The sequence below is a fragment of the Marmota marmota genome, unplaced genomic scaffold, assembly GCF_001458135.2.
Source record: "Marmota marmota marmota unplaced genomic scaffold, marMar, whole genome shotgun sequence".
In the NCBI taxonomy this organism is placed as follows: Eukaryota; Metazoa; Chordata; class Mammalia; order Rodentia; family Sciuridae; genus Marmota; species Marmota marmota.
The window spans coordinates 1,205,389-1,314,346 of record NW_026000048.1 but is presented as its reverse complement, the minus strand read 5'-3'; the positions used below and the strand labels follow the sequence as shown (position 1 = coordinate 1,314,346).

Below are 108,958 nucleotides of genomic sequence, written 5' to 3'. Positions count from 1 at the left end.
TTTTTTTTTTTTTTTTTTTTTTTTTTTTTTTTTTTTTTTTTTTGGTACCTGGGATCGAACCCAGGCATGCTTAACCACTGACCCACATCCCCAGTCCTTTCTTATATATTTTATTTAGAGAGAGGTTCTCACTGAGTTGCTTAGGCCTCATTAAGTTGCTTTGAACTCTCAAGCTGCTGGGATTACAGGCATGTGCCACTGCACCTGGCAGTTATTTCTCTTTACAATCTAAAGATCTGCTTTTTGATCATGGGGTAGGGGACAATATAGTTTAAGTGTCAAAACAGTGCTGGTCTCCTAAACCAGTGGTAGAATGTGACTTTGTTCTTTATTTAGACTATTATCAATACTTGCATCATCATACTCAAGTTTTGTTTCATTCTAGATTTAGACTTTAATAATAAAGTCTTAGAATGTTTTGCAATTTTTAGTGTTTACATCAGGTAACTATCAGTAATTATTCTGTTAAACTTCACAGTTATAGAACTTTTTTGAAAAATTATATCAAGTCAGTAATTAAGAGATATTTGTGTAATAATTACTTTCTTATGAACAGTTGCAGAGTAGTCAAATCAGAGTCACTGTTTCATTGTAAAATTATGCCAATATTACTTTTTAAAACGTCTTATAGAATATTTCAAATGTGCAGAAGCCTAGATAGAATAATGTAATGAATGAACCTCTGTACTCCTTTTTAAGATAAACAATTATGGACTTTTTTTGGTCTCTGTTGCACATATTTTTGAGTAACATTGCATACATCACGTTATTTCCCTCTGTGAGTATTTCAGTATACATCTTTATTTTTTTAAAATTATTTTTTAGTTGTAGTTGGACACAGTATCTTTATTTTATTCATTTATTTTTATGTGGTGCTGAAGATTGAACCCAGGGTCTTGCACGTGCGAGGTGAGCATTCTACCACTGAGCCCCAGCCCCAGCCCTCAGTATACATCTTTAAAGAGAGATCTCTCTCCTTATGCATATATTAAACATAACCACATCATTATCACATTTAAGAAAATAGTCATTCTTTAGTATCATCAAATATTCTGTAAAATTTTTATCTTTTAAAAAAATGGTTTCATCCACTTATCTAAATAAAGCCATTGTGTTGCTGGCTCATTGTGTGTCTTCAGCCTCCATGTTCCTCTGTCCCCTCATGTGCTGTAAATATGTAATGATGATATTTGTAATTCAGTCTAGGGAATTAGAATGCTTGTGTAGCATGCCCAAGGCCCTGTGTGTGATCCCTAGCACCACAAAAGGAGAGGGGAGGAAAAAAACAGATTTAAGGAGCATGATATGGTGGTGGTGGTATTCCTATCAAGAAGTGCATAGTTTCCAGTTGTCTGCAAAACGTAGGTAGCACGTAAAGGATTCTTCTAGTCAAATTTTCCTTTTGGATGCCATATCTTATTTTCAAGCAAAGGTGCATCCTTAAGAACAAACATCATTTCTTTGAGAATCTTAAAAATCTCGGAGTTAATATTGGTAGAAGCATTTATACCATCTAGGATTTCTCTAGTTATTAATCTGCATCTTTATTTTCTGGATTTGATGCTTCTGTGATAATTGGTGTTTTGTGATAGGTAGGTTTTTTACAAAACTAGATCCATCTGTTTGGAAGCAATATCACGAAGTCACCTTCCCTGCGTGCTACTTCCATTTCTTGGAAGTAGTTCTTTGTTCAGGTGTTTCAGAATCATCTGCATAATTTTAAAAAAACACTCATATTGGAGCTACAAAAGTACAAAATCACAGTTTCCTTGTGTTATTCTTCAGTGTATCTAAGGACAGAACAGTGACCTGGAATGTGTCAGAACCAGATGTTCCTAAATCTGTTTTCTGAAGTTCAGTCACATATTCTACTTTGAAGATTTTTTGCTGTATTCCAGCAGTGTTCATAGTGGTACTTCAAATGGACTCACTTTTTTGCTTAATTTAACAAGAGGTTAATAGTGCCACAGACACAAAAGAAAAAGATGCACATTAAAATGAAATGCGTAACTGTTGAAATTTAACTTGTCATTCATTCCACATTTTGGAAAACAGTGATCTCCATGAAACAATTTATTTTAAGCATTTCTTCTCGGCTAGTTTATGTTTTCAGATCTGTTTTACAGCATTTAAATGTTTTGTGGTTTTTGTGATTTCTGATACCATTTTGACAATTGGATGAGATTGGCTTTGATCAGATGTGTTTAAATTAACAAGGGTTTTGAGAATTTATCTCATGTAGGCTATTGAGAATAGGAGGCAGCATTAAAGAAATGAAAAAACCTGTATGAGTATGTAGTAAGAAATAGTTATGATTTAAAGTTTATTTTTCTGGCCTTCTGATGACTCTGTTTTCAAAAGTGCCTGAAAAATATACCTGGGTTAAATCAGATTCTTTGTTTGTGAATCAGTGTAGCTTACAGTGAAAAGAAGAAATGCTTTAACAGAAGTCTTGGATTCCTAGGAGTCCTTATTATGTAAATTTATGAAAGTTACTTCCTTTTAAGTCATTTCTAAGTTAATTGAGGTATTATACATGAAGTTCAATGTCCAGCCATTGAGTTACGCAAATGCTTCCCCAAAACTGTAATATTTATTCCATTGCATTCAAATTGTTTTTAGTTTCTTATGATTGAGGATTGTATTTTGGTTCCTTTTGAATTATTGTTTATCCTGACAACAGTTATTCTTGAATAAAATAAAATTAATGGGACCAGTTAAAAACAACATGTATAAGTTAGGGATTCATCAAAAACTATATGTTTTTATTCTGGACTTTATTGATTATGTAATTTTTGGAGGGTTTTTTAAAAACATGTTTAAGGTATACAGCACATTTTGATAAACATAGTGAAATGGTTACTATAGTCAACCAATTAAAATCACATTTTTACCTGTTTATGTATGGGTACTTAGAGCACCTGAAATCTTTCTTAGCAAGTTTCTAGTATATAGTATAATTCAATATTGTAACTATAGTCCTTGCAGGTATTAGATCATAAGCTTTTTCATCCTACATGTATCTGTAGATTTATACCCTTTAACCTATTCTATGCCTCATTCCCTGCTAACAACCATTTTATTTTCTATTTCTGGGTAAATTAGTTTGCACATAAAAGTAAGATTGTACAATATTTGTCTTTCTGTGACTGTCATGTTTCACTTAGCATACTCTCTTATAGGTTCATCTATGTTGTAGCATATGACAAGGTTTTTCCCTTTTTTAAAGACTGAATAACATTCCTGTGTGTGTACACACTGCAGTTTCTTTATCCATTCATCCATTGATAGATACAAGTTGTTGCCAAGTCATAACTATTGTGAATAATGCTTCAGTGGATGTGGGAATGCATATCTTCATGAGGTGGTGGTTTCATTTATTTCAGATATAGACCAAGGAATGGAATTGCTAGATTATGTATTATGTTTTTTGTTTTTTTTTTTGAGGAATCGCCATATTTCTTTTCAATAGTGACTAAACCAACTTAAATTCTTGTCAACAGTGTAGTGTGCTAAGATGCCCTTTTCTCCATGCCCTGAATAGCCTTTCTATTTCTTGTCATTTGGGCAGTCACCATTCTAACAGGTGTGAGTGACGTCTTGTGGTATTGATTTGCTTTTCCTTGTTGATTAGTCATGTTGAGTACTTTTTATTTATTGGTCGTTATTATGTCTTTTGGAAAATGTCTGTTTGGGCTCTTTGGCCATTTTCAAATTAGATTATTGCTTTTTACAATTGAGTTTGCAAATTTCTCATATATTTTTGAATATTAAATTCCTTAATTTTCTGTTTTTTAAAAATCATGAATTTCTGGGCATAAGGGGATTTTTCTGTGTTATCATTATCACCAAATTGGTATGAAGAAGAATCTTACTTAAAATAAGTATTATTACTTCTTGGTGAGTAAGGTGTTAATTATGGTCAGTTTTCTTTAAACTACTTACTGTTCAGAGGGATAAACATGTCCTGGATTTAACTTTTTAGTAATGTCATTTAAGAATCAATCATACTGTGCCCCTCAAATGAACTGTTCACTTTCTTTGTCATTTTGCAGCATCCTGAGGTTGGCATTAAATTTATCCCAGTGGAGCCCATGACTTCTGATCAGGACACTAAAGTTGTGGCTGAACCGCAGGCGCAGCGAGTCCAGGAGGGCAAGGACAGCTCTCATCTGGTGGGTGTTGTGGGCCAGGAGGGCCAGGAGGGCCAGGAGGGCCAGGGGCAACCATTTCTCTTTCTTTACCTTAAACTTTAGAAGCAAATCAAAACAACAGCACTAGAGTACCTTAGGGTCTACGTATAGGTGGTATAGTCTTACAGAGGGGAAAGGACTTCTTACCCATCTGAGGTTGAGATAAACAAGAGAAAAACATATATTTATTTAGTAATAAGTTTTATGTGACACATAGCCTTCAGAAATAAAGACAGGGAAAGCTATGTATTTTTCACAAGTCTAATACAGAAGTAGAGAGTTATGTAAAAGCATAGACAAAAGTAGTTATGATCTAATAGTAATAAACTAGGGAGAACTTAACAAGGGCACTTTGTTCCCATTTTTCTTGGCTTCCTTATGTGGCATTCCTGTCCTCTGAGTGTAGAGCAGGACCCCCTCTGAAATGAGGGTCTTAATATTTATTTTCAGGAGAAGGTTATCAGGTTTTATGACTCATTTAAGGAGAAGAAGAATGAGGTGAGTATTCTATATTTAGTTGTAGATGAACATGATAAGTTTATTTTTTTTTTGTAGTACTGGGGATCGAACCCAGTGCCTCACATGTGCTAGGCAAGCACTCTACCACTGAGTCACAACCCCAGAATGAATATTCTAGTTTTTATGGCCTGAATCTGCTGTTTTCTTCACATGCCAAGATGCAATGATTGGGGTGTTGTATCCAGAACCTCATCAGTCTTAAAAAATGTCTGGGTAGCTTAGTAGGGAAAACTGTAAGAACCAGGTGATAGAACAAAAGGTTAGTTGTAACTATAAATACTTGAAGCTTTGTTATTTATTTATTTAGTTAGTACATTCTGTGGCTTGAACCTAAGGGAGCTTTACCACTGAGCTACATCCCCATCTCTTTTTATTTTTTATTTTGAGACAGGGTGTAAGTTTCATAGGGCCTTGAACTTCTTGGGATCCTCCTGTTTTATCCTTGATTACAAACATGTGCCACACACATTTAAAATTTTCATATTTCAAAACAAGAAAATGCAGTTGTAAATCCTGAACTAACATCATAGCCACTGTAATAAAGTAAAGCCATTATAGCCATTGCAGTAAAGAGTTATTTAGGATTATAAATTTGAATACTTTCTCTTTTGGGGGGATACCAGGGATTGAATCTTGGGACGTTTACCCACTGAGGCACATTTCTAGTCCTTTTAGAGACAGGATCTTGCTGAGGTGTCTAGGGCCTTGCTAAGTTGCTGAGGCTGACTTTGAACTTGGCTATTCTCCTGCCTCAGCGTTCCAGGCCTCTGAGATTACAGGCATGCACCACTGTGCCCAGCTTGAGTACCTTCATTTTATCGTGTTAGGAAATAATATTTCATGTTTCTGAATTGATTTTAGGAAAAGTAACTTAATTTTTCCCTTTTGAAACTTAGAAGGAATTTTACTTATAATGTGCTGTGAGAATTTTAAAAAGCAATTTTAAGACTCCTATAATCTGAATCTTATAATTTATGATTTTTAAAATATATATATTTTTAGTTGTAGTTGGACACAATATCTTTATTTACTTTTATGTGGTGCTGAGGATGGAACCCAGTGCCTCACATATGCTAGGTGAGTGCTCTACTGCTGAGCCACAACCCCAGTCCATAAATTTATGATTTTATCATATGAAAATATATTTCCCAGTAGCTTTGGTTTTGCTTAATTACCGTAGTTTGAAATGGTTGTCTTTATATTACAGTGATGGTATCTTTGTTTTCAATTTTACAGATGAATGGTCCTATATCTCAAAGCACTTCTCAAACAAGTTCCATCCCAGCTTTGAGTCAGGTAATTAATTTCCAAGATTATCACAGATTGTTTAATCACAGTGGAGGCTCACAGATAGCTCCTCACAACAAAAGTTTATTGTTTAAAAAGATATATGTATGTAAACACACGTGCATGCATATGTGTGTGTGTGTACACACACACACATAAGTTAAATGTTAAATGTTTCTCAAAAAGACAATGGGGACCCGGTTCATCACTATATTCCCCCCACAGTAAACGTCAATATTGTGTGTCCTTTTCTGTTCTCTGTGTAATGTACAGTTAACAGACAAGCAGTGTTCCATATTTATTCTTCTCAGACATTCATCATGTTTTTAATGGTTCACTGTTAGTATATGATTAGCCTTACATTTTGATAATCTCTTTGGAGCACACAAGTTAAATAGTAAATAATAAAAGAATAAGGAAATGGAATCCCATTGTTTTTAAATCCTGATTTTCACCATTTGCATATGCATATGTGAAGTGTATTTATAGTATTCCAAATTCAATTCTTAAAATATTTATAGTAATCCTCATCTGTTTGCTCAAATAAGCAGTTTACATAGAAATTAAAGGAGAGGTTGGGTTGGTAATCTCGTGTGTGTGTGTGTGTGTGTGTGTGTGTGTGTGTGTGTAGAGCTAGGGATCAAAACTAGGGCCTTATGCATGTCAAGCAAGTGCTCTACCACTGAGTCACATCTTCAGTCCTTGATCTAATTTGAATCAGGTAGAATTTCTAAAAACATTTTAAAAACACTACCCTAAACTCGTATATTTCATCATTTTATTATTCCTGTTGGATTGGAAGTATGCAGTTTGATTTTTAGATTTACCGAGTTGTGCAACCATGGCTGGCTGTAATGTAGTTTTCGAATATTTTCATTACCCCCCACCATGCCCATTTACAGTTAATCCCCATTCCTCCCTTATTCCTGGTCAATCGCAAGTGTGCTTTCTGTCTTTACCTTTTCTGTATCCTGTTGGCTTCCATAGTGGCTTGGTGTGCTGTTTCTAGTACGCAGATAGGCAGTACTTTGAGTGAAATTTGAGTATTAATTTATTCAACAACACTTGAATGCAATTGATAAAGATGGTTAAGACAGTTCTATGGGGACATTGTTTGCAGATTATCATGAGATACACATATATCTATTGTAGCTCTATTACACTAGGAAAGTTTATTACCAATTTTTGTGTGAACTTTAGATACAGAATGAGTATAGCCATGGAGATAGGAGGCATTGAGGTGTAGTTGTGTCTACAGAAGAAATGTTTTTCTGTTTTGTCCCTAGTTAAATAAAGGAGGGTCATTTTGAATGTTCTGACTTTGATGTAATAAAAGGCTACTGTCCTTGAAGCATATTGTACTAATAGAGTTAAAGTACTAAATTTGAATTGAATTTTCCTGCATTTACAGAATGGGAAAATGATAAAAACTCTGGAACTCTTGAGTATTTCAGAAATTGGAAGGAGACTAGGAAGGGAGTGGTCAGAGAGATGTAAAGAAAAAAAGACAGCAATGTTTGGTTGAAATGGAATGAGATAGTGGCCAAATGAAGTGACATGAAATAAAGATCTATTGATTAGACAGATTGGAACAAAGTGGGTCTTCAGTTGTAACCTTAGCAAGAGCAGTTCCAAAGGGCAGTATAGGCAAAACAGATTCAGGACGTGGTGATGTAATGTACACAAGAATGTTCTACATACGATATTTGCTTCGGTGGTGAGAGGATGGATAGGGAGAGCAGGAGATGGATCAAAAGGGCTTTGAGGCTGTTTGAGATGAGGAGGCAGCCAATCTGGCAGCGGGTCTCCATGAAGGATCTCCTTCATGAGGAAGAAACAGTATCTGACAGTGGGCATTTGGCAACAAAGTCATTTGGTTAAATGCCTTTAATCTTACCTGTTAAGGCTACAGACACCATCTGTAGCAAAGACCATTATCAAAGGTTTTGTGCTGCTGCTGAAGTCTGTTCAAGGATTCCAGATTCGAAACGCTGCTGCTCAAACAACACAGTTTGCAGCCAGGTTGCCTGATTTTCCTTGGAGTAACTACTTTGGCCTTGGAGTCATTTTCCATTTTGATGATCCTTTTGCATTTTACCATAAATGAATGGCAAGTTTGAGAGAAGAATGCAAGTGTGTGATGTGTTTAAAGTACAAGTAATATGAGGTAGAAGTGTTAAATTATGTGCTGGGAAGAAAAACACGTAAGTCATTCTACATCTTTTCTAATCATAATGTGAAACTTAAAAGCTTAAATCAGAAATCAAACTCTTCTGCATACAAAACTTATGTTCTGTAAAATGTGATCTGTACCAGAATAATCTTTTAAAACTCTTTTAAAGGTAATAAGATCAGAAAACTTGAGTCTTTCCATTTATTCATTAAATTAAATTAAAAACCATTTCACTTCTTTTCTTTTCTCTGTGGTAGTGCTAGGGGTTGAATTCAGGACTTCACATGTGCTAGGCAAGTGCCTTACAAATGATCTCTAGTCTCAACCCAAAACCTCACTGTTGATCATATAGTTTCTGAATGAATATTTATAAACTAGTAATTCAGATTAATTAGTACAGCCTGTATCTTGAATGAGAGTAGGCTAGCTATCAGAAAGCTCGAATTTCCATGAAAGTATCCAGTGCCTATTTCTTTTTTTTTTTTTAAGAGAGAATTTTTTTTTATAATATTTATTTTTTAGTTTTTGGCAGACACAACATCTTTATTTTTATGTGGTGCTTAGGATTGAACCCAGCGAGGGGCGCGTGCCAGGCTAGCATGCTACCGCTTGAGCCACATCCACAGCCCCCCAGTGCCTATTTCTTATATATGGACAATAACTACCTCTTTTTAGCACATTATTTATCTTTCAGGTTAAACTTGTCAGTAGTGCAGAGTGCTTTTGAGATACTTCCTGCTATGGGTACTAGATTAATTTCTTCTTTTTTCTCTTGCTTTTTTTTTTTTTTTTCTTAGTTATAATTTTCAGGCATCTACAGAATGGAGTGAATAATATAGTGAACCCTAATGTTCCCTTCATGAAAAAGCATGACTCCTTCTGCTGAGCTGCTCTTGTTTGTTTTTTCCTCTGCCTTATACACATAATCATTTAGAATTTTATGTTTCTGGTTACTGGAGCTTGTGATGCTCCTGCCTCAGCCTATCATATAGCTGGGATTACAGGTGTGTACCAACCACACCCAGCTTTTCTGGGGTATTCTTAAGCAGATCCTAGGTAATTTGTCATTTTGCCATAGTAGTTCCTTATTATCTCTCTTATGTTTATTCCCATATCTGATAGAATTAGTTGTAATTTCTTTATACCCACAAACATTATTTCTTGAAGCTGGAAAATTAGATACAACTGTAAATAGCTATGAATTCAGAGAAACAAAGTTCTAGAAATTGTTTTCTTTTTGGGAATTTACAGACTAACTTCTTTGGTTGACAATTATTCCATGAAAAGTTATTCAGAAAATATTAAAACACTCTAGAAAAACCAGAAGTCTGAACAATTCTTCCTTTGGCTGAGATAACAATTTTAATTGTTTCATAATTTAGTTCATGAAAATAAGAAAAACTAATGTAGCTCTGTGTGTGTGTGTGTGTGTGTGTGTGTGTTTTCTCTCTGATGTTCTGAACCTTTGGCTTCCGTGGACTATTTGTGTTTCAGCACATGGAGTATGATAGTTGTCAGGCAGGGTTCTCTTGTCATTAGGATTTGGATTTGAGTGGCAGGAACATGTGACTGCTGTGCAAGGAGTTATTTTTGGTGTGTGGGTGTTGGCTTCTCAGAAACCAAGTTTGTGTGAGATGCATTTGTAGAGGCTCAGAAAAGGACAGGCGTTGTAATGTGAGTTTTTGAACTTTTGAACATGGGTTGTTGCTTCAGCAAAGAATTAAGTAGTGACAATGACAATGAGAAAATTGGCCTGCTACAGAAATCTGTGGTGGAGAAGGAACCGGAGAACAAGATAAGTAAAACTTTATCTTCGTTATTTGATACCCTTGAGGGTGAGGAGCTTCACAATGTTGAAAATGGAGCCAGCAGAGCAGCTGCCGGCATTAACGTGTGGACTAGAACTTTTACAAGATCTGGGTACAAAGGAAATCAGAGACCAAATCAGTCACTGAATTCTATTTCGTCTTCCATATATAAGTTTTTAACTAGATATGAAAATTTAGATGAGAGAGATAAGAATTCAGATATTGTTGTTACTGAGCAGAATTCTGAGAGTGTCCCTGACCTGCTGTGCATGGGTACTGACAGACAGGGCTGTTCTGAAGATGGCCAGCCTGTCTTATGTGTGCCAGTATGTTCTGACCAAGGTCTCCAGGAGGAAATTTCTCCAAGTGACCATCTGTGCTATTACATAGGCACTTGTGAAAACTTGTTTATAGAGAAAGAAAGATTGTTAAATGTTCAAATCAGTGGTTTTAAAGAGAATAATAACTCTTTCAATGTGTCCAGTAGGGTGAGGCAAGGTGAAAACCCTATTTGTGTTGATGACAAACAGTGTGAGAATTCAGGAAAGGAGTTTTATAGCATTTGTGTTATAGACCCTGACTGCCTGCACATGGAAAAGGAACTGTGCACTCCCATGTATGGAGCAGCTGCAGGAGAAGAATGTCATTCAGCTGTTACTTCTGAGGGGATTCATAGAGTGGATTGGCCTCTAGATAACAGGAAGGAATGTTCAGTCTCTCATGCCATACAAGGGGCAGGAAAGTTACAGCTGCAGCAGCAAGAATTGTCACCACAGGATATGCTGGGTCTAAATGAAGTGAAGGAAATATTTAGTAAAGTAACTAAACCTAGTGTGGAACTTTTAGTCGACAGTGATCCACCTTGTGAAGCAAACGTTGATAGCCTTCAGGCTGAGTCTTTAAGGGCAAAATCTTACACCCAGCCTCCTAAAGATTATACAGAAAGTAGTACCTTACATAATATTGGCCAACTCCATGAATTAAATATTAACATAGACAGTGACTCACTAAAATGTATGTGTGCCATCCCTGAAGAAAGAAAGAGCCATTCTTCAGGAATAGGAAGTCAGATACATGATGCATCTATTAATTTACTTAATGACACTTCGTATGTTGAAGAGAATGATGAATCTAAAGCTGTCACAGTTATTGTTGATCAGAGTTTAAACTTTAAAAATGAAGGAGAAAATCAGTCCACAGAACCACTAAAAGACAATGATTATTTCCACTCCAATGCCAGCAGACCAGATAGCTTTCTTTCTTTTGATCTAGATGGAATTAATTTAAGTCCCAAAAGGTTTATCACCTTGGAGGGCTTTGGAAATAAATGTCTCCTAGTTCATGCTAATTTTGGAGAAGTGGCTCTGAGTAGACTTGATGACAGGCTGGATCCTGTACCTCTTCCTGGGCCATTGTTGATGAAGGAGAAACACCCAGGGGAGAGCATCTTAGGAAATGGAAGTCCCCGACTGGTAAACAGAGGAGCACTGTCATTGCAATCAGAAAATAGTTCCTCTTATCAAGATGAGAATAGAATTCATATTTTGGAGACTGAAAGTCATGGCAAGGAAAGCGTCTTTGCATTGAAATCTTGGTGTCAGGCAGATCTGTGTGCAAATAGCAAGGCAGATAAAGCTCGGACACAAACATGTGACTTAACTGACATAGGGTGTGAATCAGACGTAGAGGGGACAATCCAGATGATAGACAACTTCAAAGTTAGAATTTCACAAGGAGTTCCTCCAAACAGTGAGTCTCATGATAACTCTAGATCTCTTCAGGGTATCTTTATGTCCTCTGCATCTGTTTTCACCTGCATTGGTAAAGAAGAAAGGGAAAGAGGCCTGCATCATAAAACAGAAGATAAAGTATGTGTGAAGAATTTGGTCAGTATGTTAAATGACCAACTACGTGATCCTCACAGTTTAGAAAATGCCAAAAAAGAGTCACAAGAAAATATTTGTAGAGAAACAAGTGAAGAGGACATAGAAAATGTCAAGTCAGATTCTAAAACAACCCTTGACTGGGAAATAGGGGTACTAAAGTACAAGGCAATAGTCACTGAGGATGCACTAGCTTGTGTGTGTTCTAGTATAACCGAAAATTCTGACCTAGAAATTAGTCAAGTAGAAAAAATTAATGAAACCTATAGAGTGAATGAATACAAAGATAAAGTTCTTAATGTTATATCAACTTTAAGCCAAAGTTCAAATTCAGTCACACAGAAGACAAATGTAGTAGAGAAGAACTCTATTATAAATAGTGGTGAAAGCCCAAAACAGAAGCAGATTTATTCTGAACCAACTGAAGAAGTTTCTGATTCTTTTGGAAATAATTCATCTAAGTTGAGTAAGCCAAAACTAACATGTGAAAAAAAGAGCGAAAGACTTTGTTTGCAGAAAACCAGTATTGACCCTAACATTGTTGACTGCTTAGGTCCATGTGGGACAATTGGATATGCAAATGATTTCAAACAAAGAAATGCCAGGTCCATGCTTAAAGAATCTCCTTTAAATGGTGAGATGCATTTTATGGGAAATTCCAAGGTAACTTTAAAAAATATGGAATTAAGCAACACTTCTGATGGACGTTCCTGTTCGGTTAATGCAGATCCCACCCAAGTAGACAGATACACAGCTATTCCTTTTGATGTACCCCAAGTAATACATGCTGTCCCCGTTGGCAGCAAAGAAATAGTAGTACCAAGTAGTGATAATGTTTTATCACTCACAGAAGATACCTTAAATATATCTGAAAATCCCCCAAAAGTGAATTGGCAGAGTTTTCCAGAAGACTTATACTCCCATTATTTAAATGAATTTTCCTATTACCCAGTGGGAGGGCTAGCAGGTCAGATATTTTCTGAAAGACTGGCAAATGGATATGGTGGATATCAAGTGGGCTATCTCTTGACTAATACAATTGCAAAAGATGCATCAGAAGACGAACAGGTATTTAGTGAGGATCTACACAGTAAGCCACAGGACTTAGAAGATGCTTCATTTTCATTGGAACAGACCCCTTATCAACTACCAGTGTCAATGGACAGTGTTGTTTGGGGATGGCCAAATAGAGGTGGACAGTTAGTAAGTATATTTTATCAGTGTTATTTTGCTGTGATATGATAGTCTTTTTAATGGCTTTTAGCTTAAAATTAATGAAGCTTTATTCTAAACAGTGAGTGGTTGTTTGAATTCTTATACAATGCTGTGAATAACAGTAGCATCAATTTAACCATGTCCAAATAGAAGAATATGAAGTCTCTATTGCTGTATTTAAGCCACAGTTTGTGTGTGAACTAATTTGCATTAAAGCATGTTCCATTATTTACCCCACATCAGCTTTGTGTACACTCTTCTCTGTGGATGTTGCTGCTGCTCTTTCTTCCTTGCCTCAGTGCAATAAGGCCCCTTATGAGAGTATATGTTCACATTGGTGTGTTTTAACCCCTGACAATGCTAGTCACACTTGCAGAATATAAACTTATTTAAAAATAATGTGCTTTCTGCTACTTTTGTGTGGGAAGTATATATCTAAAGCAGGTAAATTTTGCTACTTTTAACTGGCTTTAAAATCTTGACTGTTTTCCTTCAGTCAGAGTCACTGTATGTAGCTCTTTCTCAGGTTCCTGAGAAGGGGCTGATCCCTTTGGTTTGGAAGTAGCTTTGCAAATGATTCTGTGGGCAGCTAATTTGAGTATCTTTCTAGAAATTCTGTAATAAATGCAAACATTATTCAATAATAGAAAAATAGTCTTGTACATAAAACGGACATATCAAAATGTTGCAATTGAAAGGACATATACTTGTTCCTCAGTATCCACGGGGGATTAGTTCCATAAGCCTGGCAATACCAAAGTCCATGGATGATCAATCTCTTATGTAAAATGGTATAGTATTTGCATATAATCTACACATATCCTCCCACATACTTGAAGTTGTCTCCGGATTACTTAACAATTCCTAATACAAAGTGAATGCTATGGAAATATTTGTGCTGTATTGTATACAAAAGTGATGACAAAAACTTGTACATGTTATTACGACGCTGATGTTTTCTCAAATATTTTTTTTTAATATTTATTTATTTATTTATTTATCGGTGGACACAACATCTTTGTTTGTATGTGGTGCTGAGGATCGAACCCGGGCCGCACGCATGCCAGGCGAGCGCGCTACCACTTGAGCCACATCCCCAGCCCCTTCCCAAATATTTTTGATCCACATGTATCCATAGACACAAAGGACTGACCACTTGGAATACAAAATCTCATTTATTCAAACAGTAGTTTGTTATTTTAGTGGCATTAGGCAAGAAAACCCATTGATAATATTAAGGCAGTAGGTACAATTCAAATACTAATATCTGTAGTATGGAAATAAACAAGTAGAAATCCCATCATATAATTTTAAGGAATTGCTCATTAACCCTTTTTTTATCCTTCTATAGCCATATTTAGAAGTGTTACCAGAGTCCCAGTTTTCTCCTTAAATAGTTGTAGAGGAAAAAAGTGAAAAATTAAGCCTTTAAAATAATATACATGACTTGGTGTGGTGGTACATGCCTATAATCTCAGTGGCTCTCAAGGCTAAGAGGATCACAAGTTCAAAGTCAACCTCAGCAACTTACCAGAGCTCTAAGTAACTTAATGAGACCCTGTCTCAAAATAAAAAATAAAAAGGGCTGAGGATGGGCTAAGTGCTTAAACACCCCTGGTTTGAATCCCTGGTACAAAATAATAATAATAAATAAAAAACATAGACGCTTTCATGTAAGTACATACAATTAGCAGTTGACTACTAATTGCTCAGTGTTTAGTAGTTGCATGCAGTGTGCAAAGGATTCCTGTTGCTGTCTGTATTTGCATGACTTTAACAGGTACATGCTTTCTATTTTAAATTAACTTTATTTAAATCATGAGATATGCCCAGTTTTCTAAGTTGAGGCATTACCACATTTAATGGTGTTGTCTTACTTTTTCAGGTTATTTCCAAAGTGCTGTTACAGATATCTTTTTAATACTAAATCTTAACATAGCAGCTGTTTCTCCATTTTACAAATAAACAACCAAAGGTGGACACTTCAGTGACTTTGAAGTCAGTGAATTGTTCTGAATTACTAAACTTCATTTAGTGCAACTTCCAAGAACAGTACAGACTTGGGGTTTTATTTCCCCTGTTATCTCACCTATTTTATGTTTACCATCTAAATGACACCTCTGGTATTAGTCACTCTAGTTCCTACTCAGTAACTCCTCAGATGGACCATTCTGTTCCTTTCCATAAAATACAAACTTATGAATTTCTGCTACTTTTGTGTTGTATGTATCTAAAGCAGGTAAATTTTGCTACTTTTAATTGGCTTTAAAATCTTGATTGTTTTCTTTTAGTCAGAATGACTGTGTAGCTCTTTCTCAGGTCTCTGAGATGGGACTGATCCCACTGGTTTGGAAGAATCTTTGCAAATGATTCTGTGGGCAGCTAATGTCTTTAGTGTCTTTCTAGACTTCTGGGAGACCAAGTGTGCTGTAATAGCTCTTTGTTTTGTTTTTAATTATTTCTCTATTCTATTATAAATTATGAATTAATAATATTTTTAAAAATGGATATTTCATTTTGAGGGGCAGAGGAGTTTTTGTTTGTTTAGAGTATCAGAAATTGGTGATACCCTTCTCTTCAGAGAAGTAGCATTAGCTGTTGATGTAAAATCACTTCAGAGAGTGGCTGTTAAGGTCAGCCTGCTTCTGATTCTAATAACCATTGCTTGCTCGTAAATTTTCAGTGTAAAAATAAGACTTGTATAGCCAAGCAGATGAAACTAGAGTTCTTGATAATTATTTAGAATTATATATGACTACAAAGCAAATAATCATATTTTAAAGAAATGTATCTTTGGGTTTTAAAAAAAAATATCATTAATAAAAAAAATTCCGTATGTGCATTTTTAGGAGTTAATGAATTCTTGACTAATGTTTTGTTTTTGCTGATATTGGAACACAATGTTTAAAGAAAAAAGTTAGCTCATTAATTGTACACATTAATGGGTTACACTAGAACTCAACTTTCTAATTGCCATTATTTTTGTCGGCAAGTTACTTAATCTTGCTCTGCCTTGGTTTTCTAATCACAGTATTTATTGAATACTGGTTAACTGCCTAAAATTGTGCTAAGCTTCTGATTTTTTAAAAATATCTTTATTTTATTTATTTATTTATTTATTTTTTTTTTTTAAATTTTTTATTGTTGGCTGTTCAAAACATTACATAATTCTTGATATATCATATTTCACACTTTGATTCAAGTGGGTTATGAGCTCCCATTTTTACCCCATATACAGATTGCAGAATCACATCAGTTACACATCCATTGATTTACATATTGCCATACTAGTGTCTGTTGTGTTCTGCTGCCTTTCCTATCCTCTACTATCCCCCCTCCCCTTCCCTCCCCTCGCCTCTTCTCTCTCTGCCCCNAATCCCAGCCCCTCTGATTCTTGATTTAGGCTAATTTACCACTTAAGAGGTAATAACTTCTTAAGGGTAGGGTCCTGTTCATTTGAAGCATAAAACTTTGTACATGTTGTCAAATAGTGGAAATTATCATTTTCTGTGTTGTCACTTTGTTAGGTATTGATTCATTCAGCATATTTCTCAAGCACCTCCCTGCTAAGTTCTGGACTCTACTGGGTATTAATGATACAAGGTGAGCAAACCATGGTGGCTGCCACCAAGAGTGTGTAGACAGTACACTCCAAGCCTAGACACCAGGGAGACCGTGTGTGCTGTAATAGCTCTAAGTGCTGCTCATGGCCACTTCACAGCCACCACAATGAATCATCTGCAATAATGAACTACAAAACATTGGTTACATAGGACCTTTGTTTGCAAAGGTGCTGAAACTGGAAAAGGTTAATGTCATTTGGTGTTAAGAATGCGTAATATGTACACGAGATAAAAGGAGTCTTAAGTGGGAGGAATGAAACTGAGGTAGTGTCTAATTGGGTGTTGGAAAGAACACTGGGCCTAATTAGAAGAGGCCATTTACACAAGTACTAAAGTAGAAAATAGAATAGAGAAATAATTTAAAAACAAAACAGGTCAAGAAGATGCAAATACTTGTGAAAGCTTGGGTGTGGTGAAGTAGGGAGTGTCTTCTGTACCCCTCTCTTAACTCTGGGAGGCAGGAGGCAGGTCGTGTGTTCTTTGTTGGAGCCCCATGTCTTAGCACTGTGCTTGTCATGGGCAAACTAGTGAGCATTTACTTGTTTGATGGGTGAGAGGATGAGAGAGAGAGAGAGAGACTAATCCTAGGCAGAAGTAGAAGCCAAAGATGAACTGGAAGGTTAGAGGTAAAAAGGGAAATTGTAGAATCAGTGTTTCTTGATTATAATATTCTTGAAGGAGAAGGAGAGCCCTATCCTTTTCCTACTTAAAAAAGTAAAAGAATTCTAGATAGGTACTCATTTAAGCCTCTGGTTTTGTGGGCATGATGTTTTAATTATTACCCAGTGCTCAGAAAAGCAGTCAATAAGTTGCTTCCATAGCGTGAATATCTGGCATTTTATCCATAAGCCTGGTACTCTCAGTTTCAGAAAATGTTGTATGGTTTTCACTGCCAGCCTCAACACCTGAGCCAATGTGAATTTATTATGTCTTTAAATTTTCTAATCTGTGTGTCTCCTTGATAGCTTAATATAGTGCTTTCCTACCTTTTTGCATGCCGTGGAGCACAGAAACTAGTACCTTCAGCACTGCACCCTGGCATAGCACAGCAAGGCTGCTCTCAGCTGGAGTATTAGCCTGAAGAACACATGAGACCAGGACCCCATCCCTTCTTAGGTAGCTCTACCTCCCTGCACCATGGTGTGAAGGCTGGTGGTGTGTTTGAAAAGGCAGACAATTTATCTAGGTTTGTCAAGTTAAAATTTGGGGAGCAAGTGCCTCTGGGATGTTTGGTTTTTCTTTAGACCTTGGAGAGTCATTCAAAGGGTGTATCTGCGAATGGTATTCTAGACAGACAGGACAGTAGGAGACAAAGTGCCAGTGTATTTAGAAAAAGCAAGGAGGTCTATGTGATGAAAAATTAGCTCAAGGGAGTTGGGCGAACATCCTTTATTGTAATAATTGCTAGTGAGTGTGCCTGGTGTGTGCCAGGCACCATGCTGGGTTCTTTAAATGCCCTGATTCAGTAATCCTAGAAGACGGGAACTGCAAAGCTCATTTCTCAGGTGAAGTTAAGTTAGAGGGTAAATAACTAGCCCCACGTTGCACACCTGTTTGTGGAGAGTTGTAAGCCCCAGTGGAGTGAGGGCTCATGTAAGAACTTTGGGCAAGCAGCATGGGGATCACCTGGAGTTCCCACTGCAATAGGATTGGGAAACTGTGTTCTGAGAAAGCTCTGAAGGTGAGATGGAAGTGCTTTTAGGAGTGGAAATAGTATTGTAGCTCTGCTGAAAATGTGAGAGATTTTGTTGTCCTGCTCAGTGGATATTTTAGCTTTCTCTCGTCCTCCAGTAGCTGACAGTCCTGTTCTTAGGAGGAACTTCCGTTTTGTACATCTTTGGCTTATGTGAGTGTTTGAAGCTTTATAATTAAAATTTTACCCCATTTAATACATTTACATTGTATTCAAATTTGTAAATTGTGATTTGTGTTAGATATTATAGGAAATCACCAGTTATTTATAATTACACTATTTGTGAGACACTGAACTCTTCATGAAGGCAGGGACTGTACCTGTCATTTGCAGCATCTAGAAGCCTGTGCCTAGGAGGAACTTAAGAACCTGGGGGCTAATTAAATGTTCTGAGCACTTCTACTTTGTGACTTTTGGAATCTGATTTTATCCCTGAGGTCTGCTCAGCCTTTTAACCCTAAATTCTCTTAATGTAGATGTAGTTTTAACCCTTCAGTAGCACTTAGTTGAAATTTGGATACAAATGTATATATAAATTTTTTTTTTCTAGGTACCAACAACTAAGGTTTCAGAGCTAAACCCGAATGCGAAAGTATGGGGGACTCATATGTTACATTTGGAGGCAAGTAGTGCTGCTGTTGGTGTGAGCGCTGCGTGGGAGGAGGTGCCCAGCCATCGAGACTGTGGCCAGCAGGGTGAGTTGCCAGCAGGGTGAGTTGTGAGCATGGCCTTGACCAGGAACACCCCTGTTGTCAAATCTTTGCCTCTGTTACTATTTAATCTCTTTGAGAAGCTGTTGATTTTTTCCCCTTTGTTTCCTGGTTTGTAATAGTACTTGGAGTCTGGAGATCTTTTATAATCCAATTAAAGATTTTGAATATCTGCAAGTATAAGTTTTTTTTTAAAAGGAACATTATTCTTCTAACACTGCCTTTTGGGATAAAATTGCAATTATAGGATTGGATGCCAGTGGTGATGGTGACAAAAGTCAAGAGAATGCAGCATTACCGGACTTACAGGAGTCAGACCAGACAGACATGAACACTTTGGCTCTGGATCACTCAGAATATGAATCTCTGCCTGAAAATAGCGAAACAGGTGAAACTATTTTATGAATTTGTTTTCATATAGAGTGTGGGCTTTTTAATTATTTATCACTTAGCTTATTAAATATTTCCCTAAAAATGTATCTTTTGTTGCCTCCTTTTAATTCTCCTTTCAATTCAGTCTCAACATGGATGCAGAGATGAAAGACCCTGTGGGGGAAGCATCATGGAGCATGTAAGACCCGAGTAGCATCTGAGGCGAGTGGCATTTATTTAGAAATAGAAGATTGTTCATAGGTGAAGCATCAGTAAAGTGTAGAGATGAACCTTTAATGCTAGAATTGAGAGTGAAACAAGTTGGATAGAGAGAAGGGCATAAAGAGGGAATATAGTGGTAGATGAGGACAGTTGAAGTCTCATTCAAGAGTCTTAGAAACCAGGAGGATTTGAATTTTATCCCCATTATTGATGAATGAGTGACATAAAGAAAGCAAGATATTTGGGAAATATAAATTTTACAGGAATATGAAACAGTGGCTTTGAGGAAAGAAAACCTAAGAATCAATGAAATAGGAAGTTGTGTTTTTCCTGTTTAGGGTTATGAGGACATCAGCATTAGATTAATGGCCATAAAAATGGAAAGAAGAGAGTAAGTAGGGAATGGAGATTTCTGGACTTAGATACACAGTCTGCCAAATGACACTAGAAATGTCATTTTAAGATGCCCACTTGCTGTGGGCATTTGAAAATGTGAGGAAGCATTTGGTCATCACAGTGACCAGGGAATACAGACAGGGCCAAAGATGTCAGACCTCCATGGTATGAGACATAGTCATGCACAATGACTTAAGACTCAAAATATGGCAAAATCAGCAGTGTCTCTTAAGCAGGAAAATACTGTTCTATAACACTGTTCTCTCTTTTTTATAAACTTCAGTTTAGCTTGCTGCATTAAATAATCAGATCACATGAATCAAGTATTTATAAAGGAAAACAAAAATAAAACTATGTTGTTTTCCTTTAAATATAATTGGGATAAAATTGCAATTATAGGATTGGATGCGTGAATTTAACGTGAATTACCCCTTTTTGTTCGGTTTGGTACCAGGGATTGAACCCAGGGGCACTTAACCACTGAGCTATACCCCAGCCCTTTTTTATTTAGGGTCTTGCTTAAGGACTCACTAAGTTGCTGAGGCTGCCCTCAAACTTATAGTCCTCCTGCCTCAGCTTCTCAGGCCACTGGGATTACAGGTGTGCACTACCACACCAAGCATATAGTTTTCTAAATCTGATTGGGGTAGTACCAGTGTGTAACAAATTTAATTTGATTAGTTCCTCTTTGTTAACCCAATACTAACTGTTCAATGATCTGGAAATAGCAAAACACTGGGATAAATTGGAGTTACTTTGAGGTTGAGTGAACTTTTTAATGGCAAAAGGAGGGAATGCTAGTCATTTAAAACAGATTTCAAAAGAAGATAAAAATGTATAATAATCAAAGGGAAAGGAATCCTGATGGTAGAAAATTAAAAGGATTAAAAGTAATTTAAACATGAGGTTTATATCGAAATGATCCAAACCTTGGACTGGATCAAATTATACAAGATGAAAGATAGATAACATTACCACAAATGAAATGATAAATGTTAAAAATATTCATGTAAAATTTAATTTCAAAAGAAGTTGGTTCTTTGCAAAAGGTATTTAAAGCTGTTTTCAAAAGAAGAACCAAGGAGAGGGTATTAGTTTTCTTCTGGGGTCTGGGTTGGGTCAACATAGAAATAGTTTGAGGTGATGGGAAGCTGTTTACCTCCAAATTTATTTCTGGCTTAATCTAGAAATCAATCATTAAAAGACAAAACAAAACCCACAGACCTACAGTTAAGTTACACTCTCGTTATTATCATTATTTGAGAATATTTTTTTCGTTGTAGATGGATACAATACCTTTATTTTATCTTTACATTTTGCTGAGGATTAAACCCTGTACCTCACACATGCTAGGCGAGTGCTCTACCACTGAGCCACAGCCCAGCTCCAACACTATCACTATTAACATTTGGAAACGGCAAATGAAGTGGGAGAAATGATTCCTGTAGATTGACTAGTAGGAATAGCACAGAGAATGCTTACTGAATGTTGTTTTTAAGTCATTCTGGTTATTTTACCAAAGACTCACTCAGAAAACAGACCTCCCTTTCTATTCTTGTTGCACTCTTTTCCACTGAGTCTGTGTTGTATATGAAGGATACTTAATAAACACCCGTGTGTTTGCTATAAAGTATTTGCCTGTCTTCACTGTAGTATCACCAGTCCCTGTAGTGCCTTTGTTGAATGACTCCGTTGACCTATGTAATTGTCCATGACTTCCTCCTGCATCCTCATGTCCCTCGTCATTCTGTTTGTTACCAAAACCATCTTTCAATTACTTCCTTCTGTATAACTTGAACTCCCTTCATAATTGCTTAAAAAATGCCTTGAATTCATTTACCTTTAATTCTGTACCCACTGTGTGTCTATACATGAGCAGATAGATAAATGTGGCTGAAAAAAATATGCAGCAGTGTAGAATGGTCTCGTTTTTAAGTTTATGGTCACATATTTCCAGTGAGCCTCAACATTGCTCCACAGTGCTGTTATGTCATCTAGTAAAACCCTGTTGCTAGGCAGTGGTTTCACACTAACTCCTCTTCATCCCTCCTCCTCTTCCTTTTTTTTCTTTTCATTTTTTTAATGTACAGCATAACATATAATCAGGTACAATAAACACCATATAATTTAGGTATCCCTCAGCTTTTCTATAAGTTTTATGTTCCTTAGATTAAGGTGAGTTAAGGAAATATTCAGTATAGTATAGAATTGATTTGATGACTCTTTCCTCATTATTTTCTCTATCTGGTTTGGAAAGTTATAAAACTATCACTGCAGTGTAGATCATGAACATATCCATCACCAGGAAAACCTTCCTGTGCCCTTTCCTTTTCTCATGCAACCACTGATCTGCTTTCTGCCACTATAGGTTAATTTGTATTTTCTAGAATTTTATATAAATGGAATTTAACAGTATGCTTTTTTTGGTCTGACATACTTAGCTTATTAGTTTTGAGATCCGTACATATTGCAACATACACGAATAGGTTGTTCCTTTTATTGCCAAGTAGTATTCCAAAATATGGATGTACCTCAGTTCTTCTACCTACCTCTTGACAAATATTTGGCTTGTTTCCAATTTATGCCTTTACAAATAAAGCTACTTTAAAATTTATAAGCAAGACTTGGTAGGGACATATATTTTCCTTGGTAAATATTTTGGAATGGAATGGAATGGATGGACCTCTGGGATCAAGTTTATCTTTTTAAGAAATGGTGAAGCTGTTTTCCATAGTAGCGATACCATTTTATATTCCCCTCCATCCCCGTTCCACTCCCAGGAGTGAATCAGATCTCCAGTTAGTCCACAACTTCACCAGTACTTGTTAGGTTTTGATTTTAGCCAATTTGAAAAGTAACATGATAGGTCTTATTGTGGTTTTAATTCATATTTCCCTAATGACTGATTGATATCATCAGTCATTGATATCAAGCATTTTTTTTTAACAGACCTTTTTGAAAAAGTTTAATTTTAGGTTCACAGCAAAATTGAACAGAAGGTACAGAGAATTCGCATACACCTTTGCCCCTGTACTTTCATAGCCTTCCCCATTATCAACATTGCTCACCAAAGTGGCACATTTGTTATAAATGAGGGACCTGTATCAGCACATCATTATCATCCAAAGTCTGTAGTTTAAAGTAGCTCTTGGTGTTATACATTCTAATAAATTCATGATTTATATCCACATTTGGTAGCATGCAGACTAGTTTCAATGCCCCCAAATTTAAAAAATCCCTCCTTCTCCCTAACCCATGGCAACCACTGATTTTCTTTACTGTTTTCATAATTTTTCCTTTTCCATAATGTCATAGAGTTGGAATCATACCATTTTGTAATCTTTTCAAATTATCTTTCATGTAATATTATACATTTTAGGTTCCTCCATGTCTTTATATGGCTCATTTCTATTTAGTGCTTAATCATTCCATTGTCTGGCAAATGAGTTTATCCATTCACCTGCTGAAGGACATCTTGATTGCTTCCATGTTTTGGCACTTAAAAATAATGCTGCTGTAACAGTGTGCAGGTTTTTGTATATATGGTAAGAATTCAGCTTTTTTTTTTTGGTAAATAACCAAGGAATGTGATTGCTGTATTGTCTGGTTTGTTTTGTAGGAAACCATCAAACTATCTTCCAAGGTGTCTGTACCAGTTTAATTTTTTTTGGGGGGGGGGGGGAACCAGTGGTGCTTAACTCTTAAGTCACATCTCTGGCCCTTTTTATTTTTATTTTGAGATAGGGTCTTGCTGAGTTGCTGAGGCTGGCCTCAAACTTGTAATCCTCCTGTATCCACCTCCTGAGTCAATGAAATTACAGACATGTGCCACTGCACCTGGCTCTATGTTAGCTTTTGCCTCATGTATTTTGAGGCTCTGTTGGGCACATACATGTTAAGCATTGTTATGACTCTTGGAGAATTGACCCCTTTATCTTTATACATTATAAAGAAGCTTTCCTGACTTTGAAGTCTGTTTCTAAATTTAGTTACTGCTGCTTGTCTTTGATTAGTTTTAGCATAGTGTTTCACTCTCCATTAGATTTTATTCCCTTAATTAAAAAAAAATATTGTTTTAGTTGTAGATGGACACACTATCTTTTTGTTTTTATGTGGTGCTGAGGCTTGAACTCAGTGCCTCACACATGCGAGGCAGGCACTCTACCGCTGAGCCACAACCCCAGCCCTTCCATAATTTTTTATAGTGATAAAATAAATATATACTACATGAAATTCACCATCTTAAGACTTTTGGTTTTGTAATGCTAACTATCTAATCCAGCATGTGCTCTACCACTGAGCTTCTCTCAGCCTCTTAACCAGTTTTAAGTTTCCCATTAAGTAATATTAAATACATGAATTCCATTTTGCAGCCATTACCAGCATTCAACTCTAACTCTTTTTATCATAGAAAACTGAAATTCTCTGCCCGTTAAACTCTTTAGCCCAACCAGCAGTCATCATTCCACTTGCTATCTAATCGAGGGCCCTCCATATAAGTGGATTCATATAGCACTTATCTTTTCGTGACTGGAATGTTTCATTGTTAGCATAATGTCCTTGGAGGGTCATCCATATTATAGCATGGGTTAGAATTCTTTTCCTTATTCAATAATTGCAATTGTATGTATATACCACATTTGCTTATCTGTTTTTCCACCTGGAGTTGCTTCCATCTTTTAGCTGTTGTGAAAAATGCTGCTACATTTATAGGTGTATAAATACCTCTTGGAGATCCTGGTTTCAATTATTGTTTTGTTTTGTTTTTTTATAAAGCAGGGTTTACTTAGAAAGAGGTAACATAGACTTCTTCTGGGAGGGAGAAGGGGGCCATAGCCGATATCCTCGTATCCTCAATTATTGTTGATAACCAGAAGTGGAATTTGTTGATCATATCATAATTCTATGTTTAATATTTTGAAGAACCACCATATTCTTTTCCCATAGAAGCTGCATTATTTTAAATTCCTACCAATGGTGTATGAGGTTTCCATTTTCATAAATCCTTGCCTGTTGCTTTTTTGTTGTTGTAGAATTTTAGGAGGTCTCAATATATGCTAGACATTAATCCCTTATCAGATAAATAATTTGCAAATATTTTTTTTTCCATTCTGTGGGTTGCCTCTATTCTGTTGATAGTATCTTTCATTACATAAAAACTTACATTACACAAAAAATTACGTTATGTTAGAGTTCCTCCTTACTTTTTTGCATGTGGATACCTATTTTTCCTGGCACCATTTATTGAAAAAATTGTCCTTTCCTCTTTGAATGGTCTTGACATCCTTAAAAATCATTTGGGTTCTTTGTTCTGTTCCGTCTGTATATCTTGTTTTTATGCCGTTAGTTCCTCAACAGAGGTGCAGACACAGTGGAAAAAGTGTAATCTTTTCAACAAATGGTGCTAGAATAATTTGTGTATCCATATGCAAAAATAAAGATAATTTTCAATCATATCTCACATTGTATACAAAAATTAACATGAAATGGATCACAGACCTAACAAACATAAAACCTAAAAAATAAAGGAAAACCTTTGTGACTGTGGGTTAAGCAAAGGTTTCTTAGGTACAACACTAAAAGAAAGACCCATGAAGGAAAAAAATGATTACGTTTCTGCTTTTCAGAAGACACTATCAGAGAAAAATGAGCATGGTGACTCACATATATATAATTATAGATTAGGAGACTCTATTTGTAAATCACAGATCTGATAAGGGTTTTTATCCAAAACGTAAACTGATAAAATTCAGGAAAATAACCCAATAATAAAATGAACAAATAGACAGCACCAAAAACACAGGCATATGCAAGCATGTTTGAACTTTGTGTTCTATAGGAGGAGCTTGAAAGTCACTGTTCTGTCCTAACAAGTGAAGAAGCTAAGGGAAAAAAAACACAGCTCTTATTAGAAGAAATGTGTGCTCACAGGGTAAACCAACTGCCTACAAAGTTGAAAAAGACAGAGAGGTGAATAGAATCAACAACTTACTGAGCAGAAACCTCTGCAGGAACTTGAGCCAAAGTAGGAAAACATGAATTATAACCGATGAGTTGCTAGAGCCACAGGGTGGACAAGACTGAATTGAAGACCACTTAGGGGCTCGGTCAGAATGAGTTCCCATAATTTTTATGAATTTTTACTTCCTGAAGTCATCCAGATCATTAGTGAGTATGAGGGAGGGGATCTTGTGTTTTTGGCAGGAGAAAGGGGGAAAGGCACCATTTTAAATTAAGACATTAAGCATTCTGTTCATCTTAATTAGTGTGTGCCCCCCAGGACAGACTACCTCAAATCTAGTTTTTCCCATCAACATTTTACATTAATATGATATATTTGTCACCAATACTAAACCAGGAGCGATACCTGTTACCCTGATATCTTTTTTCTGTATCAGAATCCTATCTAGGATACCATTTATATTTAGTTAGAACACTTCCTTAGGCTTCTCTTGGCCTTAACAGTTCTCAAACTTTCCCATGTTTTTGGCAGTCTTGAAGGGTTTGAGTACTGTCAAGTGTCTTGTAGAATACTCTTCTGTTGGAATTTTTCTAATGCTTTTCTCATCATAATGTTTGTATTTGGACTAGGGAGGAGGACCACAGAGGTAAAGCACCATTTTCATTATATCAAGGGTACACACTATCAAAGGGACTCATGTCTGTTCAGACCTTGATCACCTGACTGAAGTAGCATTTGTCAGATTTCTGAACTGTAAAGCTACCCTTTGGTTTCTCTTTGTTTCTATATTCTATTGTTAGGGTGGAAGTTTCTCTGCATAGAGAAAACTTAAGGAATTTATGGTCTTCTATAAAAGCAGAGTCTAATTAAATTGTTTGAAATTCTTGTACATGAGTGATTTGTCTCTTCTTTATTAACTTATACATCTATTTACTTGTATCAGTATGGGCTCAGGAATGCTTACTCTGTACTTGGGTAATTATCCAGTAGTATTTTATTGCTCAAGTTGTTCTGGCTTTGGCCTTTGGGAAACTCTTAGTTGGTTCCATATGACCTATTCCTGTCAGTGTAGGACTTTTTGTTTTGCCTTTTTTTTTTTTTTTTTTCCTACAATCAGCAATTTCTCCAAGGATCCCTAGTTCCTTGTATTGGAGAATGACATTAGAACCCATACCCTCCTGGGCTCCAGGCACGTTCTCTTTTTGTCTCATTTATTCTTTTTTCTTCATTTCCCCTTTCCATTAGATAGGCTGCTGCTTTTGTTGTTGTTTGAACCAGGAATTGAATTCTGAGGTACTTAACCATTGAGCCACATCCCCAGCCCCTTTTTAATTTTGGGGTCTTGCTAAGTTGCTGAGGCTGGATTTGAGTTTGAAATCCTCCTGCCTCAGCCTCCTAAATCCATGGGATTGCAGTGGAGGAATTATCTCGCCTGGCTGGATTAGGCTTCTTTTACTTCAGTTTGTTGTTTGAGTGGTTTCTTTGGTTGGTGTTTATACTCTGTCAGTTAACAGAGTCTACCTTCAGGCCAGTGTGTACCACTTTACATGAAACACAGGAACCACCTTGCCTTGGTGCTTATTTCACTGTTCCATCTTACAATACTAAGATAAAAAGCTTACATGTCTACGTGTGTAGTTACCATTTCTCTTTATCAGTGGCTTTGAGCATTTTGTAACATTGTCTCTTGTTAAATTAAGCTACTTTAAATTATCCCACAATTTCTTTCTTATATTGCCCCCTCTGTCCATTATAAAAATTGTCATTTATTTTGAGAAGTTCCTATTGCTGAGTCTTCAAGTTTACTAGTCTTCTACAATGTCTGATCTCTTAATTTCAAGTATTTCTAATATCAGATATTATAGTTCTCATCTGTTGATGTTCTGTTTGGTCTAGTTCTTCCCTCAAGGTAGCGGGTTAAGGTCACCAGAAGGTTAATGCACGTATTCATGGTGCTCAGGGTTTCATGTCCTTTGTTGCCTGATGTCCCCTGTCTAGAAAATTTTATTTGTTTTGTTGTTATCATTGTTGTTTTTAAAAGGAAAATAAATCCAGTCTCTGGAAGCAGATGACCTGGTGTCTACTGACACCACCCAACCTAGCAATCTCTCAAGTGAGCCCTCCTTTTCTACATTATCACAAACCGCTTTGTTTTGTCTACAGAGTCATGGATTTCTTTATTGCTGGATCATTTCCTATCATTGTAATGCAATTTCATCACTTAAATCTTAAGTGAAACCACCCTGACAGCCCATCTTCCCCCAGCAGGATGCTTCAAAACAGTTTTCTCTGCTGGCTGCCCCCACATCTTTGTCTCCTAGGCAGTTCCTTCAGGCAGACAGTTGTCTTTTCAGCCCCCAAATTGCATTTGTCAGGCTCTTTTAATGACCCTGGAATGGTCAGTTCCAGTAGTTAATTCTCACTATATACTTACCTGACATTACTGTGTCCTTTTTATAGCTGCAGATCCTTCATGTGAAACGATTTTTTTCTCTCCTCTCAGCTCTCAACTTGCTGTTCTGCTGATACTATTCTTGACTTTCGGGTTGCTTCTCTGTGTCTGTTGGCCTTCCTCTTCTTACTTCCCACTGGATGTTGGAGTGCCCTGGGTCTAGAGGCTGGTACTCTTCTCTGTTCCACTCTTGGCTTCAGTATTATCTGTATTTTGAATCCTAAATGGTGTTGTCTCCTTGATTATTGTGTTAGCCTCCCAACTGGTCCCCCTTTTTCCCCTTGTACCTTTCACAGTCAATATGTGCCATCAAACCAGAGAAGTCTTTCCAAAATGTCAGTTCTGACCACCATTTGACCCAGCTATCCCACTCCTCAGTCTATACCCAAAGGACTTAAAAACAACAAATAGTAATAGTTATGCAGCCACATCAATGTTTATATCAGTTCAATTCATAATAACTATAGAAGCAACCTAGATGCCCTTCAATAGATGAATGAATAAGAAACTGTGGTACATATACACAATGGAGTATTTATCAGCATTAAAAGAGAATAAAATCATAGCATTTGCAGGTAAATGAATGGAATTGGAAAATATTATGCTGAGTGAAGTAAGCCAATCCCCAAAAACCAAAGGCCAAATGTTCTTTCTGATAAATGGATGCTGATCCTCAATGGGAGGGGGGGCATGGGAAAAATAGAGGATTTGTGATTGGGCAAAGGGCATGCAGGGTTAGGAGGGAGCATGGGGGCAGGAAGATGGTAAATAATTAATTAAAAAATGTCAGCTCTGAATTGGTGTCTTATTAAATTCTGACATCCTTCTTGATCTGATTCATAGGTGCTCAACTTTGTGACCTCACTTACCAGGTTCTCTCACTCTGCTTCTCAGTTACCCCTGCCTCCTTACTATCTGTTGACTCTATCCCTCTAAGGTCCCTGTACCTGCCCAGTTTAGAACTCACTTTCCACTGCCTGGCATACTCCACATCCTTCCCATCAGATCAGATGTCACTTCCCATCTAGAACAGCATCATGCAGCTCTGGCCTCTTATCCTGGTTTGTTTTCCTCTCTGTGGGTTTCTATCTCACATTATGTTGGGTAGTTATTTATTTAACTACCTATTGTCTGTCTCTCCCTCTGGAATGTTGGCCTTACACAAGCAGAGGCCTTGCCTAATTTGGACTGAATTCACAGTTCCTGCAACAGATCCCAGTATGCAGGAGATACTTAGTATCTCTTAAATATGGAGGATGGGATGTGAATTTAAATGGAATGACCAGGAGAAGCCTCTGAATGAGGGAATGATAGGTTATTTTTAGTTTTCATTTTCATGTCTTGTGGTTTCCTTTATTTTGCTTTTGGTTGTTTTAGCAGTTTTGTTTTCTTTTTGCTAGTGAGAGTGGATTTTGTTAAACCTCATTATATAATAGTGACCTGAACTTTCTGTCCCTGTTTGTTCTAAATGCCCCCACTTTATTTTTTCTTTTTCATGATCTTTAATTTTGACTTTCAAATTACCAATGTCTCTTATGTTATTCTTGCACATATATGGTTGGAACATAATCACATATGTGATTGACACATAAATTAACCAGGCTGATTTATATGGCAGCACATGAAAAATCTTAGTGTTTTAGCACTCCAGTTCTTTTCATCTCAACATTATTGAAACAACCTGTGTCCAGAGTGTTGCAGGTGGTGGTGGAGTGTCTTGGCTTAAATCTGGGTTCACTTTGGTAGAATGCCTGGTGTTGTCTACGACCATACACACATAAGTCACCTGTCATACTGGCTGACACCTTCTCATAAGCAACTTGTTCTGGGATTTAGAATGAACTTTTATGTCCTTTGAGTGTCTGATTTGTTTAGTATCATCTGACAAGAACATGACAGTTTCTCACTTATTGCTTTGACTATCTGGAAATTTAAAGGCAAATTTAATGCTCTAGTGTAGAAGCTATTTAATCCTTAAACTGTGATGTTTTTGATTTAGAGGGAAGAGAGGGAGACTGTTTTGTTTACACGATTTACCCTTTTCTAATAGGTAAAATAATAGAAGTGTTCTTTACTTCATGCATGGGTACAAGTGTGTAAATATGTATATTGAAAGTACTAGAACTGCCATACTGAATTATCTGCTTGGAAAATTTTAAGCTATTTTTCCTGAGTTGATCATTGCTTTTATATAGGAGGAAATGAGTCTCAACCAGAAAGCCAGGAAGACCCCCGGGAAGTACTTAAAAAAACATTGGAATTCTGCTTATCTAGGTAAGACTGGTTTTTCTAGTACTGAATATCCCTGTTGGTATGTATTATTTATTATCTATAAATGTGATTTTACATAGAAGACTATGTATATACTAAAAGGTGTGTGTGAATACTCTGTGTGAATTAGATATCTAGAATAATGAGTAAATAGGCTTTTGGCATGTTAGGTAATTGATCATAATCTTCAGGTCAGTGGTCCCCATAGTTGGAGCCTCAAATTCATCTTGACAGCTATTTGAAATAAAGATTCCTTGACTCCCTACCTGCTCCTCCCTTGCCCCCATGCCACTGCATCAAAGTCTCAGGTAGTCTTAGAATCTTGAGCCTCAGTGAAGTTTGGGCAAATTTCCTATGTTGTCACTTAGACTGTGCCAGACACTGCAATAACAAATTGTTATTTACATAGCACTCATGTTTACTTTTGTGGGTTCCCCCTCCAAATAATACCTTTCATAGTGAAACATAGTAGCGTCTTTTAAAGTTCAAATACCAAAACTAGATGTAAAGGATTTGAGTATGAGATAACTGATTGGTCATGTGGAACGCTTTCTTTCAGTTTGGTTTTTCAAGTGTTCTCTCAAGCCCTGAGGAACCCATGGAGTTGTCTGATAAAGGGGCACTCAAAGATAGCGGGATTATGTGAGATTGAGGGAGGGAGGGAACGTGCTGGGCTTTCCTACCACTTCCATTTTATCACAAATTAGGAGCATTGAGTATATTGCATAGTGGCATAATTTATGAACAAAAGATGGGGTAAAAGTTGAAAAACCTATGTCTCTTCTACTCACAAACCTTTATCTAGCCCTCATGAATCTAGAATCACCCACATTTGTGCAGTAGCTAGGTGAGATGAGTGATAGAAGGGTATTTCCCTCACAAGGGACATTGTAAGAAGAGTCCTATGAAACCCATTATTGTGTTTCAGTTATGAGGTGTTTTTGAGGGCCTTGCTCATTATATCACACATTGTCTGTTTCCTGCGAATTCACAGGAAACATTTAGCTTTGACCAAAATACTAGGAAGTCGCTCATCTTGACCTGAACTGCTGATTATTTGTGGCTTACCTTTTGACCTTGTGCATGAAGTTATACTGATCCTGTTTTCTTCCTTATAATTCTGGCTGCTAGGAAGCCAGAGCCGGATTTGCAGCTTCTCTAGCAAGTATCCAGATTTTATAGCATGCATTTTGGGTACTGACTTTATCTTGGCATATATATATATATATATATTTCCTTGTTCATTCAGCTAGATTTTCTTACCGTAAGAAGAAAAAAAGACTTCTGTGTGTATTTTTAATAAATTATTAAAGCTATTTAGAACAAAGATAAGCCATAACTACATTTTAAGAATAATTATCTACTCGTTAATTTTGATTGGATAAAGTGCAGTATATTTTACTTTTGCTCTACCTCTCCAGGTGTCTTGGAAAAAATAAACCTATGGACAGAGAAAGAGCAAATAACAGATAGGAGGCCCAGATCTAACCCCAAAGTCATACCATGCCACATTCATACATCTTGTGAAACTGATAATGCACTAGATGAAACTTCTTTTTAAAGAAATATCAATTAAAAGAGATTGTTTTCTTTCAACAGGGAGAATCTTGCTAGTGACATGTATCTCATATCGCAGATGGATAGTGATCAATATGTGCCAATTACAACGGTAGCTAACCTTGACCATATCAAAAAACTCAGTACTGATGTGGATTTAATTGTTGAAGTGCTAAGATGTAAGTAAATGACAATTTGAAATGAATAACACTTGTTTTTACACCATTTGTCTTATCGGGGACTCTTTACATCTACCAGCCACCAAATGGTACTTGTTGGGAAATCAAATACTCCTTAGCCTTTCATTCCTTTATGACTGGTCCCAATAATGGGAACACTGAATTCATAACGAAATCTCAGTCTGCTTATTTGTCATCTGCAGGAGAAAATGAATTTTTTTAAATGGAGATTATAAAGACAGCTGTTACATTCATGAAAACAAAGGACTTAAAGTAAAATACATTTTAATTAGCATTTTTGCCACAAAAAGAGTTTCTTTCAAATTTCAACTTCCTTAAGTTCCTTGTTTAAGTTTTGATGAAACATTGTAGCATTTTTCCTTAAAAGTATATTGTGAATAAAGTCCCCCCCCCCCCAAATTTGGCAGCATCAAATGTGTAAACATTACATCAGTGAATTACAGGAATTTCAGGAAATGTAGATATTCAGTATTGGCCTGTTGTACCAAATTGCAGGTTGTGTTCTAGTTTGCTTTGCACACTTAAGCTTCTACAGCCTGTTTTATTTTTTAAAAGAAGAAAGACAGCCTTTATGCAGGTATAAGTGACTTGGAGTGTGCATATTCAAAATGTATACTCAATCAGTTTTGAATGAATGCATGGCTGAAATCATAAGAGAACACCACTTCCCCTATGTTCCCTGAGTTTCCGGACCCCTGGTGATGCCTCCTGTCCAAAGGCAGATTCCTTTTCTATTAAGTGTGTGATATTTTGAGCTCCTTTTTGAATTGGGTTAATTATGGAAATTCACATTTTATACTGTAGCTACAAATACCAGGTGAATGACTTCTATAGTTTCCCTCATTAGACTCAACTTGGTGGGTGTCCTTCACAGTGTGAACTGTGTGTAACTCCTCTCCCACCACTGCATACATATCTTTGAATGATTGGACATTGCTATGCCTGAATTAAAGCTTTGTTTCTCTCACTATTCAAATGCCTTTTCATTACTTACACTTCTGTAGAGGCAATTGTTTCCACCTTGTCCCTGTCCCTGTGTACTGAAGACACAGTCAGTGTACATATTTTTTTCTTGTGTGAGTTTGACTTTACAATAGTGTAAAAAGATGAACATCTTAACCTTTGAACTTGTAATTTGATTTTCTAGTCACAAATAAAAGTTTTGTTTTCTGTTTTTCTGTTGCTTTATAAAAAGTGAAGAAATTGGCTAACATTATTACCATTAACTGTGAGTTCTGATTGTCAAGATGGTAATGTTTTATTTCCCACTTTTGCCATTTAGAATAGAAATCCAATTTTTAATCTACTTTACAAGGCCAATAACTTTCTTGTACTTGTCTGTACTCGGTTAAGTCTTTTGATTATTCTTAGGTATCCCATATTTAATTATTCCTCTTTGGCATACAATGCAAACTTTGCTGCCCCTCTGAAGATAATTTTACAGTTGTAATGTTACTTTTTATCCATTTCAGTTTAGCACTTTATTATCTATTGTTCTTTTTCATTCAGTTTTTGAACAGAAAGAAATGTACACATATAATCTATGTGATCAGAATATAGTTAGCACATTATATCCATTGTAGTTCTAAAGAGGGTGACATAAATAAGCCCTCAGAGGCTTTTTTCATCTTATATCTAAATCTTATTGCCATCCTCAAGATATTTAACAGAGTCAGATATACAGTGGACACTTTAAAATTATTTCATTTAAATTTGAGTAATGTAAAACTGTTGTTGATTATTTAGATAAACTAATTTCCAAACTATTTCTGTGTCATAATACACATAGTACATATCACAGTGTATTTGCTTCAAATGTTTTGTTTTACAAACTCATTTTGGTTAAAATTGTCTATTTGAAAAAAACGCCAAAATACTTGTCATCAGAAGAAACAACATTGTATTCTGTTCCTGTGTTATGTGTTAGAACTAAAAAGGGAGTTGGAACTACATGTTTTCAAGAAGAATAAAATTTTAAATCCATAATGTGATTAAAGGCATATTTCCAAATATTTACAAGATGAAATCAAGCGTATAAATATTGGGTATGTGTAAAACAGAACTCTTTTTCCATGGATTCAGTTGCACATGTTAATTGTATAAAAGCCTGAATAAGAATGAAACTTTTAATTCACTGTAAAATGTTATAGGGGCAAATGAATTAGGGAAGGGAGAGGCACTGAGGGTTTCACTAGTATTTCTTTTATTGTCGTTTTATGGAGTAGAATTTACATACCATAAATTACACATGTTTAAGTGTACGTTTGATACGTTTTGACATTTGTATACCCATGAAATTATCACTATTGTATCTCCATGACTTACCAGAGGTTTCCTCCATCCCCTCACTAGGTGCTCTCTGGTTGTGTTCTATAGATTTGTTTGCATTTTTTTTTAATATGTATTTTTTTAGATGTAGGTGGACACAATACCTTTACTTTGTTTTTTATGTGGTGCTAAGGTGTGAACCCAGTGCCTCACGTGTGCCGGGCGAGCATTCTACCACTGAGCCCCAGCCCCAGATTAGTTTGCATTTTAATGGAATCTATTATGTAATTTTTTTTTTTTTTTTTTTGAGGAGCAATGGCTGGCTTTATTTACTCGGCATAATTGTTTTGTAGTTGAGTGTATCAGTAGGTCATTGCTTTTTATTGCTGATCAGTATTCCATTGAACCGGAATTGACAATTGGTTTATTCACCCCTCATTGTAAGATATTTAGGTTATTGCCACATTTTGACTAGTATAAGTACAGTTGCTCTGAATATTTGTGTAAAACTGTATGAACATGTGCTTCCCTTACTCTTGGGTCAGTATCTGGGAGTAAAATGTCTTCATTGTGTGGTAGGGTTATAATTAACTTTATGAACCCACCTACTTGTTTTCCAAGGTGGTTGGACCATTTTATAGTTGGATATCGCCAGAAGAGATAGAAGCCGCAGTTGCTACATATCCTAACCAACACTTGGAATACGGTCATTTTAATTTTAGATGTTTAGTGGTATCTCACTGTGATATTAATTTCTGTTTCTTTACTGTTTTTTTCCTTTACTATTTAGTGGGCTTTTTGTTGTTGTTTTTGTTGTTTCGTTTTTGTTTTTTGTGGTACTGGGGATTGAACCAAGGCCCTTGTGTATGCAAGGCAAGCACTCTACCAGCTCTATCCCCAGCCCAGTATTTTTTTTTTTTAAATATATTTTATTTTTCAGAACAGTTTTACTGTCACAGCCAAAGAAGGTACAGTATAAATAATAAACAACATCCCCCACCAAAGTGATAGCATTTGTTACAGCTAATGAACTTATATTACCATATCATTACCATCCAGAGTCAATAATTTACATTAGGGTTCATTCTTGATGATACATTTTATGGTTTAGACAAATACATAGTAACAGTTATTCACCATTATAGTATCATACAGATACTATTATAAATCACTGCTTTAAAAATCCTCTATGCTTTGCCTATTCATTTTCTTCCTCCTGAACCCGTGTCAATCATTAATCTTTTTACTATCTCCATAATTTTACCCTTTTCAGAATGTTTTAGGGTTGGAATCATAGAGTATAGTGTTTTATATACTGTATGATGGGCTTCTTTCACTTGATAATATACAAATTTCCTCCAGGGATTGATAGCTCATTTCTTTTAAGTGCTGAATAATATTTTATTGTCTGAGTGTACCACAGTTTATCCATTCATCTACGAAAGTACATCTTGGTTGCTTCCAGGTTTTAACATTTATGAATAAAGCTTCTGCTTGTGTACAGGTATTTGTGTAGATTCATGTGGTTAGAATATTTCATTTTATAAGAACCCACCCATATTACTTTTTCTTGAGAATATATTCTCTCATGATTATTAGCCATCTGTCTGGTGAAGTGTCTTTTCAGGAGTTTTGCCCATTTTAATGGTATTGTTCCTTTTTAATTTTTATTTATTTAGTTAGTTAAGTTAGTTGTAGTTGGTCACAATACCTTCACTTTATTTATTTTTTACATGGTGCTGAGGATTGAACCCAGCACCTCATGCATGCTAGGCGAGCGCTCTCTACTGAGCCACAACCTCAGCCCCCCTTTTTATTTTTAAGCTTTGAGTTCTTTAACAGTCCTTTATCTGATGTGGTTTTTGCAAATATTTGCTCCCAGTCTGTCACTTGGCTTCTTATTTTCTTGACATATTTCACAGAGGAAGTGTTCTAAATTTTATTATAGTTCTGCTTATTGGGTTGTTCTTTTTTGGATAATGTCTGGTGGTGTGTCAAAAAGGTCATTGCCAACCCCCAGTTTATCTAGATCTCACCTATGTTTTCTTCTAGGACTTAACATTTTACATTTAGGTCTGTGATCCATTTTGAGCTAATTTTTGTGACCAGATTAAGGTCTGTATTTACATGAAAACAATTTTTTTTTTGCATATGGATGTTTAAATGTGGATTATATTTATTCTTTCAGTCTGTCACTTTTTTGTTCTTGTCTTTTGAAGATACATATGTGTCTGTGTTTTGTTTTGTTTTTTAAGTTTATACCATCCTTTCGGTGTTATACTTATGATATCTTTGCCTAGTCCCAGGTTACAAAAGTTTTCTCCTATAAGCTTTATAGTTTTAGGTTTAAGATTTGGATTTGTGTGTATATGTGTGTTTAAGTTAGGATTTGTACATTGTGTGAAGCATTGATCTAATGTGCAACTGTTGCAGCACCATTTGTTGAAATAACTTCTTTTCCTACTACATCACCTTGTGGCTTTTGAATTTTAGAATCATCATTGTAATTTTTCAGAAAGGCTTGATGGGTTTTTACTGGAATTACAATTGATTGTTAAAATTTGCTTGAGGAGAATTGATGTATTACCAATATTAACTTTTCCACTGTATGAATACCTTTATTTAGGTCTTTTAAATTGTTCCCAGCAATGATTTACAGTTTTTAATATATACGTCATTAATCTTTTATCAAATTTATAATTACTTCACATTTTTAATGATATTTTTAGTTTCTAGTTTGAAAGTACATAGAACTACAATTCACTTATATATTAATTTTGTAAACTAAATTCAATTAAGTTTTTATGAAAATTGTATTAGATTTTCTATATAGGTAAACTTGTCTGTGAATGCCTCTTTATGTCCATTCTGGGTGCTGTTCATTTCTGTTTCTTGCATTATTGCATTGGCTAGAAGATCTAGTACAGTATTTAATAGAAGTAGGGAGAAAAATATTCTTGCTTTGCTCCTGTTTATGGTGTGTGTGGGAGTCATTTCAGGCTTCTCGCTTTAAGTGTAATGCTATTTCTAGTTTCCTCACAAGTGGCATTTATCTGATTGAGGAAGTTTCCTCTGTTTCTAGATGGCTGAAATTTTTTTCTCCTAAATGAATGCTGGATTTTGTTAATTACTTTCCCTACATCTCTGTGATGGTTGTATTTTTTTTAACTCATGTGGTGATTTAGATTGCTTGATTTTTTTTTTTAATTGGTAAGCAAAAGTTACCTTACTGAGATAACCCCACTTTTATGATTCATTACATTTTTATATATTGCTGGATTCAATTTGCCAAAATTTGGTTAAGAGTTCTTGTGTTCATGAGGAATACTGGCCTGAAATAGTTTTTTCGAACTGTCTGTTTAGTTTGGGTGTCAGAATTATTGGTGATTTGTGTCTTGATGGTGGTAGATATCTCAGTCTAGATTGTGACCATAATGTGTTGTAATTGGAATTGATAAAAAATAATTTCATAGAAATGACACCAAAACACAAACTTAACCAAAAGGGGTGCACATAAAAACTGGTGAAATCTGAATCAAGCCTGCTCCTGGGAGTATTGCACCAACATTGGCATCTGTTATGGTTTGGATATGAGGTGTCCCCCGGAAGCTCCTGTTGATGCAGGAATATTCAGAGGTGAAATATTCAGTTTGTAATAGAGCTGTAACCTAATCAGTTTGAACGGACTATAGGCAGGTGAGTTATAACTGGAGGAAGTGGGACACACATACACATTTCTCTTTGCTCATGAGCTGAGCATTTTTCCTTTGATGGGCCTTCCTCGCCCCCCACCCCCATTTGCTTCCTCACCTTTGGAAGCAAATAGAGCAGTGGAAGTGGAGTTGGCCTTCTGTGGACTGAACTCTCTGCAACCATGAGCCTCAAATAAACTTTTCCTCCAAGTTGCTCTTGTCAATATTTTGGTCACAGCATAGAAGGGAAGAAAAAAAAAAGCTTATACCATTTTTGCTGAGACACTATTAGAGTTATTGACAGATGTTATCATTAGGGAGAATTGAGTGAAGGTAGGTACGCGAGAGCTTTCTGTAAGACTTAGAATATTGCAAAATAAAAAATTACAATAAGACAATATTTTAGGGACTTATAGAAAGGAGGAAACCATTAATCCCGTGTTTTAATCTACTAATATTGTAGCTGCTGTTCTTTGTTTCATAGTGTTACATACATTAATCCACTTTTAGGACTTCAGATTTCCATGTTTCTTCATTTTGAAAAATTTAAATTCAAGGTTCATTTAAAACTTTTTGATAGCTTGTATTAAACTAACAAAACTGGGCTGGGGTCGTGGCTATAGCACTCGCCTAGCACATGGAGGCACTGGTTCCATCCTCAGCACCACATAAAAATAAATAAATAAAGTAAAGGTATCGTGTCCAATTACAACTAAAAAATAAATATAAAAAAATAAATAAACTAATTAAAACTTGTGGTTTTCCATTGTATCCAGGTTTCTTCAATGTGTTTAGTAATATGGTGTGATATTTTCCATTGAAGTGTCATGTTTTAATATTTATGGGTTTTTCCTCCCATTCCTTTACAGCTTTACCTTTAGTTCAAGTGGATGAGAAGGGAGAAAAAGTAAGGCCAAATCAAAATCGTTGCATAGTAATCCTGCGTGAAATCTCTGAATCTACCCCTGTGGAAGTAAGTGACTATTCCTCTCATGGGTACTTGGACATTTTCCTGAGGGTTTTTGGTGGTTTTGATTATTTTTATGACTGTGTTTTTAGGACGGCTTATATTTAAGAATAGAAACCTAACAGTTAACACTTTTCCTAGGATTTATATACTCTTGATAGTTATGATGTGCATTCCTCGTAGAAGGAAACAATCCTCAATTCTTTTAATCTCAGAGCTCCTTTACACACTTTACACTAAAAAGATAGGGTTTGTATATTTCAATATTTGTAAATTAAAATGAGTTTAAATATTTATCTAATAAGAAATATTGAATAAACCCCAAATTAAGATACAGGGCACTTTTATGATAAATAATTATTTTAAATAAATATTTTATGAAGAGGGAGTTGTGAAGAGATCCCTGAGCACCATTGATGTTGCTGCTGAATCCAGGCCACTATGCCCACTATTTCATTTGCCAGTGAATTTCCACCATCAGTGCAGATGTCTTCAGAGTAAAAAGACAAAGTCATCTTTGTTCATGAAAATGGAATGTGAAGATCATCATTAGAGAAGCAGTGGCTTAGGGCAGTAATTTTAAGGAATAAATCATAGTATTTGATAGTTTTAAAATATTGAAATTGACTGATTTGCATTGCTATAAAATCTGTTACTTCTCCAAATGGTTAACTAAGCTGCACTGGTGCTGGGGATGGAGCTCAGTAATAGACTGCTTTCCTAGCATGCATGAGGCCCTGGGTTTGATTCCCTGGCACAGTAGAAAGTAAAATAAGTTGCACTTTGTAGTAAATACTGGGGGTTATGCCTGGAGATAGTGAAGATAAGTATTGATGGAAGATGCTAGGAATTTAGCTCATCAGATCAGTTCTTAACCACCTCAGAGAACAGCATCTACTTGCTCAGGGGGTGCTTAATCCAGTTAGCCTGGTTTTCATTTCTCTTAAGCCTTATGTGATATAAGCCTTTCATGCTACATGTCTTTTTAAACACTGTCTCCTCTGCTAAGGAAATAGCACACTTTCTAACTGTGCTTCCATGGTTCAGGTTTTAAGTCCTAGTTTATTTGAAAGTTTGTTAAGAACACATGTAAAAAATGTAACAAAGATAAGGATTCCAACAAGGTTGTAGGTGTGAGGGTAAGAAATCATATTACTCTTTAAAAAGGTTTTGTTCTAGAGGAGGTTTACTTTCTGTTTCACCAAGATACTTTAACTAATTGTATGTTGTAATACTTGGAGAAAAATAATTATATTTTTATTCAAGTTTTGAATATGAAGGACTAGGATATTATTATTATCATCATCATCATCTAGATATCTTTGTTATTTAAAACATAGATCCTGTTCTTCAAAGGTTGAAATGCTTATAAAAATTATAACTGAGTAGAATTTTCTACAGTTAGCTGTAGACATTGATCTTGGTATCATTTGTATTCAAAACTGTACTCACTTAAATAAGTCTGTTGTCAAAGTTTGAGCAAAATTAAGAGAGAAGGCTTGAAAGAAACCCTGTGGTAATTATAAAGTTGAGAAATAAAGGAAAGTAAGTACTCCAAAACAATTTGAATAGGAAATAAGTTTCCAAGGACTGTATGATGCAGAGTCCATCTCTTGATGCTTAGAAGTATAGGGTGAGAGTTTCTAGAAAGTTCCTTAAATGTGACCAGATGCTTCTCAATGGTTAGAACATTTGAAATCTTGATCCAGTGTTTCATTTTTATATATATATATATATGTGTGTGTGTGTGTGTGTGTGTGTGTGTGTGTGTGTGTATGACAATGGAATGCATTACAATTTATATTACAATATAGAGCACAATTTTTCATACTTGTATACAGAGTATATTCAGACCATTTCATGTCTTCATACATGTACTTTGGATAATGATGTCCATCACATTCCACCATCATTTCTAACCCCATGCTCTCTCCCTCCCCTTCCCACCCCTCTGTTTATCCAATTTTTATAAAATAGTTTAGAGAGAAACCTCACAGAGGCAGAAGAATTAACCACTCCAGTACAGTATTGACAGCCTAGTGGTACTAAAGGACTATTGGTTGAGTTTAGAAGTAGTAATACTAACTAATGTTAGTCAAGTATGACTTCCACATTAATGTGTTAGTTTTCTCTTTTAGCCAAAAATTATTTATCAGATGTTACATATCAAAATAGGTGTACAATTCCAGGAAACAATTTTTATAGTCATTTAATTAATTTCTTTACTTTGTGAAGGGTTTACTGGATAATAATTTTTTAATGAAATGACCTTATTTTCCCTTTTTGTTTTTCTTTGGAGTCTACTTTGTGTGGTATGAGTGTAGCCACTGTAGTTTTCATTTATTATTATTATGGTATGTCATCTCCATTCTTTTTATTTTAATCCATTTGTGTCTTTTACATTTAAAATGAGTTTCTGGTAAGCATTGCATAGTGGAGTCTTGCTTTTCTTACCCAATCTGAAAATTTTTGCCTTTTAATTATGAGTGTAGCTTATTTATATTTAAGTGATTAATGTTGTTGCTGGGTTTAAATTTGTCATTTCACTATTTCCTTTTTGCTTCTGCTGTTCTTTGTTTTCTTTCTTCCACCCTCCAACCCTTTTTTGGCTTACTAGATATACGTGTTGTTGTTGTTGTTGTTAGTTGTAGTTGGACACAATACCTTTTTTATTTATTTATATGTGGTGCTGAGGATCAAAGCCAGTGCCTCCCATGTGCTAGGCAAGTGCTCTACTGCTGAGCCACAACCCCAGTCAGATATATGTGTTTTTTTTCAGTGCTTGCTTTATGGTTTATCAGCATTAAGCTTCCTAGAGTGTACCCTTAAATTAATGTAATACCATTTCTCTTTAGAACAATATTCTTCTAGTTTTGCACCTTCAGCCCTGTGCTCTTGTCTTGTACTTTAATTCTGTGTGGCCATAAGCCCCACAATACATTGTTTGCTTTGAACAATTTAATTTTCTTTTAAGGAAATTAAAAATAATAAAAATGTGTTTTTTATTTATCTAATATTTGCCATTTCTAGTGCTTCTCATCCTTTGTCTGGGTCTAGACTTCCTGTCTAATATCACTTTCTTTTTGCCTGAATAGTCCTTTAAAATTTCTTGTGTTAACAGGTCTGCTAGTGATTTTCCCCCCGCTAGCTTTAATATATTTGAGAAAAGATTTTATTTTAGGCCCATTTGCTGGGTATAGATTTCTAGATTGACCAGGGAAAGTTTTCTCCCTTTCTGTTGTCATTCTGTTCTCTTCGGGTATGCACTGTTTATGACAGTGAATCTGACTTTTCTAAAAATCTTCATTCCTCTGTGTGTGATAAATCATCTTTCTCTGTGTGATTTGAAGATTTTATCACTGATTTTAAACAATTTGATAGCAGGGTACCTTGGAAAAGCTTTCAGGTTTCTTATTGAGGCATTATTTTTCATGTTCTCTCTTCTCCTTTTTTTTTCTTTAGAAAGTATCTAAGTAGCTGTTAATCCTCTTTATTGTACTTTTCATTTCAGACATTGTATTTTTCATCTCTAATTCGGGTCTTTTAAAAATTCCTCTATCTCCATTTAGCATTCTCAGCCCAGGTTTTGGAGCATATAAAATATATAATCAGTATTTTATTGCTTTTGTCTACTAATTCTGTCATGTGTCACTTCCAGATTTAATTTGATCTGTTTGATTTTAGGCCATATTTTTCTATTTCTTTACATACTTAGTAGCTTTTGAATGAATGCCAAGCGTCTGATGTTTACTTTACTAGGTACGAATATTTTTGTATTCTGATAAATGTTGTTGATTTTGGTTCTGAGATGCAGTTAAATTACTTGATGATGGCATGCTCCTGTTGTCCCAACCACTCGGGATCCTAGGCAGAATTGCTTGAGTGATCTGCCACCCTGGGCAAAACAGCAAAACCCCATCTCCATTACTTTGAACCAGTTTGATCCTTTAGGAATATTAGTAAGATGGAATCAGAGCAGTCTTTTCTCTGGGGTTCATCTTTCCCCACTGCTGAGGCAGTGCTTTTCTGAGTACTGATTTTCTGTGAATTTGGGACAGTTTTCCACTCTGACTGGTGAGAAGGCAAATTATTCCCTGCCCATGAGCTCAGTCGGGGGTTATTATTCCTTCTGATCATCACAGGTGGTATTTTAAGCTCAAGCTGAGGACCTGGGGAGAGTCCTCCATGGAGCTCTGGAATTTAGGCATGAGCTCAACATTCTCAGGGCTCACCTTGTTCATGTCTCCTCTCTCAAGGACTCCTTTCCTAGAATGCCTGATGGCCAATGTTGGAAAACCCTATTTCACTTGCAATTGTTTGTATTGTGTCATATCTTGGCCAGCAGCAAAAATTGAGCTAATATTTTTTATATTTTAAATTATCTTTGTTCAAAATAATGTACTTATTAGCCTGGTGGTTAAAATGGTATCTTATCTTTCAGATTATTTAGCATAATGATATCTTGGAAGCAGGAAAACCATCAATAAGTTGTATAACTATATTCCTGTGTCATTGTGGTTCTAATTCTGGAAGCTGCACTGAACACATTATCCTTTTTTGAAAAGAGATTTACCAGGCATCATCATGTTGAACTGTGCTTAAGAGAATGCTTTTTTTAGTGAGGACAAAAAGTGGCATAACTGAGAATTAATATCTAACCTCTCTTCCTGTAGGAAGTAGAAGCACTATTTAAAGGAGATAACTTACCGAAATTTATAAACTGTGAATTTGCCTATAATGATAATTGGTTTATTACATTTGAAACAGAAGCTGATGCACAGCAGGTAAGTTCTCTCCTTGATCTCCCTGTGAAGTACATAGTTTACCAGTAATTTAATATCAGTACATAGAGTAAATTTGGGCATTGAGGTTATTATATCATAGTGTTAAGTTTGGATATAAAGTGCAGACAAAATCGAGTTGTATAAACCTAAATTGGATGTTCTGTGAATAGTTTATATAGCAATATAGAAAGCATGTGACATTACAGTCTAACAATATTGTAAGATCAGCAGCTTAGGAAAATCAGTTGAAGGAGTGTTAGTACCTTGAAGGACACATGCCGAGTTAAGGGACTTATATTTCCTTGCTCTTAAAGGAGACTCTTGTTTGAGGGAAACAAATTAATGAGTGTTCAGTAAGAAATATTGCAACCTCTACTGGAAGTCCAAAAGAGAAAATTCAGAAAGCTAAAGATAGGTTTTAACTGGAGAGAAGGAAAGAAAGGGGAATGGGAGATTGGAAACGCTATGCTGACCTGCTTGGAGAACATGTTGGATGAGCTTGAATGGGAATATGTGGATCCTTTGGACTTTATGTAAGGGGCTTAATATAGATCTAATTTGGAGAAGGGATAGCTACACATAAATAATGACTTTCTAATATTTTAGTTTTTATCTTTTTTAATGTTTTTTAGTTATAGGTGGACACGATGTCTGTATTTTACTTTATATGGTGCTGAGGATCAAACCCAGTGCCTCACATATGCTAGGCGAGCGCTCTACCTCTGAGCCACAATCCTAACCCTAGTTTTCATCTCTTCTCCCTCTGTTTAGAATTTCATTTCCTGAATTTCATGTTTCCGATTTCAAGTTGGGATTAATATTAGGAACTTTGTATTCAGTATTCCTCATTTCCTCCCAGGTCTTTGGTAGACTTTAATGGTATCTATTAATTCTTATAAAATTAGTATATATCTTGTTTATGAGAATTTTTGTGTAGCGGTTCCATAATTGCTGAGGTTATTTTAAAGGATTTGTGACCCAAAGAGGATAAAGAATTACTATTATTGCTCCTGTTTATTACCATAGAATCCCTTTTTTAAGCTATTGAATTAACTATTAGTTCATGTTATTTATAAGGCTAACTGGATGATTTTGCCCTTAGGCTTACAAATACCTGCGAGAAGAAGTAAAAACTTTTCAAGGAAAGCCAATTAAGGTAAGCAAGACCAGTTGATTACATTTTCTTTTGTTTTCTAATCATTGTTCTTAAGCATTGTAATAGAAACTTAAATATTTTCAAACAGGCACGGATAAAAGCAAAGGCAATAGCTATAAACACGTTTTTGCCAAAGAATGGATTTAGACCTCTGGACATGAACCTTTATACACAGCAGCGTTATACAACATCATTTTATTTACCTCCAGTATACAGTCCCCAGCAGCAATTTCCTCTGTACAGCCTGATTACCCCCCAGACATGGTCAACAACACATAGCTATCTTGATCCACCCTTGGTAAGTCTTTTTTTTTTTTTAAATTAAACAGACTTCTATATTGTACATAGACACTCCACTGGGTACTTTGAAAGTTTAAATGCCTTATCTAATACAGAAACCAGATATATATGCAATTTGCTGTAATAAAGCAGGTCTTCAGGCTATGCTGTGAATTTTAAATTCAATTGAGTGATATAGACAGAGCTATCTGCACAAAAACTTTGAAACACTGTGACTGTGATTCTTGCCCAGTCTGCATTTCTTCTCCTGTAAAATGTAGAATACAGTGAAAACTCTGAGCATATAGAGAAAATATAACTGATGTCGTCCCTCTGAGCATATAGGGAAATGGCAAGTGGGGAGCTGTTCAGGAGATAGGTATTTAAGTGAGTTTCTAGTAGTCTGAAACAAGTGAAATACATGCTTTCTTGCAGAGCTTTATTTTACTTCTCACACCAGCCTCAGAGTTGGTTGGCATGGTTAATTTTTACAGATACTGGCTTGTGGTAAGGTCTGTGGTTAGAATTCATAAATTTGTAATGGATCTAGTCATTTTTCTGCCATTACGGTTTTGCTAGAGATGGCTAGAAAGATCAGCTGTTCCTACTTGGAAATTAGCTTGAATTTAATTGCATGGGATGCAGGAGAATCAGCAATCTGTGATAAATGTCCTTGAAGTTGAGGTCTGGGTTAGAAAAAGAAGAGAAGTTCCTGTATTGGAGGTTTGCATGGGGTAGGGATGCAGGTTTAGTTGGAATGAGAGAGGTAGAGCGGCAAAGTGCATAGAAGGTTATAGTCAGAAAGCAAAAGTTGAGTTAGTAACTTTGAAAAGAGTTTGTATCCAGGATATGGCTGTGGACCAGGTCAGGGAGAGACTGGGTAGTACTCAGGGTCAGATGGCTGGGAGCCACTTACTGGCAGAAAAACTGGGTACATGTGAAAGAGAGGGATCTTGAGAGAAGTGTTGTTTCAACTTTAATTGCTGATACAATTAAAGATAAATGTCTATGGGAAAAAACCTCAGTCTTGAAAAGTCAGATGTACCAAGGAGGTGATAATTGCAAAAAAAGGTCACATATAAAATACCCAATTAAGAACTTCATGGGATATTATATTGTCACCTAAATTGAGCCTCTCTGTTAGATATGAGTTTTGAAAAGGGGTCAAAGAGAAGGAAGCTTCAAGAACAAAAAGCATGCACAAAAGCATGCAAATGGTTATGGACCAGATTGTTTCTGAGCAAAAGCATAGACTGGGCTCAGGAACCTGGGAAGCAAGGCTGGTAAGTTATCATGCCAAACTATAGTGTTCTTACATAGTGTCCTGAGGCATGTGGACTTTGACCTTCTGGGAGGTCATCTCTGGTTCTAAGCAAGGGAAATTAAATCATACTCCATTTAGAAAATAGCTTTTACAACCATGTAAAGGATATACAAGGACAGTTGATTTATGAGAAGAGGGTCTCAAAGGGGTCGGCCTGTTAGCCCCCCAAATTCTAGAACTTCTGCAATAAAAAATATTTATGCAAGTGGCTAAAATCCAAAGTTACTTCTTTTTTGAATGAATTCTAATGGAAAGAAGGTACACTACTTTTTAAAATATGGCTGCATCTATAAAAACATGGGAAGCTATATAGTTGTTCCCCCCCACCCCCAAAAAATATATCAAAAAAGAACCTTAGAGGCTAACTACATTGCTTAGACTGTCCCTATTGAATAAGTTCTCCCCAATGTGGCCAACACCATGCTTATCAGACTCAGTTCTTCCTGTAGTCACTTGCTTCTCCCTTTCTATAGTTATATTCATCTGTACCTGGACTGGACCCTCTTGGAAATCCTAGGTCATTTATGGTCTTGACTGGTTTTCCATTCAGGTTGCTTTTTTTAAGATGGTCATGTGGATTAGGCACAGTATGTGAGCTCAGTCCTTTTACCAGTACTCTTTTATTTGCTCTGAAACATTGTGTCACTGGAGCAAAAGAAAAGAGATGGTTGCCTGTTTATTCTCAGCAGGTTATGAAACGAAATTATTTTATTAAATTAAAACTATTAAATTATTTTGTTCATCTGTTTTATTTTTAGGCTCCTAAGCAAAATTATTCAAAATACCAGAGTTCCATGTGTAAAATTGCATATGTGAAATAATTAGTCTTTATCAGAATCCCTGTGATTTAAATCTCCAAAATCTACCTATTCTGGAATGATATGGGTTTTTTGTTTTGTTTTTGGGTGGTGGGTATGAGGGATTGAACTTAGGGGTACTTGACCACTGAGCCACATCCCCAGTCCTATTTTGTATTTTATTTAGAGATAGGGTCTCACTGAGTTGCTTAGTGCCTCACTTTTGCTGAGGCTGGCTGTTTTAGTCAGCTTTTTCAATGCTATGACTAAAGCAACTATGAGGAGGAAAAGTTTCTATGAGGGCTCATAGTACTCCTGGGGCTAGAGATGAGGCTGAATATCATGGCAGGAGAGTAGCAGAGGGAAGCAACTCACATCAGGAAGCAGAAAGAGACTCCAGATACAAAATATATACCCCATAGCCCTGCCCCCAATTAACCACTTCCTCCAGTCACACCCCATCTGTCTCTAGTCACCACTCAGTTAATCCCATCAGGGATTAATTCACTGGTGGTTAAGACTCTCAGTCCAATCATTTTTTTTCTCGGAAACTTCCTGCATTGTCTCACAGTGAGCTTTGTGGGGGATACCTCGTACCAAAGCATAAGACTGGCTTTGAACTCATAATCCTCCTGTTTCAGCCTCCTGAGCCACTGGGATTACAGCTGTGTGCCACCAGGCCCAGCTGGAATGATATGTTTTTAAATAGTCTGATTCTCATTGATTGAAGAATTTTTCAAGTAGTGATTCTACTGTATAAGTTTTAAGTATTTCTCTTGTTGCCTTTTTTTCTTAAATCAGTAAGTGATAAACTATCTGTAATACCCTTTTTCTCTTACAACTTCAGTTAGCTCTAGAGAAAATCATTTGTTCTTTTTCTTTTCTGTTTCCCTTTATCAAACATGGAAGAGGCTATACATACTACAGTCAATTCAGTGAAAATGTTTAAGAGTGGGAGCCAGGTGCAATGGCGTATACTTGTAATCCTAGCAATTTGGGAGGTTGAGACAAGAGGATTGTGAGTTCAAGGCCAGCCTCAGTAATTTAGTGAGGCTTCAAACAACTTACACCCTGTCTCAGATTTTTAAAATAAATAAATTAAAAGGGCTGAGGACATTTGCAGTTGGCTAATAAGCAACCCTTGCCACCTAAAAAGAAAATAAAAAAATTTAGGGAGGGGACTGGCAAGCTCCAAACAGCTAATGCCTTCGAAGGAATGTCATTCATACAGACCATTTGAGGTCATGGGTCCAGAAGCAAGAAAGTTAGTGATCTCTCTTTATCCTTTTTTTTTTTTTTAAGAACTATTTCAACAGTAAGTTTTGTGTATTCAAGTCAGATATTTGAATAATTGGGTTATGTTAAAATATCTGCTTAATATTTTTAACCTTTTAAGATTATATTTGATTTTATCTTTAAAGGGCTCTATGAATAGACCCTTTATAATTGTCTTCTGAGTTTTACGTCAATATGTTAATATGTCAGGTGTTACCTTAAAATTGCACTCTCTGCTTGCCTAGCACACGTGAGGCCCTGGGTTCCATCCTCAGCATCACGTAAAAATGAAGTAAAGATATTGTGTTCTCCTACAACAAACAAACAAATAAATAGATATATAGATAATTGCACTCTAAGGGCTGTGATAATGAAGTAAGCAAAATTAGAGTAAGTATATGAATGCTCCTAAGATTGAGAAATTTGATTATAAGATTTTGGGGAGGAAAGAAATGTTTACTTCTTGCTAGGAATGGAGGTAGTATTATTATTAACCCTTAGGTCAAGCATTTGGATGTTTTCAGATAATGTCTGTGTCTAAGACCCCAAGTGATCTTGCGTAAGGTTCTGTCCTCACCTAGTGTCAGTTTTACATGTGTGAATTGTGTTCCTCATTGAATTCTCATAAACATAAACTGAGATGATGCAGAAAAAGTTCTTAGCACCAGTCTAATTGTTGTGAGTGCTCAATAAATATTAGCTTTGGTAATAGTCTTGCAAGATGTTTTTCTTAGTCCACAATTATTTTTAAGTATAATATGGAACTTACTTACTATCTCTGACAACAGGAAGCAGTGACTTCTGTTGCCCCAAGATATGATGCTATAGACCAAATTGAAGTTTATTTCATGGCATGTTTACTTTTTTTGTTTGTTAATTAATTTAGGTAACTCCATTTCCAAATACTGGATTTATAAATGGGTTTACGTCTCCAACCTTCAAACCTGCAGCATCTCCTCTGACTTCACTTAGACAGTATCCTCCTAGAAGCAGGCAAGTTCCAAGCATGATTCAGACGCTTATGAGCTTCATGTTAACTGTTTTTTGTTTTGTTTTTCAGTAAGAAAGGTATATTTACCTTATATGTTAGGTATATTTGACCACTAGAAATGCTCATCAGAAAAAAAACTAATGAAAGTATTCAGCTACAGTCTACAAAGATTAAACACCAAAATTGGTTGCCTACATAAAGGACTAGATGGTCTTCAGAGAAGGCCTTTGAGATAACTTGTGCCATGTGTGTCTGCTTTTTAACTTTGTCCTGGACTTAGAGCAGAGCAGGGCCTTGGCACATGATTACATCATTGTGTGTGTGTGTATTGTGCATTAACTGTTCCAAATAACATTTTTTGTATTTGTTAAGTAGAGAACAGATTTTAGCTTAGCTGTTTGGCTTTAAATTCTTGTTAAATAATGCCTTGTTTTATAGCTCAGCATATATAAACATTCCATTTACAGGAATCCTAGTAAATCTCATCTGCGCCATGCAATTCCTAGTGCAGAGAGAGGACCTGGACTACTGGAAAGTCCATCAATATTTAACTTCACCGCAGATCGGTTAATTAATGGTGTTCGGAGCCCACAGACAAGGCAAACAGGGCAAACTAGAACGCGAATACAAAATCCTTCAGCTTATGCCAAGAGAGAGATTGGAACTGGGCGTGTGGAGCCAAGTAGTCTTGAATCCTCTCCTGGTTTAGGGAGAGGAAGGTAAGTTGTTATATATGATGCTGAATAGATACTGTGTGTCAGCCAGGCTTGGTGGCATACACTGGTACTGCCTGTCCAGCTACTTCAGAGGCTGATGGAGGAGGATCACAAGTTCAAGGTCAGCCTTGACAATGTAGCAAGACACTGTCTTAAAGTAAAAAAGTAAAAAAAAAAAAAAAAATTTAAGAGGACTGGTGATGTAGAGCACACCTGGGTTTTGTCCTTTGTATTATATCTTAAAATATTAATATTTTAAAATTTCTTAAATTTAGATGTTTTATAATTATTTTCTATATCTCAGAAAATCAAATTGAAAACTATAAATATTAAAGGTTTGTATACTTGCTGTGGTAATTGTTAACTTTTAGAGCAGAGGATTTAAATGGTTTATGTGTGTGTATATATGTAGTATGAAATTTTATTCCATGAGAACTGCAGATGGAATTGAACTCTTCTAGGTTGCAGCACTTGTAGGGAGTCTAGAGCTCTGCAGTTCTCAGACTCCATCTGTATGCCTGCAATCTCACTGTGGTTGTTGTCTCTGTCCCATGGGCTTCTTGCTTGTTTCCTTTCCACCTAGCAGTGGCTTAGAGTAGAGACATACCAGAGTTTGATATCTAAGCAAACCAGCATTTGAATTCCATTCCTATTAAATTTATCTATCAACAGAAACTGTCATGGTGAAGTAATGTGTGTCTATCATACATTTTCATACTGGGACAAGTAGTCTCATGCCCTTGGTGCCTCAGTGTCTCTTCATTACCTGGGACTCTTACCATGCATCATGAATGAAACAGCTTCCTTCTCCCTGTTTGCATGATATAGCTTGATCTTTCTTCTTGCTTGTTGTCTTGCCTTCTGTCTTTTTTGTATATCTGCCCACCCAAAGTCACTTGGTGCGTGTGGCTCGCGCTCGCTCTCTCTCTTTCTCTCTCTCTCTCTCTCTCTCTCTCTCTCTCTCTCGTTCTTTTTACATATGCATGACAGTAGGATGTATAAACTTACCTCTATGGAGAGGTGAGGTTAGAGAAGGTGAAGGTGGATCCTGGAGTTTCCCTCATATAGTATTAACTAGGTCAATTCATCTCTAATTTGATAGGGACAGTCATGATTCTTTTCTGATGAATGATGAGCAAGCAGTTCATCCTTCCTGAGCCTTTTTTTCTTTTTTAAAAATAATTTTTAGTTGTAGATGAACATAATACCTTTATTTTATTTATTTATTTATTTATTTATATGTGGTGCTGAGAATCGAACCCAGGGCCTCACAAGTGCAAGGCAAGTGCTCTACCACTGAGCTACAACCCCAACCTTGAGCCTTTTTTTTTTTAACTTACCTTGAAAAGTTTTAAGAGAAGATATTTCTGTGGTCTCCCTATACAAAGTTTCTAGTACAATGACTGACATACAGAAGCTCTAAAAGTGTTGGTTCGTATTTCTTCCTGGTACAGTAAAGGCACAGCTCCAAGATATTGCAGGTTTGGTTACATGCTACTGCAATAAAGCAAAAATTGTAATGAAGTGAGTCACAAACATTTTATTGGTTTTCTAGTACATATAAAAGTTATATTTACACCATGCTCTAATAGTATAGTAAGAGTGCAGTAGCATCTGTTTTAAAAAAATAATGTATATGCCTTAATTTAAAAACATTGTTTTGGGGGCTGGGGTTGTGGGTCAGCAGTAGAGCACTTGCCTAGCAAATGCGAGGCCCTGGGTTCGATCCACCACATAAAAATAAATAAAATATGTGTCCAGCTACAACTGAAAAAAAAATTAAACAAACCCTGTTTTGCTTAAAAATGCTAATAATCATCTGAGCCTTAAAATTCTGATCGTTTTGCTGGTGGAGGATCTTGCCTCCATGTTGATGACTGCTAAGTGATTAGGGTTGCTAAAAGCTGCGGTGGCTCTTGCAGTTTTTATTTTTATTTTTAATATTTTTAGTTGTAGATGGACATAATGACTTTATTCTATTTTTTTTTTTTTTAATGTGGTACTGAGGACCAAACCCAGTGCCTCACACGTGCTAGGCAAGTACTCTACCACTGAGCCATAACCCTAGCCCATGTTGCAGTTTCTTAAACTAAGAAAACTAAATCTCTTGCCATGTTAATTGACCTTTATTTATATATATATGGCACATATATATGTATAAATAAATAAAGTAAATAATATATAGTATATATAAGTAAATAGTGTGTATGTGTGTGTATAAAGTTGTAGATGAGCACAGTACCTTCATTTATTTTTATGTGATGCTGAGGGTTGAACCCAGTGCCTCACCTGTGCAAGGCAAGTCACCACTCCTGAGCTCCAGCCTCTTGATTGACTCTTTGTTGTGGTTGTAAAACAGCATAAACAGAATTTCTTTCAAAATTGAAGTCAATCCTCTGAAATCCTGCTATTGCTTTATTGCCTAGTTTATGTAATAATATAAATCTTTTCTTCTTAACAATATTCAGAAGACCTTTACTAGGATTAGATTCCATTTTAAGAAATTACCTTTTATGCTCATCCATAAGACCTACCAGTGTTCATTAAAGTTAGGTCATGAGATTATAGCAATTCAGGCTACATTTCTAATTTAGTTTTCTTGCTATTTCCACTACATATTCTAGTTATGTCCTTCACTGAACTCTTGAGCACTTTAAAGTCAACAATGAAAGTTGGAATCAGCTTTTTCCAAACTTTGTAAATGTTGATGTCTTGGTCCCGTCCTTTGAATCACAAAGGTTCTTAATGGCATCTAGAATGGAGATTCCTTTCCAGGTTTTTAGTTTACTTTTCCCATATCATCAGAGGAATCATTACCTGTGGTATCTGTTCCCTTATGAAATGTATGTCTTATATTGAGATCTTAAAAGTTGAAATTACTCCTTGATCCGTGAACTGCATAATGAATGTGGTGTTAGTAGGCTTGAAAACTACATTAATCTGCATTGCCAGTGAGTCAATAATATTTTGAAGGGAGTCTCCCCCCGGCCCCAAGCAGCAGATCTCAATGATGGACTTACAATATTCAGTAAGCCATGTTGTTTACAGGTTTTGTTGTTGCATTTATAAAGCACAATTAGAGTAGAGTTACTGTAATTCCTTAGGGCTCTAAGATTTTCATAATGGTAAATGAACACTGGCTTCAAGTTGAAGTCATCAACTGCCCATCCCCTAACACAGAATCAGCCTGTCCTTTAAAACAAGACATTGACTTTTCTCTATCTAGATGGCAGCATTTTCCAGTAGAAGACTGTTTCATCTACCCTGAAAACCCCATCACTGAGTGCAGCCACCTTTGTCAGCCATCTTAGCTTATCTCCTGGGTAACCTGCTGCAGCTTTTCCATCAGCACTTGCTGCTTCCCCTGCACTGCAATGTTATGGAGAAGGTTTCTTTCTTCAAGCTTCCTGAGCCATCCTTTGCTAGCTTCAAACTTTTCTTTAGCTTGCTCACCCCTCTCAGCCTTCCTAGAGTTGATCTCTGGATTAGGGTTTTTATTAAAGGAACATTGTTGCTGGTTTGATCTTCTCCCCAGACCACTAAAACTTCTCCTTATCAGCCATAAGGCTTTTTTGTCCAGTTATGATGCATGTGTACTTTTATTTCCTTCAAGAATTTTTTTCTTTTGCATTCATACCTTGGCTTTCAGCCAGTTCTAGCTTTCGATAGGCTTTCCTTGCTATGCTTTTTCGTTTCTAGCTTTTGATTAAAAGCAATAGATGTATAACTCTTTCTTTCACTTAAATACTTGAAGACCATTGTAGGGTTAATTTCAATATTAATTTCAGTATTCTTGGTGAGTCAGGAGGCCTAAGGAAAGGAGAGAGATGAAGTAATGATTGGTGGAGCCACCAGGACACATTTATCAATTATATAGTCAAGTGCTGTATCATTGACTGCACTGGGATCCTGTCAGCAGTATGATCAGTGGCCCTCACAAAATGCTCTCCTTGCCTTCACAGCACTTCAGTAATACACTAGAAACCTACTGACATACTGGGGACCATGTGACAATAGGCCAAGCTGGAACCTGCTGGCTAACCGCCCATCACTCAGAATGTGAATAGCTGGGTGAAGACAGAGCTACAGGCCTGAGATGGGTTCTAATTCACAACCACAAAGTGTGACCCAGTGTGGCTAGCAATGTGGTTGCAGATCTTGGCACTCAAAGCAATTGGAATAGTAACCTCAAGAGTCAAGTCACCATAACAATTTCAGAGTTAACAAAATGAGACACAAAGTAAGCACATGATATTGTATAAATGATACTGATACTTCTGCTTCACCCTGGGTTGTCACAAAACCTTCTGCTGTTAAAAAAAACAGCATCTGAAAAAGAAAAAGAGGAGAACACGATAAAATGAGGTGTGCCTATATGTGCTTTTGGTGCATTTTGAGAGTTAAAGAGGAATCCAGAAGCAACTAATCCTATCTGTGCTGATTAAATCAGCATCTGTGAAGCTGGTGGTCAGATTGTAAGAGTGGCCACAGGCAACATGGTTTAGTAGAACTGGCATTGGACTGAATATAGGTCAGGAAAATAAACAGCAGCAGCTGTTTTGATACACATTTGGTTCATCAAGTTTTGAAGACTGAAAAGACAAAAGGGGAATATTGAATAATGCTGAGTTAGTGATGCTAGCTGGAGCTACCAACCTTAGGGTGGAGTTTGGGGTTGTTGGAAGCTAGGAAGGAAAGAGCCTGCAGAGCTAGGCACAGACTTCTAGGGACAGGGGTCTGCCTAGCTAGCTCAGTGCTGGTACCTCTCAGGGGCATGTGTAAAAGAGTACAAACTGGAAAGACAAGTTCTGTGCCCTCTTCAACCTCCCAGTACCTCTTAGCACTCCGTATTAATAAAAGCTTTACAAGAAGCTTCTTGGCAAAAGAACAAGGGGATTTGCAGAAACCCAGCCACATCACAAAGTAGTATAAAAAGGTAGGTAACTAACACCCTATACCTCTTAGACACTGTCACCATTTGTATCCTCCAACAGTGTTTGAACTTTAGTGTGGCAACTATCTGAAGCCTGTACCTTTGCCTGCCAATGCAGATTTATACAAAGGGAGACTCCAACCGTCTTCTCAGTCATGGAGTCATGCTCCCACCTAAGTAATCCACAGCCTGAGGGTATAGCTGCCATCAGTGATACAGGGGAGAGAACAGAGCTTAGCTAGCACACACCAATAGAGTACAATAGCCAGGGACGGAAGCATAGTTCCCACAGTCTGTTTTTTTTTTTTTTAAGCCAGTGAAGGTACAAAGAGCCTCCATAGTCCTTGTTTCGGAAGTGGGCTATGAAGTAGAGGTGAAGCATGTGATTTCCTTCTTTCTCTCTGCATTATGTGCTGTCTTCAGAGACATAATTGAGTGCCCTTGGGCCCTTCAGCAGGGTGATCCAGGCCTTCCTTCCTGAAGGACCTGATCCACTGTGGTCATGGCCCCCTTATGTCTCCTTGGCGGGTTGGTTTGTTTTTTCATTAACATTTTCTGTTGTACTGAAGCACTAAGAGGCTTCCAGAGAGCCCCCCATGGGTCCAGTTATGCTCTTCCTACCTTCATGCACAGCAGCTACCCATAGTTTTTGTCACCCCAGCCAGGTTCAATGCCAGGTGGTTGTCTAAGGTTTTGTCTCTAGAACCATGATGTTTCACCTGATAGAAAACATCATGGTTTGGGGTCTAAGACATGCAAACCACCAGCATTCAAAGTTGTGGGAATGAGAAGCACCGACTCTGGTATAAAAGTGATTCTCTATGATGCTGCAACCTCACCTCTGGTTATAGAGCCATGCTGGGTCACACTTTATGGTTGTGAATTAGAACCTATCTCAGGCCTGTAGCTCTGTCTTCACTCAGCTATTCACATTCTGAGTGATGGGCGGTTAGCCAGCAGGTTCCAGCTTGGCCTATTGTCACATGGTCCCCAGTATGTCAGTAGGTTTCTAATGTATTAGTGAACTGCTGTAAAGGCAAGGAGAGCATTTTGTGAGGGCCACTGATCACACTGCTGACGGATCCCAGTGCAGTCAGATTGGTATCCAGGACACTGCTTCTGTTCCAGTATGAAGGAGCTACTGTGGTCAGACACCACAGTTGTGATGAGCTGTACCCACCCATGGTGAAGGGCTGTCCCCACATGGGTTCCATGCGGTCCTGTCTTTTCAGCAGCAGCTGCAACAGATGCTCACACTGTTCACCCAACACCCCTCTTTTGAGATTATCTCATTCCTGTTCCTTTTCATCTCTCATCCAGCCAGATCTGTAGCTCCTTTGGAGGTTAGAGTGTGGATTGAGGGCAAGGAAGGACTGGTGGTTGAGGAGCCATGCTCCCTGTTCTTGCAGGATAGTGGATTGCTGCATCCATGTCCTAAAACCATGATGGATAGCTCAAGTCAATGGTCACTAGTTCCACATTCAGGAGTTTAATCTCTTCTGGGGCCCAGTAGATAGCCAGAAACTATTCTGGATTAGTTTTTTGCAGAAGGAGAGAGTTCTATTAAAGATGGCCTGGCTTTTTTTTTTTTTTTTTTTAATATTTATTTTTTGGTTTTCGGCAGACACAACATCTTTGTTTGTATGTGGTGCTGAGGATCGAACCCGGGCCGCATGATGGCCTGGCTTTGATCCAGAATCCTAAAATATTTGTGTTATACTTCTCCAAAAGGGGCTGTCCCCCATAGGGTCCATAGAATGTCTCTATTTGGTACAGAAAGTGAGGTTTCTAAGCTTATCCTTCTAATTAATAATGTCATCTTAGGTAAGACCACTTTTTGGTTTTCTGTAAATAAAGGAAGTAAGGTTATTTTTAAGAATTTGTAATCAGTTGAAAAGATAAAAAAGATAAATGAATAAAAATAAAATCATAAACTGAAATTCATTGGTGTCTTGTTAAACCACAAATCCTTCCAGGGAAGTGGGAATATCTCAGCCATCTTGGTGTTCTCAAGACCTTACATGATGTTACCACTTAATAAATGTTTGTTTATGCAGTTATAAGCTGCAGTGCTGCCTAGCATAGCCTTGCTGCATGCAGGGATCTAATTTTGAATGGTAGGAATCTAGAACACTCTTCATACAGCACACAGTAGGGAGAGAAAACTCTTGGGATTTAGATAGCCTTGTGTGTTTTTTGTGGTAAGGGAAGTCACTGAAGCAGAAGAGAGGTATAAGGGAGGAAGAATGGGACAGGTTATCTGGGGTGTTTGAAATTTTGATGATAAGAAAATATGCATTTGATGAATTTCTTCTACATTTAGAATGACTCATCTGTGTAGTTCAATGTCAAACATTATATTTACATCTTGTCATTCCAGCTGAATGGATTCATATCTTAACAAAAATTTTAAGTAGCCACTAGGTAAATTATTTTAATATATATTTTTATACCTTTTAATGTTTACCTTTCCAGATATCAGTTTTAATTCTTTACTACACCCTTGTTGTTATTTTGTTTATCCTTTTAAAAGTGGGGCTTTTAAAGTCAAAAATCATCTTTGAAAGATTACAAAGTAATTAAGTCTGGTTGATGCATGCTTTGAATATGTAAGTATAAATACATGCTCAATAAATTTTCCAAATGGGGAAAAAATAGCCTTTTTTGCTTTCCATTCCTCTAGGAAAAATTCCTTCGGCTATCGGAAGAAAAGAGAGGAGAAGTTTACAGTGAGTACATCAAGCATATGTCATTTTCACAAGACATTAATACTAAATAAACATGACAGGTAATCAGATGAGTTAAGGCTTCAACATGAGAAGGAACCTTTCAGAAAAGTTTTTCTTTTAAGGTGATATCTACAAGGAATAACCAGTGTTTTTGGTGGCCTAAAAAATTGTGGAGTTTTAAAAAATATAGATTGCTAACTGTTTTGTTATTCTATAGTATATAGATACGCACACTGTGGAATAGGTGCAGCCAAAGGCTGACTCTAAAACATTACTGTGGTCTACACATGTGTGTCAGGCATGTTCCCAGTGTGAATAAATTAATTGTAGAATTTAGAACAAAGTAGCCCCCTCCCTGATCCTTGGGGAAACATCACAAGACTCCCAGGGATGCCTGAACCTTTGGATAATAATGAAACCTATAATTTAGTGCCATTTCTATCTTAACTAAGCTCTTAACACACACTGTCGTTGCAGTTTTGCAGTTTGTGGTGCAGTAACAAAATTAGTATGAATTTCTTTTTTTTTTTTTCTCAATTTCATAGATAGAAGATTCATTCCTACTGTTGATCTTAGCAACCACAGCATGCAATTTTATTTTTCAGTTGGAAGCTTTCACCGTTTTACTTAAGAGAAGCACTTTGTGGCTTAGCCAAATTGGCATCATCACTGTCCAAAACTTTGGAGCCATTAAGTAAAATAAGTGTCCTTTGAATATAAGCACCGCAATACCACAGTCAATCTGGGATAATAAAGATGGCTGCTAAGTGACTAAGGCGTGTGTTGCATATACAGTATGAATACACTTGGCAAAGTAATGGTTCACGTCCCAAGCAGGTCAGAGCAGGACAGTGCAAGATTTCATCATGCTACTCAATATGACATGGTTTAAAACTTATGGATTGTTTTTTTCTGAAATTTTCTTTAATATTTTGGACCATGGGTAATGGAAACTGGAACATAAAATCATCAGTAAGGAGGTACTGCTGTAATTAGAGCCATTAGACAAGCAAAATAAGCTTCAATATAGAAATTTGTTCATCAGTTCTTTTCATTCAAAACATTTTGTCATCTACACAGTATATACAAAACATCATTGCCTTCTGCTATAATTGACAGGACAAATCCCAATTAAGTATAAGTTCTTTTGTGTGGTAAGTATATGAGATGTGGTCATTTTGCTTAAATGGATTAGACAGAGTCTGTCCTGTGGAATATATATATTCAAAGTGGAATATACATATTCAAAGTGGAAGCGGGATCTTTTCAACCCCAATGATAGGAGAATATTGTAGCAAAACCAGCATTGTATATAAAGACATTTAAGGAAGATATCCAGTGGACTTGTAGATAACAGAATTCCACACTTGGAGAACTAGAAAAAACCTTGAGAAAATTCTTGGTTCAGCACCCTTAGCCATTGCGTGTGTGCTTTATCATCACAAAAGATACATTCTCTTATAGAACTCAGAAATTCTCCCGGTAATAAGTTCAGTCTAGTTTTTGGTTAATCCTTTGGCAAGGCAATTCATGTTGTTTAGTTACATTTTTTATTAGTGAATCTCTATGGACAGATAGACTAACCAAGAGTGTCATTTGCCTGTCCATATTCTACACTCTTGTTCTGAAGCATTTTCATTCCATTTCTAGTTATTTTGTTTTCCTGATTGATGTGTTCATACTTGTTAACCAGTTAGAAGTTCAGGAATATAACTCATGTGTTACATTTATTGTAGAGAATACACCAATTGTAACTGCATACTTTAATTTACAGACAGGTACAAATATGTGAACATTTGAGCCCAACCAGGAGCAGCAGTTTTACCTCAGCTATAAGCATTCAAATCCTAAACTCTGCCTTCAAAGTCAAGTCCGAATCACTTTGTAACTCCAACATACTGTCTTCTCTTGCCCTTAAGATTTAGAAACTTTTTTGTGAAGACTCAAAATGCTTATCCTTTGAAATGGCATTCATCTCAGAAACATGTAGGTGTTTTTAAACCTCTAAAACTGTTTGAATGCCAGGCATAACCCGTGATCCTAGCAGCTTGGGAGGTGAGGCAAGAGAATCAAAAGTTCAAGGCCAGCCTCAGCACCTTAGCAAGGCCCTAAGCAATTTAGTGAGACTCTCTCAAAATAAAAACAAAAAGGGCTAGAGATGTGGTAAAGTACTCCTGGGTTTAATCCCTGGTTTAAAAAAAACAAAAAAAAAAACTTGCTTTGAGGTCTCAGTGTCTGTGTGTGTAACTTAGAACTTTGCTGGATTATTTTGAGCACTGTGTTCATTTTACTGGATCGTAGAGAGCATGCAAGTGGTTAATAAGTAGAAGTCTAAGGGGCTGGGGTTGTGGCTCAGTTGTAGAGTGCTCGCCTAATGCAAATGGAAAATAAATAAATAGAGGTATTGTGTTAATCTACAACTAAAGTGTTATTTTAAAAAAATTAAGTACAGGTCTGGTTCTGAGAGAACATAACCAAGTAAAGCTAAACTAAAAGTAGGCACTTCTACCACTTAAAGACATGGTGGGGATGCCCAAAATAGTTGTATTCTTTTAGCTTAGATCCATGTTCATCCTTTAATCTGCTTTGACTTGAGTTCTGACATATTTCTTCTGGATTCTGGTCTCATAGGGAATAATCCTGTTGATATAAATTTCTGGGAAATGTTGGCCCATTGTTCATTGTTTGCAGACTTTTTTCAGACAGATGTGATAATCCAAATATTCTTTGCCTTACTCTTGTGTGTTCTTTCTTCACACTCTTGTGACTTTGTGGGGTGTTGTTCTGTTTCAGAGCAGCCAGACTCAGTCTCCAACACCACCAAAGCCTCCATCACCAAGCTTTGAACTGGGACTTTCCAACTTTCCTCCATTACCTGGAGCTGCTGGCAATTTGAAGACAGAGGACTTGTTTGAAAACAGGCTATCTAGCTTGATCATAGGACCATCAAAAGAAAGAGTAAGACGTTACAAGTCAAACAGTTACTGACATACACCGAGCACTGATTGGTGCCTGGAACTTTGCCAAGCTCTTTACGCTATTATTTATTTGTTTGTTTGTTTATTTATTTATTTATAAATCCTCCTGAGAGGTTTGGAGAGGTTGAGTGATTTGCAAAGTACACACGGTGTTGTCAGTGTTGGACCCAGGGCCAGGGTGTGTGTGGCTCTGCCATCTGCTGATGTCAGAGGTAGAACCTGCGTACGGTGTGCTATGTAGACTGTCATTGGAAACCTAGGTTGCATTTTCCTTATTGTCATTTTGATACCCTTTATTTCACAGGACAACAGAATAAAATAGAAAAATCTGAATTATACTAGAAGTAACAGTTTCTAATAATCTCCATAGGGCAAGTAGCAAGAAGCTTGGAGTAACTTTGCTATAATGTAATAGATTTGGGTGATACTGTAGGCCACCATACAAGGTGTCAGGAATTACCACCCCAAGGATCAGCCTCAGCTACCTGGGTCAAAGGCGCTTCCTTTCTGGCGCTCCTGCTACATTCTTATGTAGGGATTTGTCCTGCTGCAGAATCAGTGTTTTAAGGCTGTGAAAGTTACAAAGAAACAGCTTTCTCCCCATCTGTTAACTGTGTGTGTGCCCCCCAAGGAGCTGAAGCTGTCCTTAGTATAGGCACTCCCTAGTCCACAGTTCTCAAATCAGAATCGCCTGTGTGTATCTTTGTCCAGTGTAATCCACCACCACCACCTTTTCTGCTGTCACCTGACAGCAGAATTTCCATGGCTCTGGATTTGGGGGCAGGAACCATTCCACATCCCACATTAAGAACCACTGTAGTGGACGTGAACGTTCCTCATTTACTAGGGCAGAGTATAAGATGGATTTTGCTGCAGTATCTTGAGACTAAGATCAGGTGAAATGCTTAGTCCTTTGCATATTGGTAAGTGATAATTTCTCCTGTTTTTAACCTTGGAGGTTGTGTGTATTGCAGGGTTCTAGATCTTATAGTAAACAATGGTGTTAGAGAATTGGTGCAATTTAATAGCCCTAACCACTGGTTTTCAAACGTGGCCTGCTCCCCCAGAGGATGGGTAAGAGAGAACAGGCAGGCTCCACCCTGGTTCAGAAACAGTAGCTACTGCTTTGTGAGTTTTGAGTTTCTCTGTAACATTTCTCTTGAGGAAAATATGAGCCTGATTGCATGGCCAGGGGATATGGTCTGCATTATTGCTGCTTAGGGGTACATCTCCAACAGCTTCTTGCATTTACTGGACACTCAGATTTTAGAGCTGCAGAGAAGGACTTTAGAGGTTAGACGTTCGACCCCTCCTTTATTAATGTGGGGCTTGTGAGCGTCACTCTGGCTCTTTCCAAGCTCAGTAATATGTCTTTGTTGAGTGACATCAAGGCTGAACATATCTTGAATTTAAGTACCCTTTACAAAAAGGAAGCTTTAGCATTCCTCAGTTCTGCCAATTGTTTATTTGTCCTGTTGCCTTTCTTAAATTACCTAACAATGTCATTATGTACAACATGAATAAGATTGAATTTGTATGAAATAGTTGCTGCACAGGAGTTGCTAACTGAAGTAAGAAGATCTGGATTTATTTATTCTTTGCTTTGTAGCCTTAGACAAATTAATATGAATGTTCTAGGCCTCAGTTTCCTCACCTGTTAAACTGGGAACATTAACACATCTGCTTCCCCAGGTTGTGAACTCAAGTGAGGACTCCTATGAGTACCTACACTTACCACAAAGTACTCAAATGCATTTTAGTAAGTTACAAGAATGAGTCATATTCATCTATGTTAGGAGCTCTACACTTAGCTGACTTTGAGAGCTTATTAGCTGCCAGGCTGAGGTGAGTCCTCAAGTATCAAATGAATAAGAGGTGTTAAATAGCTATTCAGTTGAGAAAATAAGCTTGCAGATAATTATCATAGGAATGCAGAAGAGACAGCCCAGGACACTAGATCAGTTTCTGCATTTGCTGAGAAGAGGGATGAGTGCACTATAGGCAGAGGAAAAACTTGGACCTTTTTTTTGACAGTTTTGCTGGAGAGAACCATCTTCTCTGTCCTTACGCTGACTTGACTATTTTTCAGGGGGGTTAGGGCGTTATTCTGTTCCTAGGATAGGATGAATATACAACTGTATTTGGCATTCAGCCCTGCTTGTACCCCTCACAGGAACACAGGAACCAGGCTCTGCAGACGCATTTGAGGTTTCTGTCCTTGTATTAATTGGTAGATCCTTACCTCTTTTTACCAAAGATCTGATGAATGCTGCTTTAGCCTGTCTTAAATTGTTACTCTGGTGATTTTCAGAGCCTCAATGCAGATGCAAGTACAAACACTATACCTGCAGTGGTCCCTAGAGAGCCCTCAGTGCCGGCTTCCTGTGCTGTATCAGCAACATATGAACGAACCCCTTCCCCAGCCCATTTACCCGAGTGAGTATTAATGTTCAACTGACAGTGTGTAGTTTACTAATTTGAGTGACCCATAATGACACATCAAATTCACATACTGGCTGATATTTTTTACAGGGATCCCAAGGTGGTAGAAAAGCAGAGAGAAACCCACAGCATGGACAGACTCTCTTCTACCCTTACTACAACCGCATGTAAATCGGTGCAAGTGAACGGAGCTGCCACTGTAAGTATTTGTTCTTGTCTTCTTCCCCCAACAGTCACAGAGACTTTAGTGTGACAAAAAGACACAGCACTGCCCTCTTGCTCGTTTTTTTTTTTTTGTTGTTGTTGTTTATTGTTTTTTAATTTTAAATTTTCGTTTGTAATGTAGGCACTTTTTTTTTTTAATTTATAGTTGTAAATGTAGAGCCTGCCTTTATTTCATTTGTTTATTTTTCTATGTGGTGCTAAGGATTGAACCCAGTGCTAGGCAAGTGCTCTGCCACTGAGCCACAGCCATAGCCGTCAGCTCACTTTAATCCAATCTAATGTGATGCATTTTTTATGTGTATCTGTGTGTATTATTTTCTGTACAAAATACCCTGAATATTGACTAACAGTTCTCCACTTACTACCCTGGTCACTTCTCTTCATGACACCTTAGAGTCCTTCCATTTCAGTGTGGATTGATAGAGGTTTCTTGAGTAGTAACAATACTCCCCAACTCCTGTTCTTCCATAGAAATTTTGATCAGTTTAGCATTTACGCTGTGATAAAAAACAGAAGAATATTCCAGGTTTACCTGGAATACACCTGTAATTCCAGCTACTTGTGTACCTGAAGCAGAAGAATTGCAAGTTTAAGGCCAAGCCAAGCAACTTGGTGTCCTAAAAATTAAAAGGACTGTGGATGTAGCTCAGTGGTAAAGCTCCCCTGGGTTCTAGTACCAAAAAAGGGGGGTGGCAGAGTAACTAGAAAGAAAAAAATGGATGAGCTCTTACCCTATGTGACTAGCAGATCTTCATTCTGGATTCCAGTTGCTCTTCCTTCCTGTCTGGTAGATTTATTTTTTGTGAGAATAGCCTCTCTTACCCTGACTTTAGTCATTCTCAGTTTGGGCTTGGGTGAGCTGTTTAGATTTGGAGGTTAGGAGTTAAGCCCTTTAGCCCACTAGGTTGAATGTTTTTAATAGGGTAAAATAATTAGCACAGTTTTGGGTAGGTAGCATATATTAATTATCTTTTTTGCTCAGCCATCATGATTCCGCATGCCTTAAAACCCTATTACACTTTTCAAAGTTTTTGCTTTTATCTTCGTTGTTCTTAAGCTTATATTTCCTGCCCTCTAATTTGAAATGTGTTTAAAATTTTAAAAAAGTTGCGAGGGCTGCTGTATGACAGCTGGGCTCCCCCTTGTGAGCACCTTGGAAAGCCTGCCTCTATGTGCTGAAGAAAGTAGTGTTAGTGTCTTTTTCTTAAAGCATCATTTTTCCCCCTTAGGCTTTTTCTTAGGCTTCCACATTGCCCAGGAACTCTTAAAGGCTGCACAGTGGACAGACTTTGGCCACATTGGGTTCACACATCATTGCTATACCTTTTCTAATTTTACCCATTTTATAAAAGTAAAAGTACCTGTAAAGATGAAAATTTACTTACAATTGAAACTTTCTTTTTACTTTCACTTGATTTCCCATGTCATCCTTGGAAATGTCATTTTGTATATGTAATTTCACACTTGTCTGTTTCCAGGAATTGCGAAAACCCAGTTATGCAGAGATTTGTCAGAGAACGAGTAAAGAGCCTCCTTCCTCCCCATTACAACCCCAAAAAGAACAAAAGCCAAACACTGTTGGTTGTGGGAAGGAGGAAAAGAAGCTTACTGAGCCCATGGAGAGATACAGGGAGCCTTCTGCCCCCAAGTCCACTCCTGGAGCCCCCAAAGACCAGAGGAGGCAGCCGGGGCGCCGACCCTCACCCCCAGCTGTCGGGAAGCGTCTCAACAGAGAACAGAACACTCCCCCGAAGTCTCCTCAGTGAAAACTGTATGCCTGGGAGGGGTCGCAAAGAGCTGTATTAACCACAAACAAAACTCTTCCCACTCAGTACAAGAATGAGTCGCTGGTTAGGAGTTTGCAGTGTCTGTGAGGCCCATGGGATGCCTGCAAGTTATTTTTCTTCTGTGAGTCGGATTCTCCCACTCTTGAAAAAAATCTATTTTTCAGGATTTAATTAATATAAACCTTATTTTAGGTTGGTGCTTAACTGGAGGTGATGCATAAGTCTGATTTTTTTTCAGGATAGAAAAATGCATTTATCCTAACAAATTGATATTTTTTATTATGCCTCCATGTGGCTCTGAACGTAAGCTATATATAGTGAGTTTTTCTAAATTAAGGGAACTATGCTACTTTGTGGGGTTTTTTTTTTTTTTTTTTAATAACTGGTCTGCAAGTGCATATCTTTAGTGTCCCAGCAGATGGATGAGGGCTGATAGCGCTGACAGAGGCAGCCCCCGCCTCACAGAGGAAGGGGCTGTCAGTGTCAGGGCGCCAACATACTGGCATGGAGCTGTGTTTTCATCTAGACCATTAACAGGTGATTCTAGCTTTTTGATTTAAAAAAAAAAAAAAAAAGTCCTTTTTTTGATCTAGTGGGCAGAATGAACCTGCAGAGAGCACCCTAGAAAGATTTGACACCTTAGAATTTTGAAGTACTGCAAGCAAGTAACCAGCTTCTCACTCCAGTTTCAAGTGGCTATTATGTAAAATAAATTCAAAGCACATTGTGAATAGAACCTAAATGAAAATATAAACTTTGTTGCCCACTGACACATTACCACAAGTTGTACCATGATGTTGTTTTGATCCCTGTGAGCTGGCTGCCTGGCTCCTGGCCTTGTGCCTGCTCTGTGCACATTTCTGTCCATGTCCCCCTAAGCACTCTCATTGAAGAGTCCACATCTTTAGTCAGCTCCATGTGGATGTCTTCCTGTACCTCTGCATCGGCACATGGATTTAAAAGTATGTAACCGTGAAAGAATGGTGTTTGTGGTTTTTCCCCCTCTTCGGCTGGTGGAGGACAGAAATTCCTGCTCTTTTTACCTCCAAGATGAGGGTCTCATTGATTCACTTCTAGAAGTGTTGCACTTCTGATGAACAAGGATGCACTAAAGTTAGCAAGTTTATAATAAAGTTAAATATAAATTATTTTGTTTTAAAATGCCTAAAATTTTTCTTTAAGTATTCTAAGCCGCAGACATTAAAATATTTCCTGCTAAATGTAACCATACAGTTTATTCCACAAAATGTTATTTAACAAGACTGAGGGTTTTTTTTAAAAAAAAAAAAAAAATTATTTCCATCCAATATTTAAAGACTTGAATTTTATTTAAACTTGAAAATGACTTTGCCTTAACTTTTGTATAAGACAGCTTAGAGCTCATGGAGACCGGCCCCTGGGTTGGCAGGAGTGGATCAGAGTTACTCAGTTACCGGTGTGGATCTCTTGTCGTTAGCTTTGCTGAGTAAGCATACTGTAGTACAAGAACTAGTGGTAGTTTTTGTAATATACCTTAAAGATCTTCAACAGTTGATCTTTTTTCAGATTGTTGAAAAATCCTGTAAATGCAAATAGTCGATACTGTATTAAATATGTGCACTTGGGAGTGTGCTTTGCTTGTACAGTTGTAAATAATCAGAACATATTAAAAAGGTACCCTACAGAGAAAAATCTGATAAAAATTATTGATATATTATAAATGTTGCTGTTGAGCTGGATGTAGATAAACTAAATGTTGTGGTTTGAACATTATTTTAATTTGTTGAGGTTTTTTTCCCCCCCTCTTATATTGGTGTGTTGAACTGATTCTGCCTCTTTGCTGCAAAAGGGAAGTGGAAAGTCTTATTAAAAGCCTTCAGATGTTTTCATATTCTTAAAAAGTATGTAAGTACATGTTAATCATATCTAATGTGAAAGGGTTTTGAAGATTAATATAGAAAGCAGAAACTAGCAGGATATTCAAGTGAAAGTAAAAAAAATCTAATTAAAAAATACACTGCTAAGTGTTAATCCTGCCAGAAAAAAACATGCCTGATGTATTTGACCGTTTCTTTTCAGAGCAGTTGTCATTATTCAAATATATAGAAATAAACACAATGCTAATAGGCTTCAAATACCCATTAAAGGAACATGGGAATTAATTTCTTTATAGTTGTCAGATCACTGACCAAGAAGGAAAAAAAGTCAGAAGTGATTGATTTCTTAAACCCAAGCTAACAGATACTATAAAAGCTGGAAAGGCGAGCTCTGAGACCTAGGGTCCTTCATGTCACATATTTGCTGGAGGAGGGCCAGGGAATTGATAGCCACCTCATCCCCAAGTCACAACACCCACAAGGTGAATCCTGGTTTTTAATAATGGGCAGTCCTTTCCCCAAGGCGCAAGCATTGCAGCGCCATGTGTGTAGGTAGCCAGCTATATAGTTTCTCAGTTTGTTTTATGAGCTGAAAGTATAAAGGTCAGCAGCTGCACACAGGAGAGCAGGTGGGCACGTGTTGGCGTAGGTAGTCATGACAGTGAGGGTGCTGTTCTGGTGGGTTCTTCTGCCATTTAGAGGAGGTCAGTGCACTGTTGATTTCTGCTTAGCCAGTGACCGTCTGGCATCAAGAGCTGAAATTATGCTCAGATGTCACTTTTATAGCACTCTGTTTAATTAAGCAAAGGTGATATGCCAAATCGCTACATGTCAAAACAAAACAAGACAAAAAACAAAACGACCTTTCTGATAATACCTTAAGATTTTCCATTCAGATAGAAAATGGGAGTTATCACTATAGGAAGCTGTGAGGGCGCATGCAGACTGTTGCTGTGTCACATACAGCTAATGATATGTGGTTTTCATACTTTTTATTTACTCCTTCCTTTCTCGGAAGTATCTTGAGTTATAGAATCAAATACTGCAGTCACAAATGACATTTTAACTTGTAAAATTGTGTGATACTTATCATTTGGAAAATATAGGAGTAAGAATCTGGCCCGTGTCACCAGACATGAATTTTGAGTGGTCGCTCTCTAAGAATTGGTGTCATGATGTCTCTGATCAGTCCCTCCTGTCATTGCATCACTGGTTGCCACTAGTGGGTGGCAAAAAATGTCTTATGTTGCTGTATTAGGATTTTTGCAGTTTACATTTAAAAACTGGTTCGATGTATCACAACAGGTGACTGATGGTGCATACCTGTCTTTGTGTCCCCTTCAGTGAGCTATACTCGTGGGTTTTGTGTGCTTTGTAGCCTGTTAACATGGAAAGCAGCAGACAATCGAAGATTCAAGGAGTACTAACAGCTGCCAAGTCACAGAAGTATAATGTGGAAGCTTTCTTGAGGGTTTACTTTTTGTTCTACTTCTTTTCATTAAGACTGGAATCAAGCTTACATGTAAACTATTGGTAATTTAAGTTTCCTTTTGTGTCATTCAGTGTAAAACTGTCTAATTTGGAAAAAAATGTAGGTTATGAAAAATAAAGATTTAGGCACTGTTCAGTTTTTCTTTTGATTTTTTTAATTAAAACTTTCTTCAAGAATGCTTTTTTTTTTTTTTAATGATTTTTTTGTTTTGTTTTGTTTTTGTTTTTTTTGGTCTGTTCCCATCAGTGTGTATGAGAAATACACAGGTGCCCAAACTTAGTTTGAGTTGTAAAGGCTGCCCAACGTGTGAGTTGATTCACAGCATTCGGGTTTCCCTCTCATGTATTAAAAGTGTGCAGAATGAGCATTAAAATCAAGTGTTCATGAAGAGGCTATTATTGAGCCCAAGGTTTACCATAAAAAGTAAATATTCCTGGGTAAGGATTTCCTATTTCTTTTTTGTTAAAATGACGACGCCTCTCCTAACAAGTCCCCAGAGTTATTTGGAATTGCTTTTGAGTCGGTGTGGTCTCCAGATCACAAGTGAGTGGTCTCAGAAAACAAACTTATGGACTCCTGCCATAAATACTGGTGGTGCCAACATGCATCTGAGGCTGAGGTGGGTGAAACAAACCTACTAGACCTTGGTCTGATTAAGTTGTTAACTGACTGGTTTTTCTCTGCTGCAAGTTGCCTTTTCATATCTTTTCCCCATTTTTCTACCAGGTTATCTTTTTTTATTGAAATAATGATTATCTGTTTTGTCTATGAATCCATTGTTTTACATGTACATATATATATAAAATATTTTGTCAGTGTACCAGTTGTCTTAACTTTATTTAGAGTAGTATTATTTTTATAGTTTTTAATTATTATGTAGTAAAACTTATCAATCTCCTTTGTGGTTTGAGAGTCTTGGTCTCGTTTAAGAAGTCACAAAGGTAATATTTTCCATACTTTTGTCTTTAATCCAGCTGGAATTTTGATTTCCTGTGTGTCTGTGTAGTCTGAGGTAGGAATCCAGTTTTAGTTTTTGTTAAATGGAAAGTTTCTTTTTCCAGTATCATTCATTAATTAGTTCATTATTTCTCCACAGATTTGTAATGCCACTTTTGTTACTTCAGAGTAACTACCCACATATGCCTGGATCTTTATCTTTATCTTTTCTCTCTCTTTGGACTGACACCATAGTGTTTAATTCACCCATCATTCTGTGTTACTAAGAGTTTTTTTTTTTTAACAGAATTCATCACAGTTGAAACAAAATGTGCTCCATGAAGACAAGAATCGTTTCCATCTGAATCAACATCACATCTCCTGTTTTTAGGGCAGTCTGTAGTACAGTATATGCTCAATAACTATTTGTTAAGTGCAGTGTTTAATTAATTATATGTTCTTGTTGCACAGCACTGGCCTTGGAAATTTAGGAACAAATAGGCTGAGGTTGTGATTTGCTATTGCCATGTAACAAACTACCCCAAAACTCAGTGGCTTAAAATGATAATCGTACCTCTGTAGGTTGACTACTACACTTGGTCTGGTGGCTCGGCTGGGGCTTCGTTTGGTCTGGGCAAGCAGGAGAACTCAAGAGTGTTCTTTTCATGGTTGTGGAAGTTGTGCAACAACTAAACCCTAAATGTTAGCATCCTTTTTTCCTCAAAAAAGAACTGTGAACTTGAATATAGCCATTCCTTGGTATATATCCTCATCTTAATGTTGAAATTCTGTATTTCTCTAAATTGTTGGATAAAACTGATAATTGGAGGAGTACCACTAGCACATTGCCATGTATTTCTTGACTGGGTACAAGCCATTTCTGATCCAAGTAAACTGTTGGTCTGCTTAGAGTAAAATGTATGTGTGTTTTTTCCTGAATGCACTGTATTCCTGGTTTACCTTAGAGCCATGGGCAAGAGGGAAGGGCACAGCAGGAGTATCCAGATGATGTAACAGAGACCACTCCATTCAGTTCCCAGTGGTTAAAGAGCTTGTGCTCTCAGAAGCTGGTGGGAGGCACACCAGAGCCCATGCTCAAAAGTAGCACTCAGCTGGATAGGCTGAGCCCTATTCTTGCACAGCCGGTGGTCAGGTTCAGATCACTTGAGTACTCCTGCTGTTTGAGCAAAGGAATGATGAATGAGTCACAGGAGAGAATGCTCTGCTTGACCCTAAAAAGGTCAAGTTGTTTTTTTTGTTTGTTTGTTTGTTTTGTTTTGTTTTGTTTTTAACAGAGTATATTGAATTAAGTGAAAAAAGGCTATCAGCAGTAGAGGAAGAATGACCACAGGGTCCAGGACTGAACAGAGAGCCTCCTGCAGACAGATGCAGCCCACGGAACCAGTTCCCCCTTTGCATGGGCATGGGCCCCCAGATACTCAGTTTAGTTGAATACCAGGGTTTCCTTGCATAGGTAAAAAACTTAGTTCATTAAACATGTGTACTGAATTAACATATAAATGTTTAGGTCCAATGCAGGAGAGTTTCTTTTTACAAAACATGGGATATTTACAAACAAAATTAGTCAACTCAGAGTGGCTTGACCTTGGGCCACATTGGTACTTCCTAACTACCCCAATCCATGCCCTTATGCATGACCCAGAATGCTTATTTAAAAAAAAAAAAAAATCTGGCTCTCTCCCAGGCCTACTGAACTGAGATTTCAGACCTAGAAATTTCTGTAAGGCTCCCAGATGACTTCTAAGATTGGACATGTTTCGAGAGTCTGAGGAATGAAGAATTAGCTAGATCTGCCTAGGGCCTCCATGGTCACAGCCACCAACAAAGTGTCTTCACACTGACTTGGTACTGACCTGTACCAATAAGTCACCTAATTCATAATTTCTCTGTGACGTACCATGTGTCCTGGCAGAGAAGGATTGGGTTTACCATGTCTTAGTGTAGGAAATTGCATTGTGAACTATAGAGAGAAGCCGGTAACCAGCAGAGGGAATGTGGCAGAGCTTTCGAGGGGACCTTAAGCACACATCCTTAAATTCCTCCCTCTTCCTTCTCTATCCATTCTCTTTGCTGCACCCCCTTTGCCTCCTGTCTGCTGCCCTTTTCTGTTCCTCTTCTCTCTCCTCCAAGTAGGAATATGAGCTGTTTAAATTTATCTATTGAGTCCTACACACTGGCAATCCTTATTTCCAAGACTGTTGAGAGCATACAGTTAGGCTACTGGCTGGCTGTCCTCAAACCTATTCCACATGTGTACCCCAAGTATAGGAACAGTACTCTGGGACAAAGAAAATGACTCCAGTATAATGGATTGGAAGGCAGTTTCTTAGGAGTAATAGAAAAGTTCAGAGCTTGATGACTGGCTTAGCAGCAGCTGATGTAGATCACCAGAGCACCCTCCTGCTCTGTGACCAATTTTTCCCAATAGCACAGGAAATCACACTATGAGTTCTGAATTCATCATGACCCTAACATTTGTGAAGCTAAGTTACATCTTTCTCCTGGCTCACTTCTTCATAAATAGGAGACTTAGGATGCTGCTGAATACCTGAGCCTTGTTAGGGTCATCATCCAGCACAGTAGCATCTGTTGAGAATTAGTGGCCAAGAAGCAGAGCATGAGAGGGCCTTGGCTCTTGAGCAGTGGAGTCATTGGAGGAAAAGCAAGCAGTCCCCACCAAAACCCCAGGCCTGACTCCCAAGTTGGATCAGTACCACTGGAAGCTGCTAATCCCTTTTCTCCCTTTGTTCTGCTGCTTTGGGTTCATCTTGCTTTTCCTTTCCTTGTTTCTTGAAAAAAGAACTTAGATTATTGGTTCAAGAACTTATTTTCTAAGCATTTTAGGATCTAAATTTCCCTCCCAACTGCACCCTAGTCTTGTATATTCTCATAAGTTTCCTTTGAATTATTAAGAAGTCTGTTGTTTAACTTCCAAGTATTTGGGAGGTTTTCCTGTTTTATTTCTGTTACTGATTTCTTATGTATGGCCAGAGAACACAATGCTTTTAGTTCTCCTTAATGTTTTCAGGTTTATGACTCTGGATCTGGTTACCTTGGTGAATGTTCTATGTCACTTGCCCCCTTGTGGTTTAATATATGTCTCCTCACTGACTTTCTATCTAGTCATTCTGTTCATTCCTGAAAGTGGGAGTATTGTTGAATTCCCAACTAAAATAATAGATATGACATTTCTGTGTTTTGCTATTTCTTCTTTTAACTCAATGCATTTTGCTTCGTATATTAAGTAACCTCACTCCTAGACTAAAGGAATTGTAAACTAAGTAAGCTAAAATGAAACGCAAATAGATAACTAAATGAAATTAGGAAAATACTACATGAAGAGCAACAATGAAATAGAAACCATAAAAGAATTAGACTAAAGGAATTGTGTTTGCTCTGAAGTTTTACTTTGTTTTAAATTAATACACCCATTTCTGTTTTTTGTTCTTCATTAATGTTTGTATGATATGCTGTTACCTATCCTTTTCAATCTACCTACATCATATTTTGAGGTTTTTTTCCTCATATTTTTATTGGTGCATTATAATTGTACACAATGGTGAGATTTGTTGGTACATATTTCTACATACACAATAAAACAGTGTGGCCAGTATCATTCCCTTGTATTTCCCCTTTTCCTCCTTTCCTTCTGTTCTACTGATCTGCTTTTAATTTCCAAGAGATCCATCTTGCCTACCATTTGCTTTTTTCCTCTCTACTATCCACATACGAGAGAAAACAACCCTTGACCCCAGTTTAGCTTAGTTTGCTTAACATAATGTTCTCAAGTTTCATCTGTTTTCCTACAAATGACATAATTTCATTTTTCTTTATGGTTGAATAAAGCTCCATTTTGTATGTATACCACGTTTTCTTTAATCCATTCATCCATTGATGACTGGTTCCATAATGTGGCTATTGTGGAATTTTGTTGCTATAAATGTGGGCGTGTATGTATCACTATTGTATGATGACTTTGATTCTTGAGTATAAATACTGAAGAGTGGTACAGCTGGCTCATTATGGTATTTCCATACCTAGTCAGGTATTGTGATACCTCCAGCATGTTAACTTAGAACTGTTTTTCCTATTGTGGGGTTTAGTGATACTAATTCTGCCTATCCTTAAACACCGAAAGTCTTTCCATCTTCTTTCTTGTGTCTTTAATTTCTTTCCTTGGTGTTTTTTACCTCATAATTTTTATTTTAACCATTTATTGTTGATATGTTAGAGCTGTATTTGCCATTTTACTGTTTATTCTTCATTTGCTCTCTGCTTCTTTTTCTTGCTTTCTTGGGCAATTTCTTGCCTTTTTGGACTGATTCTTAATTTTCAACCAGAAGTTATTACAGGAAAAGAGGGGGTCAGCAGAGTCGAGCCTGCCATCTTTCCATGTTCCTGCTTTACCAGCTTCAGGACAGTGTCCTCCACGGGCAGGCAGCACAGGTGCTCTGGCAGTTTGAAGTATTATAGGCCAACATAATTTTAGCGGGGAAGAAGTTTCTGGGTGACTTTTAGGAATAAGGAAAAGTTGTCAATAATTTCACATCTTCTAGCCCACAATTGGGGCCCATCACTGTCAAGGGACACTGGCTTTCAGACCAGTTAGGGTTCCCTTGGGCCTCTGGGAACCCATGCATCCCCCCTGAGGCATATGCAACATAAAGAGGTGGGTCCCTGAGAAAAATCAGGACTGTTAAGAAAGAAGGAGCAGCCCACGTGTCCAGTCTGGACACTTTAGTAACCTTCATCTGTGATCTGCCCTTAATTTCAGGTTTGTGGGTCTAACTGCTTACTTGATGTGACCCATCTCAACTGGTACTTCTGCTAATCACTCAGGCCAAAACGCAAACCATCTTGAGTTCCCATATTCTCTGTCCCCATGAGTCCTGGCAGCTCTGCCTCCATTATATCATTACATGTGGTTCCTGACACCCATATTCAGCACAGCCATTTCTTGGAAGCCCCTCTAGTGGTACGAGCCCTTGCTTCAAATCCTCCAGCCGTCCCTATGGTATAAAGTTCAACCATCTAGCATAGTCTCTGAGTCTCCAACATGAGCAGTCTCTTGCCTGTGCCGACCACTCACGCCCGATTCCTCTTCCTCAAACACAGCAGACTTGCTCCTTCTCAGACCTCAGGCCTGCCATCTCCTTAGCTTGGGATACTCCCTAACTCTGTATTTCTGCTTTTCTAAAATTATTACTGGCAATGGAACTCAAGGCCTTACCAAGCTACATCCCCAGCCCTTTTTTATTTTGAAAGAGTCTTCCTGAGTTGCCCAGGCTGGCCTTCCAAGTAGCTGAGACTACAAGCAGGTGTCACCACACCTGGCCTACTTTCAAAATGATACTTACCCTGAGATTGGCAGGTACCCTTTGCCACATTCCTGTCTCAAAGTTGTTTACTTGCTTTTGACAGAACTCCACAGACCTGGTCAGGCAGGTGTCCTCTCCTCCCTGCATTTGGAGCCTCCCTGGTATTGCTCAGGTGTCTTGTGTCCATCTGTAACCTGCTGTGCTCCAAACACTGGTTAGGCCCTGCAGTGACAGCAGTAAGCATGTTAGCCAGTGGCCTCACCTGTCAATCCCAGTCTACACAATGTCCACTGGCAGCCTATGTCTCCCGTGTCTACAACCAGAAGTCTGCTGCAGCACTGTGCATCTCCATCACAGCTTGAGTCGCTAGCCTCAGGCTTGTCCTTCACTGTATCTTCCCTAGCCGTCAACGACACTGCTTCAAGACAAATCATTTTTCAGTGCTCTCCCTGTTTACTATCATGTTTCTTCTCAGTCTTTTCTCCACTGTCATGGCCTTAGACATCCCCGCCTGTCATCCCCATTAAAACCACCCAGAGGCACTCAGCTCACTCAGTAAAGCCTAAGTGCCCTCACCTGTGCCTTCACTCTTCTGGATGATCTGGTAGACAACTTTCCGTGTCTGGGTAGTCTGTCTGCAATGCCACCTTCCCTCACAATCCTATCCAAGTTCCACCTGTCCTTACAAGGCATTGCTGTCCTGCCATCTTTTGTCTCATACTGTTGATCACCGTCTAATAGATTGCTTGTTTACTGTGTGCTAGCCCCTGCTAGGATGCACACTTCCTCAGGGCAGGGGTTTTTCCATATATTTTTTGTTAGTGCTGTTTCTCCAGTACTGGGAACTGTATAAAAAGTCTGTAATAATAATTTCTGAATAAATGCTAAATGAAGCAATTTATGTTTTAAGATCATTCTTGCTACCTTATGGGAAATAAAGTAGAAGAGAGTCAAGAGTGACAGAGCCCTGCAGACGTGTCTCTGGAGAGCAGCAGCAGCCAGGTATATGGAGCAAGGGAAGGAGAGTGAGTTGACAAGGATAAATCTCAGTTACTGGCTGCATTGATGATGCTCACACTTGCTGAGATGAGGAAATTGGGGCGGAAGCAATCCTGGGCTGGGGGAGGCAGCATTCTCTCTAACTTTTGAGATGCTTGTGGAGTAAGAGAAACAGTGCCTGAGCCCAGAACTCGGAAGAGTATTACAAACCACAGCTGAAAATTGGCATAAATTTAATCCAGAGGAAGCCATAACCTCTCAGAGTTGGAAACTTACAGAGTTTCATGGTGCCTTTGATGAGAGAAGTTTTAAATATGCCCAGTGTTTTCTCCAAGGAAAGAGAATTATCATGGCTAAGGAGTGTGAGGTTCTGGCTCCTGAAGTCCCGCTCTGCCTCTCCCCACCTGTGTAAAAGTCATGCTGTCTAGTTCATGGCTTCTGAAGGCCCTGGCTGTGTCCCTGAGGTCTGCTGCTTGCATCCCAGAAATACCTTTTCACTACCACAAAGAAGAAGGTAGGCCTCATCCTGTCCCTTAGCAGGTGGGCCTGTCCCAATGGCAGGAACTGATGAAGGGCCTGTGAGGTAGGCAACTGTGTCACAGAGCAGGGTCCAGGCCACCATTTCTACAGCTTCAGCATCCCTCCAAGGAGTCCCATTGCTGAGTCAATCAACAAAGCAGCAAACCAAACCCTGTCCAGTGGGGCAGGTCTTGGGTGATCGTATGCCCAGCACACTTCTATTGTTCTGAGGAAGTCCTGGGGAAGTTCAGCCCTACCTGAATGGATAGGGCCCCTCTGCCTTTGGTCAGGGTTGTAGGAGCAGGTCGGTTATCAAGCCAGGTAGGGGAAGGCCAAAAGACTCAGCTGTCTTCCTCCCTCCTTGACTCCATCTGCCTCTCCTCAGCCAATTTTTCAATAAACGCAAAGCTTTTAGCTGAGCTCCATGGGGTCTAATTAGCACTGCCCATGGAAATACAGCACGAGCCTTGTGGGGAATTGTGAATATCCTAGTAACCAGAGTAAAGCATTAAAAAGAAACAGGTGAAGTTAATTCTGAAATATTTAGCTCAGTATGCTCAAAATATGGTTTCAATGTATGATCAATGTAAAATGGTTGACATTCTTTCTTGTTGCTCACACGGGTCTTTGAAGTCTGTTGTGTAGTTTGCACTTCAGGGGCCCCATACCCTCAGTGGCCAACAGCTGCTGTGATGGGCACTGCAGAGCCCAGTGGCAGCCTGGGTTTGACCTCCTCCACCATGTGGGGAGCTCTTCCTCCTGGGTTTCTTCTAAGATCTGAAAAAAGAACATTAGGCACCCATTGAGACCTGTGGTTCTTGTCACTGACTTGTGGCATAATGGACTTGAAGCGTGGCGGCCAGTCCCGGATCCCAGCTTCTTGTTCAGGCTGCGAAGGGTGTGAATTGTGACTTACCCCATTTATATGTTTTGGAGCATGGTAACTTGACTGACTTATTCTGTAAAAGAAAACGAGAGAGAACTCTGATATATTGTCTTTGGCCATTCAGAGAATTTTATTTTGAATAGCTAGTGTGTCCCCCAACTCACCAGGATGAGTGAGGATAGGATGTATTGGCCAAGTTTCTGCAGGCACCACCTTCAGCTGGGCCAGGGGACCGCTCCCCTCCCTCCCCGCCCCCACCTCCCACAAGCTAGTCTTGACTTCTAAAGGTCCACTCAATGATTGTGAGGTTCAGAGCCAATGGGACCACCAGGGGGCGCCCAGCCTTCACCCTGAAGCACTCCCTGCTTGTCCTTTGTTGGGAGCAATGGAGGAAGCAGGACAATCTTGTTTTTGATTTTACTTAAAAGGCAAAAAAAAATTGGAGCTCACTTTGAACACAGCTCTGCCGTATTTTCTATGGGATATTCCTTTCTGTCAGCAATTGTGCTTTTTTTGAGGAAATTCCGTGGGGCCCTTGGGAGGTACCTTGGATTTCAGCCATCAGAACCTTTTAGTTTATCCCAGTGGGACACAACGGAGTTGTTCTTTCTGACTTCTGCTCCCCAAATGATTGTGAGTTTTCTGCAGAAGTAAAATGGCCTGTCAATGCCAGGTGACTCGTTGGGCCCACCCATTTAAAACTTGGTCCCCAGATTCCTGGGGCCCTGAAGAACAGTGGAGATCACAGGGCCCACACAATAGTACTTGTTTCCTTGTGTCTTAGACGCATCCTTAGACACATATATGCCTTGAAACCATTTCTCTGTCACTTTACTTTCTGTTTTTGTAGCTGCCTCTCAGAACAAAGTTCTCAATTCTTTCAGGTGCAGTGGCACACACCTATAATCCCAGCTATTCCAGAGACTGAGGCAGGAGGATCGCAAGTTTAAGGCCAGCCCGGGCAGTTTAGTGAGAAATCTGTCTTAAAATGAAGAGGGCTGGAGGTATAATTAATTCAGTGACAGAGTGCTTGCCTAGCATGTGCAAGGCCCTGGGTTTGATCCCAGTACAGGGGGGCAGGGAGTGCAGAGGGGGACTTAATTCTGATAAACTCTGCCAAACCCAAGATCACCAAGATTTCCTATCATTTTTCCTAGATATAATTTTATAAGTCCAGTGTTACATTTAAATCTATGATCCAATTTTAGTTTGTTATTTTTTTTCATATAGTTCTCTAATGTAAGAAAAAAATGCATTCAACACCATTTGTCAAATATCTATTTACTCATTGGTTTTCTTTTGTGTGTGTGTGTTTCTGAATAAATGGCTATATTTTATTTTCATATTTGTTGTAAATATAAATTGTAACATACATGCATTATGTTAAAGAACAGCTCTAATATATTAGAAAAGCTATATGCAAGAAATATTTTGACTATATTTATATTAATTCTCATTGGTTTTCTTGGGCACATTTGTGGGAAATCTGCTGGTCACATCTGCATGGATGTTCCTCACCCATTGTGTTCTGTTGGCCTGTTCGCCCATTCAGTACCATCTTGCTGACCGTGGCTTTACAATAGGTCTTGAAATCGGGAGGTCCTCCAGCTTTGTTCTCTGTTCTCAAGGTTATTTTGGCCATTCTCAGTCCATTGTGTGTCCATAAGTTTTAGAGCCAGTGTGTCATCTAGGAGAAAGCCTGCTGTGGCTGAGATTGGGGTTGCAGTGACTCTCCATATTAGGACCTCTGATCCCCCGTTTTAGTCTTAATTTCACTTGGTAATGTTTTGAAGTTCTAACAGGGCACACACAACCTTTTAAAAAATTTATCTGTAAGTATGTCATTTTGATGCAATTGATAAGTGGTATTTTTTTTTAATTTCTTACTGTTCATTGCTAGCATACAAAAATACAGAGGTTTAGCTAGGCATGGCAGTTCATGCCTGTAACCCCAGTGACTTGGGGAGGCTGAGGCAGGAGGATCCCAAGTTCAAAGCCAGCCTCAGCAAACTAGCAAGGACCTAAGCAATTTAGTGAGACCCTGTCTCAAAATAACAATTAAATAGAATGGGATGTGTATGGCTTAGTGGTTAAGTGCCCCTGGGTTTAATTCCCAGTACTGGAAAAAAATGTAGATTAAAAACAATTATGGGGGATGGGGTTGTGGCTCAGTTGGTAGTGCTTACCTAGCATGTGTGAGACACTGGGTTTGATTCTTAGCACCACATAAAGGTCAATCAACAACTAAAATTTTTTTAATAAAAAAAATATGTAAAGAAATACAGAGGTTTCTGTATATTGAATTTGTCTTCCTTCAACCCTCAGCTGATTCATAGCCCAACTCTACCACTTCCTGTGGCCCATTGCCTGCTACCACTTGGCTTTCCAGAAATGTGCATTTTATAGAATACTGCCCATTTTATAGAATACTGAGGAGCAAATAAACCCCTCAGAAAGGAAAAGTCCGAGGACTAACATTCAGCTGTGTGCAAAGATAGCTGTAGGTGCTGCTCTGCTGGGTTGAGGCCCACGTGCTAGGCCAGCCACGTGACCTCTTAATGGGCTGAGCACCAAGGGGAAGTGTGAGTGGCTGTTTGAAAACACCCAGAAGCGTGGTTTAAAAATCTGAATCAGTGGCTTGGACCATTCTTCCTCTGACTCATTTACTCAGACACTGGACTGGAAACCATGGCTTTGGTTCCACATTTGAACATCTACTCCATGATCTGCTGCTGCTCTCTGGTTCTAAGCTCCATCTTATCCTATTCATTTTTTCGCATGTCTTGATACTAGAAACAGGTGACACCAGTGGACTGTCGTCACCCAGCAATCCTGGTTTGATTTGAAACAGCTGCGACTCGGCGTTTGGTCTTTGATGCTGCTGTCAGCATGAACAGAGATATTAGAGAGATTTCCAAACATTTTTAAAATAATGTTTAAGAATATTTCTAGGGTGTCCTAGAGCTAGGGGTGTTGCTTAGTGGTATGACATGTGCTTAGCATACACAAGGTCCAGCGGACAATCCCCCAGCACTAAGAAAAACATATTTCTATTTTTTTATCCATGTTATGCCTGAAGGTGGCCAAGCCCTGATGTGCCACGGCTACACCTTCTTCTAGGGGCACACCCTTCTGCCCAGCTACATGGAAAACAGAAGGAGACAGAGACAAGATGCAGAGACAGGAAAGGGAAAGAAAGAACTGCTGCCCCTCTAAGCAGCCATGTTTATTTATCTCAAAAGTTACACAGCTCATAGTACCATGACTATGACTATAGTTTTTAGTATGCCTTTAATCCTAGTTGTTAGTTAATTGAGATCAAAGTCCAGGCTGATTGAGACAACCCCTTTTTTCTAAGGACATTATCATAGTAACTAGATAACTATACCTGTATAGTTATCTTTCCACGGTCAAGGAGAAATGGCAGGGCATTCCAAGAGTGGGAAATGGCTGTGCTCAAAGCCACGTAGGACCACATAGGACCCTTCCTGGCTTCTGCTGACCTCACTGAGGGTAAGCCTTGGCCAGTCCATTTGCTGGTAAGCAACCTGTGACACCATGTTGTAAACAAGTGAAGAACAGGACCTCAGGAGGAGGGAGACTCCAGCTGGTGGCAGCATCAGGGCTCAGTGTCCACAGCTATCCCTGCACCCCACCCCTCAGGGAGCAAAGCTATTTCCCCTTTCTAAATAGGGCTAATGTTTGGCAGTCTGTCTCTACCTGTGGCTCTTGGTCTTCAGCCTGCATCAGAATCACCTGGAAGCCTCATCCCCAGATTTCTTGATAGACTTGAGAACCATGGCTCCATAAAGATAATAATTCAGTTTTATCATTGTTTAACACAGCATTGTCTAGGGTGATCCAACCAAATCTGTTTTGATGCCTGCACACACAGACATGCATGCGCATATCCCCGCCCTCCAGGCAGCTGGTGGGAGCCCTGGCTGTTCCTGAAGCTGATCATCTGGAGCAGGCTGATCCCAAGCATCTCCACCCTCGGAAGCTTTTCCAGGTTTGCCTGTGGCTTGGTAACACAGGCTGAAGGGTTGATGGACATCTCTCATGGCTTTGTGAGCCAAAGTCAGTCCCACACAGGGAACAACTCTTCAACCAGATGAGAACCACTCCCAGGATGCTGGGTAGCGACCCACAGTAACAAGTCTCACGGCTAATGAATTGGGGATGTAAACAGGATGGCCAGCCTGCCACGGACCCCCTCTGGGGAGTGATACTTCTGAGGCTTTCTCAGATCATCACATACTAGACGCTGTCCTCTGCCCACAGTGGATAGGCCTCACCCTCCAGGATGACCCGTGAGCTGAGGATCTGCTGTGAGCTGTTAGCAGAGGCCAGCAGTGCTTGAGGTAAGAACAGCCATCAGCCCTGACACGTGTGGGCCGAGAACTGGCTACTGATTCATGTCTTTCTGAGGTCCCACATCAGGGATGCTTCCCGCAGACTGTTTCCTAAGAGGGTGACCTGAACGATTGTTAAGGCATACACACACGCACAGGGACATGTGGGGACACTGAGGTGATGCGAGCTTTTCAAAGCCAGTGGTTTTACCCGCGCTCCACGGGCTTCTGAATCAGGTCCCTTTGACTCAAAGTCGGCTGCTGTTAGAACCAGGTTCGGAGGCCTGGATGTGACCTCCTCCTGCTGAGAGCTGAGCAGCTTGCTGGAGAGAGCATCCCCAGGATGGGGCAGGCAGCCCCACTCCAGGAACTGTGAAAGGGGCAGGAGGAGCCGATGGCAGTCAAGGCCTGTCAAAGGAGGGAGACTCACCATCTCTGTGTCTTCACCTTTGACGGGGGTCTCAGACTTCAGACTCAAAGGCTGCATTCCTGTCCCCATCACATAACCCTATCCCTGCTTACCTCTCTGTTCTCTGTCCTCCCCAGGCCTCTGTTGGCCGTGGACCCCTTTTTCCAGCCTCTCTCCCTACATCCCCAGGGACTTCTGGAGGGACCATGGGTTAGTAGAATGGCCCTTGTGACCCTTGTGACACATGGGGCAGGCAGTGCCAGAACTCTGATAGACTACAGACCTCTTGTCTTCCTCCCCCGTTTGACCCTCTGCTCGACTTCCCACCCACATACACAATTTTGTGACAAAATTCTGAGGACTTTCTAGTAAAATCTTTGGTATGAACTTATTGAGAGAATTTTAAAAAGGAGTCTAAGAGCCAGCCTCAGCCACCCGAAGCTCAGTGCCTCCATCCCACAAATGCCACTGCCAATGCACCTGACCCTCGAGCTGGCTTTCCACCCCCGATGGCTGCACGTGGCTCCTCCTCTGTGTGACTCCATCTGGGCTCTGGGTGTTTGGAGGCATCAGGTGTGTTTCCTGGAGGGCAGCCACCTGAAGCAATCTATTTCAAGTGCTAACAGAATCTTTTCCCTATTTATTGGGCCATGAATTCCTCTAAGTTTTGCCGAATTACTCTCCAGGTGCTCATTAAAGCTAATCGGCTGAGTAAATAATATAGAATGAGGAGAAAAGAGATCAGCAATAAATGGGGGGGGGGTGTCGGGGAAGTGCCGCAGTCTGGCTGGGCACAAAATCACGAGCCACTCAAGCAGGAACAAACTTTATTTTTGAAACTGCCGCCAATGCCCCGTAAGCTCCCGGGAAGATTGCCGACCGACCCACGCGGCGTTCTCCCGGACCCCAACAGCAAGTGCCTCCTCCAGAATTCCCTCCTACCGCACTTCCCCAACCAATGGGAACTCTCCAGGAGTCCCGTAGCAGGCCAAGGTGGACAGCAGGAGTCCAATATCCATATGAATGCAGATCTTAACATAATCATATCATCTCAATGGCTTGCTGGCTTCACCTTTCAACCAAAAATGCCATGCATCATATTACTTGGCTGTGGCTCTTAGTAGGGAAGGAGGTGGCTTTGTGTGTTGTCATAATTAAGTTGCTCCCCACTGCTCTTCAAATGTGCACGTGAGTTCTGGGGAGGAAAATACAGGTCCCTGGTTCAGGAATCAAGCAACCTGCCCTTGAAACTATTCCAAATTGACTCGCAATGGTGCCGTGGAGAGGACAAGGGGGGCAGGAGCACCCCAGGTTTGCTGCAGCAGAAGGCAGCAAGGAAAAACTCCGTCAGCCTCTCTCAGAAACTGACCTCCAGGAGCCTCCAGGATTCAGGAAGCCAGGAGGGCAGGGCTGAGAACTGCACCCAGAGGAGCCAACCCGGGAGGGAGCCAGAAGCCCTCACAACAGGAGTTTCTGATCCCAGTGCAGAAGGCAGGCTTTGCATGGGGCACAGGAAGGTCACACCCCAGGGGATCCTGGGGGCAACCCCCGGGGCATAGGAGGCAGGAAATGATTCAGCTCCACTCCTGCAGGCCTCCTACCTGACCCACTGGTCTGTGCTCTAGGAGAGCTAAGATTGATCCCATGCAAGCCCCCCCCCCCCACACCTTGGCTTGATGCCACCAGGTGCTCAGAGAACTTTGAGAGGTGGAAGGGAAGATGACATCTCTCAGGCCATTCCTTGGCCAGCTTAGTCCTGATTTTTATCACACAGATAGGGTGGCCCAAGGGACACAGGATCTCGGTGCCTCTATGGGTCCTTTCAGCTTTGACAGTGGATTCTGAGATTCTGGTCACAGAAGTCAGTGATAGGCTGACCCAGAACTGTGAGTCCAACCTGCCTGCTCCACAGAAGAATGGGATCCTTTGGCCACTGGAGTGACAGTCACCGTGGACTGAGGCCAAGTGAACTGACTGACTGCTGGTCAGGAAGAGCCCAGGCCCTGGGCGAGGTATGTACCAGACAGTGGCTGTGTCGCCCTAGGTGGCTCACAGGTCAGCACCCCCATCCTGGCATGTACCCAAGCTGGACAGAAGGCAAGTCCTCTCCCCAGGCTGCCCTCCCCTTCAGGAATCCCTCACCCTCCTTGTGGAAAGAAGCATTTTTTTCCTACTTCCTTCCTTTCTTTTTTCCTCTCCACCCCCTTTCTTTCCTCCCTCATTCTGCTGCCCTGGCTCTTCTTGACTTCTTGGTCTCAAGTGATCCTCCCACACCAGCCTCTTGAGTAGCGGGACTCCAGACGCATGCACCACCACACCCTGCAAGGAGCAGGTCTAATTTCCCCAAATCTGAGCAGCGCTGTCCAATGGCAGAATCATGGCAGCCATGTGAAAGCAGGAGGAAACAGGCCGAGTGAGTGAGTCATGTGAAATAAGCAGTCAATATCAAAACCCACCACAACGTGGTCTTTCTCCTGTGTCTCACACTGAGCCCTAGAGCATTCCCAAGTGCCTCTCAGATCTCCCCAGCACGTTCTGAGAGCTCAGCAGCCCGAGGGACAAGCCCACCCGCCCAACAGCGTTTTCTGTGCCAGGCCATGTTATCCAGACGACGGTGCCAGAGCCGCCTGCTCTCACTGGCCAGCCTGGAGTCGTTTCTGGGTGGACGGGGATGTGCCTATTGCTGGCTGAGCCCCACCCCCGCCACTGCCTAGGACTCAGCAAATAATGGACTGGACAGGGAGAAGGGCACACAAGGTCACCTCCCAGACTGACCACAGGTGAGAGACCCCACCCTGCCTTCCAGCTGGTGTTTGGTACTGGGGTCTGGAACTGTGCCTGCCCAACTTGGGGCCCGCCCAAGCCTTCTCCAGCTCCTTGCATCCTCTGTTGTTTGGGTGTGGGCAGCCGGGGCTGAGGCCATGCTGCTGTCCTAACACCTAACCCTGCCCACCTGAAGCCAGATGCTCCCTGCTTCCTGGGGGCTATGATTGATCATTCTGCCTGATTTCACTGTGGTAAAAAACACACACAAAGACTTGCTGTCTGAACCTTCTTGAAGTATATACTCTGTTGAGAAGTACGCTCACTTGTGCCACTATTACCTCCATCTCCAGGACCTTTTCATCTTCCCACACAGAGACTCTGTCCCTATTAACCACTAACTCCATCCTCCTCTCCAGCTCCTGGTTACCACCATTCCACCTCTGTCTCTGAAGTGGACTAATCTAGATGCCTCGTGTAAGGAGAATGCACAGTATCTGTCCTTCTGCAACTGCTTTATTTCACTTAAATATCATTAAGGTTCATCCACACCATGCATACGTCAGAATTTCCTATTTTTTTTAAGGCTGAATAACATTATTCAAAACAAAATGGGACTTATGATAATGTTATAATTATTGTTATAATAATGTTATGATTATTATAAGTCCCATTTTGTTTACTCATCCATCAGTGGACACTTGGGTTGCTTCCTCCTCTTGGCTCTTGTGAATAATGCTGCTATGAACATGGATGTTTAAGTCTCTTTGAGATTCTGCTTTCAGTTTTAAGGGGTGTATACCTAGATATGGAATCACTACGTCATAGGGTAACTCTGTTTAATTTTTTTTTGAGGACTCACCGTACTGTTCCACAGCAGCTGTACCATTTTGCACCCCCACCAGCAGAACACCACAAAACTTCCAGTTTCGCCACATCCTTGACCACACCTGTAATTTTCTGTGTTGTTTTCTTTTGGTGCTGCCCTGTCCCCTCTGCAGGCTCCTGGCATAGGTGTGGATGCATCCTTGGGAAGCAGGTAATTGGACCTACCTCACCTGCAGAGCAAAACTCTTGGCCTTGTAATTTACCTGGAACTACCGTAGGCATCCATACCCTTTGATACCAGGGCCATATTAACAACCAAGTCTGTGGGGGGATCATGTCCAGCAGAGGCTCTGTCCACTGGCATGTGGTTAAAGGCAGCAGTTAGTGCAGGTGGACAGTTGTCTCCTCTGTGTGTTCTGAGCCCCTGAGTTGCTCGAGGCAGCATCTCATTGGGGGCTTCTTCCTGCCGAGGAGGGTGTAAGCCACCTGAGAAATTAAAGTCTAGAATAATCAGTGAAGAACAAAAGACAAAGAGTCAGAAATATATATTCAAAAGTGGAGCCCTGATAGGTTTAGTCCACACAGGAGCTGGAGCTAGACAAGGAAAAGATGGCTCCCATGTTTTATTTAAGTAGGTACATCAAAGGCACCGGTAAGGTTTCGAGGGTGGAGTCTTGCAGGTTGATTGGTATCTTGGCAGGTCACACCTATCTCAGGTGCTGTGTGGGACATGGCAAGTGCGATAGGAATTCACACTGCGTCAGGGCAGTTAACCAGAGGAATGTCACTGGTCATTTCCAGACACCAGCTGTTCCTATCCACTAGGCTCCATGTACAGAGGCCCACATGCAGCCCATGGATGGTTTGTGACAAAGCACGCCTCCTGTCCGCTCAGGTACAAACTGAGGAGGGGCTCTGTGTGGGGAAGGAGACCCTGCTCTGCACTGTCACACCGGCCCCATGCATGACTCAGGTGCTGGGGCAGCTCCTTGGCCAGGATGTCCTAGGCTGGAGTGAGGCTCAGAATCAGTGGCTGCTTCTCTATCTGTAGAGAGGTTGGTAAAGCTCATGGTCTGGATGGAGCCACAGCAGCTGGTGGCCTCCTGTAGGTCTCAGGAGACCACAGGTTGCACAGTGCATGCAGACCACCCCCTCCACGAGTTTAGCCAAGGACCAAACTCTCACACTTTCAATAGCATGTGACCTCCACAAGTCACTCAGGCTCTCTGAAAAGTGAGGAAACGGAACCTACTTGTTGGACCTTTGGGAAGAATTTGAGGAAATCATATATAAAAGCTATTACAGGGATCTCAGAGGAGCTCGGTGAGCATTTGTCCCCACTTTGTGACTTTGGGTCATGTTGCCTGGAGTCCATAAGGGGAATCCTGGATTCCAGAGAGGACTGACTGGGCCTCACCCAGGAAGGACCAGCCTTGGGCCAAGCAACCACACCCCTCACCCTTTGCCTTCAGCTTCAGCCAGTGTTCAGAATCTGTCTACCCGATCTCGGCCCCCTCTAGTGCTACCTTCTCAGAGGCACAGCCACCGTGTACCTGTTTAACCTATCTTCACTTTCTCTGAGGACTGCCTCCATTCCCACCCCTCAGGCTGGACCCAAAGTGACCATGTTTGATTATGTGCTCACCAGAGACGATGAGAAACAAGGACACAGGAAGAGAGCCAAACAGAAACAGCAAGAGAGAGAGTGAGAAAGGTAAAGGTACTGAGAGAAAGACAGACTGAGCAGTTTGGCCTCCATTCCTGGGTCTGGCTCTCCTGAGACATACCCCACCTCCTATCTAGTGTTTTCTGGATGTCCCTGGAAACTAAAACATGCTCCTTTCTGCTAAACTTCTGAGAGGTCTGTTGTTCTTTGGCACAGGGGACCTGGTGATAGTTTGAGGGGATGTCCCATTGTAGACCTGACCCTGTCCCCATAGACCTTCCCACTGTAGACCTGTGTCCGGACCCCACATATCCTCCCACTGCCGGCCTGGCCCCTGGCCCCACAGCCCCTCTATTCCACCAGGAGTGTGGCAGGCTCTAGTTCTAGAGCAATAGGGCTGACCCTCCTTGCAGGGCTATGGACTGGGGCCTGCATAGGAGGCCTTGGTCTCCTTGTGCCAGCTCCATCCCCCCAGGCTCTACCTCCTGGAATCCAGGCTACTGTAAAGTCGCTTTCAGGGCTGGAAATTCTGATTCACTGGCACTGCGCCTCAGACTTCTAAAAATGGCATTTCTGAGCACTGACTCAGTGGTGAAGGGAGGCACTTTGTTACGTTCTGTCCTCACCAAGTGGGAAGGAGTGACTCATCCCTCCTCTCTGCCCTGGGGCTTGGAAAGGTCCTTTGCCACCAACCCTGGGACCTGATGTTAGGCTGGGGCTGTACCTGCCAGAGCTGGGGCTCTGGAGAGAACAGATGCACAGCACATCCGAGTGCGGACAGCCATCCCTGCCCCTCATGTGGGAGGATCCCTCACTCTTGCCCAGGTGGGAGCGGATACAGCCCCCTCATACGAGGCCAGGGGTCCCTGTGGATCTTCCCTTCCACCAAGGGTTGAAGCTCACCTGCTCTGACCTCAGGATGGAGGGGCCCTTTCTGAGACAATTTGGCTCAGAAAATGCCACCTCAGATTAAATTGTCAGTCTTTGACCGGACACAAAATGTGCTTGTGTTTCGCATGCTCCTCTCCTCTCTGTCGTTTCCTCCAAGACAGTGTCCAGACACCAGATCCTTAAGTCTCTCTTCCCAAAGAGTCTCCCTAACATGAAGACCCTCCAGTCCGCTAGGCTTCCACCCGGATCAGTCCTTGGTAAACCCCTGACCTCCCAAAGATGCCAGAAATTACTGCACATCTCTCTGTCCCCACGTCTGTCAGCCCTGCTTGCTGTCCGATCCAGGCATTGGCCCCCTGCAGCCAGGGAGGGACTAAAATAATTTGCTTATCTCTGGAGCCCATATGGGGCTCCCGTGCCAAACAGAGCTCACATCAGAATTTGAATTCAATAGAATATTTACAGGGTGCTCCCAGGGACAGCAGGCCAGAGGTTAGGGTGGGAAGGCACTCGTCCAGCAGTGTGACCATGTGGGCAGCTAGTGCTCAGGCCTGCAGGGATCACCTGGGACCAAGAAAAGCATTTCCTCCTTGTCCCCTGAAAGAGGAATCTGGGGTATTCCTTGGTGGAAGCAGTCCCCTAAAGGAGAAACCCCCTGAGGCCCCCAGGACAGAAGTGGCCATAGAGAAAGGCCAGGCGGGAGGTCAGCAATACAAAGTGTCCAGTTAACATCTTTGGCCACTTCTGCAGCCTTCAGGGCAGGACCCACCCTGTCCTTTTTCCATCCTGGCAACCAGAAGAGGGTATGGTTGAAAATAACCCTGACCACACACCAACCTTGCCTGGTACTTGGAAAACACAGGGGCAGGGTGCTGCAAGAAGAAGCAAGAGAGCCAAAAGTTAGTGGAAGGAAGCTCTTGGAATGAAGGGTTTCCCAAGGAAACTTTCCCTTGTGTCCCAGATTTGCAGCACGTGGCTACTGGGCAGCCCGGTTCCACAGCAGAGGCCAAAAACAGCCTTTCCAAAACAGGAAAGGTTTTCCTGGCTCCTAACCGCCACTGCAGTGATGGGTGGGTGCACAGAGTGGGACTGAGTGCATCCCTGGCTGCTGGCCAGGCCTTGAAGAGGAGCTTAGATGACTTAGATTGGCTGGACAGATCTAACATATAAATAATCTAAGAGATGTGAGCTGCCTTTCCCGAGGCCAGGTCTGCTTGCGCCTCGCCCAAGAAGGATCAGGGTAAAGCTCAGTGGAGTTTGTTTGCTCTGATTTCTCAGAGGACAGATGAGACTTTCTGGCTTCCTGGATTGACCTCTACTGCCTCACAATTAAATTAGAGACAGAAAAGCTGGATCTAGGTCACAGGTTCTCAAACTTGACCTTGCTTAAAATCCCTTGGAGGGCTTGTCCCTGGACCACTTCTGGAAAACCCAGCTTTGCAGGGAAAGAAGCAACTCAGGTCATCTAAGGAGGCGGGTGGGGATAGGGGGAGCACAGGCCATATGCACTCAGAGAAATGAAGTATGCATGGTGCCCGTTGAAATAAGTGAGCTATACTAAGAAGTAGAAAATCAAAGACACGGTTTGCATTTAAAAATTCTGGCTCCTGGTGAGAGTTTAATGAATGGGCCATTTGCTCCAGACCCTCCCCTTGGGCTGACCTCACCCATGTGAATGCAGAGCCAGAGGCTGAGCTGCTGGGGTCAGATTTCTGCACCTCCAGTGTTTCCTCTAGGAAAAGTCACCTGGCAGGTTGATGATTAGGGTCACCTTGCAGTGTTAGAGACCTTCCTGACATGGGTGATCACCTGAGGCTAACCAGGAAGCAAGGCTAGGCTGCCCTTTAGACCTGGACACAGAGGCCAGGACTGGGAAGCCAGAGCTGGCAGGACATCTGTGTAGAGTGGTGTCTCACTAACTGCCCCCTCCGCACCCTGCCCAGCTCTTGGCCTTCCTGCTGACCGTCTGTCTCCTGATTTGGGTATTCTTGTTTCCCTTCTGACTGCCCATCCCTTCTGACATTCATGATTTGTTTGTCATCTATAGGAAGCCTTCTCTGTGCCAAGCAGACACCTAAAGTGTTTTTCAAATGTTATCTCATGGAACATTCAGGAAGGGCCTGTGGAATCAGCATGGCCTGCCCCATTTACAGGTGGCTCTCAGGGTCACATTGCTCCGCTACAGGATGCTGTAGGAATCCACCCCCAGCTCACCAACTCTCCATGCAGCAGGCTTCCTGTCTCAACAGTGGCCGCCCCTCATGCTGGATAACAGGGCTTAGCCCTAGGCATTAGGGCGGCTTTGGGAAGATTCTCAGAAAGTTTTTGGGTTAAGGATTCTCCCATGCCCTTTCACATCTCCCCACATAGGCAGCACCTCTCTAGAAGCAACAGCACAAATAGCATTGGAATTAGACTTCAAAATGAGTCTGTTTCCAACCTGCCAATGTCTCTTCCCTATTTAATGCTCCCCACACCTCCCCGTGCTTCTCAGGTAAGCAGAAGCCCTTTGCCCTCCTACCTGCCTCTCCAGACATAGCCTCCTTCCTCCCTTGCTGCAGTCCCTGGACTCAGTGACCCCTCCAATAGCAGGGTCTTCAAGCCCATTAGCCCCTCTTTGCTGGATGCATATCTCATGTTGGGCATCTCTTCTCTCAGGAAGCCCTCCCTGACTTCTCTGATGAGGGACATGCCTCTGCCTTATGTGCCCACCTGCAATCTGGCACATTATCATCCGCCAAGATTTGGGAATTTGTCCAAACCAAAAATTCTTAGAAAGCGAGAAGCATAAATGTTCTCTTTTGCATAATTAGCTTGACCGTCCTTGTATATCTGTTTGTGTGTCTATTCAGTTTTTATTTGTTTCCACCATCAAACTTTCTTCAATTGGGCTGGGGTTGTAGCTCAGTGGTAGAACACTTGCCTAGCATGTGTGAGGCCCGGGGTTCAATTCTCAACACCACATACAAGTAAATAAATAAAATAAAGGTCCATTAACAGCTAAAAAATATATATATATTGAGGGGCTGGGTTTGTGTCTCAGTGGTAGAATTCTCGCACTGGATCCTCAGCACCACATAAATATAAAATATAGATATTGTATCCACCTAAAACTAAAAAAAATAAATATTAAAAAAATATATATATATATTGAAGAAAAACTTGCTTCAATTGTCTCTTGCTGAATTAAATTCAACCTCCAAACTTAGTAGAATGAACTACAATTGATTATTAGATCAAGATTTTGTGAGTCAGAAATTTGGGCAGGGCAAAATGGAAATGCTCATTTAATCTGGGGTAGCTTGGATTGCCAGAGTTGGCTGGATGGCTGGAAGAATGTACCTATGTGAGTTTCCTTCATTTTGCTCCACATCAGTTTGCTGCCACTGCACTTGGGCTGGGCTTCCAGAGAGCTGGATGGGTCAGGGTCCTCCATTCTCCACACTTTCTCTCCATAAAACTAGCTTGGGCTCCCTAGTAGCATGGCTGCCCTGGGATGGTCAATATATGGTGTGTGGCAGCTGCCTTCCCCTAGACAGCAAGGTAAAAGCTGTGGAGGTCTTTCTAACCTATCTAGGAAGCCAGGAAGCTCCATTGCAATCACATTCTGTTGTGAACCAGGACCTTCCCAGGCTCCTGAAGAGGGGACCACACAAGAACATAAGAACCAAGAGCAAGTTCATACGAGGAAATATTTGAAGACTACCACAAGACCGAAACCCAACCATGAAGAATGAGGCCAGGTCTGCTTTTATATACCATCATATACCTAAGAGCTTCACACAGTGTCTGCAGCATAGAAGGCACTCCATGATATACTGGATGGGTGAATAAATGGTATAAACGTGATGACTAAGATCTGGAAACTTTCCAAACCCACAGATTCCTAGACAGCAGGAAAAATAAGTGTTTAATATGTTAATATCCCTTCAAGGTACACACATTTTGCCGAACTTGTAGAAAACTGGAGCCTAACACTATACACTTAAACTTTAAACCCTGTCACTCCTATCAGATGTTGGACAGCAGCACCTACTGGCAGAATCTGGTATTGCATCCTGGCTCCATGGGTTGTTGGCGATCGCTAGGGAATTGCGTTTGACCTTAGGAATCCACTAATGCCCATTATCTAATGGAAAGCTGCAATGGATGACCGCCAAGGATGGAAAGAAGATCCTGGAATTGCAGCCTCCTACATGTCTTGTGATAGTCTATTGACAAAGTTTTCAGCTGAATCTATTTGGAGAGTATTTTTACTACAATTTATGAAATGAAAAGTCAATTGGAAAATGGGATTTTTCACACGTATTTTTAAGTCATGCCATTTATTTGAGAACAAGTACTTTGAAGTAGGATGAGATTTACCATAGACACTAGAATTCTGTGGAAGACGAAATTCTAATTACATGGTCAAACCAGAGACAAGGAGCCTGCCACTCTTTCTACTAACCCAGTTTCCCTGACTGTGGATGATCTTCAGCAGTGACTTAGAGGAACTGGGCAGAACACTTCTTCTAGGCGATGGTCATGGCTTGGTTTCTGTTAGTTCTTTTGTGAATTGAGATGAAAAATTTAAAGGACTAAACAGCTGACTGTGAAACTTGTTTCTTATTGTTAATTTTCAACACAGAGGAGCAACTACTCCTGCCTGGAAGTTTAGTCCAGTGATGTGGACAGACCTGTGGTCAGGGCAGGAAGTGAGCTGATGAGGTACATCCTGCTCATTCTTTGCACAGTGCCAGGCACACACATGTCCCATCCAGTGTTGGTCCAGTCCTCTAACCTCCCAAACAGTGGCTGGAGACTTTTCAGAGAGAGCTTCTGTGTAAATAAACTCCACTCCCAACTTCCTATCAGAGTTGGAATTAGGGTAAGTGCCCCAGGGTTTGCCCCAGGGTATGAAAGTGTGATAAGGGAAAAAAAATCAAACATCATAAAAGATTATGCAAAGTTTCAGCCTCCTTCAGCAAATATCACCAGAACTCCCTAATCTCATTTCTAAGCATAAATTTAGCATCTGGGAAATGCAGAGTCCCAGGTTAGGGTTTTGCTGCTCATTGACCAATAGATATCATAGACCATGGCCATCATCCAGGTATTATTGGAAATGCAGGATCACCGCCCTCTACAAGCTAATAAATAAGAACCTGCCCTTTAACAAGGTCTCCAGTGAGTCATAAGCACAGTCAAATATAGGGAGTGCAGTCTCAGGCAGGGACTGGCCCTCCTCCTCCTCCTCCCCCACCCAACCTCCCTTCCTAATTAGACCAAGAGCCCCAGGCTCTGCTTTCTTAAGGTAAAATAAACCCCATGACCTGCCAGATGGGTCTTGCCTCCTGCAGCCACAGTTACTTGGGCAACATCTACTGTTCTGTTTCTAAGGGATAGTTCCATCTATTTTTTTTTAATTCATTCTTAATACCTGGTATTTCAAACCAGACAGTGTACAGCAATCCCTGTTCTACTTTCAGAAACAAAGAACTGGGCTGGGGTTGTGGCTCAGTAGCAGAGCGCTTGCCTAGCAAGTGTGAGGCGCTGAGTTTGATTCTTAGCACCACATAAAAATAAATAAAATAAAGGCATGCTGTCCATCTGCAACTGCAAAAAAAACCCAAAAACAAAAACAAAAAAAACCTTGGGGGTAAAAATGAACAACTTAATGTGAAGGGAAAAGCAATCCTCCGAAATTAAGAGAGGGCCAGTGGGTTTTTGTCCATTGAATAACACTGTCTCAAAACACAGGTGCACAGGTACACACATACTTTTCAGCCACACAGAAATCCAATGGGTCCTTCCTGCCTAGGTGGGCACAGCAATGGGCACAGGTCCATCTTCCACACCTCTATCCACTCTTCTCATCACTCCTCCTGCTACCTTCCTTATCCAGCCACCCTCACCTCTTGCTAGCTCTGGCTTTAAACCTGTGTCCCTGCAGAAGTCTGAGAGGTTGTTCTTGAATGTTCCTGTAGCAGCTGTAATTCTTAGAACAAACCTAGAGTTCTCAGTGTATTCTGGAAGGTTCTGGGTGGCCTGGCCCTGGACCCTCCCTCCCATCTTTGACCACTGCCTCAGTCCAGGCAGGAGTGCATCTTGCCCCTGTACAGGGCCTGGGCACCCCCAAACCCCCTGATGCCTCTGACCCCGCTTCCTTCTCTGCCACCTCTTGGCTATATTTTCTCACGATGGCTCCAGCTATTGTAAACTTATTTGTAACCAGGGCATGGCTCTGTCACTCCTGAGTCCCCAGGCACATGGCAGGTGCACTATGATGATTTGTCAAATGAATAGTAAATGTTGTATTTCAGTTACTGCCAAAGTAACTGGACTCTTGATTTCAAAGCATGGTACTTGTGGTATGATGAAGTCCCAAAGGTTGATGGAGTGTTTATTTATTTTCCCTCTAGGAGCCACATCTTCTAAGCTCAGGTTGTGCAGTCTGCCTTTAGCTAAATGCAGAAACTTACCTTTACATATAAAATTAAATCTTGTCAGACTCTCTCTCACAATTCTGACCTGCTCACAATTGTTTCAGAGATTGTGTCAACCAAAGCAGGTGACCCCAACACAGACTCTGTCTTGTGCAAGTTCAGGGGGTGTTCTCGCCCCTCCTGACTTATAGAGTTGGTTCCTGAGCACAGCTGAGTAGCCTCAGTTGCTGGAGGGGACCACTGGCCTCAATGCTGAGCCTGCCACATCTTGTCCCTCCCTCCAGCTAGTGCCCTCCAATACAGGAGACACCTGTAACCCTGTGAATTTCCTAGTAGCCACATTTAAGAAGTTAAAAAAAAAAACACAGAAAAATTAATTCCAATAAAAAATTTCACTTAAAGCACTATGCCCATAATATTATTGATTTAATGTATAATCAATATGAAATTACGAGTGAGGTATTCCATGGTGGGTTTCATTGTTTGTGGGTGTGCCACCTTTTGGAAATCTGGTGCATATTTTGGGAGTGCAGCCACTGAGTGCAGCTCACCCCATTCCACATCCCTCTTCAGCCCTGACCTCCACGGGGCACTGGCTTGAGAGTCTGCCACTCCCAGCCCACTCATGCCTTCCATGCCTCAGGACTCTGCTTCCAGGGCTCCCCCAGTCCTGATCTGAAACCCGTCTTCACTCAGGTAGGCTGAGGACGACCTGCTGGGAGATTGCTCCAGGGACAAAGGTGGAGAAGGCACCCTGACCCACTTACCTGCCTCAAACTGCAAGTGGTCCCAACAGGGAGAGAGTTGGTCTGATGGAGATCCCAGCCTACAGGCGGTGAGAGGCGAGCAGAGTTGGACTCTGTCACTTGCTGTATCTCTGTCACTTGCTATACCTGCACACACCACAAGCTCCAGGGTACCTGCCCAACAGCCAGCACGGCTGCCCCATACAGAGTGGACCAGGGTCCCTGGAAAGCTCAGGTGCTAGGGGACCAGAGGGTGCAGCAGCCATGGGAAGGGGCAGGAGTGTGGTCAGGGTCCTGGGGGGGTCAGCCTGGGCAGCCATGCTTCCATTTCTCCACCCTTCCATTTGCAGCCAACCCTTATAGGAACCCTCAAGCCCAAGGCCAGGTGACTGTCTCGAACATTCGCAAGCACACTGCAAAGGGTGCCTTCAGTGTTATTTTGAAAAACTGGCTGTGGAAAAGTCCAAAGAGATATTTCCCCACTTGTCTCTAAGTTCTTTTTTTAAAAAAAGTTTTAATACCTTTATTTATTTATACGTAGTGCTGAGGATCGAACCCAGTGCCTCACACAAGCTAGGCAAGCGCTCTACCACTGAGCCACAACCCCAGCCCTCTAAGTTCTTTTAATAGTTTGTGTGCTCAGACCCAAATCCAATCAAGAGCCACATGACCTCATTGGTTGTTGTGTCCTCTGAAGTCCCTCTTTAAAAAAAAAAATTAAGTTGACAATGGACCTTTATTTTATTTATTTATATGTGATACTGAGATTCAAAGCCAGTGCCTCACACATGTTAGGCAAGTGCTCTATCACTGAGCTACAACCCCAACCCTAAATTTTTTTACTTGTTCTTTTTAGATATACATGAAAGTAGAGTATATTTTGACATATTATACATACATGGAGTGTAAATTCCCATTCTTGTGGTTGTACATGATGTGGAATTTCACTGGTTGTGTATTCATATATGCACACAAGAAAGTTATGTGCCATTCATTCTGCTATCTTTCCTATTCCCATCTTCCCTCCCTTCCCTTCATTCCCCTTTGTCTAAGTCAATGACCTTCTATTCTTCCCTTACCCTCCTTATTGTGTGTTAGCATCCACATATCAGAAAAATAGCATCACATATTTTTTTGAGATTGGCTATTTCACTTAGCACAATAGTTTCCAGATCCATTCATTTATGGCAAATGTCATAGTCATTCTTCTCTATGGCTGAGTAATACTCCAATGTGTATACATACCACATTTTCTTTATCCATTCATCTGTTGAAGGGCACCTAGGTTGGTTCCATAGCTTAGCTATTATGAATTGAATTGCTATAAACATTGATGTGGCTGTGTCCCTGTAGTAGGCTGATTTTAAGTCCTATGGGTATGTTGATCTACAGCTAACTTCCCCCTTCCACAGTTTTATTTTCTTGCCATTGACCTGAAGAAACTGTGCCAATTGTCCTATGGAAGATTCCCCCTCCTGGATCTGCCTCCTGATAAGCTATGTTGGATATTTTTCAGCAAAGAGTCCTCTTCTCTCAGAAATGTCCTAAAGAAAAATCTCTGCCCCTATGTGGTTGGTGTGACCATGTGATTTGCACATATGGTGAAGCTGTTCCCACTCATCTCTTTAGGAGATGCATAAGAGGAGATTCCCTTTTCCCTGAAAACCTGGACTCCAAAATGAGGCCATCATGTACCTCACCCCTTTGAACAAGTAATTGTTTCAAGTCACTGTAGGCTGGGGTGCTTTGTTATGCAGCATTGTGACAGTAGCCTGCTTTTACCAATGTTTTCACTGGAGGAAAGATGCCCTTCACAAGGGAGGGGAATGATTGGTTGGGGTGTTCCTTTTTATTCCAAAGTTTAAGAAAAATGTATGACTGCTCCAGAAAACTTAAATTGCAAATTGTTGCAAGAAAACAGAAAATAAAGGTAAGTTTTAAAACTGCCTGAATTCTTGCTCTTCAGGAATAACATTTTAACAATTGACAGTTTTGATTGATGAGCAGAACAAGAGAACTTGGCCTCCATAGCTGCCATCTCCAGCACCTTGGATCTATCAGGAGCCAGACCTTACTCCAGGCCACTCAACAAGAGAGGATTTCACTAGTTACAGTGGGGTACTAGTTACGGACACGTGGGAATGGGCCCAAAGCCAACCAGGGCACAGGGAAGAAGCCACCAATACCCCAGGACTGGGCTCAGGAGGGCAGCGTCATGTGGAAGGGGTTCCCAGTCAGATCAGGAGCTGAGGCTTGTCTGGCAGAGATGAGATCTGGAAGGGACCAGCCTCTCCAGGGATTGCCAAGCAGGGAGAGGGGGATCCTGGCTTCTCCCCTGCTCCTGCCCCCACCAGCCTTGCATTTGCTGACCTTGGGTGGAAACCAGCAGGTGTGGGTCTGAGACACACAGTCTGCAGAGCAGAGCAGGAAGGGCCAGGGAGGCAGAGCATGATGGGCAGGGCAGTCACCTGGGCGTGTGCACTTCCAGGACTCCAGTGCAGCAGAGACCCAGTGCCACCTCCTCCCCTATGGTGCACCTGTAACCTTGAACCCTTGTGAGATCTTGTTAACAATCTAAACGTTGGTTACTTTTAGGGAAACCTCTAGAAGGTAAGGAAAGGAAAACCCCATTATTTAAAATTTTGTGTTAGTCTATACTCAGACACATTTTCCTCAAAGTTTTGGTTATGGAGTACATATCATTGTTCATTTTTAACTTTCTGGTTCTTCCTGATTATTCTGTGTAATGATTAACTATGCCATCAAATTGATATACTATAACTTAATCATTCTCCTACCTTTCAACCACTTGGTTGTTACGATTTTTCTATAATTTAGATAATACTGCAAAGCATATCTTTATGGATATCCATTTATTCTCATTTCATGTGATACTGTTGGGAGACTATGTCCAGTTGTATTTCTGTGGTGTTTTTATACACGTTGGCCAACACTGCGAGGTATAAAGCCACCCACCAATTGGAGGTGCATTTGCATTTATTTCAGAATGTTTGCTTATGTGTCCATGTTTAGGTACATCTTTCTCTCTGTATTTTGACTACTCCCCAGTCATCTTTTCTGGTACAGTTTCTTATGTATAGTTATACAGACTTGTTTCAGTTAAGGATTTTACCTTTCTTAGAATTGTTACAACTTCACCCATTTTCAAATCAACATCTTTCAGATCTAATTTACATAAAATATAATGAACCCACTTAATTGTAGCTTTCCATGAAATCTGACAAGTTATTCATACATGAAACTACTGCCACAATCAAGCTACAGACCACTTCCATTCACCCAGAAAGTCCCCTGTGCCTCTCCTGGATAAGACGTCCCACCTTGTCCTGGGGCAGCCGCTAACCTGTTTTCTGTCATGATAGGTATTTGACTGTTTTCCTGTCAGTGGACTCATAGAGTATGTAAGCTGCCATGTCTGGCTTCTTGTGTTTAAATACTAGTTTTGAGACTCGGTTTGTTGTATGTCTCAATAGCTCATTCCTTTTTATTGCTAAGTACTATCCTATTCTATGGATGTACCACAATTTTATATCTATTCATAAGTTGATATATATCAGCATGAATTTCAGTTTGGGACTATTATGAATAAAGCTACTAAGAACTTTACTTTTTGTATATGTACATTCTCACGTCTCTTGGGTAAAAACGTAAGATTGGAATTTCTAGGTCACGTGAAAACTCCATATTTATAAGACACTATCAAGCTGATTTCCAAAGCGACTATTGCTTTATTTTCCCACCAACTATATATGAGGGTTCCAGTTGCTCCATGTGTTATTCAGTTTTCTGTTACTATGAGAGATACATGAGCTAATCAAAGAAAAAAAGAAAACCTTTATAAAGTTTTCTTCATAAAGGAAAAAGGTGGGGCTGAGGGTATATATTCAGTGGTAGAATGCTCACTGAGCATGTCTGAGGGTCTAGGGTCAATCCCAGGAAGAAAGAGGAGAAAAGAAAGGAATAGAAAGAGAGACAGGTTGGTTTATTTTGGCTCACAGTTTCAGGTTTTTATCTGTGATTCGTTGACCCTGTTACTTTAGGCCCATGCAGAGCATCATGAGTGTGTGGAACGGCAAAACTGCTTATCTCATGGCCAGGAAGAAAAAAAAAGGTGGGGGGAAGGGATTGGGGTTCCACCATCTCCTCCGGGGCATTCTGTCAATGGCCTGGAGAACCTCAGTAGACCCTACTCCTTTCCTTTCTGTGCTCCCTCTTGAATGCCAGAAACCCAAGGAATGCTCTTTTTATATTGTTCTGTAAGCCCTGTAAGGCTGCTTCATTCCTTTTTATATTGTTTCTTCTCCCCTCTGAGTGCTTATTTTCATCTCATTCTTTCTTCTACCTGATCTATTACACTGTTTATGGCTCTCTATTTAATTTTTAAATTTTCTTTCATTTTATTTTTCAGTTCCCAGTTTTTCTTTTCTTTCCTTTTTTTTACTATTATTATTTCAATTTTACATTTTTTTTCTGATAAAATTTTAAGTTGCTTCTTTGTATTTTCTTGAATTTCACTGAGATTGTCTCTGGCAGATCACTTATCTCCATCTCCTTGGGGTCAGTCACTGGTAAATTTAGTCCACTTGGTGAAGTCATTTTTACCGTGTAGCTTTTGATCCTTGTGGTTGTACGTTGATGTCTTTTTATTAACAACAGAGCTATTTATTCTTGCATTTACATTGTCATGACCAGCCTCTGACAGTAGGTTTGTTCAGGAATTCTGAAGGAAGACTAAGAGCTCGTATTAAGAAATCTTTTCTGGGCTGGGGATGTGGCTCAAGTGGTAGCGCACTCGCCTGGCATGCGTGCAGCCCGGGTTCGATCCTCAGCACCACATACAAACAAAGATGTTGTGTCCGCCGAAAACTAAAAAATAAATATTAAAAAATTAAAAAAAAAAAAAGAAATCTTTTCTTTCCTTGTAGAATATTCTTTAATATGCCCATTAAATCAAATTAATATTTTTTATTATTACTCAAACCATTTCATATTTCATTCTAATCATCAACAGATACTCAGATTTATAAATTATAAAAATTTAAATTTATAAATATGTCCAGGTCTATATCTGGCTCTTTTCTCTCTCCGGTTGTTCTATCCATCATAACTTTAGAAGTCTTGACATCGTACAAGTCTCAAAGTTATGGTCAAAGCTGAATATCAGAAAGCTAAGTAAATGTCTGACTCACAAAAATATTTTCATGGATTAAAAATACAATTTTTACAAAAATATAATTTTCAGAAAAATTACGAAAAATGTTTCGATTTTGTTACAAAGATTTTAGTATCAAACTTTTATTTACTCTTATATAACAGGGACAATCAATTCTCAGAAGAGGCTATTTATTGTAAATAATACTGCAGTAAACATGGGCAATATTAATATTTCTTTGAGACCCCACTTTCAATTATTGAGTATATACCCACAAATGGAATTGCTGAATTATGTGGTAATTCTAATTGTAATGTTTTGAGATTTTACCTTTGTATTTTCTACAGCAGTCGTTCCATGTTATGTCCTCACTAATAGTTCACAAGGGTTCCAAGTTCTCTGCCCCAAGCCTGTGCATGGTGTCTGCTCAGTAATTTTCATTTATACCTTTAGTGTTTGCCAGGATGTTTTATCTTTCCATGCATTTCAAGAGCATTCCCCTTCTTCCTTACGACAGTTGATTTAAGGTCTTGTCAGATAATTTCAATCCCTGTGTCATCTCAGCCTCACTTTCTGTTGGTGTCTTTTCCCATGTAGCTGGAGAGTCTTGCTGGTTCTTTTTAATATTGAGTGATTTTGGACTGTATCCTGGACAATTTGAATATTATTAGATTCTATATCTTTTTAAAATTCTAGGACATTGCATATATGTTTGTGGTCCGATTCATGCCTGCCTAGATCAGAGGTGAGCCCAGATGTTCATAAGCAACTTTATGAATGCATTTTCCTGAGTTCCTCCTTCTCCACAATTTCCATGGTACTTTTCACACTCTATTCTGGATCTTGGGCTGTGTTGAGCTGAGGCTGGGTGATGCAAGAGGAAACAATGGTAAATTCAGCCATATTTAAAATTCTGCTCACCCTTCCCGATGTGCCTGCTGCTATTTATTTTTCAGAGATGTCAATTGCTGCTCCAGGCATTGTATCAGGTGTTTTAATGGCTGCATTTAGTGGGAGAGAAACAGTGGAGGCACTGACTTCAGAAGAATGGGAACCTGTATCCTCCCTCATTAACTCCTCACCATTCAATTATACTTGCTGCATGAATATTCCACACTGATGCAGAAACTTCACAGTTATATGGGTCTACATTTCTCCTACTCTGCATGCTCTATGCTGTAGCTGTTGGACACACTGTATCCCCATATATCATGAATTCTACACGGTAATACTGCATTTGTTTTAAATATTCATGGGCAGTCTACAAAAATTAAAGCAAAAAAAAATGGTCTTTTGTATTTAGCCAGATATTTACCATTTTTATGTTCTTCATTCATTTCTGAAGATCTGAGTTTTTCTCTGATATGTTGAGGTGAGATTGCCATAAATCACTGAGTCGATCTTAAAGCAGGAGATGGAACATTTATCTACCAGTTGGCAGTCTGGATCCACCTGCTGGTGGGCCAAGGGGCAAACTGCTAGTCTACACCCTTCAACCCCCTCCCGGGGTTTGAGTATGTCTTTTATAGTCCAAAACCATATTAAAGTATAAATGGCTGTTGCTGTGATTCAAAAGCATACACAAATGTCACGATATCTAAAATCATAAGCAGAAAGGGAAGTGGGCCAAAGCATCCCTAGTTGAGTACAGGTTAAAGAATGGTTACTCACATCTAGACGCTCAATCTCTGACAGGGTACATTGTCCAAGAAAACCGAGAACCAAAGAGAGAACACTTTTACATCGTATAAGACTTGCCATTTTTGTGTTGCCAAACATGCTGTACTAAGCAACTGTTGATAGGCACAAGAGGTGGGACCTTCCCTGGGAGAATCATTTCTTACATGACGTGAAGTCTCAGGACAAATGGAGTCTGTCTGGTCATTGTCCATATAGTCTGGCCCATAACAATATCAGCACCTTTCATTCTGAAGAACTTCCTTTAGCATTTCTTGCTAGTGTAGGTTTGCTGAGACAAATCCTTCTCTTTTGTATAAAAACGTCTTCTTTTGTTCTGATTCCTGGAGGAATCACCACTTTCACTGTGCAGTTTATAGAATTCTGGGTTGACAACCCTTTAAAAATTCTATTTATTTATTTATTTGTACTGGGGATCCCCAGCCCTTTTTTTTTTTTTTTTTTTTGCATTTTATTTAGAGACAGGGTCTCACTGAGTTACTCAGTGCCTCACTTTTGCTGAGGCTGGCTTTGAATTCAAGATCCTCTTGCCTCAGCCTCCCAAGCTGCTGGGATTATAGGTGGGTACCACCACACCTGGCTGACAGCCTTTTTTCCTTTTGACACTTTAAAGATATTCTTTCCTCTGGTCTCGTTTGTATATGATGAAACAGAAGCCAGTAACTAACTTGTTCCCCGGGTGCCATATGCTCAGTTTCTTTTATTGTTTTCAGTATTGATTCTGTCTCTAGCAGCTTGACAGTTGATGATGTCCCTTAGCGTGGCCTTCTTTGTTTTTGCCCAACTTAATATTTATGGATTATCTGGACTGTAAATGCAGATTGTCTTTGGGTCTGTAAATACAACCTTTCATAAGATTTTAGCAAAATTTTAGCCACTATTCCTTCAAATTTCCTATCCCATTCTTTTCCCGCGTCTCCTTGAGTTAATCACTACACATGACACGGTGTTCAATTTTACCTGTCAGATCCCTGAGGCTCTGAGCTTTTCTCTTTAATCCTTAGGCTTTCTGTTACCTTTTCATCACTCTTCTAGTTTGTCTACTCTTTCCTTTGGCTCTTTCTATTTTTGCCATTAAATCCATCCCATGATTTTGTTTTGTTTTGTATTTTAGTTTTTGTTTTTTTGGTATGAGGGATTGAACCCAGGGTTGCCCAACCACTGAGTCCTATCCCTAGTCCTATTTACTTTTTATTTTGAGACAGGGTTTTGTTGAGTTTCTTAGGGTCACACTAAATTGCTGAGGCTAGCCTTGAACTTGTGATCCTTCTGTCTCAGTCTTCCAAGTCACTGGGATTATGGGCACGTGCTACTGTGGCTGGCTGTTATCCCAGGAATCTTTCATTTCAAATGCTAAATATTTTTTTGTTGTTGTTTTAGAAACTTTGGATTCCTTTTTTTTTTTTTTTTTTTTATCATTTCTATTCTCTGTGGGTGTGTTTTATTTCACTTCCTTAATAATAGATGAAATAAGCCGGGTATGGTGGCACATACGTCTGTAATTCCAGCGACTTAGAAGGCTGAGGCAGGAGGATTCCAAGTTCAAGGCTAGCCTCAGCAATTTAGTGGGGCCCTGAGCAACTTAGTTAGACCCTGTCTCAAAATAAAAAAAAAGTTATTTGAAAAGGGCTGGGAATGTGGCTCAGTGGTTGATTGCCTCTGGGTTCAATTCCCGTACCAACAAAACAAAACAAAACAAACAAAAACCAACTGTTGTACTAGCCACTTTAAAACTGTTAGTTTCCACGTGTCTCACCTCAGGCTTTCCACCAATCACCAGGTCTGCTCTGGAGGCTGGCTCCGTTTCCCTGAGCTTGTAGTCTGAATGAATGGGAGGTAGTCTGGACTTCCTGGACATCACAGAGGTCACGCTGTGGAGACTTGGGATCCAGCTCACACCTTCTGGCAAGGGTCCTTTCTAGGATTGGGCAGCCAGCGAGCGATGTTGGCTGGGCTGCAGCCTCAGTCTCTCCTCTCCTGAGCAGATCTGTCCCACATGTGTGTAATTCAAGGGCCCAGGCTGTCCTTCTGGGATTCTGTCTGTCACTCTGTCTGTATGTCTATCTGTCTCTCTCTCTCTCTCTCACACACACACACACATACACACAGAGCTCCCCAGATTCTCTTTCTCATCCTCTAAGCCATAAAGAATGGTGTTTCCCCACCAGGCACCCTGGAGCCCTGTGTCTGGCCCCTGCCTAAAAGCCACAGGGCCACACAGGGTCCTCCCTGCACGAGGCTGTGCCTTGGCTTCACTCCTGGGTACCTTCAGGACACTGTTTTCCGAGTTATGTCTCAATTTTATAGTTGTTTCCTGTGTGACCATCAGTCCAGTACAATCTTATTATTCACTAAAAACAGAAGGTCTTTCTTATCTCAAAAAGGCTGTCACATATGCTATTCATCTTGTTCATTAAAATTTCAGGCATTTTGTATTTTTAGATCCTGTCAAAATGGTAGTGTGTCTGTTCCCCTCCGTCCCTCCCTCCCTGTTTTCTAATTAGTCATGGTTGCTAGTACCTAGGTGTGTTACTGAGTTTTAAAAATTCAACCTACCATTTATGCCACCATTTTGCTTAAAAATTTTTTTAAACTGTTTTCATTTTATTTTCCACTTCAAAGGGGTAAAAAAAAAATGGTGTGTTTTAAAATTTTTCATTTCCCTTCTGACTGGAATATCCCATCTTTTTACTCTTCACTGAAAATTCCACAGCTGCACCCCGGGCCCCATGGGGCTCTCTTCCCTGGGCTGTGTCATGCCCTCCCTGACAACGAGACGCACGGTTGGGAGGAGACCATGGAGGGTAGAACTGAATCAAAAATCAGTTTTTTCCTTTTCAACTTGATTAGTGAATTCAGTCAAAATGGCCAAAAAGAACATGCGTAAATACAAAGCCTTGGAACAGGTTTTCAGGTAAAAACAATAGGAAAGACTGTGTTAGAAGCACTTGCTAAAAATAGAAGAGGTGGAATTAATTTCTAGTGTTTGGTTTTGTTAAGGAGAAGGTTGGAGCAAAATTTTATTTTAAAATTCTTTATCAGAAGGAGAAAGGGAATAATTTAACTTTTCTTGGTTGAAATGGCAAGATGGAGAATTGAAGAAATGACATAGATAATTCATACCAAAATTCCCTTAGAATATTCAGATAGTTGAGTAAAAATTGAAGATTTTATTTGCTCAAATTACTTGAAATTGTTTTATCCTCCATTTTACCTTTGTGAATAAAATAGTGGTTTTTTTTTTTTTAAAGATATTTTAAAACATCTTTAAAAAAGAAATCAGTAGGGATATTTTTTAAAGTATATGAAGAAACAATTCGCAAAGTATAAACAAATTTGAAACAAAGTATAAACAACTCACAAAGTATTGCCAATATATGAATGAAAAGTAGATAAACCTCACGATTAATCTGGGAAATGAAAATCAAAGCAATGCTTCATTTGATTTTTTTCCTATCAGATTAGCAAAAATTTTTAAATTGTTTATATCTGATGTTGAAAAGTCTGTAGTGATTCTTACCTACCAAAAGCTTGGTTCTGGTTCCTGATGCCAATCAATAACGAGGACACAGTTTTGAGAAAAAGGAAAAAGAAGACTTATTACTTTGTTAGCAAAGAAGAAACACAGGGACTCCTGTCCCAAAGGCTGTGATTCTGCCCATCAGCAGGAACAGGGGATATATATATATATATATATATATATATAGTTGTAGTTGGACACAATACCTTTATTCCATTTATTTATTTTTTTATTAGTTGTTCAAAACATTACATAGCTCTTGACATATCATATATTTTTATGTGGTGCTGAGGATCGAACCCAGGTGCATGCTAGGTGAGCGCTCTACCTCTGAGCCACAATCCCAGCCCCAACAGGGGGCTTTTAAAGAGGTGACTCAAAGGCTACATTTTGTGTTCTCTGTTGGAGTTGTAATTCACTTGTTAATTTGGGAGATAGATGTTTTTGAGGTCTTCCGCTACCATCCCCTAAGTCTGGATTACTTCCTTCCTATGGTGAGTGTGTACTCAGGGACAGATAACTCTGCCTAGGATGGGGAAGAAAGGTGATCCTGTTTCCCCTAAGATTAGGGAGGGGGAGAGAGGAAAAGAAATAAACATGTCCATTTTAAAAATCAGTTGCAGGGGTAAATGGATGGAGTTGGAGAGTATATTACTAAGTGAAGTAAGCCAATCTCCCAAAACCACAGGCCGAATGTTCTCTTTGATATGAGGATGTTGACTCATAATGGGAGGCGGAGAGCATGGGAGGAATGGAGGAACTCTAGATAGGGCAAAGAGGAGGGAGGGTAAGGGAGGGGGTAGGAATGACAGTGGAATGAGTTAGACATTATTCCCCTAAGAACATGTATGAAGACACTAATGGTGTGAAAGTACTTTGTATACAATCAGTGACTTGAAAAATTGTGCTCTAGATGTGTAATATGAAATGAATTGCATTGTGCTATCATGTATCACAAATTAGAATAAATAAATAATAAAAGAATTAGTTGCAGGGCTGGGTTTGTGGCTCAGAGGTAGAGTGCTTGTCTAGCATGTGTGAGGCACTGGGTTCGATACTCAGCACTGCATATAAATGAATAAAATAAAGGTCCATTGACAACTAAAAAAATATTAAAAAATAAAACAGTTGCAGTGGTAGAGCAGCAAGGGTTATATGCAAAGCATAAAGAGGACACTGTTACAGGGAGACTGTAGTTAGCTCACAGTGTTGGGATGGCATAAATATCCCCAATTCTTCATTTCTCCCTAAATCAACACCCTTTGCCTCATAACCTGGTGGCATTTTTTCTTTCTGACTCCAGGCTCAGCCCTGTGATTTGCCCATGAGATGTTCAAAGTTCAAGTACAGATGATGCAAGTGTGCGGCTGGCTTGCCCCTTTCTCTGCACCTGGGAGAACCTGCCCAGGCTTGTCTGCTGGTGGAGAAGGTACACGTGGAGCAGAGCAGGGTTACCCTTATGCCAGCCTGGCCCCTGCCACCTGACTCTGCCAATCTGCACACATAAGGACAAGCCCAGCCAAGACCAGCAGAGTGGCCCGCCAGTTGCCCTTTATACACAAGCACAGATGTGTATTACTAAACCTCTAAGTTCTTGTGGTTTTTTTATGCAGCATTGTTGGGGAAATAGACAACTGAATCAGAAGGCAAGAGGCTTAATCTGTCGAGATTTTTTAAATGCACAGTGCTTGACCCAGCTATGACATTTTTTAGGAAACCTCAGAAACTTAGATGAACTGACAGGTGTTCAAGATGCTCCTGGAAACATTGTTTGTTATAGAAAAATGGTTTAAGCGTTCTGAATTTATTTCATTAGTGAATGGTTGAATAAATTAGGGTGTCTGATGGTACAATAGGTCTTTCCCTGTTCATGCTGCTGTAACAAAAATGCTTGGAAATGCATCACTCACAATTCTAGAAGCTGAGAAGTTCAAGACCAAGTTGCAGGTAAGAAACCTCTGGTGAGGTTTCTTTGTCTCATGTATGTTTTGTCACAACAAAAAATAAATATAAAAGCATAACCATGGAAAGGAAAGTAATAGATCATACTTGTGAAAAAAAACACAAATAATTGCAAAAGTATGTGAAGTGACAAATGAGCTGGTCCAGTTCCCTCATGTGCTTCCATCTGCAAGTGATGGGCAGAGCTGATCTGTTTGAAGTGAACCCTTCCAGACTTTCCCTGTGTATTTACATGCAGTGGTTTTTATTTTACAAAGATAGGTTACATTATATACTCTTCTGCCACTTTGTTTGTACCTCATAATGTAACATAGGTATTTTCTTCCTGTTTCAGGTATCTATTCAAAGTATTTCCTGAACAAGTCATTAGTAGAATCTTATTCTCAAAATGTCACCGCCTCATGGACACCTTCTCAAGATCCTAGATCTGTGCCTGGCATACAAGAGACCTACATGGAATACTAAATACATAGACTAAATTCCTAGTATCACACTTGCCTCAAAATGACCCATAGTTATTTGTTATATCAGTTAATAATCCAAAGTGTCGCAGCTTTTTTTTTTTTTTTTTTAGGAAACTGGGGATTGATCTCATTGGGGATACTTTGGCCAT

At 39.5% G+C, this 108,958-nt stretch overlaps 1 protein-coding gene across 3 annotated transcripts; it reads left to right on the top strand.

Annotated features, from left to right (window-relative positions):
- The first annotated feature begins 4,055 nt into the window (after window positions 1-4,055).
- Window positions 4,056-69,362, top strand: Larp4b (La ribonucleoprotein 4B). 3 transcript variants are annotated; one of them, XM_015495137.2, is made up of 17 exons: window positions 4,056-4,175; window positions 5,949-6,008; window positions 18,945-19,089; window positions 19,352-19,492; window positions 30,704-30,782; window positions 32,379-32,515; window positions 39,366-39,469; window positions 44,137-44,247; window positions 45,350-45,403; window positions 45,492-45,701; window positions 49,965-50,071; window positions 50,537-50,788; window positions 58,402-58,447; window positions 61,241-61,405; window positions 63,737-63,861; window positions 63,958-64,066; window positions 65,571-69,362. In XM_015495137.2, the coding sequence occupies exons 1-17, from the start codon at window positions 4,095-4,097 to the stop codon at window positions 65,856-65,858; spliced, it is 2,214 nt and encodes a 737-aa protein (XP_015350623.1). In that variant the 5' UTR covers window positions 4,056-4,094; the 3' UTR covers window positions 65,859-69,362. The 3 variants fall into 3 exon arrangements, 2 of the variants coding, with proteins under 2 accessions (XP_015350623.1, XP_048668556.1); XM_048812599.1 differs by lacking the exons at window positions 4,056-4,175; window positions 5,949-6,008 and adding an exon at window positions 7,953-13,066; XR_007351067.1 differs by lacking the exons at window positions 4,056-4,175; window positions 5,949-6,008; window positions 32,379-32,515; ... (9 more) ...; window positions 63,958-64,066; window positions 65,571-69,362 and adding exons at window positions 6,035-13,066; window positions 19,622-19,698 and having other exon boundaries at window positions 30,704-30,783.
- Window positions 69,363-108,958: the final 39,596 nt, after the last annotated feature.

Coding starts and splice junctions, on each gene's coding strand:
- Larp4b (XM_048812599.1), top strand. CDS start 9,869: ATGGGTTGTTGCTTCAGCAAAGAATTAAGTAGTGACAATGACAATGAG. Junction 44,248..45,349: donor CAGAAGCTGATGCACAGCAG/GTAAGTTCTCTC, acceptor TTTTGCCCTTAG/GCTTACAAATACCTGCGAGA. Junction 45,702..49,964: donor GCTATCTTGATCCACCCTTG/GTAAGTCTTTTT, acceptor TAATTAATTTAG/GTAACTCCATTTCCAAATAC.